The sequence below is a fragment of the Pinus tabuliformis genome, chromosome 4_2 (assembly GCF_031772625.1).
Source record: "Pinus tabuliformis cultivar Carrire ecotype Pingquan chromosome 4_2, CPIR1, whole genome shotgun sequence".
NCBI classification, from domain to species: domain Eukaryota; kingdom Viridiplantae; phylum Streptophyta; class Pinopsida; order Pinales; family Pinaceae; genus Pinus; species Pinus tabuliformis.
The window spans coordinates 1,145,278,334-1,145,422,512 of NC_142304.1; the positions used below are offsets into that span (position 1 = coordinate 1,145,278,334).

Sequence of the window (144,179 nt, forward strand, 5' to 3'; positions counted from 1 at the left end):
AGTAGAGGCTGTAAACATATTCATTCAGGGTCCGATCAAAGGCTATACATAGTAACAAAGGTTGTGAAGCATCCTGAGAGGTCAGAATGGGAACCAAGAAGAATGGGAAAGGCCAAAGAGAAAGAGAGATCCAAGAAATTGAAAGGGAAAAACCGAGAACTAAGTGTAGTCCCCAGTGGAGTTGCCAATTTTGCTATAGGGATTATTGCATGAGTGGTTGTGGCTAGAATACCCTCAAGGATCTTCCCCGGATCCTAGGCAGACCATTTCAGATTAATTGTAGCTGTCACAAATAAGCATATACATATCTATATCAATGTCTGATTAACAAAGTGGAAGAGGATAGATTACCTCAGTCCTTGGTGCAGTGATGTTGGAGAACCCAATGTAGAAAAACAGAAGACCCCTCTGCTAGCTCCTAGATCAGTACCTGCACATAGACAAGACAGAGAGTAATCCTACAACATATAAAATTAGATAATTAAAACATTAATACATAAATATATGAAATAATCATGCATCTAAGCTGCTTATAAGTTATAATATTGAATCAACATGTAAATAAACACAATATCAACACCATCAAGTAGACACCATGTCAACAGATCTATATTATGAGACTGAAGAAGAATGATTACAACGATCATGGCTGGGTCAAGCTTCCTCTAGTCCTGAAGCTTCTCTCTCTCTCTTTATCAACCTCTTGGCAACAAAATAAATATATATCATACAAAGTTTTGACAATCATTTGATAGCCATTCTGCCTCCTTCACAATGCCCAAGCCTCCAATATATAGATGATGAGAGGCTCATCCTTACCAATTCTCTCATGAGTTCCATTGAGGCAAAAGCTAGGATGTTTCCTCACTTTATTTCTCTTTCCCTTTCCATGAGACTCCATTAGGAATGGAAATATCCTTAGTTAGGTCAGAGGTAGATGTTTTCTACTTTTCAGACTGACATTTGAGTGAAAAGCAGAGTGTTAATTAGTCAACCTGCTCTTTGACCTCCATAATCTCAAAAATCTTGGGTAACACTTCCCTTTAGACAAAACAACAAGTTAACCTAGGGACTAACACCCTTGGCTAGTGCATGTAGAGCGGTATAACTCTTATTGCCTATTTATGGGGTGTGTTACCTTGGGAAATAGGCCTATGAATTAGGTCATGCCTTCAACCAGACTGCCTTTCTCCTCTAAGCTGATGAGGAGGTCATTTTCTTGTATAACACTAGGTGTTGATTTTTAAAGTTTTTCTAGTCATGATATTTGATCCATAATGCCATGGTTGAAAATAATGAAATCTTAAGTTTTTTTATACTCATGATATTTGGTTTCAATTCGATGGTTGAAAAATGTTAGAATTTTAAGGTTTAGCACAATCATGCTATTCGAACTTTAACCCTATGCTTGAAAATTGTTGGAATTTTAAAGTTTTCAAAGATCATAATTTTTATTTTTAATGTTATAAATATTGGAATTTTAACCTTTAAAAAGGGGTGGTGTAACATCACTAATTTTCAATTTTGGTGTGTTTTTTCATGTTTTTCACACAAAAAAATAGAGGGTTTTTGGGCTAGAGTTCTTGTTTCGAGGTGAAAATACTCATTAAGTTGGTAATATCATTTCAAGTCAAGGTAAATAGAACAACCAAATTTGTTGAATAGATTCAACACCAAGAATAAGTTCATGATATCATGTAGAAAGCTAATGCTAAGTACAAGTAGCAAAATGACCAACATATGCTTCCACACAAGTTTCAAGTTGGTGATATAATGTGGTTGCATTTACAAAAAGAATGCTTCAAAACCCCCCTTTGAAAGCTCAAAACACTCTGATACGAGTCTTACACAATTACAAAGTCTATGGATGAAAACACTTTTGAACTGAGCATTTCCCCTTTTCTTGGCTTGCACCTAATACTTATTGTGGAGTTGCTTCAACCATATTTTCCACCTCTGTTGGACACTTCAGACACAACTTAGCAATATCCTTTGAAAAGCGCAATCTTGATTGAATTGAATATGCTACAATGGATTGGGTCATGGACACCAAGACAAAGGATATCCACCAACAACCCTTGTAACACTACTAGGTTGTTAAAGCAAGACAATTTCTTCACCAAAGCAAGTCGCTCACTAGGAGCCAAATTTAGCAGATTTTCCTCATTCAATGATGGAACTTGATGCAATGGAGACCATTTCTTCCTTAGGGCAGGGTGGTAGGTGAGTGGGCGAAGGAATGATCAAAGTGGATATCGATGACCATTCAAATCTTCTACTAACTCAATGATTCTTTATCTTCTTGGAAAATTTTCTATGGGTTTTGGGTTCAAAACTTTTGAGGTCATTTTGAGGTCCTAAACAATGAATTTTCACAAATCAGGGGGAAAGGGGTTGCCATGGGATTCCATGACCAAATCAAAAGTTATATTCCTTGGATAATTATTTCAAATGAGCTACATTACACCCCGAATAGATATTGTATGCAAAAGTTGCACCCCTTGGTAGTTGATGTACCAATTATCTTAGGGCTCGTAAACATTTTGGTGCTTCATCTTTTAGGGTCAATGTTTTGGACCTTTAACATCCTTTATTTATGTTAAAAGGCCATTCTTTCAGTCTCTTGTGATAGCTTTTGTGAATGCATGTAACAACGTATCTCTCATCAAAGATAGATAACACCATTCTAGCTAGTTTGTGTTTTACAATGTTTTGCTATTTTATTTATTAATAGAAGTTGGGTTTTCACTATATTAATAAACTCTCTATTATATTTCTATGTGTGTGTGTTTTCCCTTTCCTTTCATTCCTTTCATTTCATTCCTTGTGCAACTTGAATTAGTGGTATCAGAGAAATCTTCTCCTTGTTGTTTCTAGGTGCATCCTCTCAACAAGGTTAAGGTACATAGAGTTGGGTCTCGAGATAATCTCACTTAAGAATGATTTCTCTTACCAACCAAAGTGACCTTCCATAATTGAAGAAAAGAGTGATGAAAAAGTAGGAGATCTTATCAAATTGTTGCTTGAAAAATCACTCGCACGTCCAAGGAATGAGATGATGAACAATTTTCCCTAGATCCTTTGACTGCTTCAAACAATTACTAGGGCACCTTCAACCGACAATAATATCAGAGGAGAAACACCCTCCAAGGTACGAATTAGCTTTGAAAACCCATTATTTGAAGGCCACATAGATGCAGATTCTTTAGAGAAATGGTTATATATGTTAGATAGCTATTACTCTATATAAAATTCTTTCGACAATGAAAATATCACATTTGCACTCCTAAAAGCCCTTCCCCATGTACAAAATTTGTGGGAGGGTTACTAGGAAACACACAATGAATAAGACTATGTAATATTCAAGTCAGGAGCCACTTAGAAATATTTTTTTGATGGTTTTAAGGAGGAATAATATCTTTTAGGGAACTATGATGACCAATACATGAGATGGATAACCCTTTGACAAGAAAGAGATTAAACACTGTTGGCATACACCAATATGTTTCATACCTTACACTCAAAGTTGAGTATAAAAAACTCCAAACCACAGTTGGTTTTCAAGGGTCATAGTGGCCTACACATCTACATATAAACAAATATGGATTTCATGCAAATCTCACTAGGAGCCACTTATCAATATGCTTTCAAAATGGAGTAGAAACTAAAGTAGAGGAATAAGCAAGAGTTCTAGTATGCAAATAAACTGCAATAATGTTAGAAAATCAGAAAGGTAGTAAATATTTTCTTGTTCTTGATAATTACTTGTGATGTTTCTTATTATTACGATTCTTTATATATTTTTTCTTTAGTTCATCAAGAAATTACCAATAGCAACAACACATAAAACAACAGACACCAGATGTAGGCACATGCTAGGGAAAACCCCCTCGAGGGAAAAGCCCAATCAAGATAATTATTCCTTTCAATAGTATTCTTTGAGACTCTTCATCCTAGACCAAGACCAAACCTTGCCTCCACACCAAGTCATCCTCTCAGAATTTCGGCCTCTTCCTAGAAACTTTGACTATGCAACAACTTACAACAACTGACAACTTCCGACAATAGTGAAACTTGGAAGACTTCGATATCCCAATATAGGACATGAAACACACACACACACACAGACCAAAATTTTAATTTTCCTTGTTTCCTTATAATTACACAAACTTGCATTCACTTTGGCTTCCCAACAACAAACTTCGTGCCTTTTCCCAGCTATAAGAGAACTTCACACTTCTTCTCAGCAACAAGAGATTTTCACACTTCTTCCCAGCTACAAGATAATTCAAATTTGATGATAGAATGATGCTCCAAATGAATTCAACAACCTTCCTTTTATAGGCTTCTTATGGGGTCGAATAGGGTCCTTAGGCCGACTTGATATTCTTCTAGGATGACATGGTGTGGAGGTTACATACTTCATATTTGACTCAATACTTACCATTTTTACATGATTCAAAAGACCAAGAAGGGCCTCCTTGAATGCACACTAACTCTATGGCCTTAGAATAACTACTAGAAGTTCTCAATGGGGACTTTGACCTAAGACAAGGTGACCCAAGCATGAAACCCATGCTTTAATAATAATAATAATAATAATAATAATAATTATTTTCTTTATTATTTTGACAAGTACATTACATGATGACTCAAGTACATTATTGAAGACCAACATAGTTACATTTTCTAACACTCCCTCTTAATAACTAGGGAGGTATTCATAATGTACATATATAATGTAAGATCTCAAACTATATCAACCATGAATAACTTTAGGCACTGCAATGCCATGGACTAGATTCCTGACCAGGGAAATCTATCCAAACAATCACTCAATAGTTTAGGTACATTGGATTTTAGGCTTCTGTGGTAGTTTTTTACAGTGGCATGATCCGGATTATCCAAAGTTTTTTGTTCCTTCTGTCGACGTTTCAAACCCCAAAGGGGGTCCATCATTAGGACTTAAATTAGATAGAATATGAATGAATAGGTACCGCAATGCCATGGACTAGACTCTTGACTAGGGAAATCTATCCATGTGAGACTAAGATGGACTCAAGCTTTCAACCCCTTTAGGTACCCTCAGGATTACTTGCTAACCATCAACCCAAAAATCTAGGTGTGTATCCAAAACAAAGCTCAATAACCAACAACACCTTTCCAACTTCGAGACTCAGACATCAACACAAAGTGTCATCCAGATGTCTTCCTAGGTAATGCTTCACTCACAAAGCCTCAACACCCCTTGATCCAACAAATCAAGAATGACCAATCTCTCCGAATCAAAATGATTGGTAATCAACATGATATCAAATCATTTGAGAGATTCACATATACAAACACAACCCCAATCAATAATATAGTTTCACATGTACACAATCAAATACAAACTTCCAGGGTCTTTCAGACAACTTGATGTTGCTTCTCAACTTTCCATAGTAGGACTATCAACCGAATCTTTGACAAAAGATTCCCCAATCATATGTTTTCCTTCCTACTTCTCATGCAACAACATATCCTCCGAAATTTATTCTTCAATTAAAACCAAGCTATGCCCTCCTCAACCAAGAAGCACGTCTTTATCCCAACTCCCTCTTAACCTTGGGGAGATATCTATTATTCATGCTTCCTCCAGGAGATCAACTTCTTCTTTTTTGACATCGAAGAATATTTTGTGGCTTCCAACCATTTCATCAGAGTTATCATCAACCTCATCATGCTTATCACATCAACAAGCATCTTCACCAAGTTGAAGATTGTGTACCTGCACAACTTAAATAGCAAGTACAACCAAATCTATAGAAGCATGATGTTAGCCATATCAGAATCACGGAAGAATTTCATCTTTATACATATCAAATACCCAAGCAAGAGACATATACTCTTCAATGTCTTGCTAGGGAATTTTGTCACACACCCTAGACTACTTCAGAACACTTCTCATTCCATCTAGGGTTTCAATGTTTCTTCCAAAGGTATGACATACCTTCCTTCAACATGTAGAAAACCCTAGAAACAATTCAAAACACATATAGATCTACAAATCATCTAGCAAAATACATATGTTAGACTTCTCACTAGGGATTCATACAAATCATAGATTTCATACAAAAGAATCAATCAAAGTCAATCACTACTTAGCCATTAACCTAACCAACTTTCACTAGGGTTAGTTCCAACCCTTAGATTTCAAACAACCATCAATCAATCAATAACATGACCAACTACAACTGGGGTTAATCGCAAACCCTAGATTTCTGATCAATCCCGCAAACCCTAGATTTCTGATCAATCATCAATCATCGAAATCATCCAAGAGTCAAATTTCACAAATCTCAAATTATCATATTGTCAACATTCATCAGAGTTTTCTACTTCGACTAAGGTTTAACTCCAAAACCATAGAATTCCAATTTCACAATCTCAACAATCTTACACAAATCTCAAATCATCATATTTCAGAGATTTTCCTTTGACTAAGGTTCAACTCCAAAAAACCTTAGAATTCTATTTTCACAATCTCAACAATCATTAAATACATAGATCTTAGATTGTTATATTACACACATTAGACAATGTCACTACTAGGATTTAACTGCAAAACCCTAGATTTTCATTTTCAAACAATCATTTAGATAGTTAGATTGTTATATCACACATACTAGACAATTCAACTTCACTAGGGTTTAGCTATACAACCCCAGATTTTTCAAATATCATAATCCTAGATTCTCATACTAGGACTTCCACTAAATCCTAAAACTTATTACCATCAGAGACTAGGTCAACACATATATCTAGGAAATCATAATCATTCATAAGCATATCATATGTTGGACAACATTAATACATATGATCTAGACCAACCTAGGATTTCAACCAAAAAGGGACATATCTATAGATGCCTAGATTGCATCATCATGCAATACATTTCTTATCATGTGTTAGTCAAACCCATCTACAGAAATACCAATAAAAGTTAGACACACAACCACCTTGATTACACTAGGGTTTGACTAGACAAACACACACATACCAAGGAGATCATTTGTAAGACAATATAAGTGTCTGCTCACACATTCCACCAAACCCTAATGAGCTAGGGTTTCAATGTAGAAACATTGCAAACCCAACATTGCCAAAACTTCAAAAGTTCGGGATTTTAGACCTTATCATTTCGACCGTAACAAGTTAGGTTTTCCCAATCATACCAAAATCTCAAACATGACAACTTCAACTAGCATTTCACACCATCCCTAAGAAATTTAGGGTTTCAAACATTCACAATAACATACCCTTTGGTTATGGTTTTCCATAACCTATCTAGGGTTCTATTAAATTAGTTAAGAATGGGGTGGGCAGACTTGTCCAGAGATGAGTCACCCAAATAAGAATCACTTGTCTTGAGAGATCCTCCTTCTTGCAGATGTTTTCCCTAATCAAGACAATATAGGGAGAAAGGTGATTAGTATTTAATATAATCAAAACTAAATGAGTACATGAACCCAAAACTGAGAAGACATGAGATACTTATCTTTGGGAGTTGTTGGGGGCTCCCTCCAAATCTTGAGGGATACCTACAAACATATAAAAACAATACAAAAATGCCTTTTCCAAAATTTGTTAAAAACCTATAATTTGTAAAACATATAAAACAAGATATGTAAAGCTACAAGCAAGGGGCTTAATAGTGTAAGTCCCTAATGTCTGGTTCTTCAGGCTTGAATTTATTTGAGTCTCCTTCTATAGCATGGTTGGCTTGATGCCTTTCTCTCTTCTTATTCTTTGGATTCTCAAGACAATCACTTTTTTAGTGACCCTTCTTATGACATCGATATCACTTTACCTTAGACATGTCAACTTTCTTTCTTGGTCCCTTTGATCTCTTTCCTTTATGATGAAAAATGTATGCATTTGATACTCCTTCAGGATTGGTAACCATAGAGATCCTTAGTTCGTCTTGACTGCTCCATAATTATTCAAAGGTGGAAGCTACCTTCCATCTGTTGAGACTTGGAACAAATGCACCCCAAGAGGGTGGCAATCCTAATAGAGCAGTGATCACATGTTCTTTGTCTGGAACAATCTCATCAATGACCAAGAGATCATCCTTGAGTATAGCTATCTTCACAAAGAAAGTTGTCACAATATCTTCTTTAGTCATATTCATAGTTGTTAACTCATTCTTGAAACTTGCTACTTGTCCAATGTTCTTAATAGTAAATAGTTTCGACAAGGGTTCATACATTTCCTGAGCATGATCAATGTTAGCTATGAATGGGACAAGACTGTCCTTTATCCCCTCTACCATCAGAGTCATGGCCACCAATTCTAATTCCCTGTATTTCACTTTGTCGGCGTCACTGGATTCCTTTGTAGGTTTCTTTACATTTCTTCTTACGAAATCCAATACCTTGTTCTTCTCAAGGATTAGGTCAATCCTCTTCTTCCAGGACTTGAAGTTAGAGGCTCCTTCAAGTTTGTTCTCTCCCTTGATTGAGTTAGACATCTTCCTTGAATGTAGTACACTCCTTCCCTGAGATGGTACCTTGATTGGGTGCTAGAGACTGCCTTTTTCTTCCTTCTTCACCAAAGCTTTGATACCATGTTAGAAAATCAAAAAGGCAGTAAATATTTTATTGTTCTTGATAATTACTAGTGATGTTTCTAATTATTATGATTATTTATATCTTCTTTCTTTAGTTCATCAAGAAATTACCAAAAGCAACAACACATAAAACAATAGACACCAGATGTGGGCACATGCCAAGGCAAAACCCCCCTCGAGGGGAAAACCTAGTCAAGGTAATTCTTCCTTTCCATAGTATTATTTAAGACTCTTCATCATAGACCAAGACTAGACCTTCCCTCCACATCAAGTCTGCCTCCCAGAATTTCGACCACTTCCCAACAACTTCAACTATGCAACAACTTACGACAACTGGAAGCTTTCGACAACAATGAAAATTGGAAGACTTCGATCTCCCAATCCAAGACACAAAACAGAGAGAGAGAGAGACACCAAATTTTTTATTTTCCTTGTCTCCTTAGACTTCCCCAAACTCGCATTCACTTTGGCTTCCCAGTAATAGACTTCGCACCTTTTCCCAGCTACAAGAGAACTTCACACTTCTACCCAATAACAAGATATTTTCGCACTTCTTCCCAGCTACAAGAGATTTCGAACTTGATGATAGAATGATGCTCCAAATGAATTCGAGGGCCTTCCTTTTATAGGCTTCTTGTGGGGTCGAATAGGGTCCTTAGGCTGTCTTGATCTTCTTCTAGGCCAACATGATGTGGAGGTTACATAATTCATAGTTGACTCAATACTTAACCTTTTTACATTGTTCAAAAGCACAAGAAGGGTCTCTTTGAATGTACACTAATTCTATGGACTCAGAATAACTCCTAGAAGTCCTCAATGGGAACTTTGACCTAAGACAAGGTGACCCAAGCATAAAACCCATGTTTTAATAAGTCACAATAATAATAATTATAATAATAATAATAATAATTCTTTTCTTTATTCTTTTAACAAGTAAATTACATGATGATTCAAGTACATTATTGAAGATCGAACATAGTTACATTTTCTAACAAATAGAAGCCTAAAAAAGACAACCCAAACTCATAGAACAAGGGATAAAGTAAGGAGAGTGAACCTCAATACAAACAACCCAAGTCACATGCAAAGAAGGGTAATGGAAATTCAAAAAATAACACTGGAAAGTGGTGTGAGTTCCATAAAATCCCTTGGCACAACACTAATGAATGTTGTTCAAAACAATCATTATTGGAGGAGTTTAATGAAAAAGAAAGACTGTGGCTCCAATTTCTATTCAGAACATGATAAAGTAAAGTGGATCATCAACACACAATCCAACACTACCATTGCAAATGCAAAGATCCAACCAAAAGCTAGAGGAGCATGAAGAGGGGGAGTGCCTATGCCATTCATAGATGTGGGTGAGGGGAACCCCACTACATTTTATCGTTGATAGTGGGAGTTGGAAGAACGTTATCTCGACGAAGGTAATCAAAAGATAGAAACGGTCAATACTGCAACATCCCCAATTATACACCATTGGTCAGTTGAGCCATGGATGAGTCATTTGTGTCAATTTGCAATGTTGCATGTCCTACAACACCAACCTTCAAAGATGAGATATTGTGTGATGTAGCCCCACTCAAAGTTTGTGATGTTCTTTTAGGACAACCTTATATGTAGAAACATCATGTTGTTTATGAGTTTTGTCCCCATAGTGTCATTATTAGTCTAGAAGGTCAACTTTATAGGGTACCAGAGGTAGTTCTAACTATTGCAATTTCATTGATCTCGTATAAAAAGTGTTGAAAGGTAATCTCTCAAACTACCAAGTTTGTCCTGTTATCACTTAGGTTGTTCCCCAAAAGTTGTGAGAAAAGGGAATACGGCCGAGGTAACCACATACCAATCTTTTAGATGCAGATTCTAGCCAATCTGCATGTAGAGAGGGATCTCTCTTTATGATTTAACTTTGTTTTGGGGTATATTAGGCTAGTTATGAAGTACAAAGGTTTGTTTGACTTTTGGATGGTGACATTCAAAAGAGCAGGGGTGTAAATATGAGAAGTTCAGTCCATTGGGCTAATGGAGTATATGAAGACGAACTGCTGGATATGGTTTCTTTGATAGAGGGAGGACTACAGAGAAAGGTAATTAACCATGGAACAATTTGTAAGCTGGAATCAGGTGAAATGGGGTCAAGGGGGTGCAGGGCAATCAAGAATCCTTCATCATGTTGACAGAGGGAAAGTGGATGAATATTACCAAGGAGCAGTTAAGAATTCCTTGGCTATATTCAAGATGTAAGAACCAGGGGAAACAGGAGCAGTTTAGGAATTCCTGCTTATGCTAATTCTGAAGAAAACATAAAAAATAACAGAGATTGAACATAGAGTACAGTTAAGCAAGTTCTGGGTTAGTCTTTTTCTCTGTCATTCAGATCATGAATCAATAAGTCTTTTTAACTCATGTTTTACAGTTTCTGTGTTTTTATATATCATGTCCCCTTCATGTTTTGTTCAAAAGGTGAAAGGAAGCTTGCTGCGACCACCACAACCTTAAAGGTCTAGCATTAAAATCTCATAACAAGAGGATATTACTTTCATTCCTTAAATTATAAATATCTTGTTCTAAGATATTATAATTTAAGAGATCTTTCATTTATTTATTTTTTTCTTATAAAAGGTAGATTTTGATAGGCGAAAAACAACAAATTGCAATATAAATCCTCTTAACGTTAATGTCAAATATTTATATCCAAATGTACTGATTGATAAGGTCCTTCTTATGAAGCTGAATGTGAGGAGAACCATTTTATTTTGTAACAAAGTATTCCTCTAATCCCTCTGCTATAAGACTTCTCGTTCCATGTTAACCACAGGATGAATCCATCATGTGAGGCACCCTAGAGTCATCATGCTCCCATGTTTCAAATAGAAAAATAATATCAATTTCACTAAGGATCCAATTTAACATAAGACCTTTACATCATGGAAAGTCACAATAGTTCCAAAAACAGATCTAGTGTTCCAAATTCTTAATTATTATTATTTTTCTTGTATCTATACCTAATAAGAACATTTTAATTTCTAATTATTATCCATTTCCCTTTCATTTTGGCTTTCTGTACCTTTTGAACCTCATTCCTTAACACAACTTAGTCTCTTGGAATGAGGTCATCATTTATAAATATTCCTAAGCCATTTAAGCTTGGAGTTTCATTAGGTATGAGATGAAAATTTTCACAAAATATTAATAATAATAAATATATTAATGTTGATGAAATGAAAAGTAAAGAAGTTCTCATTGCATTGATGTGTAATTCCCACCTTACTCAATATGGATTTAATATGTAAAATTTGAGGAAAAAAAAGATTTTACAAAATTACAGAATTAATATTTCAATATCAACCACAAATAAACTATTTCAATGTTCAACACAAGTAAAACATTTTTATATAAAGTATTTGAAAAGAAAAAATTATTGCTTTGATTTATACAGTATGTAGTTGGTATGTTGTATTTACAAAATATATTTTAATGTCCAATGTAAATAAAATATTTTAATATCCACTTCTTTATATATATATATATATATATATATATATATATATATAGATATTGCAATTGAAGGTAAGGAAATTCTTATTGCTTTGATGTGTAATTCTTTCCTTGCTCAATATGGATTTAACATGCAACATTTGGCCAAAAATAAAATAAAATTACAAAATGAATATTTCAAAATCAGTCATAGATATAAAGATTTTATTTACCTATCTATAAAGTAGACCTCGAAAAAAAAATAAAAAATTGGTGCTTTGATTTATAAGTCATTTCTATATCCCAAGATGAGAAAGATGTGTAATTCTTATGGAGTTGACACATTGTATTTAAAAAATATATTTCAATGCCCGAAATAAACAAATATTTTATCCACTTTAATATATATATATATATATATATATATATATATATATATATAGTCACAACCAAAACACATACCAAATTGATGTATATATAAAGAGCATTTCAATGGCGTGTGTTGTTTATTATGGTGTAGATGTGTAATTTTTTTGTGCTCAATATGGAGATAAATACTCAAGAGAAAAAGAACCCACAAAGATCCATTTTAACTTTGAATCTATTTGTGGATTGGGAAAAAGATCCATTTTAACCCTGAATCTATTTGTGGATTGAGAGAATTGAGAGAGATCAATCCCTCAAAGTACAAAACCCCTTTTTAGATTCCTTATTGTATAAAGAGAAGCTTTTTGCAATGCAATATGAGAAGCTATGCAATTCTTTCTTTTAGTTGACACATGTCATTAAAAAAATCTATTACAATGTTACTCTATGATATATACATATATATATCTCCTTTTAGAATTCTTATTATGTCAATCAAATCTTTTTGCAATGTAATATGAGGAGTTGTATGATTCTTCCATGTAGTTGACACGTCATTTAAAAATATGTTATCATGTTTATATATATATATATATATATATATATATATATATATATAAACATGATAACATATTTTTAAATGACGTGTCAACTACATGGAAGAATTATATATATATATATATGAGAGAGAGAGAGAAAGAGATTGAATTATTATTTTGATCGTAAATCTACAATCCAATATAAGGGAGAGGGAGATGCTTCTTCCATGCTTAACCTATAGTTGACACATGAAATTTAAAAAAAATATTAATAACAAAAAACAAATATTTTAGTGTCAACTAAAAGGAGCTCTTTACAACCCAGTGTAAGAGAAATGTGTAATTTCTTTTATGCTCAAACCGGATTTGACACAACATTTAAAAAAAAAATTATGAGTGTGTCTTGAACCAAATATTGCAATATGCACATTAAGTAAAATGTTTTAACATCAACTTCATATATATATATATATATATATATAGCTCATTATCATGTAGTTCTATAGTTCTTTATCCATTTTAACTTAGAATCTATCGTGGGCTGAAAGGGATCAAATCATTCAAGTTACAAACCTTCTTTTAGATTGCAAAACTTGAGAAAAGGTTTGCACTTAGAAGGATTTGATCCCTCTCAATACATGACAACTTTAGAGTTAAGATGGATCTTCATTAAAAAATGTCAACGGTGTGTTGCTCACTATGACGGAGATGTGTAGTTCCTTCCATGCTCAATATGGAGTTGACACATAGCGTACACACATTCAGAACCAGTATAACCAATATAGACCCATCTTAACTCTAATCTATCATGAGTTGAGAGGGATCAAATCCTTCGAGGTGCAAATATCTTTTTAGAGTGCAAAACTTGGAAAAAAAAGTTTACATTCAGAATAATATGATTCATCTTATCACATAATAAATCCAATAAATTTACATTGTTTATCATTCAGCTTTCAACATTTACACCACAATGATCACAATACCACTGTGAGCAACAAACTTTTTCACTTCACAGATCTAGCGTTCTCAATCTGCTCACCTTCAAATGATCCATCGACTTTGTCATTTTCAATTTCAGTGATTCTTCTCACTTCAAGCCATGTTGCCACGCAGCTCTCCAGCTTGATCTGTTTGGTGCCAATCTACAACCAATCAGCAGCAAGCCTGTATCAATTCCTCTTGTTCACAGCAGGATCACATCCACATTAACACACCCATGCATCTGGCTGCAACAAGATCATTCACACACCCACCAACAGACATGGCTACTGCTACAGTGCACTTGCCATCGCACGACAAGCCGCTAATCCAGATACATATGGCCAGATCTACACGTTGTTGCAAACAAACACAACACGTGGTTCTACAGGCCTAACACTTCTATAAACACTGCAGCGTAGGCAACACAGCAGTCACTTCACCCAGGTCCCAGACATCTTCCACTGTACGCAAAGACACACTCACTGAACAGCAAATTACAAATGCTCAGCAACAGTGTCACCAAAACGAAATCTTAAAACAGAATTATCACTTACTATCTATGAAGATTGGCATTCACAGGAACTTCATTACCCTGGGCATCCAGTGAGGGGACTAGCTCTTATACCATATTAAACAAAATAAGATACAGAGAGCTTCGCTGATCAAAGCCCATATATAAGAGGTTTGCTTTCATCTTTATTTATAAAGAATCAGTGCCTAATCTCTACTAATGATGGCTTCTAACCACCGTAGTGAATGAAGCGGTTTCTTGTTTGGCTGCAGAGACGGCTGGTTGACTCCATTGTCTTTATCTATTTTAATTATTCTAACAATTACTTTGACCCAGGTCAGGTAATTTAAATCTAACAGATTCCTTCCGTTGCTTCTCAAGCCAAATAAATAATTACTCAACTAGAAATATTACTCAATTAAGGATATATTAAGTACTAGACCACTGCCAATTGAGAATGTCTAAAAAAAAATATACTGAACAAGTCAAACATTAGAACAGGAACAATGCGTTTCATTTTTCAACCTCACAAGTTCGTACATTGGGGAAAATATACAAAGTAAGCCTTGTTTTATTAAATGGGACCCATCGTTAGAATGTTGCTGCTTGGCATGTTTTGAAAAACTAACACACGCAAAACAACTACAAATTGATCAATCTACAAATGGACATCATGCCTTCCGGTGCTTTTTTCATCTTCTGTTGCAAATTCTACTTCAATTTGTTCACCAGCGATCTCTGCACTTGTTTCAGTCTGCCTATTCATGAAGCCCTCCATTTCCTTCATCCTATTTTTTGCAACTGCCGCGAAGAGAACTGAAACACATTACAAGATAGGAACTTTAGTAAGAAATTTGGTGGAAGATGGGATTCACATGATGAAAATAAGGACAAGCTTAGTTACGTTCATTCTCATGCAAAAATCCCAGGCAAAGCAGCAGTTGGTTATATGGAACAAAAAGAGCTCCACGTAGCCCCACAATTCAAGGTGCAACCAAATTGGAGGATGCCAGAGTGAATACTTTCTAGCATAATCACAGCAGGCTTACATTTTGCAAGGGAGAACACCATAGTCGGGATGGATATCTACACCATGCACCGGTACACATGCACCTTTCCCTGGCCCAACCACAATAACATGCAGATTCAGTTAACATGCATAAATGTATGTGATGTTGGCACTGGACAGAGAGAGGATGCTAAAAGGTCAATCAACTGAGTGACTTGCAACTTAAAGGCTGCTTACTCATTGGGAAAGCATAGACCCGCACTGGGATCTTAGGCCTGTATTTTACCTTTTGAGCCATCGTTTGTGTGCAGAGAATACTCATTTGCAATAAACAAATTAGAGCTTCTGCTAAGGTTTGCAGCACTGGAGCTCTTATCTAGCTTAGAATTTCAGGGAAGCAATGTTTTTAAGTATATATTAATGCAAGAGATGCATAAATAAATGGTGAACGGAGTGTTTTGAAATACAATATGCAGTCCAACTGAACGCTGAACTCTGAATGTAAATTTAAACTCCTACTAAGAAGCAAAAGATGTCCATAAAAAAGTGGAAGATCAGATGTTGTAAAAACTTACACAGGCCACGCTGCAAAGGTCCCTAGATTAAGATAAGGTTGGAATTTGCATAGTATTAATTTCATTTAGCACTCTGTTAAGGACAAGGTCAACTAAATTCAAGACCTGCAATGGTATAGTCTTACTAAACGAAAAGTTTAGATTTTTCAGCCAATGGGTTTGGGTTTTTAAAATCTAACAACTTGTTCTAGTTTGCTCTGTGATGTCCTGTCAGATGCTCCAGCTCCCATCCCAATGCACATGAGAAAGCCTATTGCATTTTGTCCCAGATAGATTCCCTGCAACTTTTCCAAGGGTCTGATTGCCAAAGAATCAAAGTACAAGTGATCTAATGGAGAAAAAGAATCTCTCCATTTGGTCAAAAGGTGTGACAAAGGACCATCCCTGTATCTCCACCAGTTCTCTTAACCAATAACATTCAAACTGATAGATTTTGCTCTAATCTGGAGAGCCGTTGGAGCCTAGCCTACTTGATAAATAAGGGAATTCACTAGCAAAATTAGTAGAACCGGAACAAAAATGACAGCAAGTTCAACTTAACATACATGGCCTATAAATTATGGTGCTACTAGTAAGGTTAACAAACTTAAAAAAAGTCGAACACACAACACATAGACATAGGCATGACAAAATTGGTCATTAAATCAATTCTGAATTGACATTAACTAAACAGATGTACAACAAGAATACAAGCAAGATGAAGTTAAGCAATCCAAGCAATCAAAATGATCAACCCCTTTACAATAACATGGAATAAGATATGATAAGATTTTATTATTGTCCAATAAATACCTACAAAAGTAGGTGAAAGGGGCTAGAAATGTGAAAAGAAAACGAAATAAGTATCTAGCTAAACATTGAACATCTAGCTAAAGGAAGATATAACATAATGTGCAAATACCCTAAGTTCCCAATGTTGAACAAAGTAGAAGATCCCAATGCCTATTAGATCTCCTTACCAAGGAGAAATGAGGGGACTGACAAATAGGCTCTTCATTGGAGTCGTAAATATTTGTGAAAGGGCCTATGCACTAGCCAATGATAGCCTCCAAGTAGTGGCCAGGGATAAGAGGGTCTAGTTGTATGTGTTGATGTAAGTAGCATTGGAAGGTCTTCTACAATTGCTTGGTGTCTTAGCATGTGGAAGACATTATTTGCCTCTTCTAGTGATATATGTCTTCTTTCCAAAGTTTAACTTAGGAAAAGTACAATAATCTATATCAATTTATTATTATGGATTATTAGGTTACTATAAGGATAAATAAATTAATTATTTAAGTGACTTAGAAATAATCTCAACCGTTGATCTTCAAGATGCTTCTAGAAGGAAGATTCAAGAAGTTTCTGGAGAGGAGATTGGGGTTAAAGATTTGGACTCAATGAAGAGTATAAATGGAGACTAGTGATAGAAGCGAAGACACAACGAAGAGCACAAGTGTGTGACCAAGTCATCACGAGAGAGAGTGATTCTTTCTGCAGTGTGAGTGGCTAAGTGACCAGTGCACAAAGAAGAAAGAAGTGCAAGTGCGGTTAGAGATTTGGACTCAATGAAGAGTATAAATGGAGGCTAGCGATGGAGGTGAAGACACAACGAAAAGCATAAGTGTGTGAGCGAGTCATGACGAGAGATAGCGATTCTTTCTACGGTGTTAGTGGCCCAGTGACAAGTGCACAAAGAAGGAAGAAGTGCGAGTGGGTTTGAGCGAATCTAGGAGCGCCGAGTTGTAGGAGATTGCAGGGATGAGCTGTCGGAAGGAGATCGTGTTTGTTTGGAGGAGACCGAGTTGTTGGATTGTTGGGGTTTTTTCAGTGCGCATTAGTGGCAGGGGGCAGATTTGATCATTGGAGGCCGATTTCTTTAGAGCAATTTCATCTCGAGGTAGATTTCTTTAGAGCAATTTCATCTCGAGGTAGATTTCTTTGAGGCCAATTTACTTGGGTCGAATTCATTTTGAGGGAGGCGAGTTGTAGGTTCTAGATTGCATTCTTCTTTGTAATTCTATAGGTCAAAAAACCCATATTTTCCAGATAATGAAATGACGGAGAATTGTTTGTGGGTTAATTAGATTTGCAATGTGTTATTGAACTCTCTGGTTTATTTCCGCTGCATATTTTTAATTCAAGAAGTTAAAGATACCAGTGATTTTATTTTTCGATGATTCATTGATTATTTGGGTAAATAAATAATAAACTAAGGATAAATTAAATTGTCGTGAGAAAATAAATATGATTGACATTAGAAATTTAACATGGTATCAGAGCAATCTAGAAGACTCTAAAAGAGAGATCTGAGATCATAAGGGTTTGCAATAGAGAGTTTTCAATTATTTCTAAATATTTTGTAGCAAGGTTTTGTAACTGCTGTTGATATGCAAAGATGGCATCATTACACATGTTATCACTCAGAACTTTTACCTAGAACTTTTTAGAAGAAGGAATGATCTGAATTGGATCCTCAAACACTCTTACAGTTTCCTGAACTCTGTAAAACTCCTACCAAAGTTTCAAAGTGCTATGGATGTCGAGCTTATCAGAAATAACTTCTAAACAATGGCAATTTGTGGTCAGCACGGAGCAACGAGGACCCTCGGTCAAAGTGCGCAGACCATTGGCCCATGGTAACCACGTGCTGGCGCACACTGGCAAAACGGGAAGTCAGATTCAGAAATGAAAGTAGTTTCTGATTGCAGGGCGTCCCCCTCAGTGAAGGAAAGCCCCGAGCGCTTGGTCATGGGGAAAAGCATAGAATCGCACGGAAATTGTTGATTCTATCAGAAGGCGGGCCTCGCGCTAAAACCGGTAGGATATCGAAAGGACCTCAGGCGATAAGTGGGTTCGGCCGAGTCCCACGCGATGCCATACACTGGGTGACACGTGTCCAGCGGATGAGAGAGAAAACCACTATCATTGCGCGGGTAAAGGGCATGCTACTTATTCGCGTGATATGGACGGAGACCGTAGGATCTGGAGGCCCTAGATCAACGACGGAGAAGCAATCCGATGGGTGATCAGATTCGACAGGGAAATAGGTTGAGGCAGATAAGATTTGAGATCCGGCATGATCGATGAGTTGGCAGAGGGAACAATTTCGCGTGCAATCTTGGAGCAATGGAAATAACGACCGTTCAAAAAGAACTGACACTCAGTTCGTGAGGAAACAGGTGGCCACCTCTCTGTGAAGCATTACAGTGATGATGACGTAGAGCAGGGGAATTCCAGCAGACAGAGGTAGGAGATCCAGAGAGCCGGGAAGCAGAAACGAACAGTGAGGGAGTAGATTGGATTTAAGCCACGAACAGACATGGAAAGCAGGGGAGCAGTAAAAAAAGAGCAAAGAGAGAGAGAAGCAAAAATTGCAGAGAACAAAGAAGCTGAGCTGACCTGCAGAGCAAAGGCAGCATTGAGCAGACAGAGACAGAGAGAGCCCGAGAGTCTGTGAACTCCAAAGAAGGTTTGAGAGGTTCAAGAAACTCCTCTATATATACCTGTCAGGTATTAAGTACCAAATTGGACTCATAGCACTGAAACTAGTTGAGGTCGAGTTTTAGTAAGGGGAGTCTGTGTACTCTAGGGACTTAGGAGATCCAAGTACAACCCTACTGATCATTATCTGTTAAGTGAGACTCAATTTGAGCTCACTGTTGTAAAACTCTACTTTTTAAGACACAATAGAAAGGCCACCACTGAAGGCTGGACTAGGAGACGTAGCCCAGGAGGATTGGGTGAACTCCTTATTAAATTTGTTTGTGTTTATGTGTTTGCTTACTGTGTTCTCTTACTGTTTTAATGTCTGTGTATTTCGCAATCTTATCGATCTGTTGCATAGAATAACATAAACACCCCGTAGTACATAAGTCTGTAATACCTTCATTAATTAACTGAGGTCATTCACGAGTGATTTCAGATCAAGTGGTATCAGAGCAACTAGGTTGTTTAAGGTTAGGCAAGCTTGTGCTAGATTTTGTTGTTGAATGCTAACTAGATCAAAGCTTAAATTAGTAGAAGGAGAGTTGGTTGAAACTAACCCAGAAATTGGAAGAGTCCATCCTCAAAAGAAAATGTTAGAAGAAAGTCTCTTGGGACCAGATCCCCAATTTATAGATAGTTTCCTGGCCATGAGGTCCATGGTAGAGGAAATGTACAGGGACTTTAGAAAACATAAAGATGAAGATTCATCAGGCTCCAAACAAGAAAAAGGAGAAGAAGCGTCTCTCCTCCATGACCACTCAAAAGGCAAAGGGAAAGAAGAAAACTTTCTCAAACCTCCTAATAGCCCTGAACATAAAAAGAAGACATTTTTGATTAAATTAGATGTTAAATTTGATTTACCAATATATGATGGAGAGTTGAATGCAGAGACGCTGGATAACTGGATCAAACAAATTGATGTTTATCGCAGAGTGCAGAGTATCGACTCAGACAAGAGTAAGATTCAGCTGGCCAGCCTACGCCTCGGAGGCACTACCTTGGTATGGTGGGAAGGCAGGACCCAAGTTGACATGAAGAAACATGGTAAGATTCTTTCTGTCTGGAGTGAATTTGTTTTTGCAATAAAAAAGCAGTTCTATCCACTAGCTTGCAGCAAGCCATGATGAGTTGGCAAACTCTTCGCCAATTGAAAGGGCAAAGGGTACAAGGTTACACCCAAGAATTTAGGAAGAGAGCTTTGATTCTAGGAATTTCATTAGACTCACCTGAGACTCTGTTGAAGTACATAGGTGGTCTACACAGCTACATGAGGCACACTATCCTCATGTTTAATCCCACTAGTATAGATGAGGTATCTGTTCAAGCTACGCATTTAGAAGCTAGAGGAAAGAATGGGAACCCAGAAGTTGGAGGATCATCCAAGCCCATTGCAAGCAAGAATAAGGAGAACAGAAAAAAGAAATGGAAAGAGAGGAAGGCCAACACTGCATAGAAAAGCAAGTTTTCATGCATTCACTGTAAGAAGGATGGGCATGATGATGAGAATTGTTGGATTCTGCATCCAGAGCTGAGACCTAAGAAGTTCGAGGGCAAGAAGAAGAAGACTGCTGCAGCTATTCAGAAAGATTTGGGGTTGGACTCGGGAGATGAAGCAACCATTGCAGCCACAGGTATAAAAGGTAAAAATTCTGAAGCATCTACTAGTAATTCTGCACAATCTATTAATGATGAAGAAAATGAGAGAAAAAGACATGAACTTTTCCATATTCGATTTATTTCCCAGCATCAAAAGATTGATACTTTGTTTGATAGTGGCTCACAAGTAAATTTAATTTCTGAAGCAATTGTAAAGAAGTTGGGATTACTGACTACACCTCACAAGAAACCATACCCCTTAGGATGGTTAAGTGATAAAGCACAACTACAAGTGACCAGACAATGTAAACTTAAGTTTTCTTTTGGGTCAGCATTTGTAGATGAGGTTGAGTTAGATATAGTTCCTCTGGATATATGTGGAATTGTTTTAGGAAGTCCTTACTTGTATGATAGAAAAACTATTTTCTATAGAGTTGAGAACAAGTATCTACTTGTTAAAGATGGAATCGAATACTTTGTAAGAGCTCATAAGCTCAAGAATAATTATACCCTCATAAACTCAGAGCAGGTGAAACAAATTGTAAATTCATGCAAACAATTTTTACTGATGGTTGTAAAGGAAAAGGAACTTGATAAAACCAACGTATTTGAGGGTTGTGATGCTAAACAGCAAGTTGATTTAGAAAAAGTTGTTTTAGAATATGATATCTTGTTTTAAGAACTTAAAGGTTTGGCACCCAAAAAGGAAATAGTACATGATATTAATTTGCAGCAAGATGCTCCATTGCCTAACATCGGAATGTACAGGTTGTCTGCTATAGAGAATGCAGAAATCAAGAAGCAGGTGCAGGAGTTGCTCGAGAAGGGGTTCATCAGACCTAGCACATCACCATGTGGGTCTCCAATCGTTTTGGTGAGAAAGAAAGATGGCTCGTGGAGAATGTGCAGTGATTACCAAGCATTGAATAAGATAACGATTTTGGAGAATGTGCAGTGATTACCAAGCATTGAATAAGATAACGATTAAAAATCGTTATCCCCTTCCTCGCATAGATGATCTATTAGATCAACTGAAAGAAACTGTTTATTATTCCAAGTTAGACTTGCATAATGGATATCATCAGGTCAGAGTTGCAGAACAAGATGCATGGAAGACTGCTTTCAAAACAAAGCAGGGATTGTATAAGTGGTTGGTTATGCTTTTTGACTTAACTAATGCTCCTGCTACTTTCATGAGAATAATGAATGATGTACTCAGACCTTTTCTTGATGATTTTGTTATTGTATATCTGGATGACATTCTTATATTTAGCAAAACGTGGGAAGAACATTTAAAGCATGTTAAGCAAACACTAGATGTTTTGAAAAGAGAAAAACTTTATGTTAAATTCTCAAAATGTGAATTTGGCAAAACATCTTTGAATTATTTGGGTCATATAGTAGGGGGTGGTGAATTGAAGATAGATCCCTCTAAGGTGGCAGTCATTGTAAACTGGCCTAAACCCAAATCTGCTATAGAAGTTAGAAGCTTCTTAGGAGCAACACAATATTGGAGAAAGTTCATTTCTAACTTTTCCTTAATTGCAGCTCCCTTACATGCTTTAACAGGATTGAACAAGGTGTTTTAGTGGGGAGGCAAACAACAGAAAGCCTTTGACACTTTGAAAGAAAAGACTAGTACAGCATTAGTACTAGCACTACCTGATCTTCAAAGACCATTTGAGATCCAAACAAATGCCAGTGACTATGCCATGAGAGCAGTGTTGATACAACAAAGTAAACCCATATGTTATCATTTTGAGACATTTAATTCTTCAGTAGTTAACTATCCCACATATGATAAAGAATTGTATGCATTAGTACAGAGTGTGAAAAAGTGGAAACTTTACTTAATGGGCAAAGAGACAGTTATACATACTGATCATCGACCACTTCAATATCTACACTCCCAAACTAAGTTGCAGCAATCAAGACACTATGGATGGATGGGTTCTCTACAACAGTTTCATTTAGTCATTAGATATAAAAAGGACATACACAATAAAGTTGCAGATATGTTATCTAGACCAATTATAAATGCATCTACTATACTTGAGCATAACTCAGTATTGCATGAAAGCTACATTAAACAATATGCTCAAGATATAGATTTTAAAGATGTATATGCAACTTTAAGTCAAGGCAAACGAATAGAAGAATTGGATTATCACATTAAGGACCAACTCTTGTATCATTGTGGGAAGCTATGCATTCCACAAATTGAAAGAGTAAAGATAATTCGAGAAGCACACACTTCTCTGATATCAGGTCACTTTGGGGTAAGTAAAACAGTTGCACAGCTGCAAAGATTTTGTTATTGGCCCAAAATGAATGAGACAGTTTCTAGATATGTAAGAGGATGTACCATGTTTGCTAAAAGCAAGCCCAACAATAGAAAACTAGGCTTGTACACTCCACTGTTAGTTCCTTCTCATCCTTGGGAAAGTGTTTCCATGGACTTTGTTGGAGGACTGCCTAAATCTATGAAAGGTAATGACTATTTATATGTTGTTGTGGATAGGTTCAGCAAAATGTGTATTTCGATACCTTGTAATAAACAGATTACAGCTGAACAAACTAAAAAGTTGTTCTTTCAGCATGTATGGGTTCATTTTGGATTACCCACTTCCATTGCATCTGATCCAGACACCCAATTTGTTGGGAAGTTTTGGTCGAGTCTGTGGGAACTGATGGACACCAAACTGAAGAAAAGCACAGCCTTTCATCCACAAACAGATGGCCAGACAAAAGTGGTCAACAGTACAGTGATCCAGTTTCTCAGAGGCTCTTGCAGCAAGCATCCCAAACTTTGGGATGAACATTTGTGTTATGTGCAGCATGCTTACAATCGAGCAAAACATTCTTCTACACAAAGATCTCCTTTTGAAACCTGTTTTGGTTTCATACCAAGGTCTCCCTTGGATTTTGTCTTTGGTAAAGATGTAGCAGTTGAAGGACACAGTGATGTGGACAAGGCAACCAAGTTCATTGAACAAATTCAAGAGATTCACTAGGCAGTATAGGAACAGATGGAAAAGAGCCAAGCCAAATACAAGGCAAGGCATGACAAGCATCAGATGGAGCATAGTTTCGAAGTTGGTGATCAAGTCTGGCTGTATATCAGCAAGGACAGAATGCAAGGTGAAGGTAAAAAGCTAAAGCTGATAAGGTATGGACCTTTCAAGATACTTGAGAAAATTGGTGAGAATGCTTTTCGCCTTGATTTACCATCTTACATGCACATCTATTCAGTCGCTAATGCAGACAACTTGAGACTATTTGAACCTTCATTAATTGACGATCCCGAAGAGCAGAGTCAATTGCCTTCTATTGATGATTTGTTACCTGAATATCTCAATGAATTGCAGGAAGACACAGTTCTGGACAGGAAGGTGAGGACGATGCGCAGGGGAGATGTTGAGTACCTCAGGATTGGACTCAAGGGTTCCAAGCCAAGCAGTGCAAAATGGATAGAGATTGGACAAGTGAGAAAACTATACCCTCACTTAGTCGATGCTTGAAAACCAACTTTTGGTGGTCCAAAAGCTTTTTTCAGTGGGAAGGTTGTGATCGGAATTGGATCCTCAAACACTCTTACAATTTTCTGAACTCTATAAAACTCATACCAAAGTTTCAAAGTGCTATGGATGTCGAGCTTATCAGAAATAACCTCTGAACAATGGTAATTTGTGGTCAGCACGGAGCAACGAGGACCCTCGGTCAAAGCGCGTAGACCGTTGGCCCATGGTAACCGCGTGCTGGGGCAAACTGGCAAAACGGGGAGTCATATTCAGAAATGGAGGCAGTTTTTGATATGCGATTAGCGCTAATCGTGTATCGCAGGGCATTCCCCTTAGTGAAGGAAAGCCTGAGCGCTTGGTCATGGGGAAAAGCATAGAACCGCACAAAAATTGCCAATTCCGTTAGAAGGTGGGCCCCGCGCTAAAACCGACAAGATATCGAAAGGACTCAAGTGGTAAGCGGGTTAGGCCGAGTCCTGCACAATGCCATACACTGGGTGACGCGTGTCCAGCAGATGAGAGAGAAAACCGCTCTCATCGCGCGAGTAAAGGGCATGCTACTTATTCGCGCGATATGGACAAAGACCGTAGGATCTGGAGGCCCCAGATCAACGGCGGAGAAGCAATTCGATGGGTGACCGGATTCGATAGGGAAACAGGTTAAGGTAGATAAGATTTGAGTTCGGCATGACCGATGAGTTGGCAGAGGGAACAGTTTCGTGGGCGATCTTGGAGCAACGGAAATAACGACCATTCAAAGAGAACTGACACTCAGTTCGTGAGGAAACAGGTGGCCACCTCTCTGTGAAGCGTTACAGTGATGATGACGTAGAGCAAGGGAATTCCAGTGGACAAAGGTAGGAGATCTAGAGAGCCGGGAAGCAGAAACGAACAGTGAGGGAGCAGATTGGCTTTAAGCCACAAACAGACAGGGAAAGCAGGGCAGCAGTAAAAAGAGAGCAAAGAGAGAGAGAAGCAAAAATTGCAGAGAACAGAGAAGTTGAGTTGACCTGTAGAGCAAAGGCAGCATTGAGCAGATAGAGACAGAGAGAGTCCGAGAGTCTGTGAACTCTAGAGAAGGCTTGAGAGGTTCAAGCAACTCCTTTGTATATACCTGTCAGGTATTGAGTACCAAATTGGACTCATACCACTGAGACCAGTTGAGGTCGAGTTTCAGTAAGGGGAGTCTATGTACTCTAGGGACTTGGGGGATCCAAGTACAGCCCTACTGATCATTATCTGTTAAGTGAGACTCAATTTGAGCTCACTGTTGTAAAACTCTGCTTTTTGAGACATAATAGAAAGGCCACCATTGAAGGCTAGACCAGGAGACATAGCCCATGAGGATTGGGTCAACTCCTTATTAAAATTGTTGTGTTTATGTGTTTGCTTACTGTGTTCTCTTACTGTTTTAGTGTCTGTGTATTTCACAATCTTATTGATTTGTTGCATAAAATAACATAGACACCCCCTAGCACATAAGTCTGTAATACCTTCATTAATTAACTGAGGTCATTCACGAGTGATTTCAGATCAAGGAAAGGACCGAGGTAACCACAAACCAACTTTTAAGCATAGGCTCTAGCCAACCTATGGCTCAAAGAGGGCTCTCTCTATATGATTTAGCTTTGTTTGCTGGGATTTTAGGCTAGTTCTGAAGGTTCAAGGGGTTTTGATTTGTATTGAAGGTTGGATGGTGGAATCCTTAAAACAGATGGATAGAATGATGTCTTTGGACCATTGGGCTATGGAGTCAAAGAAGGGCATCAGAACTGGAATTAACTTACTAAAGGGATTGTTCCAAGGGCAAGCTAGCAGAGTAAAGTGCAGTTATTTGGGCCGAATGGGTGAAATGATCTTAACCAGGGTGAGAGACCACTTAAGAATTCCTAGACCGACATTAAAATGAGGAACAAAGGATGATCATGAACAAAGGGCAATTAAGAATCCTTTGCTATAGATTACAAGGAGACTACCTAAACTAAGGAGCAATCAAGAATTCCTTAACTTAGATATTTAGCAGAAAACATTAAAATGCATAATAGTTAAAACAGAGTGCAATGAAGCAAATTCTAAGATATCATTCCATATTATAGCATTCAAATTTCAGATACAATAAAGATTGTGGAAAAAACTTTTAAAGAAAGATAACAACACAAGAGAAAATACTTGTCTGCACTTCGCTCTACACATGAATCCTGTGAAATGTCTTGTCTTTATTCATTAATCCAGCTTGCTGGTCCAAACAGTGATACAATAGCTTACAATTTTGTGATCAAAAGGTCTATAGAAATGTCTAAGAATCCACCCTACATACTTCGAATGGTGAAGTATTTATACAAAAATTATTACAAAATATCTCAAAACAAACTTGAGATTTAATCTAGGAAATACAAATATCTTCTTGCAAGAAGATAGAGACAGCTATTGAACTGTTTCATGCTGTCCCTTTTATTGTGGTACTACTGGATTTTATGGTTGGATTTGTAGCCCTTTATGTTGGCTTGCTGTTGTGGTCTTTTACACTGGAATCTTCTTCAACTTTTATCTTTCACTTGATACTCTTTGACCCTAATACTCTTTAACCATGTTGACCTGTTTTCATCTGTTTACCTGGCTGGTCAACTTTTACTGTGCAGTAACTTTTTACAGTAAATTTCTCATAGTAAATCAGTCATCGTTTCCCACCATTCTGCATTAGGTAATTTGACATTCATCATTCGCCTATATATCTCATTAGCTTTAGTATACTTGGCAAAATTGGGCTTAGTGATGAACAAGTGTTTAATCTCATGCTGGAGAAAAAACAAGTTCTCGAAGGTGTTATACAAAACTTTGCCTGTTGGCAGTGCTTTTATAGATGAAGTGCTAGCTTGTTCTTTAGCCAACTGCCTGAGTCTATTATCATAGTCCAGCTATGTCATAAGTTTGTCATTAATGACCAATGGACTGGGCAATCCTTTCTCCCTCAAAATTTGGAATTTGGCCATGAATCTATCAATGGCCACCTGCATGTTGTGGCACTTTTCTTCTAAGTTTAGCATTAGGTTTCTCTTGGAAAGGACCTTCCTTATTTCCAAAATGGTTTCAGTCCTGTCTTCTATATTTAGCTCCTAAAGCTCATATCTGTTTTTGTTGTTAAGGAAGTGGATGAGTCTATTGGCATCCTCTGGCATGTCACCCAATTCCTCCTTGACTTTCTGAATAGCTACTGTAGCTATCTTTATCAATTTTGTCTGCTCAAAAATAACTTGAATAGATGGCCAAATATCCTTGACGGAGTCAATGATATTGGCCCATAATAGTTCCTTGGCTTGCCCAAGGGGTTTCTCTAATGTCAAGTCTTTCTCCATAGCTTTGACTCTTTCACTCATTCTGTTGGCCTTTTGTGCCTCTTCCTTTTGCATAATTTGGGCAAGTTTGTAGTCAGTTTCTAAACTTTCCACCTTTTCCTTCAGTCTATTCATTTCTGTAGCCTGAATTGACATCTCTTCCATGGCTCTAACTAATTCTGCTGCTTTTTCTCCTGATGCACCTGTTGTTGTAGACTCTGTTGTAACTGGCAATGTTGTGGCAGGTGGAGTTGTAGGTGCTAGTGAAGCTGCCAGTGTAGAAGGGACTGCTGTAGATACTGTAGGGATGACATTTGTAGAAGTTGTGGCAATGTCAGTTTGTTTTAATTGGATCAAGCTATCCAATTCTTTCTCTGTCTCCCTTAGTTGATCATTGAGTTTTAGGACCAAGTCCATCAACTCTTCATGTCTGGTTTGGCCCTCTATGACTTCAAGTGTTTGAGGATGTTGCAACTGAGGTATCTTCAATTGCTTCTTCAGTGCAGCAATATCATCGTTCTTCTTCTTTATCAGCTGCTCAGTAGCTTTTATATCTTTGGGATCATGTCCCAACTCAATAACCAAGTCTTCCAAAGACTTAATCCTTGTATCCTTGGCCTGTGAGGAGGCCTTCTCCAACTAAAATTGTGCCGAGATGTTGTTCAATGAGTTTTGTAACTGATGGGCAGCTATGGCTTTACCTGTTAGGGTGGAGTATATCATCTCTCCAGCCTGTTTATGTAGTTCTATCTGGTCTATGGGATGAATATCCCTTGCCAATACTTCAAAGTCAACCCTCTTGAAATCTGATGATGTTTTGGGCTGCTGTGCTATAGGCTTGATAAAGGACATCTGCAACTTTCCCTCCTTGATGTCAAAGGCTGACATCAACTTTGTTTGATTTGTGGGAGTGAGCTTTAGGTATTGAGCATATGTTTGGGCTTTAAGCTTCTCATTCCTCATTTTGATGTCTTTATACCTGTCTTTTATGTCTTGGTCTTTGTCCGCAGGCCTACTGAAGGAAGAGACTTCCACACTAAGCTGCCTTTCCAACATCTGAGTCTGTGATGTGGAAGGCTCTTGTATGTCTTCAGATGGAGTTGTGGGCCTGCTTATGTCTACCTCTGTGTTGGTTACCTATGCTAATCCTTCTGTATATTCCTGTTCAGAGGTCGGATTTAGCCTTTGCCTCTTGCTATGACTTGTTTCCTGCTGCAAATTAGAGGTGCCCATTTCTGAAGTGGAAGCTCCCTCTCTGTTTCTTTTTGGATTTTTTTCCTCATGCTGAGGAGTCTGCATGACTGGAGGGGTGCTCATGGCTCTTTCTTGCTCTTTTGGTACTTGCAGAAAAGAGCTCTCATTAAGCTGCTTTTCCAAATCAATCAGAGCATTTTCTACATCTACCTTTGTGCTGTCTCTGTCTACTAAGGTATTTTCCACCCAGTCTGTTTAATTTGCATATGCCTCTATTTCTGGTATGGGGTGGTGGATAAAAGGTCCTAGCTTGACCTTTTGCCTTTTCTTGGTAATGAATTCTAAAGGGTCATATCTCCATACAAAACTCCTTTGGAATTTCATGCTTTGCAAGATCAAGTCTTCCTCTTTCCCTGCCTCTTTGGAATTGCATATGAAAGGACCTAATTGGTCTTTGATTTTGAAATTGGCCTTCTTCTTGGTAGTGATAAAGTTGACTTCATCTGCATTGATGATCTGTCTGTAATATTCTAAGGCAAACAACCTCATGGGGAGGTATCTTGGCAACTTATATGGTGCAAGCAGGCAACCATATATTCTGATTTCTATGTGGTTTTGGTAAAGGTACCAATCTCCCACTTTGGTTTGCTTGGAAAGTTGGAGGACTCTTTTTATCTCTGGACTTATCCTAGGTGGAGGATTTCCAGTGAGCATAGTCATGATTGGATACACAAAAGAATCTATGAAGTCAGAGTATGTATATGGTGATCTAAACTCATGGAAAAGTGGGGTCCAAAAAATGACAGATCTGGGTTGGCCCCTGGTGTCAAGCTTCTAGAGAGTAAAAGGAAACTTATCTGACTGATAATACAAAAATAGATGGTACAATACAGAGGAGTATTTGAATACTCTCTGATTGCCCATTCTTCTGAACTGCTCATGCATCCTATCAGCTATGAATTTGCCACAATCATATGTGATTGCAGGAAGCTGCCTTGGGGTATAAATAGACATGAAGGCAAGAATAAGTTCATCAATGTATTCACTTGTAGAGTAACCCAAAACATATGATATCATGGTTACAATGTAATGGCACCATTTAGAGAAAATAGCTGATACATATGGAGGGGGGTCCTTAGGGATGTGTTTTTCCTTTCTAATGAAGGTTTGGAACAATTGGGCCAATCTTGATGGGCTTAGCTTCGGATACTGGTTCAACAGGTCTCCAATTGAGAGTGGGGTTAGGTTAATAACGGGATTAACTTAAGTTTACCGGGATTAGTTAAACTAAGTAAAGTTATATTGGGGCATGGGCGATTTATATAGTTTTTATGAAAACTAAGGGTTGGGGTATTTTATATAGGGATTTAATTTAATACGGGATAATGGGGATTTCGGGGAATTTATATAATAAAGTTAGTGATTAATTATAAAAATGTGATGGCGGAGTGGGTTTTTCCTTAGTACAAGGGTAAAGTAAAACATTCACGCACTTAGCTTTATACCTAGGGAAAAGGCTTTTTTGTGGGTTTTTTTGGATGAAATGGGATTTAACATGGTTTTTCTCACTTTTCATAGGTTAATGGAGTTTAACCCTAGGAAAAAGAGTTTTATTAGGGAAATGAAGGAGGATGATTTTTATGAAGGGGATTTTAATACTTGTGCCCATAAGTCATTAAGCCGAGCATTCGGTCCCTTCAAAAGTCAGAGAAATGCTCTGAGCCTCTTTGACTTGTAAGATTTAAGTACTAGAACTTATTTATGGGAAATTAGCAAAGTAAAGGGGTGAAATGATTGAGGGGATATTAAACAAACCATATTGTGAACCATTGTCTTTGCTTTGTTTACTGCTTATGCATATTTGACAGATGCATTTAAAACAATGACATAAGTGCTTTTGTGTAACCACATGATATTTCTGCAACCGTTCTACTACTTACCCATTTACTCATCTTACCATTTTTTTCATTTTATTTGGGTGCATTTAGGCTAGCAAACCCTTATCAATCTTTTCTTTTCTTTTACAAAGTAAACTATCTAATTCTAACCTTATATCATTGAAGGGATTAGATTAAACTGATGAGCTCCTTTTATTTACTCTACCTATCTAATGATCTGCCAAGATTAAACTGTTTGGTCAGATTCTCTAACTATAAACATAAAATTCAAAGCATGGTATAATCAAGATTAAACAGTTTGATTACCATGGATTGTGGCATGAGTAACAAGCTGCACACAATAATTATTATGCATAAAAGTAAATAGTAGTGGCATTTTGACTTGCACACTTTCGTGGTCTCTTTCGTTTTTTGGGGTTCATATATTTTCATTTTTTTGACCTTTTCTTATTCTTTTTGTGCTTTGATTATTCTTTTAGGACATACCCTCTTTATCTTTTTTAATTTCTTAATATGGGAAACATTTGTAGAAAGCAAAGGTATGTACAATATTACAAGGCTTAACCTTAGTAATTCAAAATTATGACTCCTATTGGTATAGGAACCTAACAACACAGTTTGAGATATGAAGACAGGTTGGAAGGGGTATCAAATTTCAGCCCTTGGAAGGAGAAAATTACCTAGATTCTAAAGATGAATGATCTTTGGGATTTCGTAAGTAGAGATGTGCAGGTTTCTTCAGATCCGGTTCAAGCAACAGAACATAGAACCAAGGATATGAAAGTGAGTTGCATAATTCTGGATGGTGTGAGGGATCATATAATATCTCATATATCAGGGAAGGATACCAGTAGATAGATGTGGGTAGCTTTGTTCGGTCTTTATCAGGGTACAAACGAGAATAGAAAAATGGTGGTGCGGGAAACATTAACAATATTAAAATGGGCAGAACTGAGATTGTGACCTCCTATCTCACGAGGGTCCAGTAGGCTTGTGACGAGCTTGTAGATGTGGTGGAAACTATGCATGATTCAAAGTGTTCAAAATGTTACGATGAAAAGTCTTCTAGCTTGTGCCTTAGCTAGTGAAGACCACGAATTTGCCTTTCTCTAGAATGAGTGTGATTTCATGAGATAGACTTCAATTATAATGAGTTTATTTCCACTTTACTAGAATGATCATCAAGGTTGCATGCATAGTGTTGGAGCTTCAGTTACATGGAGTCTTCTTCAGTTTGACTACAAGATGAGGTGGCAGTTACAAGTTCGGTTACAATGAGTTAAGTGTTCAATGTTGATTAGAGAGAGAACAAGTTAAGACTCCAAGTGTTGATTGGAGAGAGAATGAGTAGAACTCTAAGTTAACTCGTAATCACAACTTGAACTTCTAAACTGAGCTAGGCCTTCTTGCATGCTCAAATTCTATCTATAAAGAGGAGGACAAAGGCACAAGATCGATCGTTCTTGTGAGATCATTTTTTGTGTGTGAGGTGTGAAAAATTAAGGAGCTTGTGCGGTAGAAAATAGGAGCCCAATTGTGTGCTAGGAAATAGAAGTGCACAAGGAAATAGGGGTGGAGATTAGGGACTCTCAGGGCTGCAGAAAACAATGTGAATTGTAATAGATCCAAAATTGCTCAAGAACAATCAATAAAATACCACAACAAAGAAAGAAGGTTTCCCCATTTGGTTTTCCCATTTGGGTTTCTTGGGTAAACAAGTGTGTCAATTTGTGTGCATGTGTTTTTAGCACTAGTGTTTTTCCGTTGCTTATAGATTGTTAAGAAGCTCTGTATCTTGGTGAAAGTAAATTTCGTTTTAGTTTTCAGATACCTTGCTTTCACTAATCAATTTAAGTAGTTGTAGAGTTTCAACAAAATTAACATGGTATCAAAGCAAAGATCAACATAAAGACCAACACCAAATTGATTAATCAGATGCCACTGTAGCTTTATTGGAACCAATCATACGTTGTCCCGTGTCCTGCTAGAGGAGAGAGAAAAGGGCCTCGCCACCTTTGGTTTTGCGATGAAATCCTTTGTTAACCCTTTATTGGCGTTCCCAACAGTTTTTAACACTATCGACGCTTCGCCCATATCGCAACTTTTTAAAGGTTTTCACCATAAGAAGTTCCGATTCTCTAATTGTCAATATGCCTGATGTGTTGATGCTTTGATATGCATGACTGCTCATATGCTTGATGCCGCTGGACCTCCGATATGCGATTGCCGATATTTTTCTATGCCTTCCCAAGGCTTCAATCCTTGAAACCTCAGAAGACCATATCTTTTGATCTAGGAGTCCATTTTTGAACTTCCACATATCGTTGGAAGGCTTGTTCAGAGCAGTTTCCAATGAAGAGGGTTCGATATAGGCTTTGAGCCCTTCTGTAGCTTGGAAGATGACTGCAAAATTTTCTGCGCTTTTGTAGTCTTTTGACATCATTTGGCACCATTCGAACAATTTTTCAGTAAGTGACAACAAGATCAACCATGATCTTGTGATTCAACAAGAAACAATAGCTAGTGGTACTCAATTCAACAGAGGCAGAGTACATGGCAACGAGTATGGTGAGTTGTGAGGCATTGTGACTTCATAAGATGTTTGCAAGATTATTTGATTTGCAGATGGGGCCAACGATGATACACTATGATAATCAGAGTTGCATTAAGCTCTCTGAGAATCCCGTGTTTCATGATCAATGCAAGCATATCGAAATCAGATATCAGAGACAGGGTCCAGAGGGGTTTTGTGAGATTGCAGTACATTTCTATAGAGGAGCAAGTGAGAAATGTTCTCATGAAGCCTCTAGTGAAGGGAAAGTTGGTGAAGTACTGGGATAAGCTTGGGGCGGTGGCGTATCCCGTCCTTGCTAGGAGGGAGGGTTGATGTGAGTAGCATCAAAAGGTCTTCTACAATTGCTAGGTGTCATAACATGTGGAAGACATCATTTGCCTCTTCTAATGATCTGTCTTCTTTCCTAAGTTTAACTTGGCAAAAGTACAATAATTAAAGTCAATTAATTATTGTGGACTATTGGGTTATTTTCTAAGGATAAATAATTTAATTATTTAAGTGACTTAGAAATAATCTCAATCGTTGATCTTCAAGATGTTTCTAGAAGGAAGATTCAAGATGTTTCTAGAGAGGAGATTGGGGTTAGAGATTTGGACTCAATGAAGATTATAAATGGAGGCTAGTGATGGAGGTGAAGACACAACGAAGAGCACAAGTGTGTGAATGAGTCACCATGAGAGAGTGATTCTCTCTGCAATGTGAGTGGCTTAGTGACTAGTGCGCAAAGAAGGAAGAAGTGTGAGTGGGTTTAAGTGAATCTAGGAGGGCCAAGTTGGAGGAGATTGCAGGGATGAGTTGCTAGAAAGATATCGTGTTTGTTTGGAGGAGGCCAAGTCATTGGCTTGCTGGGGTTTTTTCAGTGCGCATTAGTGCTAGGGTGCAGATTCGACTGTTGGAGGTCAATTTCTTCAAAGCGATTTCATCTAGAGGAAGCTTTCCTTGAGGTCGATATACCTAGGTCGAATTCATTCTGAGGGAGCCAAGTTGTAGGTTCTAGATTGTATTTTTCCTTATATCTCTATGGGTCAAAAACCCAATTTTTCCAAATAATGAAATGATGGAGAATTATTTGTTGGTTAATTAATTTTGCAATGTGTGGTTGCTATCTCTAGTATATTTCTGCTGCATATTTTAAATTCTAGAAGTCAAAGATACTAGTGATTTTATTTTTTGGTGATTCAATTATTATTTGGGTGAGAAGATAAATCTGGATGGTATTAGAAATTTAATAGTATGATCTTAAGGGAAGCACAAAATTGAGGAGGCTTGACTTACATGGCATCCAAGGTCATGCAAAAGAAACCCTAAAGGAAATCTTAGTTGCTTGAGTGAACTTGGGGGGGTGGTGCGCTGGGCAGGGAGAGCCCAACTCTAGGACCACAAACCACCTAGTGTTGAATTGTCTCTTGGATTAGTGGTGTACACTTTATCATGTTGGGAGTGACTCCTGTGGTGGGTGTTATTATTTTCCTTGATAAATAGATCTTGTTCGTTGATAATTATGATAAGTTGGTTGCATGATTATCACATTTAGGAAGGCTAGCAATGTCGTTGAATATGCTATGGAGACACAAATTTTGTCATTGTCAGGCAAAAATCCTTATGCAGTGGCTAGAGACAAATTGTCGTGAAAAAATGAAGAGAATGGAATTGTGTAATGGCAGAGACAAGGATTTGCAAGGATGTGTATTGCAAACACATTGGATGCTTCTTCTTGTAGAGGACAATTTGCATGGAGTTTGTCTTGAGAAATAATACATGCATGAAAAGATGAGATAACATATATTTCTTGTACCTATATAACTTCATGTTTGGAATAACCATGAAGGGTTGCTACATGATGTGAAGGGCATATGACTATAAGACTATGTGGCATTCATAACCCTTGAAATGTTGATCTTATAGGGTGTGTCTACGAGTCTAGCGAGGCATGACAATATTCCCATTGTTGGAGACAAGTAGGCATGTTAGTAAGGATGTGTATATCCCAAAGCATGTAACCTTGGATAATGTCGTTCGTCACATGCTCTAAATGGGTTGATGTAATGACCTGACTAATGTAGTGTATATTACTTCTGAGGAAGTATTCCTTGACAAGTATGAGAAGGACATGTCATGAGAGCCTAACTTGTGCTATATGAGATGACAGATTCACAAGTACCCACTATGGGAGTGAGAAATAGATCTTGCTTGTTGTTGTCATATGAGTTGTGATTGAATTGTCATGTTGTACAAGTTCAATATTTGCTTTGTAATGATTTAGTAAATTTTGGTGTTGTTGCTTAGAGCACAAGAAAAGATTAAGGAGTGAGGAGTGTCACTGTCAAAGTTCTAGAGAAGCTTTTGTATTCGAAGACATCCACATGTATGATTACATGGAGAATATGGGAATATAAAGGTGCATCTTTGAGTGTAGATGTTTTACCCTATAGAGGATTTCTACTATTATAATCTCAATGTCCCATTGTTGTGTTGCCAGTTCTATTTACTCCTTTATGGGTTGTTTTGGGCATTAGCTATTTGCTACAAACTTTTTACAAACATATAGGAGGGTATCCTTCAACTTATCCTCAAACTTACTTGTGCACTCAGCTATCAACAATTCTGTGTCTGTCCTTAGAAAAACCTATAAGGCGTAGCCAATGGGAGAATTAGGCCCCTATTTTGGGGCAGCCTGCACATCCACATATCCATGAATTTAGACTGAGAGCACACTTGTTATCTACTCCAATGAGGTACGTGTTGAGTTTTGTAGCTTGGAAGGTACTTCTAGTCTTGTGTCTGACTAGAAGGACCTTGATTTGCCTCTTTAGTACCTTGCATGCGACATACAGAGTGTGAAAATGTGCTGCATGTGACATGCATGCGATGTGCACATAAAACAAGCTAAATTTATGTCTTGTACTTGAGTTAAAGTAAAGAAAGCTAAAGATAGATAGTTAACCAAAGTAAAGTTACTTATAACTTGATGCGCTAAATTTGGCTATCAATCTTAGCTTAGGAAATTTAGAAATTGAGCCTAAAGTGAGGAGCTAAGTTACAACAACACACGATTGAGAGAGGCTTCTCAGTGAACATGTGCTAGGTCCGAGAGAGTGTAGTGAGGTTGGCGATCCATTTTGTATTTTCTCAATTGGGCCATTATCCCTAGACAAGAGCCCAAGTTGATTCTAAGTTTTATTAATGATGCACTGATTTGTTGGGCATAAATTTGGTTATGTGTATGTGATTCAGATTGAGTAATTTTGCTTTCGCTAAATATTTTGGTTAGGAACTTAGTTGTCTATTCGTTTAGTGAATAATTGCTAGGAACTGAATACCGTGTGTTGGGTTCGGGAAATTCTAACATGGTATAAGAGCTGAAACTCTGAATTGATCTCAAAATTACAGGTCAGGGTTCACATTGGATCATCATAGCCAGGTTGGCTCGGATCATACGAACAATTTGTTTTTAAAGGCAACGAGTTTATTTTTGGTCCGAGAGAATTTGTTTTTTTATGGGCTTGTTTTAATCAAAATAATATATACAATTAAAAAAATGTGAAAAGCAATGGGGTCCATTTTTAAAATAATAATAATAATAAATAAAAAAAGAGTGACTGGGTTGTGGTGGAACAACATGGGGGCCTGTGGTCATTGGCCGACAACCCACCAGCCGCTAACAGCAGCCGCAAGGAGCAACCGCCGCCAGGGAAGCTGGCACGCCGACCCACGACACCACACTAGTACGGGGAATGGACTGTGGAGGATGCGAGGTTGAGGTAGTAGGGTCGACTGACGGAGACAGGGTACCAATAAACTACAAAAGGCACAATTGTCAGGGCACAGGCTACTGAGAATCGAGCACCCACATGAGGAGGCATTGTGCAGTGGCAACAAGGCTGCAGGGTGACTCGAGTGGTCATGCTATAGTGAGATAGGGGGTCAGAGAATGGCGGATGCGGCAACTTAGAGAAGTGTCATGCGACAAGCTCAAGGAAAAACAACAAGCGTGAATGGGACCAATGGACACAGGGCAAAAAGATAGTTGCAAGGGATAGACGCAAGACGTCAAGCCACCGGTAAGGTAATAGTTGTTGTTGGTAAAGAGGAAGAGATCACAAAGGACTATAGTGAGATCTTCTCTCTAATGGACAATTGTCAGCCTGTAGTTGGGAGAATGAGGTGGACGAAGTAGAGATGCCACAAGTTCGAGAAGAACATTACGAGTTATTGAGGAAGTAGCTAAGGATTGTTGTGTGCAACAACCAACAACGAAAAAGAAAACCTGTTCGCAGTTATGCTAAGGAAGAATTGGTTGGTAGCCACCTAGCCCAGCCAAGCCAATGTGTATGGTGTTTCTAGCTAAAAGGTTAGTGAATAGAGGCAGACCATCTTGTGCACGAGGTGTGTTGTAGTTGTGTGAAAAAGTCCTACACAGAGGTCTAGGCAGTAGAAAATTAGAGTTGAGTTGCCATAAAGGGCCAAGACTTATGGCTAGTGGATAGTAGAGCTTCGAATCACATTATGAGAATGAGGTCAGTGTTTAGCAGTATTTCAAAGACAGGGTCAGACTGCAGTGTATTTAGTGGGACTAATACCATGCATGCAATGAAGGGGGTTGGATGTGTCTTCCAGCTAGAGTTAAGAGGATTTCTGGAGGTGGTCGAGATGTTGTTTGTTCCAAGGTTGATGGTACATTTGGATATAGAGTTTTGTTCCGAGATGGAAACAAGTGCTTCTATATTCAGAGGGAGTGACCTTGGATGCTGTTGTAGTGCTTGGTATCAAACAGGGGCAGTCATAAAAGTTGCTAGTACAACCTGTGGGTATATCTAAGGGTATCTTGGATATAGGATCAATGTCAATTGGCGAGAGGGAGAGGGTGGTGAGGAAGAGTGATTCTTCAGGTACTACCAGGAGCTTCAGTTGGTATGATATGACAATGATGGATGCTCAGAAGCAAGATCCTAGGAGCATGGTTGGATGTGACAAGTTTGTTACCCACCACTGTGGGTAGTGTGTATAAGAGAAAAAATTTCTCCTAAGATGGTCCTCAACCGGCAGCTAGCAGCGCCTTACAACCACCAGATAACCCGATGTGCCATTTTCTCCGCCACCTGAGCCAGCCATGTGATCCCTTAACCACTTGTCATGAATGTATGTTTGAAGGTGGGCCTTCCGACCCTAAAGGTATGGCTTTTCATTGGTATAGTTGAGTAATTTTCCTTACTTGTCATGGGCACTTTTGGACATGGATTGGTGGGGGGATTCAGCGGAAAGAGTGGGTTAGGCTTGTATTCTTGTCTCCATTGCCCGATTTCGTGGTTACCCTTGTATCCTAGTCTTGTGGGATCTCCTTTACTGACCATTTGGATTTTGGGTTGGCACTACATGGGAAATCCTAATTTTGGTTGCGTGGTCTTGCTACCTGTACCACCTACATCACTCTCCTTCCACTCATTTTAGCTCCATTCATCTATTTTCCAATCCGAGTCCACATGTCCACTGGGTCCACATAGGGTTAGCCTCCCCTCCCCTTGTCCACACCTTGGGTCGGGCCTGGAACGATGCCCCGGAGGTTGATGCAGCTAAAAAGAAAAGAAAAAGCATAAGTTGGCTACTCTCAACAGGAAATGCACCACAAAATACAAAAGATGGCTAGGACATACAAATTTAGCACAGGGGCAAAAGCCAAACATGAGCCCTACCCCTTACCCATGTCCATCACCCTGGTTCCTATGGGCCCTATATGAGCTCCCTCTATCATTAAGGAACCCAAGATTGTCCCAACCCTTGGTGGGCAATGAACCGCCCCACGTTAAGTGGCTATTCACTTCTACATCTCACACATCATGCTCTCCATCCCCTGGAGCCCTGAGCAGTTATGAAGAAAAAAATAAAGGTAAAAGGCATATGAAGAAGGGTGGAAAAACAAAAGTCTAGGTAACTAATGTACCACGATTTGCTCCCTCCTACACTTATATACCCAAGTATGGGCTTCCCTTGTTAAAGCTACCCTTGCAACCTCACATGTGGCCTAGATGTTTCCCTCGATCCCCACTCCGTTCCAATATTATATCATTTGCCACCTACCACTTAAAGGATGCACCATGGACATGTTACCCTCTTTAGAGGTTGAAACCACCTAATAGGGTCCTTGGCTAACCCCCTATTGAGCTTGGAGACACTTATGCATACTAAAGCCCACCATGGAAGGGTAGGGCACCATGAAGTGCCCCACTGGTTCCATGACTTGTAAGCTCTTTTACTTAATGACTCTAATGATTTGTTGTATTGGAGGGCAAGGAGATCATTGGATCTTATGCAGGATTGCAGGTGGATTCACATTTGGGGCTTGGTCTCTCTATATGGCGTCCTAGCCTTCTAGAGGGCGACATTAGCACTTGTAGGTTGAGCGTTGAGAGTCATCAGCCTCCACCATAGCCGAGATGACTTCATGGATCCCTAGCAGTGTTCATTGATTGCTCTTATTCCACCTTTTTGGATGAAGATGATGCATCTAGTTCACCACGCCCAATCGACTCCACAGATGTACCATACACTTGGCAGATGTTCAAGATCCAGAGGATTGTTCCTTGTTGCAGAGGCAAGGCTTATGTTATCATTCCAACCCTTATAGATGGTCTACAGACATTTCTGATCCATTTGGAGACCCATGAGGGTGACCTTGTGCCCCCACACCCACTTGGGAGCACCACATATTTTTTCTTGGAAAACAAGGGGGCGCCTCCTTGTCCGCTATGATGGGAGTCCATTCTTACATTATGGCACCTTTTGGACTTCATTAGGCCTCCTCAAAGGCTCAACGATTCACTCAGTTGATCATTCGACCCTCTTGAGAGGCTTACTCTTGTACTATTGAGCTATTTGGTGGGCTTGTCACCAAAAGTTGTTATTATGCACATTATTTTATTCTAGGGGCTAAATTAGGCCTAATTAGCTAAATTGAATTCATTAGGAAGCGTATATAAAAAGTGAGATAAATCATTTGGATAATCATCACTTCGATTGGATCATTATCTCTTGGGAGATTTTTCTTATCTTTTGAGGATGAGATTTTTGGGATGAATGGATGAATTTTGATGTTTGGATAATCTTCTTTGTCTTGGAGCTTCTATGATTGGCATATCTTGGTGATTGGATATATTCTCCTTGCATGTAAGTACTATTGTGATAATATTCTTGTTATTTATGTTGTTGAACTCATTATGATCAGATTTTCGCTATTCTAGGGTTAATTTGTTGCTTTTCTTGTAACAAATTTGTGGAAATTGAATCTCTAAATAGTGTTGTATCATGTATGTGCCATGTTTGAATAAATGAATGTTCCTAGAGGCAATCTTGTTGAATTTGTCTTGATAAGTCACTAAATATTGCTAAACGAAGTGTAAATGACCTTGAAGTTGCTCCCATTAAACCCAAAAGCCTAGCAAAGTTGCTTTTTAGGCCTCCTTGACAATTGGAAATCAATTCAAACTCCAAATATTCCATGAATCCATCTCTCCCAAAGGACAACGCACTGGTCCTCCATAGGTGATCACCTTAAAGCATATTTTTCTCACCTTCTCTTTTTTTCTCTAGGCCTAGCCTACATAGGTCACCTAGGGCATCACTTATCTCACAATCTAGCCATCCAAATATTTCGATTTCTGGTCCACAACTACGCTAGAGTTTGTTCTAGAGGCTCTCCAAATTTGAAGCAAATCCGACTATGGGATCTCAAGATATTGCAAGCCCTGGTTCGACGACCGTTTCTCGCCCCAGGTTTCCTTGGGCTAATGACCTCATTGGGATTATTGCATCAAATTCAAGGAATATTTCTCCTTTAATCCCTTTCTCCCCCTTAATTAGGTCAAGCACATCCCTGGTTAATCAATTCCATCCCTTTGGCCTAATTTTGGGTCCACTTGATCCCATGTGATCCTGCAACTCATTGAAGCCAATTTCATAAAGACCACTTGGAAACCAAATTTTCACAAGGATTTTAGGGTTTAGGAACCTCCTTGACAATTCATATACTCAAACCCTAGCCCTTGGAATCCTCCTAAGCCCTTCCTAGAGAGCCTTTCATCTTGCTTTCCAGGCAAGCAAGCCATATATTTGAGCCTCTCTTGTAAATAGGCTTCTAGGATCCCCTTTCATCCTATCATTGATCCATTCATCTCTGGGATCCTTATTATACTGCGTATCCTCCAATCGATGAAAGTCCGTAAAGAGAAGAGAGCCTTAGCTGAGGTGGTAGTGGGCTATAGCTCTATTGTTACCCTTGACCTAGTGGTTGCCCCATAAGACTCCCTCTTAGGACCCCTGCTAGTTTGAGCGGTAACATTTTGGCGCTGTTACCAGGGAAACGAGACGTATGTTTGGTTCCCCATACGACATATTGACATATCATTATTGGCGACTCCATTGGAAGAACGAAGACCTAGTTCTTCATTGAACTTCAAAGTCAATGCTTGTAGGGTGAAGCAAGCATTTGTTAAGGTAATTTTAGTTCACCCTGGCGACTCCCATGATATCAATATATAAAGATCAATGGCTTCTAAAGAGCTTCATGAGTGGTTCCAAGATACTCAAATGGCCTGGATTGGAAGTTTATGCAAAATATGCCACAATTCGAAGGTGATCCATCTACAGTAATGGACCACATAACAAAACTTATTAAGCATGCTTTCGAAGTTAATGTGGTTCATCTAGACAACCTCATGGAGTTATTTATTGCTTCTATTGAATACAAGCACCAACGTTGGCTTGACTCGTGTGAGCTTGAAAGCATTTCATCTTTTATTGAGTTGCTCAACAAATTCATAAAGTATAAAGGACCCAAATTCCAATCTAATGAAGCTGCTTGTGAGAGCCTAAAGGAAGCCCTCCGAAGGGAAGGTCTCATTAGTCAAGATGAAGGAGTTGGAGATAACATTGAAGATATGAAATGAGAAGTAAGATGAGTCCTCATTAGGCCCACATGATGAAGAAGATGATTTTGAGAGCACATGTGTTGAAGAGCATGAGCCTATGGAAAGTGAAGCTGAGCCTGACCTTGCCTTTCTCAAGGGTATCACTCTTAATGAGTCTCCTTTTGAGAACCTTGAGGAACGTGATCCCATGAGCTCCTTAGAAGATGACATTGGTGATCCAAAAATGGACCTTGGATAAACCTCTAAGTCTAAAAGACTTCATATAAGAGGTAAAAGGTGCCAAATGGCACAAATCCTTTGTAAATCAGAGGAAAATGAAAGTCAGGCTGCTCTCAGAAATAGTCTCATTGTAGAGATCTCCTCATTCTGAATCCAACGCAACTTGAATGGGCGAAAACGAACTTCAAATGGAGAAGTTATCACAAAAAGAAGTTCCCCTTTGTTCTTTGGGAAAAGAGGCAAAGATCCTTTAAAAATGGCCTAAAAGGCTCTTTGAGGAAATCGCATTGCATAAGGCCAAGAGGAGGACTTAAGGTCGAGCAGAAGAGACCCCCGATCAATGATCTCTAATGATCGGATAGGCGGATTGGGTTGGAGGCAGGCATATGCACCCATAAGGCAAAGGTCCCGGGTCGATGCGATAGTGCGATTGCGATATCGGCGGATCAACACACCCAAAGGGGAAGCCCCCGGGCCATTGCAACTTGCGATTGCGATTAGGACCGGACCCGATGGGGTTTAAAAGCCCGATTTCATAAAATTTCAAATTCAGGAATTCGGATTTTCCTTTGTATTTCCCGTTTAATGGATTTTTGGCCATTGGCCATGCCGCCAAAGCGATTGCGATATGCGATGGAAGGCGGACCCGATAGGGATTTTAGGTGCGATTCCATGGACTTTCATGTCCGGATTTCGCGCTCGATAGTGCTTTTCCTGTGTATTTCCATTTCAAGCCTGAAACACAGTATTTCGTGGATTTTCGCTTGAAAGGAGGCTGTTGGTTCATTTTCCATGGGAAAACAACCATCATTCCCTGTGCCACGCTGCAGGTGGGCATTTCTGCAACAGGGATGCGTTTTGAAGCGTGAAGAGGCAGAGTCGGGAAGAGGAATGATTCCTCATGATCATGGTTGACAGAGGAACGACTGAGGAAGCCGAAAAGCCAGAAATACCTTAAAGAAAGCCCGAGAGCTGAATCACATGGTGTGGTTGGCAGGAGTTGGGGTTGTTGTAGTTGTTGCTGAAAGTGAAGCCAAAGCAGGAAGCTAAGGCGTAAGAGAGCAACGCAAAAAGGCAGCAGCCAAACAAGTAGCGCAAAAAGCAAAAGCTAAAGCGCACGCAGCCGAGAGAGTCACTTGGAGTTCAAGTGGAAAGCCAGAGGGTTGTAACTGACAGAGAGCCAAAGAAGCCAGAGCCGAAGAGCCAGAGCCAGAGTCAGAGCCAAGAGCCAGAACCAAGAGCCAAGAGTTAGAGCCAAGAGCCAGAGCTTCAAGAGCTAGGGAATGACATGGTGTCTGAACCCACTGTTTCTATGTAAAACAGTAGGATTTGAGCCAAGAGCTTGTAAAAAGGACTTGTACCATAATCCCAGAGAGCCTAGTTGAGTTGACTAGAGCTCACGGAGACGTATCGCAAGAGTTGCTGGTGAACTCCAAATTAATATTGTTGTTCATGTGTCTGTTTTATTGGTGCATTGTCTCTGCTGCTTTATTTACTGTTATATGTATTTATATATTAGTTTGAGCACATCAACTTATAGCACAACAATAGAATTTAAGGCATATAATCAGTTAAAAACCAATACCAGCATACACCTATATTTTCAAGCATTTCTTAATTCCACATTTGTTAATCAATAAGACATGGGGATATTTAAGCTTTGGAAGTGGGAGAGGTTCTTGTAAGTTAGACAAGAAGCCTAAGTGCCCCATTTTCAAATCAATTGGAGATTATTTTTGCATTGAAAACGAGAAATGGGAAATTGTTGGGCCTCAATTTGATTGTGCTCCCATTTATGTTACCAACAAAGAGGACGAGGCTGAGATGGGTTTTCCCTTTCTCTCAGGCATTACTTATGATGACATACCCATCGATACATGTGGGAAGGAGAATTGTTATTTTCCCTTCCATGAAGAAGGGTAGTTGGAAGTAATCGATTCTCCTTTTAGGGAAAACCTAGTCTTTGATACTAATAATGAGGAAATCAATAAGGCTCCTACCTATGATTCAATATTCAAATCACTTGAGCTTTTAAATTATGATTTTGGGGAAGAAAAATCCGTTGAATATGACACTTTGCCCTCCCCTTTTCCTTTTCCTCTTGTTTATCACTTTGAGTCATTCTCAAGTAATTCCCTCACCCCTTGTCATATGATCTCAAGTGACCATGAGCCCTTTCCCTCTTCTGAGTATAGTGTCAAGGAAGAGCCCCTCATTGGATATACTTTATCTCCTTTGACACACCCTCACAATTATGATCACTCTATAGCCTCCCCTCTCCAATGTGACCATCACTGTGATCAACCTATTTGCTGCACTCCTTCTTTCCCTCACCCTTCGTTCCCCTCTCATCACAACCTTGTGGCATCTACAAAGCATAATATTATAAACAATGATTGTGATAAGTTTGTGATCATTCATTCCACCATTGTGTACTTAGAAGGAAAGCTCGACACTTCTAGATACTATAATACTATTATTATAATGAAATTCCAGTCCCCCTTTCCTAGGTGGCATTCAATCATGCCACTTCACATCTCTCTCTCCTTGATGGAAAATTGAACTCTCTCATTCAATGATACATTACTCTCTCTTCCTCTCTCTCTTTTATGCTCTTACACACCTCTTACACTCTCTTACACACTTTAATGACTTGTCATAAAAAGATTCCTCTTACACCTCTTTAATGCACACGGTTACACTTCTCCTTAATGGCTCGAATTCTAAGGCATGTGTACTCCCTCTTGATGGCATAAGTTACTAAAGCAAGTGTACCTCCTTTGTGGCATAACTTACACTTCTATTTTGTCATATGTAACTCCTCCTCAAGGCATGCGAGTTACTCCCTCATGAATTCAACCTCCTTGTCTTCTTATATATGCCTCTCATCCTCTTTATTACTGATTTGTGCATTGTGAAAGGAGAGTACAAACTTGAGAAAGAGAGAGATAGAGAGACTAGAGAAGAATTGTGTGTAAGAGAGAGAGAGAAAGTCTTAAAGAGTAAGAGCAGATCTTGGTGAGCTAAAGTAATTCAGAGTTTGCATCAACTACTGCTAACAGAGATCTTCTTCAGATTTGGGTGAATTTTTTTTTTCTCTCATTGTATTATGTATCTTTGTTGAACAATTGATTTCTAATGGAGGAAGAATCTGGTTGGGTTTTCCCCTTGTGAGTTTTGCCCTAGTCATTGGACCTAAGTTCGCTGTGTCTACTTGTGTTCTTAGCTATCTTCTATATTGCATATGGTTTATATCGTGTACCTTCTATCTACAATTGCTTAATTAATACTGTAGAAGAAAGAAGTTTTGGAATAAGTAATTGTTATAGCATAAAACTTCAAAATTTCAACATAGTATCAGAGTTGGTGAAGACAAACTCAAGAAGGAAAACTTCATTTCTAGCTCTCTTTCTGCTGGAATATCTCTTGTTGTCAGCTAGATTTCCAACTCTCTTTTTGTTGGAATATCTCTTGTTGTCCGCTCAATTTCCAACTCTCATTCTGCTAAAATATATCTTGTTGTCCGCTCCATTTGCAACTCTCTTTCTACTGAAATATCTCTTGTTGTTCCCTCTACTTGTTGCCCATTTTCTGTTGAAATATCTCTTTCCTTTTGCTACTGAAATATCTCATTTATAGCTGAAATATCTCTTGCTATCCTTTTCTATTTGCTACTGAAATTATTGCGCATATCAATATATATGCCTTCCTCTTACTTTATGAATGAAGAGAAGTTGGTTGATGCTTCAAATTTCTTCCCTTGGAAACAAAAATTGGATATTACTCTTGAGGAACATGATGTTCTACAGAATGTTGAAGGAGAGGTAGTAGAACCAGCGGAAAACTCCAATGTTGCTATCAAGGCTAGCTACAAGAAAGAAGAAGGCAAGGCTAAAAGGATTATCCTTGACTCTCTTGGAGACCACTTCATCATTTATGTATCCAATGTGAAGAAAGCCAAAGAAATGTATGACAAGTTGATTGGAATGTATCAAGTGAACAACTTGAGTCAAATTCTTGCTTTGAATAATCAATTCAAAGATGTTAAGATGAACAAAGGAGAGACCATTCAAGCATACTTCATAAGGATATCAAAAATCAAAGATTAATAGTCAACTTCTGGTGAAGTTGTTTCTGATAAAGAATTGGTATTGATTACGCTTGGAGGTGTTCCTTCTTCTTTGGAAACTTTTATTACTACCATCAGTAATAATAACAAGTTTCTTACATTTGATGAGCTCCTGGGAAAGTGCAATCAAGAAGAGGCTAGAATGATTTCCAGAGGAAGAATTTCCAAGCATGAGGAGGGAGAACCTACTGCCTTTTTCGTCCAAGGCAAGAAGAAGAAAGGAAGAAGATGCCATCACCAGCCGAAGAAGCTTGCTCCCATCAATTCCTCCAGATAGAGAAGAGACTTATCAAAAGTCAAATACTACAACTGCCATAAGAATGGCTACTATGCCCGTGATTGTCCAAAAAATAGAAAAGCACCAAGATCCAACTTCAATAATCTCTCAATCAAATCTGATTATAGAAGAAGAAGAGAAGCTCATTATTCTCGCAAAGAGAGTATCCATTCTTCAAGGAACCCAAGGTATGATAACAATGTAGCTAAAACAAAATCATAATACTTTCTTGTTTCTGCTCTTTCTAGTTCCTCTCCTGCAAATTCTTGTGACAACTGGTTGGTTGATGATGGTGTGTCAAGACACTTTACTGGCTATAAAGAAGTGCTCTCTAATCTGGTTGAGAGGGAGACTGATTTGAAAATCATTCTTGGAGACAACTCTACATATCCTATAAAGGGATTTGGTTCTATTTCCTTCCATCTGGGTCATGGTAAAACCTTATCTCTTTAAGAAGTTTTGTATGCACTTGGTTTGAAAAAGAATCTTGCTTCTATCTCTGATTTAGAAGATAAAGGAATGTGAGTTTCTTTTATAAATGGTGAAGTCCTCACTTGGTCGATAAGATCCAGCATGAGAGATGTCTTCACTCTGGGATCAAGATTTGAAGGTATGTATAAAGTGACTGGAAGACTAATTCATGCATTGATCCATGGTACCAATCATCAAAGTGAACTTTGGCACCGAAGGTTTGCTCATTTGCACTACAAAGCATTACTTCATGTGAGAAAGATGGTTTCCAGAATGTCAGAGATCATATTTCATCATGATGGTGTTTGTCCAGGGTGCGCAAGTGGAAAGCAAGTGAAGGGATCATTCTCTTCAAGCAAAAGCAGAACCAATCAAGTATTGCATCTTGTACGTTCTGATTTATAATGTGTTTGTCCATGATATATTAGTATTAATAATGGCACATCAATTCAGTAGTTATTTTTATTATGCGCTCAGTTGATAACACATATGAGGATGCTCCTCAAGTTATCACCACACCTCCTTAGGCACTCAGTTATCAACAATTATGTGTCTAATCTTAGTTGAACATGCAGTGTGTAGTCATTGAGGGAGTTACATTATTGTTTTGGGCAACATGCATATCCACATATCCATAAATCTAGCATAAGAGAGCACTATTCAGAGAGGACATGAGGTCCATTTAATGATGGGTAGGAAATTGTAAGGGGGGTTGGATTTACAAGGAGTTGATCTCTATTTCTGAGAAAAAAATCCATTTTACTTTTAATAGCCCAAAGGCACAAACAATGAAAAATACTAGCATTTTGGTCCACATTCTCTTTGCATCTTTAAGTATTGATGTTGTTATTAACACTTGCATCTCTCTCATTCAATCTAGCCAGTCAATCTAATTATGTTTTGTGGGTTTATCTCATGACCTAGAGAAAACATCATAAGCCCCAGTTGATGCTCTCGACCCTGAGGGTTTATAACTTTATAGAGTAGATGTTTCTCCCTTCATTAGATTTTGGGTACCTAGTTTAGTGATGTGAAACCAACATTGGTAGCATGGATTAGGACATATCATTCTGGTGAGATTCATCCAACACTATTTTATGCATTTAGATTACAATCTACAAGTATTATACAATTAGAATTAAAATGCATTACTTCCCTTTCCAAACAAGGACTATAGGGATGCTTCCTCCTACAATGGGGCGAGGTCCTTGTTCAACCTTATTTTGTTATAATTCCCAAGTTCCGTAAAAGTTGTAGTTATAGAAATCACTAGCAAAAGTAGAGCTATACTTTGCTCTAGATATCTTGTAGGTGTATCTTTTTGGAAACAAGTAACAACTAGAAGGTGATAGTAATACAAGATATGTAGCAATGTTGCAATGATAGTATATAGTTTAATCAACAGACTTACATGTAAGGTCAAGGCATTCTAACTTCTTACGTATATCTAACGAAACTTGCTTCTAGTTCTGTTGATTTCTATAGCAAAGTAGAGAACCTACAACCTACCTACCCTCAATGAACTAATAAGTAACCTAGGTGAATTCAACCTTCCATTTGTTTATCAACACTTAGTTAATGAAGAGATCTCATGGATAAACACAACAAGCTTCAAAAGGCCCTAATTTAAATCAAACCATCCATCTCCTTGTCAACCCTTAGCCAATGAAGAGTCATCATTAGGGGTAAATACTTCATTAATAAAGGCTTATTAGGCTTTGAAGGTGTCGATGTTCGTAGCTTGGGAAGGTACATCTGCATATGCCTAAGTATCTAGGTGTGTAGAAGTTGCCTAATACATCCTTAACCATAGCAATTACTTTAATACATAAAGTAATTTTTTCATAAGACAAAAGTGAATTAATCTAATAAAATAAATGCAAAGGTTTTTGCATTAGTAAATTAGATGAATCTCAACAGTGGTTCTGAAGTGAGGTGAGATCTAATCTCAACCATCAATCACTTTGGAGATTGGGTTTGTGGATTCGGTCATAATTCAAAGCTATAAAGAAAAAGGCTAGGCCAAGGGAGAAGACACACAAGACATATTGAGTACAATACACAGTGAAAGTGAGATTTCAGTGGTTGGGTGGAGAAGTATTTTTATTGAAGTGTGTTGGGTTCAAGAAAGGTGCAAAGAGCAGCAAGGGAGATCCAAATCAGCCAAACAGATCGAAAGACAGATCTAGGGCTTGATCAATTGGAACAAAACCGAGCTTATTGTTGTATATGGGATTTCATTAGAGGCCCATTCTCCTAGTAAGGGAGCCCAAGTAGGTTTTGAGTTATTAATGAATAAATAATTTGATTGGGTAGAAATGTTTGTGCATGCATGATTGAGATTGGTTGTGTTATTTGCTTCTGTTGAATATTTTTATTTGTGTTAAGATCCTAGTCATGCTTTTATTTAGAAGATTTCAAATAATCTTCCAGGAAATAAGTTAGTCGAGTTGCTGGGTTCAGAAATTAACAAAAAGACCCTCATATCATGGGTGAATACTTTGAGAAATAAAGCCTTAAAAGGTCCTATAAGGTTTGATAAGATCAACCCTGTTTAGAACCTTATTTTGGAAATATTGACCTTTTATGGGACCCCTTTGTTAGATAAGGGTTAATGAGGGAGGGCTTGAAAGGTTTTCGTGGGCATTGGGGGTAAATAATTTGTTACAGCAATGCAACCAACCTAGAACAAAGTATTGCCTTGCTGTAACGTTCAGAATAACCTACATGTGAATAGCAAGTAGAAAACACAGGTGTTAAGCTGTGCTGCCAACTTACTGATGAAAGACTAAGATAGCTCCCAGCAAATGGAAGAACCTGTTAGTGCTAGTAATCATCCCAACGGAAATACCGATTAAGTGGTGTACACAAAGCGAAGGCCATCCCTTTCACTATGCTATTCTGACATGTCACTTGCGAAACATGTGAGATATGGCAAATAAACGGTGTCTTAGAATTACTTTATGACTATAAAAGAGCCTTCTGTTTGACAAAAACCCCCTGTGCTCAGGTAAAACCAAGACTCTGAAAAAAGATTGTCATAGTGGAGACAAAGCCCAACTGCCTTTTTAGGGGACAGGGGAGCCCCGGTTGTGAGGGGCGCCCGGCCTAAACAGATTTTAGCATCTTCTTAGAGAAGCTTGAAACTTACTTTAGGAAGGTCTTTCTATATAATTTTCTTTCTATGCGATAATTGTGTTATTTTAATTTAGCTGGATATATCATCTACACGAAAGTGGCCCTGAGAATTGCAAATTCCCAACCACGTTTCTAAGTCAAAAAATTCAGCGACATGTAAGTATCAAGCAGAAAAATAAATTTGAACATTTCTGCTTCTCATCGTGCGATTTCTATTGGATACACTGAAAAGCAATAGAGTTAGTGTAAAAGGCCAAACAACTTGCCAAATGCGCGCAGTTAAATCTGAAATCGTTACACAATGGGCATTGATCCGTCCCAAAAAATAAGAGGGGAAACAAATCAGAACAGCGCGAATGAAAAATAAACTACCTCCGGCGGTTCCAAATGCCCACACCCAAAGGATTCTGACACCGCCGCTCCCCCCGAACATTATTATAGCTGCAAAAGAGAATTGACCCAAATGCTCTAAACCTTTGCTGTAGCCTGAAATGTCAAGTTGGTGCGTCTATCCCCGTATTCATATATATATATATATATATATATATACCCCCACATATCCTTTATAAACACATTTGCTTCATGTACCAAATATAGGTCCTCATCTAATTATATGCTTTAAAGGTTACTCAAACATTTATGTCAATATTTATATCATAAAATAGGATATAATAAATATAAACTTTCCAATTTTTATTATTATGTGTATATATATACAAACCCGCTTGCCCTTTGGCCATTGGGACATTGTGAGTGAAACGGGTGCATGGCAATGGCAGCCTCCTATACCAACTTCAGTATTTCAGGTATATCAGCTGGATTCCACTCAACCATTGTACCCATTTCGTCAAGGCAGAGCCGTTATTGGAGCCCTGATACGAGGGCACAACCTTTCTGCCAGACAGTATCCAGATCCATAAGATGCAGTGCCAATACAAATCTGCCAAACCCCACATTTAAGACATGTAGGAATTGCAAAAAACAGTTTGACCCATTGCAGAACAACCCTCGTGCATGCTGTTACCATACTGCACACTTCGGAGGTAAGCTCTGCGTCCATATGTGTATTCAATTTAGTTTGTGCTTATGGATATTGGTTGCACTGGTTCTTAATTGGAGGTATGAGATTATTTTCTGATTATAGGGATTCTTTTATTGTTAAAGAATAGAATTTGATATAGCAGAGATGGTCTCCTTCCTTCTGAAGACCACAGGTGTTGAAATCTTATTGTAGTGATCAAACGTGAAGCCCATATATGACTTGTTTGTCCATCCACACGCTCAATTCTGTGTTTTGTTTTTCTCGTTTTGATTGTGTTAATGAAGCGCCCTTTTTCTAGATGTTGGGAATTATGGAACTCCGTGTTGTGTACATTGGGTATTACAACCGCATAAACATCGTCCCTTTTCTGCTCTATCTGGCAAGATATGCCCACTGAAACTCGAATCCGAGTCTTAGCCGTGGTAGACACCCCCACTTACCAGTAGATCACAGTCCCTCGGACTTGGTTCCTATACTAACTTAAGATTGTTTTCTAATCTTCTATGACTCGGAAAATAACTGTGCTTCAAGTCAATTATCTTACGAAGACAATTCAGGAGTTGGGCGTCGACCTTCCTATTTTGCCAAATGCTAAGTTGTGTGACCCCATGACAACCAACTTGTTGGGTAACTAACTTTGAAACACTGAACAGCCCATTGGACTAGACCGAACAGTGGACGTTTCGCATCGGAAGGCATTTGCCAACCAACATAGGGACCCTGCCCAGGTTAGAAACTCGTTTTACTTGTAAAGTGAGGCTTGTGGGCGGTTGTGCTAGGTTCAGGAGTATAATGGGACAATGGCAGTCCCACTGACTCGATCCCAGATCTCCTTGGTAACTGGTGGACGGTGGACCACTGGTGGTAGGTGTACCGATTCTCCTGATTAAAGAAAACAAAAAAAAACAAAAAACTAAAACTTTGAAACACTGAACATTTGCTACTCAGGCCTGGTGATTGCTTGGTAAGTAGAATTTTCCACATAACGCTTAAAGGATGAAACTCAAATCTGCTATGCTAAAATGAAAATATCCATCCCTTTCAAGTTTTCTATCTAGTTGAGGGGCAAGACTAGGAAAAACCGTTTAATATGCTATGCCGGTGATAGCTTGTAACTCCAGAAATGTCAGAAGTTTGAAATTTCAACCTCTTCACCTCGATACAAGAAATATCTGCAAATATTCAACTTCAGACTTGCAGAGTTTGTTAACATGTTGTCCACAAAGAAAATGCCAAAGAAATACATCTAGGGTGACACCAGTGCAGACTTGCGTGGAGAGATACTGACTCACTGAACAAAATGAAAGTTAAAATATGGTTTTAAAGTTTCAATCGTTGTTTTAATTCTAGGAAGATAGCAAACAATGCCAACTTTTCTATAATTTGCATCAATGATTTCACTGACACAACAAACCTCGGGCATTTTGGTATGTGGAGGTTCAGGGTAAATGATGTTGAACCTTTCTGAAAGACTTGTATACCATGTAACCTAAGTCACCTGACACAGGGATTCGAGTGTCGGATTCAGACACGTTGACCCCCCGGAACAGGACATGTACGATTCGTTATATATTATTTTATTTAATATATATATATATATATATATATTAAAAATTAGATATTTCTTACACAAATTCTCATTAATGATACAAATTCATTGATTTCAAACATAGATCTTCATCTAGATGTTAGTTTTACTGTTTACAAAGTAAGTTAGTAACATTATAGCATGCATAGTACATACAAAATTCAAATATCTGCATAAACCCTCACAAACCTCATAAACCTCATAAACCCTCCCTCATAAACCCTCACAAACCTCATAAACCCTCATAAACCTCATAAACCCTCCCTCATAAACCTCATAAACCCTCACTTTTTTGGGATTCGAATCCCAAAATCGGGACACGATGTGTCCTAATGGGACACGACCGGGATTCGATGGTGTCCTGTTAGGACACATGGTGTCACGTCCCCAATTCTTTTTTCCTTAAATTGGCCGGGTGCGGCACCGCCTAAGTTACCAACTCTTTCCATAGTTAGATTAACTTTACAAACTACGCCTTCAACAATTCATAATAACCATGAATTAACATTATTAATGTGCGGAATCCATTAATAATACATGAACAACAATAATAACCCAACAATATGCAAGAGGAAATCTTCTTTTATTATATATGAAGAAATTTTACAATGACCGAGAGCGAAGCTCCACCAGCGTTCATAAACGAGGTTGGGCGCCCGCCCATGCAAGAGCGCACGGCGGTCACACCACAACTCTCACCCAAAATACCACAATACAACTTTGCCCAAACGGGCGGGCGCGCCCGTGCACACCCACACGAACCACAACCGAAGTATCAACCCCGGTGGGCGAGCGCCTTACTACGCCCTCCACCCGCACTCCAACCGCGCTGCACGACGTGTTCGCCTTGCCCGACTCGGCAGGCGCATCAACACTTGCTGCGGTCTAGGACAGCGCCTCGCTCTACTTCTTGTGCAATAGAAGTGTGCGAAGTTCGTTGTTGAAATGAGTGCACGTCTCCACGTTTATATACGCTCCAACGCTTGGCGATCTCCCTTCCGGCCGACTATCCAAATGCTATAACTCTCACCCAACCATCGTGTCCTCAAACGTTTTCACTGTCGGCTTCATCCATCGTTTGATACATGTCTTGGTCGGCTTCGTATGTGGCGAGCTGCCCAACTCGCCCTATATATATGTGAGCACCCTCCTTGCCTGTGCGCGTTATTACAACCGCGTCTTACCGTCGAACGCTCGCACTTTTCATGCGTTAGTCATTTTTGCGATGGGAGACCCGGGTATGCAACCGCAAGGCATTACATCCTCCCCCACTGGAAATCATTGTCGTCCTCGACAATCCCGACTGCCTCAGTATCTTTCGTTCATACTTCGCAATCTTCTTCTTCCATCTCCAAAGTGAGTCCTCCGATTCCCAGCTTTCCTCCTCCGGTGCATTCTTCCATCTGACAAGATACTCCCGTTTCATGTGGCAACCAATCCCTGTAGTTCGATAGCTCAAAATCTTCTCCAACTCCAGTCCTGGCTTGTCCACAATCCCGGCTGGTCCTCTTGGTGGTTCAACTCTCTCTGGATGGTCTGAATCAAGTCTGCATCTCTTCAACTGACTCACGTGAAAAACTGGATGCTTCATGTGCATATGGTGTGGAAGTTCTAGCTCGTAAGCAACTTCCCCCACTCTCTTCTTCACTCGGAATGGTCCCTCATACTTCCGTGTCAGTTTGCTCGCAGTTCCCTTGGCTGGCTGAAACTGCTCCCCGGTAATCCTGAGAAACACCATATCTCCCACACTGAAGTGTGCCTCCCATCTCCCACGATTAGCATACTTTTTCATTCTCCTTGCAGCATCGTGCAAGCGCAACCGTGCTAACTCCAAGGTCTCCTCCCAAGCCTTCATGAACTTTTTCGCATGAGGACTTCTCAAGAAGCCTCCCGTCACTACGGTATGCGGTGCAACCGGCATCTGCCCATTTACCAACTCAAATGGACTATACCCCGTCGCGGAACTCTTTTGAATATTGTAGCTAAACTGAGAAATATCCAAGAGTTTAGGCCAATTCTGCTGATCAGCCGTCACATGATGTCACAAGTAGTCCTCCAGCAATGCGTTGATCCTCTCGGTCTGCCCATCTGTCTGCGGATGGTAACTCGAACTCATCAACAACTCTGTCCCGACTAACTTGAACAATGTGGTCCAAAATCTGCCTGTAAAACGCGGATCTCTATCCGACACAATGCTCAATGGCATCCCCAAATACTTCACTATGTTCTTAAAGAACAACTTTGCAGTCCGCTCGGCTCCACACGGTATCTTTGTTGAAACAAAGACAACATACTTGGAAAAACGATCAACCACGACCATTATCCCATTATACCCCTGAACCTGTGGCAACTGAGTGATGAAGTCCATCGAGACACTCATCCACGGCCTCTCTGGAATCGATAAAGGCTGCAACAGTCCTCCTTGCCTCTGAGTATCCAATTTGTCCTGCTAACAAATGATGCACGTGTGTACATACTCCTCTACATCCTCCCGCATCTTCTCCCAAAAGAATCCTCTCTCTAATAATGCCAAAGAACAACGCATCCCTGGGTGGCCAGCCCATGGCGAGTCGTGGCACTCCTTCAAAAGGTGCCTCCTGAGTCCAGATGACTTTGGAAGATAGAGTCGGTTTCCAAAGAACAAGAACCCGTCTCGTAGAAAGAACTTTCGTGTCTTCCCCTCCTTTATCTGCTTCACTATATTCTACGCCAAAGTATCGGTTTCAACACTTTCCTTGATCTTATTCTGCATCTCTTCTGACGTCTGAACTCGACTCCTACTCCTAGTTACCTGGTCTTCTCCCTCCAATGCTGCAAGTTGTCCCTTCCTGCTAAGGGCATCTGCTACCGCATTGTGTCTTCCCAGTCTATACTCGATAGTCATGTCGAATTCTGCCAAGAAGTCCTGCCAATGAGCTTGCTTCGCAGAAAGCTTCGGTTGTGATGCAAAATAACTCGCTGCAACGTTGTCTGTGTTGACAACAAACGGCTTCCCAATCAGGTAATGCCTCCACACATGAAGACAGTGGATGATGGCAGTGATTTCCTTCTCATGGACCGGATACCTCCGTTCTCTATCCTGCAACTTCCAACTCTCGTACGCCACAGGATGCCCATCCTGCATAAGAACCCCTCCTATGGAAAAATCTGAAGCATCAGTGTGTACCTCAAACGGTCTTTCGAAGTTAGGCAACTTCAGTATCGGTGTTGTAACCATCCTCTTCTTCAAGTCATCAAATGCCTCTTGACATTTGTTCGTCCAACTCCACCTCTTGTCTTTTTTCAATAGGTCTGTCAGTGCCGATGCCACCTTGGAGTACCCCTCTACAAACTTCTGTTGGTAGTTGGTCATGCCCAAAAACACCCTCATCTCATGGACATTCTTCGGTTCAACCCAGTCCTCAATCGCCTTCACCCTGCTCGACTCCATTCGTACGTACCCTTGACCAACAATATGCCGAAGGAATAGAATCTCGGTCTGAGCGAACACACACTTAGACTTCTTTAAGAACAACTGATTTGCCCTCAGTGCCTCGAACACCATCGCCAAGTGCTTCTTATGATCCTCCATGTTGTCACTGAACACCATTATATCGTCCAAGTACACTACTACGAACGAGTCCAAGTATGGTCGTAGGACATCATTCATCAAAGTGCAAAACGTAGCAAGAGCATTACACAACCCGAATGGCATAACAAGGAACTCAAAGCTACCATACCTTATTACTATCGCAGTCTTCTTCTCGTCTCCTTCAGCTATTCGCACTTGATAATACCCATGCCTCAAGTCCAACTTGGAAAACACTCGGGCTTTCGCAAGCTTGTCAAAGCAATCAGCAGCCAATGGCAAAGGATACCTGTTCCTTACCGTCTGCTTGTTCAGTGCATGGTAATCACAGCACATTTGTAGCTCATTCGAATCCTTCTTCCGCTGGAACAATACCGGAGCTCCATAAGGGGACCTTGAAGGTCTGATGAAACCTGCATCAGTTAACTCCTTTAACTGTTGTTTCAACTCCTCCAATTCAGGTCCTGACAATCGATAAGGTGCTTTAGCCGGGGGTTGTTTTCCTGGCTCAAGCTCAATGCTATGGTCCACTGCACGCCTTGGTGGAAGTTTCTTTTGAAGCTCATCAGGCATCAAATCTGCATATTTGGTCAGCACCTCGGAAATCTCAGCTGGAACAGGCGTCCCCACTCCATCACCTTCGACATCCTTGAACATCACCGCATATGTCTCCATATCTGATTCCTTCATAGCCTTCTCCAAACTTAGTGCAGAAACATGCTGCACCTTGACTTCCCCCCTTTGCATATGAGTGGGCAAAGTCCAAGTTTGTGACTGTCCAACCAGCACCACCTCATCACAGAAGGGGACAACAATAGCCTTGTTGCCCTTCAAGAAATATTGCCCAAGTATCATATCAAAGTCGTTCATCTCCATCACTGTGAAGTCCAACTGACCCTTCCAGTCTTTTATCTGCACAGGTACTTCGTGTACCAAACCCACCACTTTAGCTCTAGAGTTCACTGCCTTGACTTCCACATTCGATGGGAAGATCATCAGTCCAACCTCTTTTGCCAACCGTGTCGTCATGAAGTTATGAGTGGCCCCCGTGTCCACCAGAGCTTGAATGGTCTTGCCATGAACCATCAAGTCCACGAAACCCAGACTGTTCATCCACGATTTCTCCATAACTTTTCCCTGCATACATGTCTATTCTCTGCGTTCATCAAGCTTCTTCAACCCTGAATCAGCTTCACCTGTCATGAGCAACCCTGCTCTGATACCACCTGTCACGAAGTGCAGGTGTGTATCATCTTCATCGTACACCGGCTTCACTCGTCGTGAACCTGCTCTGATACCACCTGTCACGCCCCCAATTCTTTTTTCCTTAAATTGGCCGGGTGCGGCACCGCCTAAGTTACCAACTCTTTCCATAGTTAGATTAACTTTACGAACTACGCCTTCAACAATTCATAATAACCATGAATTAACATTATTAATGTGCGGAATCCATTAATAATACATGAACAACAATAATAACCCAACAATATGCAAGAGGAAATCTTCTTTTATTATATATGAAGAAATTTTACAATGACCGGGAGCGAAGCTCCACCGGCGTTCATAAACGAGGTTGGGCGCTCGCCCGTGCAAGAGCGCATGGCGGTCACACCACATCTCTCACCCAAAATACCACAATACAACTTTGCCCGAACGGGCGGGCGCGCCCATGCACACCCACACGAACCACAACCGAAGTATCAACCCCGGCAAGCGGGCGCCTTACTACGCCCTCCACCCGCACTCCAACCGCGCTGCACGATGTGTTCGCCTTGCCCGACTCGGCGAGCGCATCAACACTTGCTGCGGTCTAGGACTGCGCCTTGCTCTACTTCTTGTGTGATAGAAGTGTGCGAAGTTCGTTGTTGAAATGAGTGCACGTCTCCACGTTTATATACGCTCCAACGCTTGGCGATCTCCCTTCCGGCCGACTCTCCAAACGCTATAACTCTCGCCCAACCATCGTGTCCTCAAACGTTTTCACCGTCGGCTTCATCCATCGTTTGATACATGTCTTGGTCGACTTCGTATGTGGCGAGCTGCCCAACTCGCCCTATATATATGTGAGCGCCCTCCTTGCCCGCGCGCGTTATTACAACCGCGCCTTACCGTCAAACACTCGCACTTTTCATGCCTTAGTCATTTTTGCGATGTGAGGAGCGCGCGCACCCGGGTATGCAACTGCAGGGCGTTACACATGGTGTCCCATTTTGGGATTCGAATTCCCATCGAATCGTGTCGGATTCGTGGGATTTGGACACGTGGCCTGTTTTGGACGAATCCGGTTTCATAGCATGTAACTAGGATGACATTATCTGTTATGAGCAGTTGCTACAATCTCTATGGTTGTTGGGTATCTTGGCCTCGATGAAAACATTGTTGTAAACTGTGCCTTGTTAGGGTGCACTTTTCATCTTCAAACCTTGTTTCCTTCACATAAATTGCATATTCTTTCATCCAACAGGGTTATCAGTGTGCCAACCAGCCACTCTGGTGCTAACTATAGCTACTTTGCTCATTAGACAAGTAGCCAGGATGATTTTTTTTATTTACTACACAAGCTTAGTTTCGTACCCCACAGGATATCCTTTCCTCTTTAAAGTTTTGGTTTCTACCAAACCCAGTCAAGATCTTTGGCATGATACCACATCAAGAACATAATCGATGAAATTAAGGCCAATGATATTTTTGAATTTTTCATATGTTAGCTCCTTCATCTTATTCAGAAGATAGCTAGAAATTTTAATATCCTTCCTGTCCTTCCATAGTGATTTGAATTAACCCTGATTTTGTAACCTGAGAAATAGGGTAAATAAATCTAGATCCTGTGAATCTATGGAAACCTCTACGGTACTACCCCCGGGTCCATCACTTGAACTTTATGTCTTTTTCTTGAAGTTAATAAAGCTTCTTTCTTCAAGGCTGCCAACAGAAATTTGAACTCATTTTCTGATATAGTGCATAGATAATTGCTGAGTTTCACAGTCCCTTCCAACGTTGTGAAAGGCAGTAAATTCTGATTACTATGTTTAAAGAAGACAGACTGTCACTCCAGCAGGCTATGTCACTTGACACAAGATTACAGAGAAACAGAGATTCAAGTGTCCAATATAAGTACATTTACATCCCAAAACAGGTTAGATAGGATACACAAACAATGTGTGTGTGTTTAAAATATATTTATAGAAATAAATATAGACATGCAGATGTCACTTATTGAACATTTTGAAAAATAGAACCACATCAATTGCATAAGAATAAAATTATAAACTAAAAACATAGGTCATAGCAAGGTTGTCGGGAGCAGGGAGCAAGAGTGGGAGTGGGAAGTGCAATTTTCAAAAAGCTTCCAGGAGCAGGTGTTCAGGGAGTGTTTTTTATATCATACATATTTTAATATATTTTGATGAATATATTAAAAAAACATGTAAAATGCTGAAGTAACTGCAGAAAACATGAAAACATAGATTTAACTACTGTATTAATTATGAACATTAAAGCATCAACCATTTAGTACACATAAATTGATCACCTTGCAGACATAACCTATAACTGTGTCATCAAATGATCAATAATTAACCACAACATGGACCTTCAAGTTTCAACATGTAACATTTATCATCAACAAAGTATAACAGATAACATATGTCATTAAACACAAAATGAAACAAAGCATCATATTCATTACCGAAGAGTTGAAAGATGCAGTCAAAAGTTCAAATGTCAAAGGTGGGTTCAAAATTTGAAGTTTAAACTTAAACTCTCCTATAATGTTTACAAAATAGGCTATTATAAAGACGAAGTACTAAGTTCTGTAATGTCCCAATCTAGATTTTTGCACTAATATTTAAAAAAATTATTGAGACATTTTAACAAACACTTTTCAAACATGAGACGTCAAATGAATTTCTGCTAATTATCAAGGTAATGACATTTTGTCAAACATATTCGTACAATTTAATACGAAACCCTCGTCTGACAGTAAGCACAAGAAATCTTTCAAAGTAACAACAAAACTTAGTATTATTATTTTAAATATGAATCTGAAAATACATGCCAAATGTTATTTTGAGAACCTGTTAAAACACTAGCAAGATCACACAACTGGCTAAATATTTGTGCGTGTGTGTGTGTGGGGCTGATCGGCGAACTTGTGATGCACTAATGAGAAACTTGGATGGCTCCTCCTCTAGGCCAGCTAGGGTAGATAGTTTCACTACTGAAAGTAGTATTGATTAGCTAGAGTGGGTAGTTCACCACCGAAACCAACCTAGAATCAGCTAAGGTGGATATCTCACCATGGAAGACTAATCCCCACCAGGGTTGACATCCTTGCACCAAGTTACGAGAGCTCTCAAATCAAATAGGAGACAAAGAACCAATGCATACTTAAGGAGTGAACTCTCATCTCTTTTTATAATCATGGACTATTGAAATACCATGGGTGATTACCATGGGTCATCTGAATAGCATGGGTGGTTTTCTTCTCTTAATAAAGTGACTTATAGTATTCTTTTTTCTTAGTAACTTTTAATCAACTAATTCTGTGATATTTCATCATTACCTTTTAATATGTAGTCTATGGGAATGGCTAGGCTACTAAGTCTCCATTCCCAATGCTCGGAAAAAGGGACACTACAGGTTCAAGAGAACTACTTCTAAACAGGAAAAAGACAAACAGATGTAGCATTGACTAAGCTTTCCTCTTGCCACTAGAAGCTTCTAAACTATTTCCTCATGATCTATGAACAAGAGGAGTAGGAGTCTGTGAAAGTGACATGACCAACTACTACATGGCCACCATGCAAAGCTAGATGTCGTACAGCTAAAGGAAAAGATCATGTATCTTGAACCATGTTGATGGATCAGGGTGGCACCTTTTCTGCATGAATATGATTGCCATAATGATCGCCCAAAAGTTCAGCCTTCAAGCACAATAAAGCTATGGTTCCATCCTCCAAATTAGTCTCCTTTGAATTGTTGCCCCGTGTCACATATGTTCTATCATTCTTCATTACTTCACAATAATGAGACAACAACCTCAAGTTGTAGTGCACATAAACCAAACTTTTTGCTAGGTCTTCATTCAGGTTGTTTCTCTTCACATTGTGGACGAGGTTGTAGTTGCTCCAACACCTCTTTGCAGAAAAAGCATTAACAACTTGTGAAAGCACCCTCATCACCAATTTATGTAGATTCCTGGTAGAAGGGCCATAAATTTTCCACCATTGGATAGGATTCAGTCCAACTTGATCTTTAGTTGCATGCAGGTTAGCATAGACTCCATCTTCACTAATAGACTTGCTCAATTTGCTTCATACTTTAGCACACTCCACTTCATTGGGGAACAACTCTAGTGCAAGAATATACCCATTATGTACATCTAGATACATTTGTGGTTTTTCCTCCTCTTCCCATCCTTAGATGCTGGTTTGGCCAACCAATATGGAGAATAATATCTGGCAGTAAGGACATATGCTAGGGCATGGAGTGGAATAGTTAGATTATTCCACATTTTGGCCAAATGTTTATCAATGTGATCATACAAGATTGCATCTCTCAACAATGTCTTTGATTTGGTCTAGCATGTTGTCCATCTACCCATACACACCCACTAACACTTGTCCCGATTTTTAACCATGGATATTTACCCCCATTTTACCATGGATATTATTTACTTGTAAATAGGCTTTGTTACAATACCATGAGCCAGTACCATGGCTTATCAATACCACTTTCCCAAAAACCATAACTCATTTCAAAATCAAAATATTTTATTTTAATTTTATTTCATAACATTTTTATACCTGCTCTAGGCAGGTTATATTGTTTTTTATTTTGGTCAAAAAGCTTTCACATTCAATTAGTTTTGAAAAATATAAACAGATTCTATGAAATTTATTAAGCTCTTATTATGTTAATTTTTTATAATAGTTTTTAATATTATATTAATTTTAAATTATATTAAAGTATGTTATATATATATATATATATATATATATATATATTTATTTAAAATTATCAATTATTTTTGCATAGAAGGCAGGGATTAAGCAACAACATTGCATATTCCACTTGTTATTTTGGATTTGCAAATTGAATCATAATATAAATAGGCTTAGTGGATTGTAAAACATACCTACTCTATGCCCAAAACCAACCATCAAGAATGATGTTCTCCACCTCTTGAAATTCATATGTAGCAGAGACAAATGGTAGCCTTGTCTTTCAAACTCTACTATGAATCACTGGAGACTATACTAGTTGATGCCTCTCTTACCTTTAAAAGGGTCTGAAGGTGAGGTAATAGCTAGCAAATTTGGTCTTTGCAATTTTTAGTAGCTCCAACTTAGAGTGATTATAGAAAATGTGGCAGGCCATGTTATGATTGGTAATAAATTTTATAATTTTCTTCCCACTCTTATACAATGCAACAATCCATTTATAATTATGGTCCTTCGTCTTAATAATATTATGCATCAAGAGGTTCAATGTATTAACCAAACACCTTGTAATATTCCAACTAGGAAAATAATAGTGAATGTCAAAACATGGACTAAGCTATAGCTATTAAAATTTAACAATGCATATAAAAAATAGTACACCAAAGACATAGGGCAAAAGTTTTGAGCCATTTTATTAATACCATGAAAATTGAGTACAATAACTGAGAACAAAGGAACTTGGGCTTGCTTATGCAAGCTATGCAAATCCCAGGTAGAAATCTGATGGCCCCAAGTGCTGGAATGACTTCCCACAAAATCTGCGCACTGCGCAAAAATTTTGTCAACTACCACTGGAATGGAACTAGAATTTTGCCCTCAATATTGCCCGGAAAATTCTGCAAAATAGCTTTGACCTCCTCTCACCATGTAACAACCTTGATGAAAATTCCATGTAATAAAAGTTAATAAAGGAAAAATAATAACCACAGTTGATGGGACACTTATTTCAAGTTGAATGTTGGGAAAAACATCTTAGTGGGTGTTCATTTGGTTTATTATGGCTAAGGAAATTATCAAAGGCAATAGCTATGGATTTGGAAAAGCAAATGGCAATTTTGACACATTTGTTTATGAAAATAATGGAAATTAGGAGAAAAGGAAGGTGAAAGGTCGCAAGTTGCATTTGAGGAGGAAATTGAAAGAAAATAATGGAAAATAAAGAAAATAGAGGCCTAATTGATAAAAAATATTTTGAGGATCAGTTGTTACCTTTTGTTAGTTTAGTTTTGGAGCTCTCTCATTATTCTCTCTCTCTCTCTCTCTCTCACTCACTCACTCTTGGACACTTAGAGTTTTCTTGGAGCACTTTAGCATTGGATCAATAAAGGCAAAGAGGGCAAGAGGAAAGAAGGAGCAAGCAGGGAAGAGCAGGATCAAGCAGCTACAGTAGGATTCCTTGCATGTATCGATTTGCATGTTTGTTTTCCTTACTAGATTTGGCATGCATGGTATTGCATGTGGTTGCTGTTACGACATGGGTTTTGCCAGGTGTGATAGTGTTTTTAGCCTAGCCTTGCCATTTCCGAACAGCCATGGTGTGATGGGGTTCTCATGTTTTGGTTGAGTTGGATTGCTGGATTTATTCGAAGCTGAGTGAGATGGATCTCTGAATAATATAACACATGGCCTAGTAACCCCTGAACCAGATTGTGGGTTGCGGTAAAGCTGGATTTTGTGTTGCCTCGGTGGGCCTAGGAATCCTCGACCAGTTAATGGCGGGATATACGGTAAAGCATAAAGGTGGTTGCCCTTGATTAGGCCTAGGAATCCTTGCCAGTGAATGACAGGATATACGGTAAAGCCTAGAGGGTGGAGTCTCAGTTTAGGGCCTAGTGATCCCTAGATCAGACTATGGATTGCGGTAAAGCCTGATAGACTAGGAGATAGGAAAATTCCTCACAGTGTAGGTGGAGAAATCTGGTGGCATCCATGCTTGTTTTGGCCTAGTGATCTGGTGGAGATCATAGTAAAGGTTGTTATTACATTTTTATTGTTGGGCTTAGTGATTCGGGATGGATTACGGTAAATCCTGGCTTCTATTGATGAGGGTGATGTGGTTTAGCCTCGGGATGCTCTAGTTGGTTCTTTTGGTTTTAGTCCCATATATGCGTGGAATATGGCACAGGGGTGAATGGCTGAAGAGAGAATTGGCTCAACCATTATATGGTTTGGTGGAACGTGGTAGTCCCATTCTGGGTTGGCTTGATATTGCAGATGAGATATCTTCCCTGAAATTTGCTAAGGTACGTTGGCTATTGTGATTTGGTTTAGATGACATAGTATGCCTTGCAGGAAAGAGATCAAATTCACTAGCAAGATGGTAGACTACAAAGATTCTCCCTATGAATCAGATGAGCAGCGTGGTGTTGGGCACTCTTCTGACTTAGCAAATACATTGAGAAGCTTGAAGGAAGAAATAAGGAGTTATAAGGCAGATAAATGACAAAATCATGCAGACACAAGAGAAACAAGTAAAGGTTAATGCAATACTCCGTCAGAGTTTGCCAAAATTGCAGCGACAAGGGCCACTTTAGATCAGCCATAGACAGGAGGACATAACTAATGCGGCATATCGCAGTAGGTCCCATGGTGGGCACAAGTCGAATAGAGATGACACAGTTAGAGATGGTAGACTGTTGGATACTCTGGATAGGAGAGGTGATGGGTACATGTACTACTCTAGTTCTGGTTCTGATAGGCATCATGACCGTCATCGTTATCATTCGTATAGGAGGAGTGATAGGGGATACATTCCAGATGAGTTTAAGAAAGCAAAGACACCTACTTTTGATGGAGACTTGAAGAAACCAAAAGATGCAGAGGCTTCGATACTTGGGATGAACCAGTTCTTTGAGTTGCATGAGTACACAAAAAACATGAAGGCCAAAATTGCTATCTTCAACCTGAAAGGTAAAGCATATATCTGGTGGGAAGATGTGAAGCGGATTAGAGACATTAGGATGGAGGACTTGAGTTGGCATGAGTTCAAGAGGCTTTTCAGGAAGAAGTACTTGTCAGAAAGGTACTACAACAATAAGGCCAAAGAATTCTATGAGCTAAAGATGGGATCAATGACAAACGAAGAGTACACGACTAAGTTCCTGGAGCTATTGAGGTATGTACCATATCTTAAAGATGAGAAGGCTAAAGTTCAATGATTTTTCAGTGGTTTGCCATTAGAATTTAGAGATCAGATTGAGTATGATGAGCCTCAGTCACTTGAGGAAGTTATTGGGAAATTGAAGCATTGCTATGAACAATCAAAGCATAAGAATGAATCTCAACAAGGATGGAAAGGGAAGGATAAGGATAAAGGTAAGGGTAAATGGCAGCCGAAAAGAACAAGGCCTCAGAATGCAGAAGAGAAAGAAAATGTGGCACCACAAAAGAAGTTCAATGTAGCTAGACAGGGACATGGATCACAACAACAACATAGAGGTGATGGTACTGGATGGTTGGAGTGTTGGACATGTGGTAAGGAACAACTTAAGAGAGATTGTCCATAGAATCAAGGTGGTAGGCCTCAGATATATAGTGCACATGAGGCGCATACTGTTGGGGATGTTGGTCAGAGCATTCCTCATATCTATGCAGCACTGGATAACAGACAGACAGACCATCAGGCATCTATCATTGAGATGGACAGTAAGCTTTGTGATCAAGTTGTTTCTATTTTGATTGACCTTGGATCTAATTATAGTTATGTTAGTCCTGACTTGGTGGATAAGTGTGGTTTGAATAAAGAAGTGCATGCAGAATCTTGGTTAGTGCAGTTGACTATGGTACAAAAAAGCGAGTTCATCATTGGGTAAGAGCTTGTGCATTTGATTTGAATGGTATGCCTACCACAACACATTTGAATGTATTACCGTTGGGATCATACAGTATGTTGTTGGGCATGGATTGGTTGTATCTTCATAGGACCAAGGTGGATTGTTATGACAAAGCCATTGAGTGCTTGGATGACAACGGAGAACCAAGAGTCTTACAGGGAAAGAAGAAAGCCACATTAGTTAGGATGGTGATAACTATGCAGGCCAAGTGTAGTCGTAGAAAAGGGTGTGTATTATTTGCAGTGCATATTTCTAGCGACAAAGGTAAAGAAGTTGAGGATGCAGATGTTTTAAGAAGGTACTCAGTTCTATAGCAGTTTCAGGATGTGTTTTCCGCAAAGATTTCAAAGTTGAAACCTCACAGGGAAGTAGACGTTTCTATTGAGTTGGTTCCAGGGGCAGCTCCAGCATCAAAATCACTTTATAAGATGAACACTCCAGAGTTGGTAGAGTTGAAGTTGCAGCTGAAGGAGATGCTTGACAAGGGATACATTAGGACAAGTGTATCACCTTGGGGCGCACCGGTATTGTTTATAAAGAAGAGGGATGGTACTCTCAGATTGTGCATTGATTATAGGCAGCTGAACAAAGTGACCATCAAGAACATGTATCTGTTGCCGACAATTGATGACTTGTTCGATCAGTTGAAGGGAGCAGTAGTGTTCTCGAAGATTGATCTGAGATCTGGATATCATCAGCTATGCATTAAAGAGGAGCACATTTACAAGACAACTTTTTGGACCAGGTATGGGCATTATGAGTTTGTTGTAGTTCCATTCGGGTTGACTAATGCTCCAACTGCCTTTATGTGTTTGATGAATAGCGTGTTGCGTCCCTATTTGGAGAAGTTCATTATTGTGTTCATTGATGACATATTGGTATATTCTAAAAACGAGGAAGAGCATGTCGAGGATTTGGCAGCAGTGTTGAGGTTGTTGAGAGAGCATTAGTTGTATGCTAAGCTCAGCAAGTGCAGTTTCTTTCAGACTGAAGTACATTACTTGGGGCATGTTGTCTCCAAGGAAGGCATAACAGTGGATCCAGAGAAGATAAGAGCTATCATGGAATGGGCAGCTCCCAGGAATGTGGATGAGGTGAGATCCTTCATGGGGTTAGCAGGCTATTATAGGAGGTTCATCAGGAACTTCTCACAGATTGCTTATCCTATTACATCATTTCAAAGGAAAGGCAAGAAGTTTGAATGGACATAGGAGTGTGAAGCTAGTTTTGAGCATCTTAAGCAGTTGCTGACACATGCACCAGTGTTAAAGATTACAGATCCGGAAAAAGAGTCTGTAGTATGTATAGATGCTTGCAAGAGAGGACTTGGTGGAGTCCTTATGCAGGAAGGACTGGTAGTGTGTTATGAGTTGCAAAAATTGAATGAGCATGAGCAGAACTACCCAACGCATGATCTTGAGCTAGCAGCAATCAGACATGCATTGAAGATGTGGAGGCACTATCTTCTTGGTAGGAGGTTTGTATTAATGAGTGGTCATAGTGGGTTTAGATACTTGTTTGACCAGCCAAATCTAAATGCCAGGCAAGCTAGATGGTTGGCCATAATCAGTGAGTTTGATTTTGAGATTTAATACATCAAAGCAAAGGAGAACAAAGTTGCAGATGCTCTTAGCAGACGGGTACAGGTAAATTGTATAGTAGTTATGATTTCCTATGGGATAGATCTCTAGGGTGGGATCTTGCAAGCAGATCAACAGGATGTCAAGTATATGGAGACTGTGCACAGGTTGTAGCAGAGTATAAGTACAAGTACAGGTGGTGGTACAGGTACAAGTATAGGTGCAGGTGCACAAGATGTAGACTATTGTCTTACAACAGATGGATTGGTCAGGTTTAGATATAAGATATATGTGTCAGATAGTAGTGAGCTCAAGAAGGTGATCTTAAGGGAGTTTCATGCGAAACCATATTCAGGTCACCCAGGTTATCAAAAGACATTGACCACAGTGAAGAAATTTTATTATTGGCCGAATCTGAAAAAGGATGTAGTAGAGTTTGTGGCTAGATGTTTGGAATGTCAACAGGTGAAGGCAGAGTGTAAACATTCAGGTAGACTGCTACAGCCGATTGCGATTCCAGAGTCGAAATGGGAGGTCATATCAATGGAATTTATCATAGGTTTGCGAGGATAGTAAGACAATATGATTCCGTCATGGTTGTGGTGGACAGGTTGACAAAGGCTGCACACTTCATTCTAGTGAAGTCTACATTCTCAGCGAGTGATGTAGCATAGGTCTTCATCAAGGATGTGGTTAGATTACATGGGGTCTCGAAGAAGATTGTGTCAGATAGGGATGTGAAGTTCACTTCCAAGTTTTGGAAGGAGTTGTTTGCAGGTTTGGGCACAAAGATGGCCTTCAGTACAACTTATCATCCACACATAGATGGACAAAGTAAGAGGGTGAACAGGATATTGGAGGACATGTTGAGGATGTACGTGATGCATCAACAACGAAAGTGGGAAGAGTATCTTCCACTGGTAGAGTTCGCTTACAACAATGGGTATCAAAAATCTTTGAAGATGAGTTCGTTTGAGGCATTGTATGGGCAGAATTGCAGTACTCCCATCAATTAGAGTGATCCAGTTAATAGGGTGTTGATTGGACCAAACATGTTGGCAGACATGGAGCCGGAGACGCAGGTAATCAAGAAGAATCTAAAGGCAACACAAGATAGGAAGAAGAGCTATGCAGATCGGAACAGGTTATTTAAGGAGTTCTAGGTTGGGGAACATGTGTACTTGCGCATCAAACTAAATAAGAGCTCCTTGCGGATTGAATCATGTGCTAAGCTGGCACCCCGGTTTTGTGGACCTTTCAAGATTATTGAGAGGATTGGGTCAGTAGCCTATTGACTTGCACTATGTCTGACAGTGGAAGCCCATGATGTTTTCCATGTGTCATTGCTGAAGAAGTATGTTAAAGATGTTGATCATGTGATTGACTGGTCTGTATTGCAGGTGGAGCCAAATGGAGAATTCTAGCTGAAGCCTCAATGTATATTGTAGAGAAAGGTGCTCATGCTCCGGAATCAAGCAATCGAGCAGGTTAAAGTGCAATGGAAGCACTTTGGGCCCGATGAAGCTACATGGGAAATGGCAGATCAGATGCGGGCTATGTATCCTTCCTTATTCGCTGGTTGAGCAGATGTTTTGGTATATGTTTTTGATACATGTTTTGGTGATGTTTGGTATATGTACATATGTATATGGATGTAAATACCGCCATGAGCTATGTTATAAAGCTCCAATAAGCAGTATGGGTGTCATGTCATTATGATGTTATACTTGTTATGTTGTCATTTGGCTTGCTTCTCAGCATGATTATTGTAAATACTGCAACGAGCTAAGTTATAAAGCCCCATGGGCAGTATGTTTTGCTTACAGCATCTTTGTTGGTTGTAGGTGTTGTTGAACACCGAGGATAGTGTTCCTCCAAGGGGGAGGGTTCTGTAACAACCTTGGTGAAAATTCCATGTAATAAAAGTTAATAAAGGCAAAATAATAACCATAGTTGATGGGACACTTATTCCAAGCTGAATGTTGGGCAAAACCTCTTAGTGGGTGTTGATTTGGTTTATTATGGCTAAGGAAATTAGCAAAGGCAATAGCTATGGATTTGGAAAAGCAAATGGCAATTTTGACACATTTGTTTATGAAAATAATGGAAATTAGGAGAAAAGGAAGGTGAAAGGTCGCAAGTTGCATTTGAGAAGGAAATTGAAAGAAAATAATGGAAAATAAAGAAAATAGAAGCCTAATTGATAAAAAATATTTTGAGGATCAATTGTTACATTTTGTTAGTTTAGTTTTGGAGCTCTCTCATTATTCTCTCTCTCTCTCTGTCCTGGACACTTAGAGTTTTCTTGGAGCACTTTGGCATTGGATCAAGAAAGGCAAAGAGGGCAAGAGGAAGGAAGGAGCAAGCAAGGAAGAGCAGGATCAAGCAGCTATAGTAGGATTCTTTGCATGTATCGATTTTCATGTTTGTTTTCCTTACTAGATTTGGCATGCATGGTATTGCATGTGGTTCTTTGTTGTTACGACATGGGTTTTGCCAAGTGTGACAATGTTTTCAGCCTAGCCTTGCCATTTCTGAATAGCCATGGTGTGATGGGGTTCTCATGTTTTGGTTAAGCTGGATTGCTGGATTTATTCGAAGCTGAGTGGGATGGATCTCTAAATAATATAACACATAACCTAGTAAACCCTGAACCAGACTGTGGGTTGTGGTAAAGCTGGATTTTGTGTTGCCTCGGTGGGCCTAGGAATCCTTGACCGGTTAATGGCGGGATATACGGTAAAGCCTAGAGGTGGTTGCCCTTGATTACGCCTAGGAATCCTTGCCGGTGAATGGCGGGATATACAGTAAAGCTTAGAGGGTGGAGTCTCAGTTTAGGGCCTAGTGATCCCTAGATCAGACTATGGATTGCGGTAAAGCCTAATAGACTAGGAGACAGGAAAATTCCTCACGGTATAGTTGGAGAAATCTAGTGGCATCCATGCTTGTTTTGGCCTAGTAATCTAGTGGAGATCATGGTAAAGCCTATTATTACATGTTTATTGTTGGGCCTAGTGATCCGGGATGGATTACAATAAAGCTTGGCTTCTATTGATGAGGGTGAGGTGGTTTAGCCTCGGGATACTTTGGTTGGTTCTTTTGGTTTGAGTCCCACATTCATGCTTGGAATATGGCACGGGGTTGAATGGCTGAAGAGAGAATTGACTCAGCCATTCTATGGTCGGGTGGAACGTGGTAGTCCCGTCCCAATGTTGGCATTATGACTAATGTGTTGTCCTTGATGATAACCTACTTGATGAGTTGTCTTATGATGGTAACCTACTTAATGAAGATGACAACAGGATGTGTCTACATGTGACAGAGCGTTTGGTGAAAGGCATAGCATTTCAGAGACAAAGGAATGATAAAGATGAAGAAGTATACGTGGGTTCTGTGAAACAAAGTCGCGTACATACGCAGGTATGGAGAAGGAAAAACGCCTACAGTTCTTGCACCATGGTATTCTAAATACCAAGGGTCTTTACCATGGTATTGAGCCCAACAACAGATATTTGATCCCGTCTAAGAAAACTATCGGCATTAGTGTGGTTTTGACTTGTGGTATTGAATAAGGGCTAAGCTATATAAAGAGATGAAGATCAAAGTACTTGAGTGTGCAAGTGATGAATATTTCATGAATAGTTAGATCTGAAGCAAGTGTACATGTAATGGGCTATTAATGATTTGTTTGATTTGAAACTACGTATGCACCCATTAATTTGATGGTGGATCAAATCTAGTAGATCTGAAATGACTATATAGATAGTCGATTGATTAGATCTGTAATATTTATGTTTGATGCATGTTTTGTTATGTATACCGAGATATGGGTTTGTTTTGAAGATTTGGTGTGCAGCAAAGGTATAAGTCAAAAGTTGCAGATTTGTACACGAGTTTGATAACCTTAAAGGTGCATACATACGCGGGTTTAATGTTGGTAAGTCGCGTATTAGTTATGATCTGTACGCGTGTTTGATTCCTGAAAAGCGTGTATACACGCAGAAGTGTTTTGTGGAAAGCACGTATATAAGCTAGGGTTTTGTTGAATAAGATGTTTGATCAGTCTAATTAGTCTTGTTGTATTTCTGTTGTCTGTCAATGAAGTCTTAATTGATGATTTGGGTTTAACAGTGATGATTAAAGTTGAATTGATTGATTAAAGAATGATGATGTTGCTAGTTGTATGTGATTGAAGATCTGTGATGATTCTATGATTATTTCAGAATGATTCAGTGGTTCTGTGTGTGACAGAATTTATTTTAGAATGATAGTGATTCAATTTCAGGTTTCAATCCTTTGAGATCTGTATGCAGGTATGCTTCAAGGAAGTCGCGTATATGCACGGGTTTGCTAAAGTAAAGTGGCGTATATATTCTGACATTTATTGATTAGGGCTTTTCAGTTGGTTCAGTGAGTTGATGCAGTGTTTGGGTTCAGTGTTGGTATTCTAGTTATAGTGATCTAATTGCTTTGATTGTTTGAGAATAAGTTGATTGATTTGGGTCTCAATTGGTTGATTCAGTTGGTTCAATGATTGAGTGATTTGTTGCAGTGATTTGTTTCAATTTTGATATTTGGTATTGGGCTTAAACGATGATAGTGGGTCTAGTCTGAAAATTTGATGAAAAGTGGCCTACAAGTTGTGATGTTTTGTATTAGGTGGATCCAGTGTGAAAATTTATGAAACTTGGTCCACGAAGGTGTTGAGGGTTGGAGCCTTCAGTGTGGAAGTTGAAGCTTCCTTCCAATGGTAGCTGGTAAATCAGATCAGGGGGTTAAAATTCCCTTTCGGTGGGTGTCGATAAATGAGATTAGGGTGTTGGTTCTCCCTTCTAGTGGGTGCTGGAGAATGAGAGAAGGTTGTAGCCTTAGTACAAGATTGTAAGAATTTTTCTTAATAATAAAAAGAAGACAGAGATGACAACAACTATGGTTTTCCACCTAAAATCATGTTGTTCATATGTGTTTCTTATGTGTGATGCTTTATTTTGTTCCTACTTCACATGGTTACTGTATATCTAATGCTGATGAAGTACTAACATTTTGGTTGAAGATAAAATTGATTAAAAACTAAGTTGATTGGATATACGCTAGTTGTCTGCATTAAAGTCACGTACATACGTAGGTTTCTTTCAGTAAAGTTGCGTACAGAAATATGAATAAGAAAAGAAAAGTTTAAGTGAGTTTTAAATACTGATTCACCCCCCCCCCCCCCCCCCCCCCCCCCCACAGTATTTTTCCCAACAATTGGTATCAGAGCAAGTCCTTCGGAAGAAGCTTGATCGCTTGAAGGAAGTTTCATCAAGATGAGCAATCAAGAGGGGACATCATCTATCAGGCCACCATTGTTCAACGAAACCAATCTAGTTTTCTAGAAGGTAAGAACAAGAGCTTACTTATAGTCACTTGGAGCAAATGTATGGGGAATCGTTGAAGGAGGCTATCAATATCCATCCTCCATTCCCACAGATGAAGCAGAAAAGAAGAAGTATGAGACCAATGCAAAGGTTGTCAATGCTCTGTTAGGAAGCTTGACAGAATCAAAATTTGTCAAAGTCATGCAACTAAATACGACAAAGGCTATATGGGACAAGATCATCCAAAGTTATGAAGGTGACACCAAGGTAAAAAGTGTCAAACTTCAAACTCTTAGAATTCAATATGAAACTCTCAAAATGCACAATGATGAAAGTATCGCAAGTTTCTTTCTTAGGGTAGATGAGATCGTGAATTCTATGAGAAATCTTGGTGAAGAAATAAAAGAATCATCACTGGTTGAAAAAATATTAAGGTCTCTAACTCCTAAATTCGATTCAAAAGTTTATGCCATAGAAGAAATGCAAGACTTGAAGAATCTTACTGTTGTACAACTTCATGGGATTCTAACAGCCTATGAAATGAGAAAAGTGGGTCCCTCAGATATCAGAGAAGTTGCATTCAAAGCTACTGCAAAAGGAAAAGAAAAGGAAGAATCAGGTTATGTATCAGAAGAAGAAGAGGAAAACTTCGTAAAGAAACTCCAAGTGGGTACTGGAAGATTCAGAGGTAAGCTTCCCTTCAAATGTTTTGCTTGTGGTAGAGTTGGTCATTATGCTGCTAAGTGTCCCTATAGAGAAAATCATGAGAAAGGGAAAGAAGCTGCAAAAATAAATAGGAGAAGGTTTGAAAACAAGAGAAATTTTTATACACATGAAGATAGTGATGGTCTTTCAAATGGTGAAGAAGGTGAGTCTGATCAAGAATGTCAATTACTTATGGCATTTGAAGATAGAAGTAGTAATGAGTTTGATGCCCTAGAAGAAAAGGATATTTTTATTGAAAACTTTGACAGTGATATATCAGATGCAGTGACAATTACAAATGTCAGCAAATATTCAAGTTTGGGAGCACCCCGCTTTCTATTAATCAAGAATGAAGAAGACGGTAACAAAGAATTATCAGGTATGGGCTTTTGTTCTAACTATAGTCCATTTCCTTGTCTATGCAATAATGATAGTGATGATGACAGTGAAACAACTGAATTTGCACTCATGGGTAAGCACTCTAAAGAGAAAACATATTAAAAAATGATGCCTCTAGAAGCAAAAGATCAAGGCATAATGATCAATGCAGAAGATGTGCTTATGCTAAGAAAATATAACTATCATCAATGGAAAGAAAATATGAAGTCTAATCTAATGAACCTTGATGTTTGGTATCTAGTATGCAATGGCTACACCAAGATTCCTCCATCAGATGAGGAAGTGAAAAAGAACAATACTGAGTGACATCTTCTATAGCATACCTAATTCAACATTAAATAAGGTTATGCATTTTTCAACTGCAAAGAAAGTGTGGGATAAGCTCCAAGCAATTCATAAAGAAATCCAAAAGGAAGATTGCTCACCATAGGAACTACTAGGTAATCCTATCTCTAACAATCTGTCAACAAATGAACATGATAACAAAACAACCTTTTGGTATGTCAGATGGAGTTGTTGAGTCAGAAGAAGATAGGGCAGAAGAAATTTTTGATCTTAGAAAAAAACATGATCTTGTTTTGAAAAAGATTGTTAATCTTAAAGATAAGTTGCAGGCATATGATAACAAGGATCATATTAAATCAGTAAATGTTGTTGTGGAATCTAAACAATATTGTGAAGGTATTGAAGCTGAGATCGTCTCTCTAAGAGCAGATCTTGAAAAATCAGATAAGCGGAATGAAGAACTACTTCAAGCATTTGAAGAACAAGAAAATGGGCTGAAAGATGAGATTCTCAAATTAAAGGAGCAAGTGGAAGAAGGAAGAAGGGTTGAAGAAGCAGTATCTAGAAAAGGAAAAGCAATATCAAAGAATGGAGGTTGAGGTAAACATCCTAAAAGGTAAATTAGAAGAAAAAGATAAACATTTGCGATTTCAAGATAGTACTAAGATTTTGGATAATATTCTTAGTAGTCAAAGGTCTCCTGCCATCAAATCTGGTCTTGGTTTTCATGAAACTATTGAAGGAGAATCTAGTTCACAAGCTGAGGCAAGGAATTTAAAGGGTAACAATGCAAAACCTAAAATGCTCAACAAAGAGATAAGAAGTCAACCTAATAAAAAATCAAGGAAAGTGAATCTTCAAAGAAAATCATTTACTCCTAATGTTAATCGATTCTCTCCTCTGATCAATAATGTTGAATGTTTTATATGTCATAATTATGGACATGTTGCAGCTAATTGCAGAAGTAGATAGTTTCAATCACAAGCAAATAACCGCTTCATAGAAAGATCATCAGCTTCCAGGCACTTAGGCTTCTTTAAGGGATATTGTTTTTCTTGCAATATATTTGGTCACAAAGCTATTGATTACAATAGAAGGAATATGAAACAGAAATATTATGATTCCTATGCTCATATAAGATGTTATGCTTGTAACAAGTTTGGGCATGTAGCAAAAGAATGCAGGAACAAATCTATGGATCGTCTCAGACAACATGGCAAGCAACCAGATAAGAATATTGATGTCAGAAGACCTGAAAAAGATGGATCCACCAACATTTCTCATAATAAGCAGAAAGAAAAAGAACAGATAAGGTGTGGTCTTTCTCTTTGCTCATTTGAAGAAGAATATGAATGGTACATAGATAGCGGATGCTCTCATCACATGACTAGAGATAAGAGTAAGATGGAGTCTCTCAAGAAAAATCAATATGGTAATGTTATTCTTGGAAATAATGCTCCAACAAAAGTTCTGGGAAAGGGTAGAGCCAGAATTAATAAACATAGAGGAGTAGCTGATACTTTATTAGTTCAAGGACTAAAGCAAAATATTCTAAGTGTAGGTCAAATGGCAAATAAAGGAAATGTAATTGTGTTTACATCAACCAAATGCAAAGTTATAGATGAAGAATCTGGAAAGGTCATAGCAAGAGGATATAGAAACCCAGACAAATTATATGTGCTTGAAGAACTAAATTCTCGCAGATATGAGGAGGATTCAAACTCAGAGTAAAAGAAGATGGTGCCCATTGCAGTCCATTATTCTTAAAAGAATACTTCTAACAGTGACTGCAGAAGTGATGTGAGGTACATGACCTCATGAGAACAGAAGATGATTATCAGGTCCTCAGGATCAGTGATGTGTAATCTCAGGGGGAGCAATACATGTTTTTTCTTGATGATGATTCCCATGATTATTTTGATATTCATGTTGCTTATATTACTGATAGTACATCTAGTGTAGTAACGATGAACAGGTACATACAGTATAGGCTTAGGGGGAGTTGAAGTTGTGAAGTTTCAGTATTTTACTTTCTGTACGCGGATCCTATGAAGACAAGTCGCGTATATATGCGAGTTCTGATCTAAATAGTCACATATGTTTTGCTATGATGAAGAAACAGTGGGACAGACTTAGGAAAAGGCTCTGATATGCTTCAGACAATTATTATTTGGCTTTCTTGTTCTGATGATTGATGGTTACAGTTTGTTGATGCTATTTAAAAGTAGTTTTGGCTTTTATAAGTTGTTGATGCCTTGATGGATAACCGATTGATGAAGATACTTTGATGTCCTTATTGATATATGAGATGATATGATCAGATCTAATAGTGAACAACTGGCACAGGTTTAGGGGGAGCATTTGCTATGCTTCTAATAATGCATTGTTGACATTATGTTTGCTTTAGAATTCCTTGTTACATAATGATGTTTATATTAAGGATGCTACTGAAGATGGTTATGTTTTTGAAGTTCTTGAATGATGATGCATGAGTTGTTAATTATGGTTGATGCTTATCAGATGTGGAATGATAGAAAACTCTCTAGTCATGATACATGTATGATATATTGGGGATTGTTGTGGAAAGAACATGTAGACATTGCTATAATTATTTGGATGATGCCTATGGTGCTTACACGAGCTACATGTACATGATATGATGCAAATGGTTTTGTGAAGTTATGGTTATTGATATTTTACTGCTATATCTGTTGGATGATACTTGGAGACATGGCATATGCTTGGTTGATGCATGAAAAGATATGTTTCCTTGATGAACATTGATTGAGGTGATTCCTACAAAGGGAAAGAGCAAGTTGACCTTGATAAGGTCAATAGGATTAGTTGATCGCTGATCTATGTGGAAAAATCTTATGATGTTGATGTTGCATACTTGGTCATAGGTTGATGATATTAAAGCTACATTGTCCTATCATGCATATTGATGATGAGTTGTTGTTCTCAGATGCTTATGGTGCAGATCTTATATGGTGTATGATAGTTACTGATGACTATCATGGTCTTATTGAGGTCTTTGGTCATGGTTATAAATGTCATATATGTCTCTTGATCTCGGTAATGATGAGAGAGTTGAAATGAGAAAAGAGGACTTGTGTCTTGGTCTTGGAATGGCTAATAGGTCAAGGGTCTTGGTCTTGGTATTCGTCAATTGGAATCTCTAAGAAGAATTTGTGTGGGTTTTCCTCTCAAAGAGTGAGAGGTTTTGGCCCTGGCTCATAGCCTACATACTGTGTCTCTTGTTTATTTATGTTCATGCATTGGTTACTGAGCACTAGGGATCTAATGTAAAGAAGATCCTAATCTAAGCATGTAAAAATCATTCACAAGCAGTCACCAAAGAAGAGAAATCAACTAATTGTAATGCCTTGGATTTCTCAACAACCACTGCTAGTAAGGATTGTTACCCACCAAAATGGGTAACCACCAAAATGGGTAACCCCATAGGAGAGAAATTTTTTTCTCCTATCTTAGACAGCTAGCCAGCCAATAGCCTTACACATTGCACATTGATGATGACATGCCAGTTTTCTCCACTATCTGCGCTAGTCATGCACCTCTCACCATTAGGCATTCCCTCTTGGATGAAGGTGGGCCACCACTCAATAGGTACTTTGACCATTTTCAATCAAGTGCTTTTACTTGATGTTTGGGCTTTTCGACATGGATAAAGGGGTGATCTCGATGATTGACCAATCTTGACTGTAAACTTGTTCTCTCACCTTACTAGGGGGGTTAATCTTTAACCTTAGTCCAATGGGATATCCTCAAAGGCCTTGGGGTCATAGGAGGGGCACTACTTGTGAAACTTGGATTGAAATAGCGCATCCATTACCCTTTCCTTACTTAACAGCGACCATGTCACATCATTCCTTTGATACCATCCTTTGTTGAAATTGTAGCGAGCAAAGTCTTCTAGCTTGTGCCTTAGCCAGGGAAGACCTCAAATTTTCTTCATGAGTTAGAGTTCAGTTAGGATGAGTTATTTCCAGTTTACTAGAATAATCATCAAGTTAGCATGCATAGAGTTGGAGCTTCAGTTAAGTGGAAGCCTTAATCAATTTGACCATAGAACGAGGTGGCAGTTAGCAGTTCAGTTAGAGCAAGTTAGTCTTCAGTCTTGATTGAAGGAAGAGGAGTTAGATCTCTAGTGTTGATTAGAGAGAGCACGAGTTAAGAACTCCAGTGATGATTGGAAGGAGAGTGAGTAACACTCTCAGTTAACTCGCTATCATAGCTCGAGTTCTAAATTAAGCAGGGCCTCCTCGCATGGATCAAAGTTCACCTATAAAGAGAGGAAGAAGGCACAAGTAAATTCAATTATTTTGTGCACGAAGGATTGTGATGAGACAGAGTTAATGAGATTGTGAGAGACAACCTTGATTGTGGAGCGCAAGAATTGTGTCCTAAAAAATAGGATGCACAAGTGCGCCTTGGATTTAGGAGAATTGGTTGTGCGCAGGAAAGAGGAGCCGAGGTCCTATACAATAGGAGCTCGAGTGTGCTAAGAAATAGGGTCAGAAGTGCGCTAGGAAATAGGAGACCAACGCAAAGGAATAAGGAGGCCAAGTGCAGAAGGAAAGAGGAGCATAAGTGAAGCAAGTCAGTAAGGTTTGCAGAGCAAGTCAAGGAGGTAGCAGAGGATTGGTTGCGAGCTAGAGGGCTGAGATCAAGCAATGGTCAAGGCAGGTTGCGATCAACTATATCAGCTAAGATTTATTGAGTGAATTAGAAGGCTTTCTCAGAGAGACAAATTGCTTTGTAATAGATTCAATTGCCCCAAGGACAATCAATAAAATAGTCACATCAAGCAAGCAAGCTTTCCCTGTTGGGTTTCCTAAGAAAAAATAAGTGTTTCAGTTGTGTGATGTGTTTTTATCTCCGTCTTTTATTCCAATGCTTATGAATTGTTAAGAAACTCTGTATCTTGGTGAAGTAAACTAGATTCAATTTTTAGGTATTCATCTAAGTAGTTGCAGAGTTTCATGGAAATTTAACATGGTATCAGAGCAGAGATCAACATAAAGACCACCACTAGATTGACCAGTTAGTGGAAAATGCAAATCAAGCAGAAGGCTTGCACTAGAGTTTGATGAGCAGAGCAGCTCCTTGGATAATTATATGGCGTTCCTAGGACTAAGGTCAGATCACAGTTTAAAGGGAGCCTTAAATTTTTGTGCATGGAAGGAGCAAATATCAGTGGTGTTGGAAGATAATGGGTCACTAGAGTTTGTGAAGCAACAAATAGTGCCACCTACAAATGCCCAACAATTGGCCCAACATAACAAGAATGACACCAAGGCGAGGAGGATCATTCTTGAGGGGATCAAAGATCATATTATTCCTCATCTCCATGAGAAGAAGACAACATATGAGATGTTAAAGCCATCTTAGATCTGTATCAAGGCTCCAGTGATGCCAAAAAGCTTGCTCTCAAGGAGAAGCTAAGAAGTATCTGGATGAACAAAGGAGAACCCATCATCACATATCTTTCAAAGTTCACTCAGGTTCAGGATGAGCTAGGTGGTGTGGGCGAGACAGTAGCAGAAAAAGGCCTTGTGAGTCTTGCGCTTCTGAGACTCCATAAGTCTTGGTATAGTTTCCAGGATGTAGTAAGTGGCAGAGAGAATATTCCCAGTTGGGAAAGGTTATGGAGTGACTGCATTCAAGAAAAAATCTGGAGAGGAATGAGAGTTGGTAGAGAAGCTCTAGCAGAGGACGAGGAGAACTTTGCCTTGGCAAGCAAAGGTAGCAGAGCCAAGGGTAAGAAGGGCCGAGGAGAGGCCGAGTCCAGTCAAAAGGGTGAGAAGAAAAAGAAGGATCTAAGCAGGATCAATTGCTTCCATTGCCATGAGTTCGAACATTATGCCACTAAGTGTCCTAATCAAAAGGAGTCCAGTAAGGATCATGTGGCTACATTAGTGGAGGTAGATGCATTTTCAACCTAGTTCGAGAAAGATTTCTCATTGAGTGCTTGCATGGCAAGCTCAACAAACAACAACATATTGTATATTGGTTCAGAGCATCCTTCCACATGAGCAGGAACATGAAGTATTTCATCCACCTGAAGTATAAGGACATGCAGTTTCAGATTGAGCTAGTAGATGATGGCATGTATGCGACTAGAGGAGTTGTACTGTCAATTTTCAAAGTGAGTTAGGTAATCCTCTCCATCTCAGAGATGTCCTCTATGTTTTAGGCCTTAAGCTGAATCTTGTTTCAATAGCTACCCTTGAGAACATGGGTTGGGTTATGATGTCATCTTTAGCAGAGGTAAGGCTTAACTCCGGCACTTAGCTCTGGATGTAAGAAGTAGATAGGTGCGACGATGAAGAATCTCTACAAGTTTCAGGTAGAGACAGTCGTAGCCTTGACTAGCAAAGAAAGAAGCGTGCAAAGTAGAGAAGTGATGGTTGAGGAGAACAGAGCTTTGAGAGAGTCCTTAGAGCAAGAGCATGTTAGAGTACCTGAGAAGAAGCTACTCAAGATGGAGCCTCAGATAGTATCTCAGTTTGAGTCTCGACTAGTTGGCAGTTGGGCTGACTAGTAGGATGATGAGGAGAGCCCATGGCGAGTGGAGGCAGCCACTCAGTCAGTGACTCCTAGTATAGGGAGAGTTTGAGCCAAGTGGGCAGAAGAGTTGTTTAGGGGGGATTGGGAGAGAGTTGGATCTCCCAATTCCACCTTCAGGCAGAGTAAGCAGCCATCGAGATACACAGGGTACATGGCACTTATCACTGAGGTGATAGACTCAGAGAGCATGGTTGGAAAGAATAGGTCTTCAAATCATATTCTGCGGGAGAAAGGAGGGAATTCTTCTAGTTTAGAAGGAGCAATTGTAGCAACGAAGAATGTGGTAGTGTTGAAGACAGATCTAGGTGGACAAGGTTCTTCCAAAAGTACCTTCCTCGCTAAGAGGGAGTGTTGAAATTGTAGCGAGCAAAGTCTTTGGCTTTTGCCTTAGCCAGTGAAGACCTTGAATTTTCCTCATGAGTTAGACTTCAATTAGGATGAGTTATTTCCAGTTTACTGGAATAATCATCAAGTTCGCATGCGTAGAGTTGGATCTTCAATTAAGTTGAATTCTTCATGAGTTTGACAATAGAACGAGGTGGCAGTTAGCAATTCAATTAGAGCGAGTTAGTCTTCAATCTTGATTGAAGGAAGAGTGAGTTAGATCTCCAATGTCGATTAGAGAGAGCACGAGTTAACAACTCTAGTGATGATTAGGGGAGCGAGTAACACTCTCAATTAACTTGCTATCAGAGCTCGAGTTCCAAATTAACAAGGGCTTCCTCGCATTGATCGAAGTTCCCTTGTAAAGAGAGGATGAAGGCACAAGTAAATTCAATTGTTTTGTGCATGAAGGATTGCAACAAGACAAAGCTCACAAGATTGTGAGAGAAAGCCTTGATTGTGGAGCACAAGAATTGTGTCCTAAGGAATAGGAGGCACAAGTGCACTTGGATTTAGGAGAATTGGTTGTGCACAAGAAAGAGCAGTTGGGGTCCTAAAAAATAAGAGCTCAAGTGTGCTAATAAATAGGGCTAGAAGTGCACTAGGAAATAGGAGATCGGTGCAAGGATAAGGAGGCCAAGTGTGCAAGGAAAGAGGAGCATAATTGGAGCAAGTTAGCAGGGTTTGCAGAGCAAGTTAAGGAGGCAACACACAATTGATTGCAAGCTAGAGGGTTGAGATCAAGCAGTGATCTAGGCATGCTGAGATCAAATATTAGATGAGATTTTTTGAGAGAAATAGAACGCTTTTGTTAGAGAGACAAATTGCTTTGTAATAGGTTTAATTGCTCCAAGGACAATCAATAAAATAGCCACATCAAGCAAGCAGGGTTTCCCTGTTGGGTTTCTTGAGAAAAAATAAGTGTGTCAATTGTGTGATGTGTTTGTATCTTTGTATTTTTATTTTGTTGCTTATGAATTGTTAAGAAACTATGTATGTTGGTGAAAGTAAACTAGATTTCAGTTTTTAACTTCTTCATCTAAGAAGTTGCAGAGTTTCATTGAAATTTAACATCTTCATCCTTTGGGTTGATTGTCATTGGTTCACTAGGATTTGGCACTCACATATTCACATCCTTGAGTCGGGTCAAAAAACTTTTCCCTGAAGGTTGATGCAGCTAAAAGAATGAAAAATCATAAGATGGCCGCAATAAAAGTAAAAGAAAATCTAAAATGCAAAAGATGGACGAGACAAAAGGTAGCACATGGGAAAAAGCCTAGTATGAGCTCTATCCCCCTCATTAGCCATCACCTGGTTCCTAAGCTCTTAATGTTCCATCTCATTAGAAGGAAGCCTTGCGTATCCCAATCCTGATGAACAAGAAATTGTCTCGTCATAAGAGGTAAAACAAATGTTGTATCACAAAGACAAAGCTTTGATCCTTGAGTTATGCACCATTAAAAAGCATTATCAAAATGAAGTAAAAGACACACCAGAGGGGTGGAAAAAGTAGGCCGAGAGGGGTAACCCATGCCTTCATAATTTCTCCCTCTGTGACATCCATACACTCAAGATGTGGACTCTCATTAGCTTGTCCCCTAACCATGGCACTTCACCATGAAGTCCTTCCCCTCCATTGTCGCTTATTCTCACTAACACCTATGGATTGAAGGGTTGACCTTGGAAATTCCACCTCCTCTTGGGGATTGGAAGCACCTAATAGGGTTGACTACTTAGCCACACCTACAAAGGTAGGGAACACTTTTATGGGACTTGTTCTAGTTATATATTTAAAGGTAATTCTGGTTTGAAGTATTAATATGGCCTTAACACTTAAATATGGTCCACTTAGATGCATTCATGGTCTTAGTCTCTAATGAATGGTTGCTTTCACTTGAGTATGAGATGGTTTTTCCAAGTTATCTGGAACAGTTGAGGCCTTGAAGGCATTGTACTCCACATGATGCCCAAGCCACATTATGCTTCTAGAGAGCATGATTATTTAGCAGATGCTATGTTTCCCATTTATAGCAAGAGCATTGGGCACTTTGATGACCTGAGTAGTTGATGGATACCCAAGAGCACCCCAAGTTGCCAAAATGTTGAGTTTCTCTTACTTAGCATAGAAGATTCTTGATGATGCCCTCAAGCTAGCCTTGACACTACTCGATGGGAATGCCTTGATCCAGAGCCCAGATGAGGATGGTCATCCCCCAAGATGATTGAGGAGGACTTGTTGCACCTGATGGAGCCCCAATGTTGGAGAGAGAGGGCACCACGTTGTGTACTTGTCATCCATGAAGACGATATATGGAATCCACAACTAGATTTTGGACACATGGCGCTGCTTTGAGGCTTCATTTGAGGATTTTTCCTCAAATGGAGGATGATCATGATGCTTGGATACTTTGTATACCTTCTATTGCCTTGATGGAGCAATTGGAACCCTAGAAGAGCATGACACCATCATTTTTTGAGGCTTATAGTTCACATGTGTGGGCTTCTTTTGGCATATTTTATTGTTGAGATACTAGGTTGGCTTGTAACCCAATTTTATGTGTCATTTTTATCTATTGCGGTATCTGGAAATTATTCTTCTAACTGTAAATTTAATTATGTCATTTATTTGCTACGACAAACAACGAATAAAATCACAACTACAATTTTCACCATAAAAATACCGCGGAAAATAAAATACTAAAAACCGAGAGGTTCTAGCACTCAAGAATTTTGACACAATTATTTTTGGACAATTGTTCCCTGAAATCCTAATGCGAAAAAATCGGTGTAGCAGATGAGGGTTTTATTATTATTCTTCAACAACAATTTTGAGTACAATAATTTAGATGCTCAACTAGCAATCTAATCTGAGGAAAATACTGGCAAAATTATTGTGAGAATTTTCTCTCACCCCACAACTAATTTTTGCCTTCAAAATTACCTCCCTAGCCTCTGCGTTGAGCCTCCTGTGTCACCCTTTGCACAATGCTTACGCAGACCCTATGGGGATTTCGGCCTTCCTTCCTTTGCCTCTTCCTGGAACTGGAAAACTTCCTCCCAGAATGTTGCTACCCTCCTCTTCCACTTGCTACTCACCCTCTGGCTCTATCTTCTCTGTTGAATTACTGCCACTGAGAAAATCGAACTGCCTGGGCAACTAAGTATTTGCACTAGTGTATTCTTCATCACCACATCGATCTCCTCTTATAATCCATTGTTGGAGCACCAACGACCAAGATTAAAACTTAATTAATGGCTAGGATCATCTCTGGATCAATTTGTGTGAGTTTCTTGATGATTCTCACCTTATCTCAATTAACACTGATTAATTAACCATATTCCCTAAGTTTAGACTTGGGAAATATTTTAAAAACGATTAATAATCTAATTGAGACACTTACAGGCGGAATTTTCAGAAATGATTTCTGTGTTATGGAGATTTCATGTATTCTAGCCTCTCCACCAAATTTTGTGGCTAGAACACATCCGACACTACAAAAAACGAACTCCCTCTTAGCGAGGAATGTGTTCTAGTGTTCCACTCCTTGCCACAACACCCTGTCTCTACATCATCTCTTATCACGTTGTTGATGTCTAGCCATATTGTCCACCAACCACTGTGCAACTGTGATATACGTTGCATCTGTGCTGCTGCTGACACTACCATACTATTGCCAACATTGCATTTGCACTGCAACTCCTCTCATGTGTTGTTGCAACTGAGAATCATCCAAGGTAACCTACCTCTGCTACTGAAACGGGTTCTCCACCATACCTATTTGTTCTCTGAAATATACAAACTTAGCTCTTCCTAGAGCTTTCGTGAGTATATCTACTACCTGCACTTCTGTGGGAACATACTCTAGAAGGACTACTCCACGTTGTACACAATCTCTGATGAAATGACATCAAATATCTATGTGTTTTGACCTGTCATGAAACACTGGATTCTTAGAGAGCTTTATGCAACTCTGGTTATCACAGTAGACACTGGTCGCCTCCATCCTCTGCCTAAACAAGTTCACTACCAACTTCCGAAGCCATATAGCTTTGCACGTAGTTGTGCTTGTTGCCATATACTTTGCTTCTTCAGAGCTCAGTGCTAGTGAATTTTGTTTCCTACTACACCAAGAAACCATCCCTGATCCAACACTGAAGTAGCACCTAGAGGTACTTTTCCTGTCCATTGAACTGCTTGCCTAATCTACATCTGTGAATCCATATAATCTGACATCATCTCCTCGAGTATTTCTCAACCCATACTCGACTGTGCCACGCACATACCTCAGAATGTGCCTCATTGTTGACTAATGTACCCTTTTCAACTCTACCATGAACTGACTAAGGGTATTGATTGTGAAGCAAATATCTAGCCTAGTATTGACTAGATACATGAGAGATCCAATAAGTTGTCTATACAAGGTGGGGTCGACATCCTTGTCATCTGATACATCTATCTTCTTCCAGTTAGTAATCATGGGCGTAGACATGGGTTTGCAATCCTGCATTCTGAACCTCTTTAGAATATTTGCAACGTATCTTCCTTGCCCAAGAAAATCTCCCCATCCTTCTGCCACGCTTCCAATCCTAGGAAATAGTGCATCAACCCCAAATCCTTCATGTCGAACTCTGCTACCAGATTCCTCTTACAATCTTTTATGAGCCTTGATGATCCTGTCAAAAAGAGATCATCCACATACAAAACTAGGATGAGTGGCTCACACTCTACCATCAAACAGTAAAGCTTGGGATCTGCGTCACTCTTGACGAATCCCATCCTCTGCAAGTAGCTGTCAATCCTACCATACCATGCCCTGGGAGCCTGCTTGAGTCCTTGTAGAGTTTTCTTCAGTTTGCACACATGAGTGTGCCTCTTATGAGTCTCGAAGCCCTCTGGTCGTTCTATGTACACTTCTTCCTCTATCACCCCATTCAAGAAGGTTGTCTTGACGTCCATTTGGTGAATCCGTTATCCCATCTGAGTTGCTAGGGATATAACTGACCGGCTAGAAGTGTATTTGGAAATTGGGGCGAAGGTCTCCTCATAATCTATCCCTTCTTTTGTGCATACCCCTTTGCCACGAACTTGGTCTTGTATTTTTCCACACTGTCGTTTGCAACATGTTTGATCTTGTAGATCCACCTAGAACCTACAACTGATCTGTCTTATGACCTTGGCACTACCTCCCAAACATCATTCGTCATCATAAAGCTAAACTCGTCTACCATGGCATCTACCCATACTTGATGTTGTGTGGCCTCCTGAAAGCTGAAATGTTCTTCAACCTGAGCCACCAATGCTTTGTACCTGTCAGGTTGTCTATGCTTCCTTTTGTTCGTCCTAGGAGTTCCAATAAATTCCTCTGCATCTCTCAATGTGTGATGAACCTCTCTGTTGGCTCGACCACCAGTCGTGGGAGGTTTAGCCAGCTCCTCCTCATCCTGCCTCTGTTGCTCCATCTGCTGAGAACTTCCCAGATTTCCTGCACCTGAGGAAATACTGGTACTGGTCGATCCTTGTGACTGTCCTCTTACTTGTTCCACTGGCGGCCCTTGTGGCTGCCCCTCTTGCTGGACCAAAGGAGATTTTGTTGACTGATTCTGATCACCTGCAGGCATCTCACGAGATCTCCTGAAAGCTCGGTCCTCCATAAACTTCATGTCTCACCTTACTAAAATCTTCTTATTGCTAGGAATGTAGATCATGTATGCCTTTGAGGTTTGGTTGTACCAAACGAAGAACCCCTTCTTTGCTGTCTGATCTAGTTTGGTACGTTTCTCATTTGGCACGTGGCAATAAGCAATGCTACCAAAATTCTAAAGTAACTAACTTCTGGCTTCTTCCTTATGAAGACTCCTCGTGGCGTTTTCTTCCCTAATGCTCTATGAGGAGTCATGTTCTGAATATATATTGTCATGTTACATGCCTCTGCCCTTTGTATCTCCAACAATGGTTCAGTTTTTCCACTCCGCTACACCATTCTACTATGGATTATATGGAGTTGTCCATTCTCTCTTAATTCCTTCTTTCACAAAGAAATCTGTGAAGTCTTCGAGGATGGGAGATCCGTTTTTTATAGGGAGATTTAATAGTCATAGGTAAACGATTCATGTGATATAATGATTATGTATCATTCGCATGCCTGTAGCAGAAATAGATCATATATCATGTCCCTATCTCCAAAAATAGAAGAGAATGGAGTTTTAAATATAAGAATAAAAAGTTTGAGCATCGATATTCGCCATGAAAAAAACCAGGCTATAAAAAAAAAACTATACGACCCAACTTTAGCATAATCACTCTGCTATAGCTAGCCCTTTGGGATACATATTTCCCGATCGATCTTTTCGATAATTTCATTCATGACGATCATACATAGGTTGGGAGTTCATATTCTTTCAATCATAAAAAGAAAATTTGATGAACAATACTCAACACAATTTCCATGAAAGATGCAAATTCCAGAATAAATACTATAAATTACCAATCGTTCGTTTTTCCAATCAACAACGGGTGGATTAATCAGGCATAAACGCATACTCCACAAGCAATACTTTGAAAGAATCCGAAGTGTATTCATCCACGACAATATATTCTCCACCATTATCTGAGCGAAGTGCCTTGATCTTCTTCCCTGTCGCATTCTCCATGAGAGCTTTAAACTCTCTGAAACGATAAAAGATCTCATTTTTGGTCTTCAAGTAGTCTAGGTTTTCCTGGAATGGTCATCAATGAAGGTGACGAAATATTCGGCACCACTAAGAGCTTTAGTGGACATCGGGCCGCAAATATTTGAATGTATGAGTCCTAACACGCCATCAGCTCTGTTGTTACTTCTGGGAAATGTTGCCTTAGCATACTTCCCAAGTACGCATCCTCTGCAAACATCAACATGCTTCGCGCCAAGTTCTAGAACCCCTATCACTGTTTCTTTGAGCATCCTGTGTGCTCCATGGTGTAGATGTCCCATTCTCCTATGCCATAACTCATTTAGCTCCTTCCCACTGCTACTGTCACTGCCTATTAGTGCCATTGGAGAGTCAATCTGTAACCGATACAATCTGTTACTTCGAGCTCCATTCTGTCTTACCTTTTTCCAGCTTGGGTGTTTGACATACACTTTCTTCCCTATAAGTAAATGTCATACCCCTTATCCTGTAACTGGGAACTTAAATCAGGTTCATACCCAATCCTGGCACATGCAATACATTTGTAGCGTTGTTGCTTGCTCTTGACTCCCTCTGAAAATGTATGGTACCTCTCCCTACTGGAGTACATTTCGTCTTGTTTCCCATAGTAATTTGGAAGTCCATCTGCTCCTCCCTATAGCTAGAGAAATATTCTCTAACCCTTGTCATGTGAGCTAATGCTCCACTGTCTATATACCAGACACCCTGTGAAGTTGATCTTGATAAGAAAGAAAATTCGTCCTCCAACCTAGAAGACAAATCTGAAGTCTCCTGAATGTCACTTTTGTCCATGGTTATGCTGAAGAATTTATAGTGTGTTATTCCTCTATCACCTGACACTGGTTCTGCACTAGCAATCTGTTGCAAAACCTTATGCATCTTGCTTAGAGATCTGCCCAATGAAATAACTGAGTTGCTCTCTCTGCCTCTAGAATCACTCGAACTAGAAGAATCAAATTTTTCTGCCCTTTTCTCAGAAAAATTGAACTTCCTCAAGCAACTCAGCCTCCTAGAAATAAGATTGTGCTGCCCTTGGGAATTTCGGCCCGTTGCCCTTGTTGAGCAACGAAATTCCTTTCCTTCATTTATGAGCTCTCCAACTGATCAATTGTGCTCTGATACCATGTGAAATTTTGTATCTATTGCAACAATTGGAAATTATTCTTGTAACTATAAATTTAATTATGCAATTATTTGCTATGACAAACAATGAATAAAATCACAACTGCAATTTTCACCATAAAAATACTGCGGAAAATAAAATACTGAACACTAAGAAATTCTAGCGCACAAGAATTTTGACACAATTATTTTTGGACAATTGTCCCCGGAAACACCCAATGCGGGAAAATTAGTGCAGCAGATGAGGGTTTTATTATTATTCTTCAACAATAATAATAAAACCCTCATCTGCTACACCATTTTTCCCGCATTAGGTGTTTCCGACTACAATAATTTAGATGCTACAAAAAACTAACATTTTACTTTATGTCTACTAAAATATCAAACTTGTAAAGGGGCTTTTAATAAAAAATTAGAGTTGATAGATCTCATTTAAGTAGCGGATTACCTCTCTTGCTTTATCATCATCACACTCATGGATTCCAACCTCTTGAAGAGCTCGACTTGATTTTTTTTACTTCTCTACTTGTGGAGATCAGATCTTATGTGGATTTTCACTATTGCAAACTAGTTTTTGTTGTAGAGACGTCATTTTGGGATTGAAAGAAGGCACGCTTTTAGCTAAAATGTGAGTATTTTGTTGAATATCTTTTATGGTTTTGCATGTAATAGAATATTGCTAGGGTTTTTATTTTATCTTGTCTAAATGCATATGTTTATTTTTAGAATGATGAATTAGTTATAAAAAGCATAAAAACATGGATTAAACCATATAACATCAATCATCTAGTAGACATGGGATCATCAACATGGCATCACACTACATGGGATCATCTACATGAGCTACATAAACATCATCTGGCTCATAGTATAAGGACTCCTCAGGTTGCTTTGCAACCTCAGTAGTAGTAGTAGTAGAAGCAAAACTAGACATCAAAACTACAAATCATTGATCAACGTGATCACTCATGAAATTCATCGTTGGTTCAGCACTACTAGAAATGGGATCATCAACAAGAGCTACATAAACATCATTTAGCTCAAAGTCTTCAGACATGGATTGCTCAACCTTATAATATGGTAGAAATTGAAAATATTTACATGCCAAACCAATGAGTTTGGTTTGAGTGAAGAGTCCATCTCCTCAACCTTATAATATGGTAGAAAAAGCTTAGCATGCCTAACCAATTATTTTCCTTTGAGTGAAGGGTACGTTTTAGTTAAGGCCATGGTTTAGGAGTTCAACAAGCAATACCACCAACATCAACGAAGTTCAACAATCAATGACATCAACATCAGGGTACTTAAAGGGATTCATGCTCTTGATCAAATGCCAATCTCATACCCTCACGCATGACATAATCAATTGGAAACATTGCAATCGCCTAAATCTTGAAATCCTGAAAATCATTAAGTCTGCTAGATTTTGAGTGATATCTAAAAATCTAGTTTTTCCATACTAAATCCAATGAGGTCAAAACCACTTTCAAAAATCCTGAGTCATTTCATGGTAATGTTAAAAATCTAAATAAAAGGATGAAAATGAAAGGTAAAGGAAATGCCACTTTTACTTTAAGAATTTAACATTACCATTGATTGCCAACATTGCTAGGGTTGAAAATCTTAACAACCAGTGAATGCACTAGGGAGGGAGCGACCAAGGAGTGTGCTCCCGAAATTATCTCCCAAATGGGAACGTGCTCCCGTGGTCACTTCCGAGCGGAGCGTGCTTCGAGAGCCGATTCATGGGGGGTGTCGCTCCTGGAAAACTTGGGTTGAGGGTCAATTTCTCATTTTTGTGTTGTACGTTGATGATTTGATATTGACAGGGGATAAGGAGCTCATCCGTGACTGCAAGAGAGATCTTGTAGAGGAGTTTGAGATGAAGGATATAGGGCTGATGCACTATTTCCTTTAGTTGGATGTATGGCAAGGTGATGGGCAGATATTCTTGGGACCGGGGAGATACACGCGAGAGATTCTCAAGAAGGGTTCCACATGTAAGATTGTAGGTCCATGACGACGCCTCTAGTCACAAACTGGAGGAAGGTAGATGATACCAGAGGTGAGCGAGTGGATGTCGCTCTATACAGGCAACTCATAGGGTCATTGATGTATCTTGTGAACACACGACCAAACATTTTCTTTGCAGTTAACCAGTTGAACCAGTTCATGGTTGAGCCGACCAAAGTGCATTGGATTGTTACCAGCACGTGTTGAGGTATCTCAGGGACACAACAGATTCTGGGTTGTTATACACATAGGTTGATGGAGTGAGTCTTCAGCGGTGTAGCATGACTCTTATAAGACCCGCGAGTACCCGCGGGTCTTGACGAGTTTTATAGTGAGACGGGTCACTCACATAAAACCCACGGTTTCTACCCATACCCGCTAAAATCCACATAAAACTCAATTACCTGCAAAGAACCGTATATGACCCGCATAAGACTCGTGGAGACCTTCAAATTTTGATTTTTTTAATTTTTTTTAATTTTAGTATTGGAGATCATTTCGAGGGAAAGGAAAAATGGAGGGAAAATTTTGTTGAGTCTTATACGGGTAGTTCCCGAGTCTTATGCGGGTCGCCGAGTCAATAGCCAAATGAGTCTTATACGAGTACGAGTCATGCAACATTGGTCTTTAGGTATTCACAGATGCAGATTGGGCAGGGGTTTCAACAAATAGGAAGAGAACTTTAGGTTGTGCTTTCATTGTTGGGTCAGCAGTTGTTTCTTGGTTTAGAAGGAAGCAGAGATTAGTTGCACAGAGCTCAATTGAGGCCGAATACATGGTTGCCAACTTGGCAACTTGCGAGGCTATTTGGTTGACGAAGCTACTTGTTGGGTTGTTCGGTTAGAGGTTGGAGCCCATGGTCATAAACTGTGATAATCAAAGTTGCATCAAGTTTTTTGAAAATTGGGTGTTTCATGATTGCTCCAAGCATATTGAGGTCAGGTACCACCATACCAGAGATTGTATTTGGAGGGGTAAAGTCAGACTTCAGTATGTACCTACAGAGGATCAGACAGCAAACATCTTGACCAAGGCATTGGCAAGAGGCAATTTCGTCTACTTCAAAGATAAATTGGGTGTTATGCAAAACACATTCTTCTCTAAGAGGGAGCGTTAATTGAAGTTAGAGAAGGAAGGGTTCTATTAAATTTAGCAGTGCACTATATTTGGTAGAAGGACTCACACATGAAGCTAAGGCGTAGTCTACTTTCTCTGAGTGTTGACTTAGGAAAATTCTCTAATTTTCCTTGGTCAAAAATAGGAAATTGAACTGAGCATGCATGGAGATTTTATCTCAGTTTGACTTGAGCCTGAGAGGCCAGTTAGCTTAAGTTTGAGAAGTCAGTTTGACTTAAGTTCAAGGCAGCAGTTCGACTTGAGTTCAAGGCATGCAATTTGACTTGAGTTCAAGGAAGCAGTTTGCCTCAGTTGTTGGCAATTTGATTCTACATAGAGAAGAGTGCAGACTTGGTGGATCATTGGATTATGCACTAGCAGGAATTTGTGTGTAGAGCTCAGAAAATTCATTCCAGATCACATCACTTAGAGAGGCTGAGCAGACTTCTCAAGGAGGCAGGACCAGCCAGTACAATTCGTACAGCTATGCAAAAGAGAGGCCAAGTTGCTCTAGAGTGTGCAGGGTATTGTGTTGAGGAGCAGAGAATTCTAAGGGAATTTTTCCCAGTGATTTGTAATTGAATTACTGAGGTTTTTCTGAGCAGATCAATGAAAACACATATTAGCAGGTTTTCCCCAGTTGGGGTTTCCTGGGTATTTTTGGTGTTTTGTTAATTGTATGCTTGTGTCTTTATGAATTTATTTTCCAGTGCAAATTCGTTAGAATACTCGGTATATTTGATCAATGAATTTCGCAGTTCAGTTTTCTAGTTCTTGCATCTCAAAATACTGTTCAAATTAGCTGCTGGGTATTAAAGAACTCACATGATTTCCTTGTGATTTTGACAATTTTGATGGCTTAGATGCCCCTGGGGTGTGGCTTCTTAACCAAAGACTAGTCCTGCAACTCACAGACAAACTAGCAATAAAAAAATAAAATAGCTTGACTCGGACTGGGTAAATACTCTGGAAAACCTAGATGATACAGAATTAATTTAACAGCATTATTATCATTTTATTTAATTTGGGAAAGACTTGGATAAAACAGAAAAATTCCCAAAAAATTTAACATTAATTTCGGTAAATACTTCAGAAAAAACTTGGCTGACTTGCAAGCCAAACTGGCCAGAAGCAATTTTTACTCGCCATCCAATTGACTGAGCCCATTTTGTGGGTCAAGCCAGATTTGACCCACAAATCCATGTCAAACCTGGTGAGTATTATAACACTAGCGATATAGGGGTTCATATGTTTTGATAAAATAATGTGATAGTATCCATAGCATGAAGCTAATAAAAGGCTAAGTTTTCTAAAAAACTATTATGGTTGCAGCCCACTACTAGGAAGTTATAAACACTTAATATGAGTAGACTCCATGACAGGACGCCAAAGATAACAAATTAATATACCAAGAATTTTGTGGTGTTTGATCAATTTACATATTCTACCAGGTCAAACAACATTATGGCAAGAGTTGTCAGAAGGTCAATGTAAGTTTCAACTTGCATATGCCAGTGTGAATTTAAACATAGGAGATATGAAATTTGTAAATTTTTATTTTATAACAATCTATTGGGCATGAGGGTTTAAACAGTAAAAGAAACATGCAATCTGTAAGTCAATTTTTGAAAGGAAATTATAATAGAATTTCCTTGTCTCTTGCACATTTTGAATCCAAGACTAGAGAGTAGAAACCTTCTAGGCTTCTACTTTAGACTTAGAGCGGCGCAATTAAAGGAACATATAATGTTAGGGAAGACTTCAAACATATATATGAGAGACAATGAAACGGGAAGTTAACGATGAACCATGATGACTGTCAAGATTTGCATTTTTTCAACAGCAACTGACAGGAATTGATGTCCCTGTATAAATTAAAAGGAACCCATTGAAAACCCTTTTGCATGAATTTCCACAGAACCCGTACTTTGAAAAGCTCTTTTAATTACATATATACATATTCATGTTTATCGATGAGTTTAGAGGCAGTATGTTCTTAACCTTTTGTGCATTCCCATGGTTTTCATTTTTTTCTAAAGGAATAACTGTGAATTGAACATATTAGCTTTACAAACATCTTTATACTTGTTTTTATAAATATCCCTTTTTGCTTGTGTTTATAAGTATCTGCGGCAATGGCCAATATGTTTATCAGTCTATGGTGTGAAGCTTATATAAATACCGTAGTCCTATATTTTGCAGAATCTCATATTTTTGAAAATTGCATTTCATAATAGCTAGCTCCTGATGTGTACTGGCACATAATGACACTTGTTTCTAATGAGTCAGGGGAAACAAAGAGAAAGTTTGAAAGTGTGTACACCGGGGGGACCATGAATACACCGGATTCAGGGACGATTCTTCAATATTGGCACTGTTGTGGCTCTGAAGATCCCTTCAATCCAGGATGTGTTGCAGCACCTCATTCTTCATACGATGACTAAAATTTCTCATTCTTTGTAATGACAACGGTCCAGTTGATGTAAAACTTGTTAAAGTTGTATTTTCCTCTATTGGCAATTTAAATTCAAATGTTTATAGGAGATTCGAATTTGAAGAAGTTGTCCTGTAATTTTGCCCCTTCTGACGAAAGTAATTGTTACATTGACGAGCTTAGAGCTGTGTGTGAAAGTGTGACAGTTTATTTGAAGCTTGTGCCTCTCAACTTTTGTATGTCAATTCTCCTTTTTCTCATACAGATGTGAATAATCTCTTCATTCTTCTTTTTTTACAGTTGTCTGTTATCTTAGCTTCTTACAAATCATGGGAAGGATCAGTTTTTGAGAGCCTTGCTATTAGTTTCAAACAGCAATATTAGGACCATTTTTACTATGTTCTACTAAGCTTCAAGGATGGGGGGCAGGGACATGCACAAGGGGAACATGTCCGAGCACCTCTAAATTTTAGGAAAATTCAGGGGCCATGTCACCACATTTGGCAATTTTTTCACTTGAAATTTGAAATTTGTTGAATTTGAAGGCATTTCGAACAACTTTGATTCTAGTTCAACAAATTTCAAATCAGACCCCTGTTAGAAATGTAACTTGGTTCGGTCTTCATAATTATCTTTGTACCTATGTCATTGTATATTTGATGTAAAAAAATAAATAAATATTTTTCAAGCATGGGTTTCATGTTCAAGACAAATTATTATTTTATTAAAGCATGCTCTTCATGCTCATTAATATTTGTATTGGTCAAAGTCAAAGGCTTATTTATAGCTGTAAAAAAAAAATCAAATATTTAATTTGAGTCAAAAACACATCTGGATGTCAAGTTGGTCTCGCCTTTGAAGACATGTCTATTCACACCCCTCTAGACAGTATAAATAGAGGATGATTTGAGCTCATTTTGAACACACAATTCGTGTTGGAAATATTGAGAGGGGGGCGAGTCGGTTTTTCTTATCAATTAGTATATTTTTAACTTCTTGGAGCATTAATTGTTATTAGCATCAGATAAATATAAACATTATCAACACCATTCAACAATGCACAGTAATAAAGATAATATACAGATTTTTAGGTGGAAGCCCCTCCAAGACAAAAACCACCAAACACTTCTTAATATTTCTCTCTCAAAGATTTATATCAAGTTTTCAGCTCCGATTAAAAGAGGCTTCAACCCCCTGATTTACAGCCTTCAACTTGTAGGACGCTCCAATACCCTGTTTACCAACTACAACTGAGAGGATGCTTCAACGCCCTGGTTTACAAGCTCCAACCTAAAGGATGTTCCAACACCCTGATTACCAGTTGCCACTGGTTGGACGCTCCAACGTGCTATACAGACTCCAACCTACCCTAGCACCACCTTGTCGCCCTTAAGTGTTCTTAGGCTCCAACTTGAAGGAGACTCCACTCTCCTGCCTTGCACCACCCTGTCGTCCTCAAGTGTTCTTAGGGTCCAACCTGAAGGAGACTCCACTCTCTTGCCTTGCACCACCCTGCCACCTTGATCAACCAACAAACCACGTTTCACGATTTTCAAATTGGATCCACTTGTGCTCAATATCAATATAAAGAAAAAGCAATACAAGAAAACTAGATCAACCGACAAACCACGTTTCACAATTTTCAAATTGGATCCACTTGTGTTCGATATCAATATAAAGAAAAAGCAATACAAGAAAACTAGAGTACATGCTCTGTCAATCAAATCTACCTCTGCTCAATCTGCATATCAAACCATAGCTGTCAAATGCCAACACAGTACTTCAACTTCCGCAACTGAAACCCTAGCTTCACAATTGTAACCAACACTGCTCGTTGTACATATATATCTTTCAATAACTCTAGTAGAAGTATGTCCAATCCACTAACACAATGACCTACACTGTGTCTATTTTGGCATCACAATCTGCTCAATCTACATATCAAACCCTAGCTGTCAAATGCCAACACAATACTTCAACTTCTGCAACTGAAACCCTAGCTTCACAATTGTAACCAACATTGCTCGTCGTATAGATAAATCTTTCAATAACTCTAGCAGAAGTATGTCCAATCCACTAACACAATGACCTACACCGTGTCTATTCTGGGATCACAATCTTCTAATATAGCCCTTGCTAACACTGTTAACTTATGCCCATGAGCATAGTTACCCTAGATGCCACCAATCAAACATATGCCCAATTGTAGATTGTGCCCTTGACGAGCTTCAGATCATAGGATGGTGAACCACTATGTTTTAGCAAAACCTTAGCTGCTTATACCAACATCATCAACTACTGAGATGTGCTTTGTAGCCAGGTAGTAATGTGTTGTTTCACGCAAACAGATCAACCCTGGAGTTTGTTGTGAACATGTCATCAAATATTCATATGCATCTAAGACAAACTGTTGCTAATTATATGACAGTGTAAACTTCTTGACCATTAATCCTTAATGCATAACAATAATGAAACCCTATTGTTGTACTTCTTCAAGTGTTGCAGACTAATGCAAAACTTCTTTCTAAGACAATGATGATGCACCATGATCTTAACTGTTTCGAAAATAAATTCTCACCAATATTGACATTGAAGAGATTGTTGCAAGATTATCACCAATTCCTTACTATTGACATCTTCTATAATGACAACATGATTAACAAAATTCAGATGTACCCTTAAGAACAAAAACCTACTATAATTATATTTGAAAGCTGAAATCTTACTCAAGAAGTATAGTGAGATAAGTGAACTTCTTCATTGTAGCATTTGATGATGATACTCTTACTGTTGTACAAGACTTTTGTCCTTGTAGTTAGCACTGATAATGAGACACTTTCCTAGATGATGTGAGTGTGAGGAAATTGTTGCCAACCTTTAGCTATTGATGTAAAACTCATACTGTGATTCTTAATGAATATTGTTGATGCTTTTTGCCTGTAGATGCCAATGTTGTAGCTATAGTCTTGAACACACCAGTCATTGTGGAACTACACACCAAGTTGCAAGCTGATAACACCATATGCACACCATACTACCATCTTACTTGCTCAAGATAAGTTGTGCAACTTTAGGTTCTCTTGTTAAGTTATTCTTACTGGTTCGACTCCTTTAGGGCAACAACATTTGATATGGAGACTTCAATGAAGACACATTATGCCATATAGAGACTTTGTGTGCTAGTAGGATCATGGCATAAGAGACTAAGGTACATATTCAAGCAATTACAAATTGTCCATGTAACATACCTCCACTTCAATACTTGCACTCAGGTTGGCTTAGTTCCTTCTTGACAGATATATATATATATATATATATATATATAGATATCAAGAATTCCACGGCTTCATAACAGTGTCACAATGTGTTGTAGGAACTTAGCTTTCCAAAAGGACTGGTGCAACTTCAGTTAGGCTATTGTGATTGAGCTTAGAAAATTTTGTTGTCCAAAACCTCTGTAATTGCAACCCCATCAAACCTCAGTGATTAGATTTTTTTTTTTGTTGCAAGCAACTCCGTACTATATGATGCTCAGAATTATTTCCTTTTGATAAGGCTGAAATGCTTATGCACTAAAAAATTTCCCTCAACAGGTCCATAAAGGTAAGTGCCTATTTTTTTGTTGGCCTTGGAGCCTACTTAACCACATAGATGTTCTATCTTTGCTGGCCTTGGAGCCTACTTTAGAGACCCGTAACCTCAAACAAAGCTTGTGCCTAGAATGCCTTCATTGAATTTGATTCAAATTGTGACAAGGGCATAGAAGGAGGACCACAAAGATTCTAAACAATAGGCCACATTATTTTCAAGGCTTAGATGGTGGTTCTATATAAAATTGAAGCCTTGTTGAACTGAGATAAGTCCTTGTTTTAGACCTTTATGCCCTAGAGATCCGAGACTGCTAAGAATACCTTCAAAGTATTCCTCAATCACTTCAGATAGGAACTCAAATAGGTCGCAAAGTTAGGGAAACTTCTTCGTTAGTTTAGTACAAATCATCTTACTTTTGCACAGAATTTGTGCCCTAGAGAGTCGAAATCATAGATAGATTTGCATAGAGAGCCTTCAGTCCTTGCCTGCAAACAAGTAACCCAACAAATCCCTCAACCAAAACCAAAACTAAAACAACCCAAGCCTTTCGTCTGATCTATCTTTCCTCCACATGGCCGAGTATAATTGCAGAGCTTTATCACAAAAATGTTTGTTCAAAAATTATACTTGAGGAGGGTTAATCGAAGCATTAATTTAGATTTCTCAAGGATTGAGAGGGGCTCTCTAGAAGGCAGTGGAATTTCACTTTTGGAGGGAGATTTTGACTTTGAATTTTAAATTGTGGAGGGAAAAACCTTTTGAGTATTTTTTAAATTCTAAACTTCAATTGACTTTTAAAGTTAAAAACCCTCATATGCCCTTGATCATTAGACAAAAATTATTCATAATTAACTTTTGCCATAGGAGATACTATTTTAATTCATGGTCAAAATCCTCATGGCATAATCATTTGTCTTGGCCAAGGGAGAGGTGCCACATTATCACCCTTTGGGGTTTTTGCCTAGAATTTGGGTCCTTCATCTTCAAACGAGCATAACTCACAATCCGCGAGGGCCCACAAGGCATGCAACATACCCCCGAAACCGACTTGACGAGGAGAATCCAAAGATGATGATCTTGAGATCAAATTCACTGACTTTCATTCAGAAAAACCTCAACAAATGCAAGGCTACTAGGTTTTCCAACCATCCTTCCATTGGAGCTTCCAACTAATGCAATCTAGACAAATATTAATTGCATTCAACAAATGTTGAAATCAATGGCAACACCATTCAACAATTCGCTTGATTGGTTCTGAAATTTCGCAGAAGGAGGGGCAAAGTCTGAAATTGAAGAAGGGTTTGTGGAAGTTTTGCTTCATCACATCTCTTGTTGAAGATTTGGTGTTGGTCTCTTACTATTGATGGATTTGCTATGCAGAAGGAGAGTTTGACTTAGCACATAGAAGGTTGAAGTCTATTTGTTGTCGTGGGTTTTGGTTATCTCATTTTGAACTGATTCTATAAGAAGATAATTTTTATGGGCTTTCCCCTTGGAGCAGTTTTGCCTTGGCTTGGAGCCTATATCATGTGTTCATTGTTCTCTAGTGATCGTCACATTTATATTTTGATTATTGTTTGATGAAAGATACATAATTAAGATTAATAACAAGCCAACAAAATTCACAAGCAATTATTAAGGAAAGAGAAATCTAATCTTATTTGCAAGCCTCTTGATTTGTCAACAACCCGAACATGATTGAGAACCTGAAATTGAGTGAAAATAAATTTGGCAATAATCAAACGAATTTGTTGAGATTCGATCTCGGCGAAGTACAAAATAATAAAAAATAAATAAAATTATAAAAAACCCTCGCTGCCATTTTGCGTGATTTTCATTTCCCTAAGTTTTCTTATGAGATTTCAATCAAGTTTTCTCCCGAGAGGGTGTAGACTCTAGAGCCTAGCATTGTATTTCTTACTCCAGAGTATGCCCAACATCATCAACAACTTCGAAGGCCTCCATCATTTCTCAGACCATATTTTTCTCCCAACATAGATTGAGGGTTAGATCACAAGAATCAAATGATAGGGTTGGTAGATTGTAATTTGCGCCAACACAAATATTTAGTAAGTCCAAAATTTTTCCTCATTATAGTTTTTAATGTGATATATGGAAACATTAAAGACAAATAATATAGATGAAAAATTAAGGCTCAAAGAAATCTAATCACGCTATTATAAATAAATCTTCATTTTATTGAGAGGAGTTTAAGTTTCACGTAAAGCTATGTAAAACTATACAGAAAATAACAAAAAATGTTATTTCTAATAAAATAGGAAAACAAATGTTTTAATATAATAAAGAGAGGCAAACATATACATATACATATACATATACATATATTTAGTATGTCGAAATTTATCATTGGAATATTTATCCTCAATTTTTTGTTGAACTTCAAAGTCGGCGAACTTGAATACGAACCAGGTAACTTAGTTTAAGGGGACAGGGGATGTCGGAATCCTTGTCTCTAAAATTATAAAATATAAAAATAATGGTGAAATGTGAACAATAATAATTCATCTCATTCAAATTCATCATTGTGCAATCCAATGGAAATGCTATAATCCCACCAATCCTTAAATCTTGAGAATTATTAAGTCTGTTGAATTTTGAATGGGATGTGAAATTCTACTTTCCCCATATGAAGTTTGATGAGGTTGGAACCACTCTCAAACATCTTGAAACAATTAATGGTAATGTTAAACATTCAAATAAAAAGATAAAAAAGGTAAGATAAAGGAGAATGATAGGAGTAAAATAAAGAAGAATGTCACCTACCAAGGTCATAGATTCCATTTAATATTACCATTAATTCCCAATGTCATATACTCCTCAAAGCTCTTATCCTTAATTTTGTTCTATCTTCATGGGTTGTTGGACCAAAAACCTTGGGGGGAGAACCCAAGAAGCCCCCTTTTTAGGGAAGGGGGTCAACCAAACAACCCCTTTTTGGGGAAATTCATCCCCGACATTGGAGAAATATTTCCCCATATATTTCCCCAAATTTCACCCAAAGGGAGACGTTGGGAAATGTTTCCTCGGTAGTTCCTCCATCCTCAAAGTGGGGGAACGTGTGGGGTGCACCCCTCACCCTGGGGACATGCCCTTGTGGAATAATGTCCTATTTAAATATGCTTTGAAATTCAATTAATGTGAGAAACTGTGTAATGAATATAGGAAAAAAAGACAAGTTATACAACAACTCACTGTTAATGGGTCATAAAGAGGTATAAAACTGAATTCCCTGGAAATACTAAAAATGAAATATGAAAGTAGGTTTCAATCAAATCTTGTTGAATATGGTTGCCTTTGATGTTAACCCAAGTAGCACCAAAATATGCCTTGCCTTTGATGACTAAAATGACATGGCAAAGCATGGTTTCTAGAGTCAATGTCACCTTTATTGGATTCTCCTCGTCATGTAGATTTTGACGGTATGTGGCATGTCACGAGGGTCCTCGTGGTCTCAGAGATATGCTTGTTCAAAGATGAAGTCCCCTTGTTATGGTCAATATCCCTAGAAGGTAGATGATGTGGTAATTTATCATTAGCTAGAATAATCATGAAGTCAAGAGGACTTTTCATTAAATATTTTGTGGCTAAATATTTCATTGAGGGTTATCAAAATTTTAAATTAAAATCAAGGGTAAAGTCGCCCTCATTTTATTTGGGGTTTGTGGCTCCAATTTGAAATATAAATTTTAATACTTCCCTCCAAAATCATACAAGTTGTCTCCCTCATATGGCACCCTCAAGATCTATAGAAGGAGATACCAATCTCACTTCAAATGCATGATTTAAAAAACAAATATGATGCAAGATATCTTTGTGGCCCTATGAGTATTGAATATCTTAAGGAGGTCAAATTTATTGGGAAGTCTTTTCTCAAGGTTTATGGTTTCTTTTGGGCATGGCTTTTCATTTGGGATTTTGAGCTTCTCTTGCAGATGGCCTAAGGAAATTCGCATGATCAAGGGTTTATTAGTATAATCTTCAAGCCCCTCCTTGAAGCTAATTATAAGGCTTAATGTGTGATCCAAGGAGAATGATTTTGCATACCTTGTGAAGTTATCAAATCGTGAAGCACTTTTGTTTAGGTCTCGTCCACTAATGGTTTCATTCGTGACAGACTTGAGCTACAATAATGAGACTTAATTTAGGCATCTATTCGTAGGAAAAATATTGTGTTCTGGAATTGTTCTAATCTTTGATTGGCTTTGCTTTGGCCTTTTTGTGTCCTTCAAAACTCTATTATTTTGACGTTGATCTTGTTGTAGTCCTTGGTTCATAATCCCTAAACTGTTGAGAGTTGTCACTGATATCAATAAAATGGCCCTAATTCTAAGACCTGTCTCTAACCATAACCTTAGTCCTAATTCCTAATTCCTTTCTAGTCATAACCTGTTGTCCTATTCATGAAACCCTAACCCTAAGTTCATACCTACAAACCCTAACCCTAAATCTAAAACCCTAGAAAGATTCTTTTTCCACAGAAAAAAATCGAACCCTCTATTAATAAAATAGTTGGTTACATAGCAAATGCATAGCATTACAGGAAGACTCGTGCTTTGCCTTGGAGGAGGAAAAAGCATAGAGTCACAGCTGGTTGTTAATCAAGAAACCAATGCAAAACCCCTTCGCCCGGATGGCAAAGAGCCAGCACGTCAATCCCAAATGGATGACAGGAAGAAGGACTGCGATTTGAGAAGCCGCTCGCCGAAAAGACACCAGAGGCAGGGCAGACGACCCGACCAGCAAACGCACACCACCCAGAGATGTAAAGTCTGAGGGTCTACGAAGCAAGCAACTTCAAAGAGAGAATCCTGCGTAGACACGATAAGGATTCTAGAGGACAGATCGAAACGAGCCTCCTTTTACAAGGAGAGCAGCCCGAAAGACCTGAGAAAAAAACAGTGAACAGAAGAAAGAAATACAGTTGAAACAAAACAAATATACACAAACACAGGTGACAGAATTCTGGGAAAAGAAAGCTAATCGAAGATGGGCTGTTCGAGAGGACGAACCACCCCATTCTCCTCCTCTAAAACAGTCCACGACCCCAAGTCTTGATCAACACCTTCTTTGGAGAGGCGATCAGCTTCAGAATTTCTTTCCCTAAAGATGTGGCTAAGGGAAATCTCTGTGAAATGGTTTTTCAGTCGTGTTGCTTCTCTGAGCAGGGGAGACAAGATGAAATTCCTGCATAATTGCATCCCATTGAACCATCTCACTGTATTCATAGAATCCCCGAAAATCTGAACTTCTTGCACATTCCTCAAGACAAGCCAGCAAAGAAGAAGGTGGAGGGCTTTCAACTCAGCAAAATTATTGGAGCCTTGGCCTAGGCCGACCGAAGCCTTAACAATCTTTTCCTTTGAAAAATGAATTATTAAGCCAGCCCCACATCGACCATTAATGTCTAAGGCCCCATCATAATAAGACCACGAATTGAATATCTTATCGTTTCTTGCCTGACCAACCTGGGAGAAGGAGTAGCCTGCGGGACAGGGATACTATCGTAGATGGCAGCTCTTTCTACAGCCAATCTTTCAATCGGGAAGACGGAGTCCTTGAATATGACCTGATTCCTGGCAAGCCACCTCCCCCAAGTTATGAGAAGCGGAATGGATCTTTCTCTGTCATTTGAAGCATATTTCCACCACTTCTGCCAAGCTTCCAAAATCCCCTGCCCTCCCCACCTTTAAGGGATTTTAAGTAACCTTAATGTTTCGGTCCACAGACTAGAATTGAAAGGGCAGAAAAGGAACAGGTGGTGAACTGATTCGATGCTGTCTTTGCAGAGAGGACACCATCCAGGACCGATCCTACCTCGTCTTTGGAGAAAATCCTAAGAAGGGACTTTCTGGAGCAGGACACACCAAAAGAAGAGTCTAGTTTTCGGAGGACCTTTTAACTTCCATAGAGGCTTAGCCCACCATGCTATATTTTCCCACCCTTTTTGGTCCATCATCCATTTGTACCCCATCTTTGGAGAGTAGAGGCCATTCTGAGCAAAGACCCATCAGAGTTCATCTGGAGCGTATGAGAGCATGACTGAAGAGTTGAGGAGGTCTTTCCTGTACGAATCCCATTCCTCCAGCCATTCTTCATCCAATTGTAAATCTATTCCTTGCATCCACCCTTGGCTCCATATGGAGGTAGCCCGGGGATCGGCCACCTGATTTAATGTGTAACGTCCCTTCTCTTTTAAAACAGCAACCAACCCCTGAGATAGAGAGAACCATTCTGAACACCCAATCCAAGGGTCTCTACCCAATCTTATTTGAGAGCCATCTCCCACACTCCAAGCCAAACCCTTCTCAATAATATTGACAGAGGCTACCACAGCTTTCCAAACCACCAAGGAGTGTTTGCAGGTCTTTATTGGCAATCTGATCCAATCTATCATTGATAGAAGGTCAATGTACTTTCTTTTTTAAATAGAAGTCCACAGGATGTCAAAAGAAATGAGCCTCCATGCGAGTTTTGCTGCTAAAGATTGGGAAAAACATTGAAGATTTTTTATCCCCCAACCTCCCCACTCTTTGGGACGAGCCACTTTATCCAGGTGATCCACGAGGTGACCTTCTATGTCTTGGACCCCGCCCACAGAAACCTGCTGCAAAGTTTGTCAATTGAGGATAGGATTCCTTTGGGAACCCAAGTCAGGCTAGCCCAATAGACTGGAACTTCCATAAGCACAGATTTTATTAACACAAGCCTTCCAGCCCTGGAAAGCCATCTGAAACTCCAGTGTTTCAGCTTGGATTTGATTCTTGCAAGGATCCAGTTCCAATCTTTGTTCCTGTAGTTATCAGGTTTGAGAAGAAATCCCAGGTATTTGAAGGTATCCTCCAGCGCTTTGACATCGAAGTTTAGGACCATCTTCACGCTGCACAACATTTCTCTGGACATACCTGTGCACGTGAGAGAGGATTTTTTGTCATTAATACAAAGTCCAGTAGCCTTTAGGAAAAGGTCAATGATCCTTTTGAGCATCTTGCAATCCTCCAGGCTGCCATTACTGAAAAGTACTATGTCGTCCATGAATAGAAGGTGGGTAACCCAGAAATTTTCAGCTGCTTCGATGCCTTTGAGAGACCCTTGTCTTTTTGTGTCGTGAATCATAAGGCTGATGCCCTCTGCTGCCAGCAGAAACAAAAGGGGAGAGAGTGGGCAGCCTTGACGTAGACCGCGTTCCGGACTAAAGAAACTGGAGGCCGCTCCATTAATCAGAATAGCTATGGAGGAGGTAGAAATACAGCTCATTATCCATTTCACAAAGTCATACCTGAAGCCCAGATGAGTTAGTAAAAGCCTGAGGTACAGCCAACTGATTCTGTCGAAAGCCTTTGAAAAATTGATCTTCACTACTGCTCCTTTTTTTTTCCCAATTTTTAGACTATGAAGAGTTTCTTGAACAACTCCAACCGCTTCATGAATTTGTCTGCCATCGAGGAAGCCAAATTTCTCAGGAGAAATATTTCTGGAGAGAAAAGGTTTTAATCTGGAGGAAATAACTTTTTCTATGATTTTATAAACACAAGTGCACAGGGATATGGGCCTGAATTCTTCAAAAGAGCCCGGGAGGTCAGTTTTGGGAATGAGGGCAAGAAATGTGGAGTTGAAAGGATGGAGAATTGTCCCTATGCGCCTGGATTCTTCCACAATGGCCACTAGCTCATCACCGATGAATTCAAAGAAATGATGGAAGAATTCGACAGTCCAACTGTCTGGGCCGGGGCTTTTGTCCTTTTGCATAGATTTGAGAATATCTTCAACCTCCTCCTTAGAAACAGGTGCCATGATAGATTCATTTCCTTCCTCCTCTATGAACCTAGGAAAGAACTGGGCAACTCTTATAACTTCAGCAATAGAAGCTTCCTCTGGCGCTTTGAAGAGGGTCTTGAAATGATTGATCCCTAGAGAAGCTAACTCTTCGAAAGATCGAGCCATATCACCATTGGCTTTCTTCATTTCCCAGATAGTATTAGAATTTTTCCTTCCTTTGGCATAGTTCTGGAAAAACTTGGTGTTGTCGTCCCCCGCCTGCAACCAGATCACTCTACTTTTTAACCTCCAGCTCTCCTCCCTGCTCTGGAGGATTTTCTTCCTTTCCATCTCCAGTTCTAAAATTCTGGCCCGAGACTCTTCTGTTCTATAACCAATACCTCCTGGGTCTTCTAGAAGGGCAATCTCCAAGTTGACATTTTCCAAGATTTTTTCATCATTCAGTTTTTTCTCGAGGTCCCATTGCTTAGCGGCAACCTTCATCCTTGTTAAATTTTCTATGAAAGCCTTGCTGCAACTCTCATCTTCATTGAGATTAGCATTCTTCCAAGTGTTGTGGAAAAGGCTAGTAAAGGATGCATCCAAAAGCCAGGAGGAATTAAATTTAAATGGAATGCCTAGTTTAGAAAAAGCACCCTTCACTTCAAGAAAGACAGGGAGATGGTCAGAAAGACCGCCTTCCCCAACCCAATGTCTGAAAGCCTGTAGCTTATCGGCCAGCGAATCACCTAGAAGGAATCTGTCAAGCTTCTTCCTGACCCAATCATCACCAATTCTTAGATTCCTCCACGACGGGCGCATCTTGAGCGGAGTGACATCCACCAGGAGAGAGGAGGCCAGTTTATTTAGAAAGAAGTCAGTAAGGGGATCTGCTCTTGCTCTGACCCCCCAAGATTCTATCATCCCCAGAGAAAAATTAAGGTCTCCGCCAATAATAAGATTTGGGTGCGCCATAAACGATTTAGCAAAGAAGGGGTTCTAGAACCTTTCCCGTTCCGAAACAAGACCATAAACATTGATAATGAGAAAGGGGATGCAAAGTTTGATGGAGTATAGTTCCATAGCCAGTACATTTTCCCATCCCCAAGAGGAGGTTTCTCGAAGAACCTTTGAGTTGAAACCCAGAGCCAGCCCTCCCGAGTGACCATTGGCATCTATGACATGAAAGCTCCAGCCTAGAAGGAGCTTAACGAGGTAGCCTGTAACTTCTTCCCCCTTCCCTAGAGTTTCTTGGAGTAAAATAATATCAGGTTTATTGGACCTGACCATTTCCTTCAGAGCTAGCTTTTTGGGTAGGCTAGCTAGACCCCTGCAATTGAAGGATAGGATGATCATCGTAAACAGGCAGAGGGTGTCCGCTTTGCTCTAAGCACTCCTGGAAGAGACATCTACTTCCCGTCAGCAATGTTGATGATAGCCTTCAACTGTGCCTTCGACAAATTAGTTTTCCTTCCTCTTTGCTTCCTCTGGCCTGTTGACTCCATATCTAACTCCAATCCGTTCACAACAAGCCCTTTTCCCTTTCTGTTGGCTAAAGGTCTAAGATTATATGGGGGATCAGGACTCCGGTCAGAAGGAGGGGCAGAATAGGCAGCATCGATGGGAATAGAGGTAAGAAACGGTGAGGACGGAATGGTCATAATATCACTATCTATGGAGGCTTGACCCTTCCTCAGATCCGACATTTCATTCAAGAGCTGTCTAAGAGGACCAGACTCATCACAGCAAGACAGAGATAGAGCATTAGTAAAACACAAGGAGGAGGGAGGGGAAAGAAAACTCGCCTGAGCCTCCCCTGCCTTTTCAGAGACTGTTGAGGGTCCCAGGGAAATCATCGGATTAGAAATGTATTCATTTGCTGCAGTCCCCGATTGATCCTGATAATCAACCATCCCTTGCTCTGGGGCCAAACCCTGAGCAGATGCCATAGGGTCGCTTTCCTTGATCAAAGCCTCTGTTTCGTACATGTTCACCTTCTGGTTTGCCTTCTGAATATTTCTTCTTCTCCTTTGTCCTCGGCATCGACGGTGTCCAAGAGGACATTCCTGGGCCAGATGACCATATTGATGACATCGATGGCATCTGAAAGGGAGGTTTTCATAGTCCAGGGTCTGAGTAAACTCAAGACCACGGTACTTCAGGTTCATAGCGTCCGCCAGGCCCTCTCTGGGGTTTAGGCTTACCAGTATACGGGCAACACCCCAGTCGTGAGATCGAAGATATGATCTATCAAAGTCGAGAAACTTCCCCAGAGTATTACCAATGGAGGTGAAGGTTGAGTCGGTCCAGAATTGCAAAGGGAGACCCGAAAGTTTGACGCAGACTGGGGACTCCACCTCTTTTTCTTTCTGGGCATCGAACAAGGGCGTCCATCTTCTGAAAAGGATTGGCCTCTTCCCGAAGCTCCAGTTCATTTCCATCACCCAGTCGACATGCTCCTTATGTCCAAACCGAATATAAAACCATCCTCTATCCAAATTTTTGATTTTTTCTGGCTGACCCGGTGCTTCTTTCCATTCTGAATGAGTCCAAGCCTTGATGTAGTCTACCGAGAACTTTCTTCCTCGAACTCTGCCAACTAATAATGTTTCCGAGGCTTCCATAGCCTGATCTATACAGATATCTGCTCCAAACACACAACTAGGTCGCTCCTCCTTTATTCTGATAGGTTTGATCTTCTTCCGCTTTCCACCCCCTCCATCCTTCCTGGCTTCTCCCTTTCCTGTATTCTTTTTAACAGGATCAGCTGTCGTTTCTGCCCCATATAGCTCAGCTTTTTTATCGTCATTGACTCTGTTGTCTACTTCCACCTCTACAGCCGACCTTTTTATCCCAGCCCCTGAGGTAAGAGCCAATCTTCTCGCTCGTACCTCTTTTCCGGAACCTTTCGGCTCCCTTTCTTCCTCTTCATTGGTCAGAGTCTTTGTCAAGGTGGTAGTCAATCCTTCCAAAATAGGTTTTGCAACTGAGACCCGTTCCTGAGCTCCTGTCTTCATGCTCCCTTCTCCCACCGCCTTGTCAGGAAACCGGAGGTGCACTACATGTTTCAAGAAGAAGTATTTTAGGTTTTCCTCTGAGACGTCCTGACCCCAGCAGGCGAGTAGGTCTTCTAGCTCTGGGTCAATGTTGACTGTCTCGCATTCAAAAGACAACTCCCGATGGGCATCATGACCTGGGTCCACCATCTATTAGTCTATACAGATATCTGACTTGGCAGCCTCCAGTCTGCAAACCAACTTGCTTAATTGCTTCTACCCCAGCTCACCGCCTCCCAACACGTACTGCGTTTTTCGTCCAAACTACGCTTACACTATCGTTCAAAACCGCGTTTCTCTGCCTCCATGCTCGCACAGCGCTTGGTCATTACATTATGGATCTACTGTCAAATGAGGCTCCTGCCGTCGACCTCTAAACCCTAGAAGTATATTCATGACAAAATATTATTAAAAAAAATCTAAAAACATTTTTTAACTCTCTATCTCTTAACATTCCACTATAACAAATTTATCAATTGAAAGCTATAACTCCAAAAATCTACTCATGAAAAAAGTATTATTTAAAGGACCTCAAAACACCCTTTTTATAAGCAGTGCATTGTAACTTTAGTTATGTTCTTTAAATGCACCCTAATCATTATCATAATAGTAGGCATGCAAAGTTTGATAGTTAATCCTTGCTATCACTAGTGAGTGCTCAAGGCTTTTCATAAATGCAATAGAGGTTTTATTATCTTTTATCGGCATAAATATTCAAATGTCATGAGCACAGTTTAAAGCAAACCTTATCGCTACTATTCTTCAATGTGATTATTAACATGTATAATGCATCTCATGTCAAATGTAACCTACTACATATATCAATATGTAGTTTTGTTAGAATCATACATGAGTTGGTGCCCACTAGCATCATACCTCTACTTATTTTTCGCTTATCGATTCCCAAGAGAAGGTAGTGTTGCAACCTTTTGCTCAGATACCACTTGTAATATCCCCCAGTAACCTTGTGTAAATATACATAGTTTTTTTTTTTTTTTTTTTTTTTTTTTTTTTTTTACAAAATGCAATGATCTAAATTCACTATTACATGTTCCTTAACTAACCATTAGATAAAATCAGCATCATTACATTGAGTAAACTTTAGGAATGGAATAGTAAGCCACATAACTTAACCACTGTCGCAGTATATTAACATAAGCTTACTGATGTAACTTTGCATCAGTTCCATGATTCTTTTCATTAGGTTAGTTAATCACATACTTGATAATGTAGATGTTACATCATGCAAGGAATAAACACCATTAGAAGGGCACAAAAGGAAAACCATCATTGAACATTGATATACCTTGGAAACCCTGTAGGGTGAAAACTAGCAAATGTTTAATTTTTATTAAACACTTGTGAGGGTGTTCACCCCTTACTCAATGGATATAAGGGAGTCCATCCCTTGACCATTTTCATAAAATATTACAGAGAAACATCATCTTAAAAAGAGCATAACTAGCTTGAAGCTATTATAGTTAATCATAACATCATTTACCCACAAAACCTCAAATATTATGTATTTGTGGCTTGGTTCTTCTCATCAATGGATTATCCTGCAGTTGACATTCCTTCAATATGCATGGACCACTAGTTCTCTGTCTTTCACATTGTTAAACATAATTTATCTTTTACATACGCCGTAAATTTTTTCCTACAACTGCTACTGTCAGCAAAATTGATATCATGATTAGATCAAATATTAATCAAATCAATATTAAATATTTATTAGTTATGCTTCAACATCTCTTCATGTGCATAAATAAAATGTAAACAAAATATCATTACATGTCTCCTTTAACAATATTGCACATGCATTAATTAAAAGGACATAACTATCAAACATATATGTTTACATGCGTATGGTTATGACACATGTATGTCCATCTATAACTCGCATGTGTAAGGTAAAATACATAAAGATAACTAAGACATGCTCACTTGTCCCTATTTCACATGTATCACAAGAAGGGAAACACAATAATATTAAAGAACCTCCAAGGTTATTATCCTCTCTTTGCATAAAAAGAAGATAAATATCTCCAAGATAAATACTACATTAACTATTATTCCCCTCGCACAAGCACACATTATTTTCCAAAGAAAAACCACTACAACTGTCCATATTATTTTAAAGGATACTAGCACCTTAGTTATGATCTTTGTGCATGTAATTATATAAACTTTATTCAAAAGAAACTAGCCCCTCAACTATTTTCTTTGTGTATGCAATTATGTATTATTTTCCAAAAGAACTAATACAATAAATATTATTCTTATGTATGCAAATGCATGTTCTTTTCCAAAACAAAACTAATGTAATAGATACTATTTTTGTGCATACAAATGCATTTACTTCTCCAAAAGCATTTCCTTTTCCCAAAAGAGAGTTATATATGCTCTATTCCAATAATAGTTAGTATGGCTTGCATGAAAAATCACATATTTCTTCTCTAAGAAATGAAAAGAATTTCATGCATGCAAGTACATGTTTCTTTTTCAAGAAATCAAATGCATAATAGTTATACTTTCATGCATGCAAACACATGTTCACTTATTATTTTCAAGAAATCAAACATAGCAACTATTCTTTTCGTCCATGCAATTGCATGTTCACTTATTATTTTCAAAAGAAAACTATTATAGTAGTCATTCTTTTCATAAATGCAAATATATACTCCTGTTCTTAAGAAGCTAACATAATAGCTATTATTTCTGTGTATGTAAAGCACATATTCATTTCAAAAAAATTAGTAAAATAACTATTATCTATGTGCATATAAGCTCATGTTCTTTCTTGAGAAAAGTAGCAAAATAAACACAATCTTTTCAAGAAAAACTTGGCTACTTGTCTTTTACGTGCGCCATTCACATGCATTCTTTCTCAAGATAATATCATGGTTTCTTGATATTTCTATGTGCAAGGTTCTCATGCATTCTTTTAAAAGATTATCGCATAGAAACCATGCAAAACTTTACAATGAAATAATTTATTCTTCTACAAAATCCTTGAAAATTTTCAAGAGTCTAAAGCAATATTTTCAATTAATAAAATAATCTATCTTCCTTGCACAAAACGCATGTGCAATTTCTTTCCCACATCTACCCAAGCAACCGATCAACATTCAACCTCCTAAGTCACGTTAAGGAAGTGGAATCGGCAGAAACACACCATACAGACATTCAACATCAGCTTCAAGACCCTCAGGAAGCAATCCAACACATGATATTGTTTGCCCTTGGGTCTCGCTAGGCTTTTTAAGCCTTAGTCGCTTTCATGCTATATGCATGACAGCGTCCAGAAACCCAAAGTCGCTCTCACAGGCTTGCCTGCTGGCATTTAGAGACTCATTTAGTTAGTGCTATGCTAGCGTCCCCATGATTTGAGCCACTTTTTTAGACCCAAAGCCTAGGTCACTGCCCAAAATTCAACCATCTCTTCAGAATAGTAAAATAACTTGGAAATGACAGTACTAAAGAAAATACTTGTTTAAGACCGGACCCCTACTAGCCATGACAGGAATTTTATCAAACATATCACGAATATTTAATCTACAGGTGTAAATAACATATCTGAGCATAAGGGTCTCATACTTATCTGAGATTCGCCATGAAACATTGATGCCTCAACACATTAACTTCCATTCCATCCATTAGACCATAGATACATTGTTCATTCATATACAAGGAGAAACATGATGAGAGCCATACATAGTTGTTGTCATAAAACATATACATAACCAGCATAATAGGGACATAAATACCAATGAACTCACTGCCATATAAACCTCATATAATCCAATATAATGCTCATAGAAATACAAGGAGAATAACCTCTTATTAATGATGCAAAATCCAACCTAGGATGGTTCTTCCACGTTCCACCCGACCGTAAAATGGCTGAGGTAAATCTCTCTTCATTTATTCACCCCTGTGCCATATTCCAAGCATGAATATGAGATCTCATAGAACACATCAATCAAAACTCATCTAGGGCTTCTAGAGGTCATCCACTCAACCCATCAAATAATGATTCCATCTCACGATTGGACATCACAAAATCATCAGCAAATTGGTCTTCATCCAAGCCTTCCAGGGCTTCTAGAGTGTTTGTTCCAACCAAGGCTTCCAGGACTAGTAATTCAACCCACAAGTTATACATGGCTTCCAGAGTGTTTGTCCAACCAGGGCTTTTAGGACTAGTAACTCAACCCATCAAGGGATTCTAGAGTGTTTGTCCAACCAAAGATTCCAGGACTAGTAACACAACCCAAGCTATTACAGGGTTTCCAGATCATTTGTCCAACCAGGGTTTCTAGGAACTAATAAATCAACCCAAGATAAGAAAACATGAGAACCAACCAAAAACAAACAATGAAAGTAAACCCACAATCACCATGTTTATCCAATAAATAGCAAGGCTATGTAATCCACTGTCAATCCCAACCATCCTCCATGTCAATGACAGATCACAACCAAGAATCCACATGCATATGTCATGCATGCCAAAACTAGTGAAGAAATCATATATGTAACTCGGTACCTGCAAGCAAACTCTGATGTAGCTGCTAATATCGATGCCTTCTTGTGTTTTCCTGCTCTTCCTTTGCCTTCTTGCTCCAAGAATCCAAGTATGCCACACCCTTCAAGAGTGCTCCAAGAAAACTCTAAGTCTCCATGAGTATGAGAGAGAGAGAATAATGAGAGAGTTCCAAAACTCAACTAAAAAAAGGTTACCATTAGAGGAAATTTCAGCCTAAAAGTGGCCTCATAAGGAAAAATAATAAAATAATAGTTAAAATAATAAAATAAGGGTTATGAATTTTGGAAGGAAAATAAGAAAACTACTTTTTAATTGTATTTTTGGCTTATCTCCTTATCAGTTTACTCAAATTTCAAGTGTAGAGACTCTTTGGATGCGGAATTAAATTTTACATCCAACAAGTACTTATTATGCATACTTTTGAGAAGATCCACATTGATAAAAATTGAAGATACATTAAAAATGCGTGTTTCCCACATTGATAAAAATTGAAGATACATTAAAAAAACGTGTTGAAACACGTTTTTTAATATATCTTCAATTTGTATCAATGCGCGTCTTCTCAAAAGTATTCATAATGGGTACTTGTTGGATGCGAAATTTATTTTTGCATCCAACGAGTGTCTACAATTGAAATTTGAGTAAACCTATAAGGAGATATGCCAAAAATACAATTAAAAAAATAGTTTTTCTTATTTTCCCTCCAAAATATTTACATGTATTTTATTTTTTTTTAAATTTAAAATATTTTGATTGGTTTACATATTATGTCATGGAAATTACGTGAAAGTTTCATTGGCACTTTAAGGCTAAAATTTCCTCTAATGATTGACCAAGCCTGAGCCAAGAGCTTACATTGACTAAACTTGAGCCAAGAGTTTACATCGACTAAGAACTTCCCCACTGATTCTCAGAATATTTTCTATTAATGAGGCCTCTATTTTCTTCATTTTCCATTATTTTCCTTCATTTTCCTCATCAAATGCAACATGTGACCTTTCACCCTCCTTTTCTCCTAATTTTCATTATTTTCATAAATAAATGTCGATAAATGCCTCATGCCTTTCCAAAGCCTTAACCATTGCCTTTGCCAATTTCCTTAGCCATAATAAACCGAATCAACACCCATTACGATTTTTTCCCCACCATTCAGCTTGGAATACATGTTCCATCATCCGTGGTCTTATATATATATATATATATATATATATATACACATGGAATTTTCACTAGGGTTTTACAAAAAGTTATGGTTACTTATTTTTTTAGTTGCATGTCCAACAAGCCATCCAAAATTGACTCCCTTTGAAATGGGTTTGGAAGTAGCAACCACAATTCTTCCTTAAGTGCCTCAACAGAGCATCACCCTATCGCTTTTTAGAGACATGTAAATGGAATCTTGTGCTCTTAAATTTGTTTCCACTAACCCTAGTGGCTTGGGATCCCCAACCCATTATTCAAGGTGATTAGATCTCAACAACTTGGAGGATTCCTGTGCGAACAAACCAGGGAGGAGTTACGTCGTGCTCTTCAAGAGAATGCAAGTTTCCCTCCCTATGAAACACAAAGACGTGAAGAAGAAGTGAACTTCTACCAAGAAGAAATGTGACATTCTTTTCTTTCTAACTATCGAGTACTCAGTTCCTATGAATGTGGGTCTCAGCTTGGAAATAATGGTATGCCCTTGTGACTGCCACAAATATCGTGAGTTAGAGGTAGAGTCGATGAGCTTTAGGGATGTCATTATGTTGTAATGGTTGTGAGACCCTGCAATGGCATCAAAAATCGTTATGGGATATATGGGTCGTTCACCATACAATCTTAAATCCTTTCTATGTACAATATGGCGAGGAATATGTAAGTGGAGTAGGCTGCAAGAAGCCATACAAAAACCAAGGGGCGTATGGACTGATATGGAATGCCTTGGGAGTGGAGGTAGTTGTTGATATATATAAATTCATGCATTTGCAACAACAGGTGAAACTATGTGTAAATTTAACTGCACACATCGCCCTTCAAAAGGCCCACTCCTGACTCATTATCTTGGAACAGCGAATAAGGTCTCTGTATGGTCACAATAAGTGTTCTAACTAGTTCTTGGAGCACATCAAGACCTTTTAATCATCAACAATAATTTCATGCTATTAATATTATGTAGAAGTATTACACAAAAATTCTCGAATTTTAAATATATATATATATTCCTAATAAAATTGTCACCTTAATAGATAACACCCTCAAAACTATAGATAAAAGGGAGAAACTTCAAAAAGTCCAAGAAAAAAATGGTGAAAAAGTTCTTGATAGAACAAATAAAAAACGATGCTATTAAATTTACAAACAATAAAAAAAATATAAAAAAACACATTATGATGAAGCCAACGACTCAAAGGCTTCAACTCAAAAAACAATATTGAGTAAGAACATACTTTAAAAAGGGTTTTTGATAAAACAAATAAAAAACAAAATATTATTAAATTTACCAACAATAAAAAGAGATCAAAAAATACATAAAGGTGGAGCGAATTACTCAATACAGAGATGGAGCCCATAACTCAAAAGAGAATATAGAACCAGAAGCGAAAGAAAACCATATAAAAAAATTTCATTCAAGTGCTTGTTCCCCTATAAACACTCAAAAACCCCTATGGAAATGATTATAGGTATAACCGAAACCCCCGGTGGAAGTGATTATAGGTATAACCGATCTATGTGTAGAGATTTGTATGTGATAAACACACCCCAAAAACAGAACAAATGACAATTTTCTTGATGTTATGGTTGTAGGTAATTTATTGTATGTTTAATTAAGAAATATAAAAAAATATATTATTTTGAGTGTTGAATTATTATTTTCAATTTTTTTTGGTTAATGTATTTTCAAGTAAATTTTTTTATTATTAGTTAGGTTAGGTTTATAATACATGTTATTATAATATAAATAAAAAATTGTAAAAATATGAATACATTTTTTATATTCAATAAAATTTATATTTATAAAAATTTAATTAAATCTATTTTAATAGTCTCTTAAAATATTAATGTAACTCATTAAAAATTATAGCATGAGTATTAAAATAAATAAATATGTATATATAATAATATTTAAAATAATTAATATAATAAAAAATATTCATTCTATTTTTATTTTTCAATTTTCTTTTTAATAAATAAATTTGTTTTTGGTTTATATAATGTACCATTGCATAGTATCCAAAATAGTGTCTGGTATAAAGTGCTAATAATTAATGTTTTAAGAAAAGATAAATGGAGAAGAGATATACAAACATATAATTAGGAAGCCCATCCAATAATCCAATGCAAGTTTACAAAATATGCTATTAATAAGACCCCATAAATAAATAAACACATTTCAATACATGCTGAAGAAGATAATAATAGAAAAGACTAATGAAGGGGAATAGATCCCTCCGCTCTAATGGTATCGGATTCCTATGTCTATAATGCATGTATCCTATGTTTGTGGAGAGCCCTTTTTTTTACAAAGACTCTGCTATCCCATTTGTCTCCCGGAAAATATGTTGGAAGGTCATTGAAGTAAATGACCTTGTGAGGAGTTTTATTTGTGACATTCATGTAGAGAGATGGGGAGGAGAGAAATATGAATTAGTCAACATCCCCTTGATAAACACCTTTGAGTCCCCATATACATTTAAGAAATCAATGGATAGTCATCTCGAGAACCAAAGAAGTTCCCAGAGTGCCAGGACTCCTGCCCTTGTGTTTGTGCCTAGGCCACCATTCCAGTGTATCTTGTAGGGACAATTCTGGTCCACACAAAGCCAAACTCCACAGCCACAAAAGTTCCTCTGTGCAGCACCATCAAAATACCCGATCGAGTAGAGCAACGGGTGAGGAAAAAACTTGTACAAACAAGCCCGAATAGGTCAAGAGGGAGCCTTGATGGTTAAGAAAGAGCCTTGATATTCTCTATCCCAAATAGGTTAAGAGGGAGTCTTGATATTCTCCAACCATAACAAAATTTAATGTATTATTGGGTGAGTTGAAATCTAAAGTCCCTAAAAAATATGTCCATTCCTAGCACACCCAATTTCCCAAAATACAAAAAGTGGAATAGCCTTAAATTTACCAAGTGGGACCAACCACCATGGGATACATTCTTCAATGTGTCCAAATCTTCTGCAAGACAAATTCAACTTAGAAAAAATACCCTTCTAAACCATGATAGCTATAAGGCATTCCACAAATAGATAAATATTAGTATCAATATACAATAGGCATCTCCCTAACCCATTAAAACCACGTTTACAAATATTCTTCATGTGAACCAACCAAACATTTTTTTTTTAATAAAACCATCACGTTTCCAGACCTTGAAGAACCAGCAAGGTTGGAATTCTCAACTTATATATTAGATAGCTTTGATATATATAGCTTGATTATACATGTTAGGGTTATATATATATGAACAATATTTGCTCGCCATTTCTTCCTTTTGAAAGAAACCACAGTATTTTTTCGCCACAGACCGACTTACCAGACCTTGAAGAACCATTACCAGACCTTGAAGAACCAGCAAGGTTGGAATTCTCAACTTATATATTAGATAACCATGATATATATAGGTTGATTATACATGTTAGGGTTATGTATATATATGAACATTGTTAGTGTTATATATATATGAACAATATTTACTAGCCATTTCTTCCTTTTGAAAGAAACCACAGTATTCTTTCGCCACAGAACGACTTACCAATAAACCCAGACCAAAATACTCTGACTCAGAATCACATCTGAATTGTGCCAATGACGGTAGACTCTCTCTGACATTTGGGATTCTTAGGGAAAGTTTATACAGAAGGCAATGAGAATCGAACTTGGACTACTTGTTGTAGACTCAGCCACCACCCCACAATCCAGACTCCCGCCAGAAATTGGAAAACCGATCAATGCAACCATGAATGATATTTATAATTTTGTATAGAGTGATACTCCATTGCAAGTTGTGACCATTACTAGCTTCTGTTGCAGAGATTAATATTGAATAAAGACCAAATTTATGCGTTACACCGACTTTACATCCATGTCAAAATGTTTCAGGTTGTACCTTCAGATCCAACAACTGGATTTTAAATACTGTAAAATCTACCAAACGCGTAAGCTTAGCATTACTGCAAAATCTACCAAACGCGTAAGCTTAGCATTACTGCAAAATCTATTAATTGCATTAAAAGCATACTAATGTTTATTGTCTCTGCAGGGAGACAGGACTCTGAGCTTATTTGAACAATCAGTCTTTCTGCCCAACGTACGAAAGAGTAGTCTGTCCACAAAGCTGTCTCTATGTGGCGATCAAAAACCGGGCACTGTATTCATGAAGCAGTAGTGTCACCAGATTGTTTTTTTCTCTTAAAATTATGGAAATTTTGGTAATATTTTGATTAAATCCGGTAGAGATTTTTGTAAATCCAGATTACAGTCGGTCAAATTTTAAGATTTTGAGTGCTTTAGTGGTTATTGATGGTACTGAATCTATTTCCACCATCAAAAACATGATTCAAACACTGGCACTACAAGATTTCTTGAATATTTTTTGCCCGGACTCTGACCACTTTTAACCATCAGGGCAAATCCTCCACCCCCACACCATTGACAAATGCACAGATCTGTATTTTGTTTGCACTGTTGTTTTGTCTAATTGTTCTATGTTTTAGAGATTTGTTGTCATATTTCCTTTTCCAGATAAACTTGTTTGTTGGTTGAATTTTATAAAATTTGAATATTTATTTTCCTCCATATATATTTAAAAATAATTTTTAAACAATTTGGTTAAAAAAGAATTTATAATATTTCACCATAATTTAAATTAAAAAAAAATAGAATATTTAAAGTTAGACAATCTCTTAAGTTTATTGAAATTTTTGTATTCATTTATCATGACAAACCTTAAAATCTGTATTCATATTGATGAATATTTAATTTTTATTTTTTTTACAACATATTAATTTGTTTTTACCCCAAAAAAATTGCATATTTTTCATAGTTTAAAATTATGGATTGAATTTTATTATTTTTTAGTAATTTTTAAAATTAGTTATCTGCAATATGATTGGTTTGGGTTATTATATGATTGTAATCATTGTTATTACAGTTTTGCACAACATAATTTCATGTGAATAACTGCCTCATATTTTTATGCCATAATTTTTGGATCTAGTTGTAATATTTATACCATGAATTTTAGATGCTTTCAAAATTTTCATTGTTAATCTTCATAGGAACGAGCAATAATTAAAATCTTTGAAAACACATCTACCAACCAATAGTGGTACTGCCCACCATTATTTATATTTTCTTCAACACTTTAAGAAGTAGGCGTAAAAATGTAAATATGTAGGCTGAATTATATAACTTTACTTAATATCAATAAATCACTAAAAAATATTAATAATAAATTAAAATGGTTATCAATTCAAGCAACAAGATAACTAAGTAAATAAAGCAACTCCATTTTTAATATACATGTACATATATTAATATATTTAATCTATATTTCACAAATATATCTAGCAAGAACAACTACTCCTTAAATTGTATCTATATATACTTTACACATAAACTATAAAACCTTCTAGACAACCTTCTCAACAAAAAAAATATCACTACAATAAGACATTGTTATTCTCACTACAATGCATAATTACAATTAACAAAAAAACCTCAATATACCAATGAGTAAAACCTAAATTGATTGGATTATAAACCTTAACACTAACTTGAATTAAGTGTTTTTACTTTAATTTAGCTATATTCAAACGAAGCGGGAGACACTAGCTACAATGTAGCACTTGTTTTAACTAATATAGTTACATTAAAATTGTTAGAATTTGGATGTTTATAGATTAAGATAATATTATCGTTATCAAATTTAAATCTAAATTTTGTATAATCTTTAAAAATTTCAAATAAAAAAGTTTTGCTTTCACAATTATTTTTAATAATTCATTAAAATATTTATTAAAATTCATAAATAATTTATCAAATAATAAACTTATTAAAATTCATAAATAATTTATCAAATAATAAACTATGTACCAAATTTAAGAAACATTTTTGTGGTTCTCTTCCATGTATATGATAGTCCACTACCATCTCTCTCTCTTAGATAGCAACCATACCTTACGAAGGACTCTTGCCTCCCATTGATTTCGATTTATTCAACCGATAACCAAAACTTGAAAACACAACATAAATAAACATGAAAATTAGACAAGGGTCATATATGTAAAATGAACACACACAAGTTCATAAACACAAAATATATAGATTTGAAAATAAACATATTACATACCATGGCCTCTCAAGCTCTGACTTCCTGTCTCTGCCTCATCTACATTGTACTGGCCACCCCTTGTCTAAACATGCTCATAGGCTTCCTAGATAACCAAAAGAAAACAAAATCTAGCAAAATATGAGAAATCACATCCTCTTGTTGTGCCACAACACACCTTTTAGAGGTTTCTAGATATTTTTACATTATACACAAAATTAGAGGACATCATGTTCTCTTACTACGATTGTCATGATGCACCTTCTAGAGGATTTCATATGTCAAATTTGATTTTGGGTGCGGGTTATGCTCTTGCATCATACTACTATGGTAGAAATTTTCATGATCTCCTGATCATGTACCATCATCGCCGCATCTTCTTCAATATCGATTTTCTTTCTCCTCATCTATCATTGAGCTTCTAGCCATACTCAGCAGTGAGATGCAACCAAGCCTCCACAAGACACCTCACCAAGATCTCTCATTTGGCTAGGTCTTTAGGTATCATAGGTTCACCTCCTTTGGAACCTCTCGAGCTTCCTTTGCTCCTTTGGTTGTTGCACTCTACCCACATCTTGAGAACTTCACTCATTCTCTTCCTCTCCAACTTGCAGGAAATATTTACCTGTTATGATACCACTTCATGAAGATTGGTTCTAGGGGTCTACTCAAACTAAACCCTTGATGGCTCGATTCTTAAACCTGTGGGTTATGGGCCCACAGAACTCAGCTATCTCCATCTAAATTGCAACAATGGGGCTTGTAATGTTATGATATTCCGACACATAGGAAATAGTTAAGTACAACTTGGTCTAGTATAGAGTTAGGTATAGAGTTAGGTAAAGTGTGTTTCTTTACCGTTGTACATTTTGTAACTTACAATCCGACGGTTCATTCTCTCCTCGGTATTACCGACACTTGATTTGTGGCTTGACACCTGATTGGTCCATGATTTCCATTTAAAGCGCATGGAGGGTCATTTGTAGGGTAATCCGTGCATGAGAGAAACATATGTAAATTTTCATTCTTTTATTAATAAATTGCCTGAAGTGGCCGCATTGGCTTAGGCTGTGGATTCTTTCCCTCTTTGAGGGTTTTAACCACGTCAAAATACTAGTGTATTGATCTGCGATCTGGTTGTGAGCGGTGCCCTTTTGGTGTTCTGTCTGAGGAACTTACCCTGTAAATTCCTATATGGTATCAGAGCTATTTGAGGGCTGCGTCCGTTGGTGATCCAAATCTGAAGCCGGTAGAACTGCATCCGACTGCGGTTTCCTAGATTTGCTGTTTCTAACTGCTTTCGGGCCAAGAGGACTGCTCTGTTGTGTTGGGAGCATTTGTTCCAGTGAGGAACCCCTTTCGTTTCACGCGAAAATGTTTCCGGTAGCCCTAGCTGCGTCATTTTTAAGATCTGGAGGTATACAGTGTTTATTTGCAGTTTACTGTTATTTTCTCTCTGTTTATTTCGGTTTCGGTTTATTTAGCCTTTTTTATTACCGGATCTATACCTTTCATTTCTGCGTATGCTCTTTGCCCTGCGAATCTGTGCGATCTGGGCTAATCAGAAACATAAAGGAAGGATTTTTCTCATGCGTATGCTCTTTTCCCTGCGCCTTAGGGTGATCTCGGAAAATCAGAAACATTGAAGAAAATATTTAGCTTCCGGCCAAAGCTAACTTTGAGCCGCAAGGTTCATTTTTGAAAATATTTAGTTTTTCGGCTAAATCTAACTTCGAGCCGTAAGGTTCGTTTTCTTTGCATGTCCGTGTTGGGTTTTGTGTTTTTTGTTTTGTAGGGAAAAAGAGCATTCTCAAAGCAAGCACACAACCCAAAGCACCCCCCCTCTCTTTCTCTCTCTCTCTCTCTCTCTCAAATTTTTTGTATAGATCAATTGGTTCAAAGCTATTTTAAGAGAGTAGAGGTCTTGGGTTCAAGTCTCCATTTTGTGGGGGCGGACTTTTTCATTTCCGCACATTCCCGCACTTCGTCGGCAACTTCAACAACTTTTTTTCAAAAAGCCATAACTTCTTCATCCGGAAGCCGTTTTTTTTAAACCAGCCTAATTTTTTGAGATCTATCCATTGGAACACTTATTTTCAGCATCTTTAGCTTTAGTTTCCATTGAAATGGAAAGTCAATACCAAGTTACCCTTGACAGCACCAACTACTTCCAATGGTTGGCTTACATTGAGGATTTACTTAGAAGTAAAGGTCTCTACAGAATAGCCTCAGGCCAAGAAAAGAAACCGAAGGATGAAGATAAGGCTGCTAAATGGGAAAATAGGCAAGATCAAGCATGTGGATTGATAGGGATGTCTATTTCTCTAGATCTTAGATTCCATATTGCAGAAATTGATACTCCTGATGAAGCAATGAAACAAATCAATAAAGTTTTTGGGATTAAAAATGAAATTAGAGCCCATCAACTTGAAAATGAGTTGCTTACATTGGAACCTAATAATTTTTCTTGCATTGAAGATTTCTTGTCCAAGTTCAAGACCCTTAGATATCTTTTGGAAGGTGTTAAAGTTAAGAAAGAAGATAGTAACCTTATCTATTCCATTCTTACAAAGTTGGGACCAGCCTACTCTGTGTTTGTTTCCACCTTCCATTCCACAAGAGAAGCCTTCATTGCTCAAGGAACAGACTACAAGCCCCCTTCCTTTGACTCTTTTTATGATTCTTTAATAAGAGAACAAGAAAAACTCTTACACCTTGGTCTTCTTAATCTTGGAAACTCCTACAAGAAAGCGTTAGCCGCCCAGCAGCAACCAAATTCAAAGAATCCTAAGAATTCATATCCTAAAAAGAATGGTCCTAAACTAAACAAGGGTCCTAAGCAATTTCAGCCCCAAAATGAAAAATCATTTCAACAAAATGATAAGACAAATAAAAACAAAGGGAAGAAGACTGATAGACATTGCAATTTTTGTAATCGAGATGGCCACTTAGAATCAAAATGCTTTAAGAAGATGGAAGCCTTGGAAGCAACAATGAAGAAGCATAACATCCATTTGGGGCAATCTTCAACTTCAACTTCATCTTCAGGAATGGCACTTTCTACATGTGGTTGTCAAGCATCTCGGTCTGGATATGCATTAAATGTATCTTCTTCTTCTCATTCTCATGAGTGGCTCATTGATTCTGGAGCTTCTTATCACATGGCAAAAAACAAAGCCATGTTTTCTTCTTTAAATGATTGTAACACCAAAAATATATATGTTGGTGATGATAGATCTCTTAATGTTGTAGGGACTGGAACTGTTCATCTAGACAATGGTCAGTTTAATGATGTATTATGTGTTCCAACCTTATCCTGCAACCTTCTATCTGTATATCAGATAACTCATTCAGGTGAAGGTAAAATCGTTGAATTTTCACCTCATGATGTTGTAATCAAGGACTTAAGAGATCCTAAACAGATTTTGGCTACTGGAATTGCTGATGATTCTACAAGGTTGTATAAGTTTCACAACTTTGGGTCATCAAATATTCCCTCAGTATTTGTTGCTCATAACGATGAAGTGAGCAAACTTTGGCATGAGCGATTTGGTCACTTAAACTATCGCTCCCTTCAGCATCTATGTAAAGAAAATATGGTGACAGGTCTTCCTATGGTATCTTCCAGAGATGGTGTTTGTTCTGAATGTGTACTCAGAAAACATCATCGGGACAGTTTTGAAAAGCGTGCCTCTTGGCACGCCTCAGCCCCTTTACAGCTTGTGCATAGTGATTTATGTGGTCCACTTCCAGTTGTGTCATTCTCTGGCTGCAAGTATTTCTTAACTTTCATTGATGATTTCTCCAGACGCACTTGGGTATACTTTTTAAAACTCAAGAGTGAAGTATTTAACACTTTTTTGGCCTTCAAGGCCTTTGTTGAAAAACAATCTGGACATCAAATTCTTAAGTTAAGATCTGATAATGGCGGAGAATATGTTAAAAACACATTCATCAACTAGTGCACTGAGAATGGAATTTAAATGCAACATACTGTTCCATATACTCCACAACAAAATGGTGTAGCTGAAAGGAAGAATCGCACCTTAAAGGAAATGGCTAATTGTATGCTACAATCTAAAGGACTTGGTCTTAGTTTTTGGGCAGAAGCAATTAACTGTGCAAATTACATAATAAATCGCACTCCTACTAAGGCTTTAAAGAATATCACTCCAGAAGAAGCATGGAGCTCAATCAAACCAGATGTAAGTCACTTTCATGTTTTTGGAAGTGAAGCGTGGGCCCATATTCTAGATGAAAAGCATAAAGCTTTAGAACCTAAGAGTGAAAAATGTACTCTTGTTGGATATTCTGAAGATGTCAAAGGCTATAGAATTATTCCATTTAAGTCCAAAAATGTTATCATTAGAAGAGATGTAAAATTTGATGAAAATATATCGGCCTGCGAGCCTAGTCCAGCGGATGTTCCACCTCTCCCTATCTCTTCTACCTTTGAAAACATTTCTTCTTCAGATGATGAAAGTGAGGATGACAATCCTCCCCCACCATCTCAGGATACTCCTTCAGCTCCTGAGCTTCCAAAATGGGTTCGTGCTACTCGAGATGCAGCAGGTGATCTTGCCGGTGATCCTACAGATCAGCGACGTACACGTTCTCAGTTCGAGAGAGCCTCTTCTTTACTGGCTCAAGCTCCAGTAAATTATGATCCGACACCTTTGCAGAAGCTTCAGGCCATCTAGATTGGGAAGCAGCTATGAATGAAGAATATCATTCATTGTTGGCAAATGATACATGGGATCTTGTTCCTCTACCAAAGGGACGAAAACTTGTTAGATGCAAATGGGTTTACAGAACCAAGTATGGACCAGATGGGAAAGTTGATAAACATAAAGCTCGTCTTGTTGCTAAAGGTTTTTCACAGGTTGAACGCATTGACTACACTGAAACCTTCTCCCCTGTTGCCAAAATGAACTCTATCCGCCTTGTTCTTTCCCTTGCTGCCTCTTTCAAATGGGAAGTCCATCAGATGGATGTTAAATCTGCCTTCTTGCATGGGGACTTGCATGAAGAAATCTATATGGAACAACCCATTGGCTTCATACAAACAGACTCCAGCCTTGTATGTCGACTTAAGAAATCCCTTTATGGTCTCAAGCAAGCTCCTCGAGCTTGGTATGCCAAAATGGATAGCTTTCTTTTAGAATCTGGCTTTTCTAGGTGTCATTCTGACAACACTGTCTACACCAAGAAAGTGGACAACTCTCTTATCATCCTTGTTCTTTATGTTGATGATCTTATCCTTACTGGTAGTGATCCCAACCTTATAAACCATGTGAAGTCTAGCCTTAAAAGGAAATTTGAAATGACAGACTTAGGACACTTACACTATTTTCTTGGTCTTCAAGTCTTGCAATCCAAGGAGGGTATTTCCCTTTCCCAGTCCAAGTATGCTTGTGATATTCTACATCATTTTCACATGGAAGACTGTAAGCCAGCCCCTTCTCCCTTTCAGTCTGGAGTCAAACTTTCAGTTACTTGTAATTCTCCTGAAGTTGATGCTACCTTATACCGTCAACTTGTAGGAAAACTTTTGTATCTAACCCATACTCGTCCTGACCATTCCTTTGTTGTTGGCCTTGTTGCTCGGTTCATGCAAAACCCCCGTGAAAGTCATTGGAAAGCAGCTAAAAGAATACTTCGTTATGTTCGAGGTACAGTTCAGTTTGGGATTCATTACAGTGCCGAAGCAGCTCCTCTATTGGTTGGTTTCACTGATTCCGATTGGGCTCGTGACCCTGATGATCGGAAGTCTACTGGTGGTTATGTGTTCACTCTTGGATCAGGACCTATTACATGGGCTTGTAAGAAACAAGCTGCCATTTCTCTTTCATCAGCAGAAGCAGAGTATCGTGGTGCCGTAGAAGCTAGTAAGGAAGCCTTGTGGCTTCGTCAGATCCTGTCAGAGTTTGGCTTTGAGCAACAGCATCTGACTACACTTTGGTGTGATAATCAAAGTGCCATTTAGCTATGCAAAGATCCAGTCCAACATCAGTGCAGAAAACACATTGAACTGCACATGCACTTCATCAGAAAGCTCATTCATGACCATGTTCTTGAAGTGCAATATTGTTCAACAGATGATCAAGTTGCAGACATCTTCACAAAGGCTCTCATAGAGGCGAAGTTCACTAAACTTCGATTTATGGTTGAAGTTCAGGAAGTTGTCACTAAGGGGGGATAGGCTCTAGTGCCTCCTTCCTTCTCCTATTGTGTCATATTTGTAAATCCTTCAATCCTATCCCAAGTTGTTCTTAAGGGGGGATGTTAGGATATTCCGACACATAGGAAATAGTTAAGTACAACTTGGTCTAGTATAGAGTTAGGTATAGAGTTAGGTAAAGTGTGTTTCTTTACCGTTATACATTTTGTAACTTACAATCCGACGGTCACGATATGTAGTGATCCGACGATTCATTCTCTCCTCGGTATTACCAAAACTTGATCCATGGCTTGACACCCGATTGGTCCATGATTTATATTTAAAGCGCATGGAGGGTCATTTGTAGGGTAATCCGTGCATGAGAGAAAATGTAAATTTTCATTCTTTTATTAATAAATTTCCTGAAGTGGCCGCGTTGGCTCAGGCTGTGGACTGTTTCCCTCTTTGAGGGTTTTAACCATGTCAAAATACTGGTGTATTGATCTGCTATCTGGTTGTGAGCGGTGTCCTTTTGGTGTTCTGTCTGAGGAACTTACCCTGTAAATTCCTACATGTAACACTTGAGCCCAAAACTTCCAACAATTCAAGCACTATCATAAAAACACATACATGATCATCGCTCTCCTTTCGCTTCAATCTTCATGTGAATGTAAGATCGAGACTAAGTGCTCCAAAGCAGGTGTAACCCCCATTGTATAGACGCTTCTCACATCAACAACCATGATCAAGCAACCAAGATCAACAACATGTGTGCAGTGTAGGGTCCCTCCACTTGTGACGTTAGAAGAAGGGGGAGGAGGGTTTTCATTTTTCATTCCAATCTCAGTTTCATCAAAATGATCACACGATGAAACTTGAAAAATGAAATTAATTACTAGTATGGGGGGAGTACCCCTATGACATCATACGAGAGAGGGGGAGGGGGGTGAGTGTCTACACTCACGGTTCCCCCTCATGGTTTCAATCCTCCTCTTTACAATCTAGTGTATCAAGGTTCCACTTTCCTTTGGATTTGATTCCACCCCACTCCCACCTAGAGTCTTCATTACTACAGGTCGCTTAGATCTTGTCGCATCGTGCTCGTAATATGAAAGTACCAATGCCATTCTATCTCTCAGATGGAAACCATAGCTTACGAAGGATTCTTGCCTCCCACTGACTTGGTTTTTTTCAACCAACAACCAAAACTTGAAAAAATAGCATAAATAAACACAAAAATCAGACATGGGTTTTCTATGTAAACTGAACATCCATATATTCACAAACACATGGAATACATAGATACAAAAATAAACATGAGTATATAATACGACCTATTAGAACTTGACTACCTGTCTCGACTTTATCTACATTGTATTGGCCACCCCTTGTCTAGACATGGTCACAGGCTGCCTAGATAACCAAAAGAAAACAAACCTTAGTTATGAGCCTCAATATTGCAACAGAAATGTTGCAACTCCCAACACTACCAACTTAAATTATCAACTCGGGGTTCGTACAAACTTAAGAGGTGTCGACACTATATTTGCAACATGCAATGTGTCCTTATTTCATTGATTTGATGCAGTGAATGTCATGAAATCAAATCCTAAACTAATTGCAAAAACAGAAACATTAGTATAATTGCAGAATGTCAATTAATACTCTAATTATTGAATGTGGAATGTTTCTTTGAAAAAGGGAATTTGATATTTTCAACAATAATGCTTGTAACTGAAACCTTAAGGAAGCATGAATTCAGGAATCAAGTATAATCTAAATTGCATTGATGAATCACCCTTTTTATCACTACGTTCAAGGAAACTTAACTTTAGTACCATAATCCATGTGCATTTCATAAGAAAACATTCATTGTTATTCAAATGTTGAAATTTGTCTTCTAATTATAATTTCATATTTATACTTGTAGTGAAGGAAATGTGGGTCTAAAGTGGTATTTGGTCTTCCTTAATAGTGGATTCAGAACCTAGGGGTCATTATTCAAGCCTAAGAGACAAAATGCAAGCTTTTGGAGCAGATCTGGTCAAGTTTACATGTGCTACAAGAGGCCCTGTTTTTCTAAAGGAGCGAGATAACTTGTCGAATTCCCAAGTAAATCAAATGCAAAAGGGATGGGAATTTTTTTTTATTAATTAGGATGACTTAGGACTCCATTCCAAGTGGAATCACTCCAAAATACCCCTATTAACACATGCTAAAAAAGAGAATAAAAATAATACTCTAAAAACTGGAAATTCAAGAACTAGTGAGCTAGTTAACCTACCAAATTCCTAACCTAATCAAGTGAAAATGCTATGTGGTAATTTTTTTTATTAAATTGAATGTTTTTATGACACAATACAAATGTAATCAACTCAAATGAAACTCATTAACACATTCTAAAAAATATCAGAAAATTACTACTATTATAGTATAAGGGATTTGCAGAAATTCTAGATTTGTGAATTAGTAAACCAATCCAAGTAGCTCAATGATGAATATGACTTTTCAAAGTTGTTCTAAGGCTGCATCATCCTTTTGAATCTTTCAATAACCTGCAAAAAAACTCAATTCAATCATTTAACCAATGTAACCTACAACAAAAGAGGCAAGAATAGTAAATGGAGAAATAAGAGATGTAAGTGAAAAATGCATTCAAAGTAAATAAAGAAATTGTACAATAGGGCTCTGAGGCTCTTGGGATGGCCAAGCCCAAGGAAACATAGATTCCTATTAGGTAAACCAAGATTTAGAAGCTAAAAATGGCATCACAATTAATTATTTCAATAAATCCATGTATATCCCTGCTAGAAATGAAAGTGAAGCTGCTAAATGACAAGTTTTCTCCACATGAAGACTAAAAAATACATGCCTCTAGAGGCCAATTCGAATTGGTAGTTATACAAATTGATGAAGAAGCATTCTCCTTGAAAGGAGGAATGTTTCCCCTCCAAAATCCCTCAAATAGTGGATCTGGTTCCCAACACTAGGAATCTGCATTAAGTGGAAGGGTGCACATTCCCAGATTTTATAGTCACTGGAGCTCCAGAATTTGTGCAATAATTTCATAATATGTTGTTCTTTTATTATCCAATCTTGGCCCTCCTGTAGTAGGGAGAAAATCCCTAGATTATCTCCTATTCCAAATCTTCATAATCTGCCCAATATTCTCACAATATTCTACAAAAATAAATAATACTAGGCACAAATATGCAATTATCTCTAAACCTTCCTAATGAACATATTAAAGTTAAAAATATGTCATCTAATTCAGAAAGAGAGGTTTAATGTGCTGAAGGATGGTCAAATGGGCATTGATTTATGTATAATTTGGAGGCCCGCCATACCCCCCTATTGAAATTGTTGCTCATCCTCTGATAAAATTAGTGACCTATCTATGCCTCATTCATGGCCCTAATGGCCTCTCTCTTGTACATTCCTCAGTACTTTCTCTTAAGAAGCTTGGTTGTAGGTTTTGCAAGGACATGCACAAAAATGTAGTTGTTCTTTTCATGATTATTTAGCAGTCTTTCAAGCACAAAAACATAAATTTCCTCTTTGCAAGTGAAATTTATTGGCTTGCAGGTCCATTGCATTCACACCCTTTCCCTTAACACCTTCAATCCATTTTCACTCATTTTTTGAAAACTGTTTGTGCATAGAAAAATAATTGTTTTCTAGAGACCATTAGCCTACCTTTTTCCGCTTGTGCAAGATGGGTTCTTGAAGCTTTTTCTGTTTGGCAAGGTCTTCCACATCCTTTTCCAATCTCTTGCTACCTTCTTCCACCATTTGGATAACTTTGAAACCCTCAAAATGCCCTCAGATGCAATCTTGTAGCAATATATAACATCTTGTAGTAGACTTGTAGCAAACCTGTAGCATTCTGTAGCACATCACAAAATCTATAAAAACTTAACCAAAATTGGACCTTATGCTTAATTTTTTCCACTTAAATTTCTATAACATCTTCTAGGCCTTGGACACGAGCTAGAAAGAGATTAGAGACCTCTTGGAAAACCCCTTTTCATCACTATGGTTTGAGTTCTACTTTTATGGTGAATGCTTTCTTGCCTTATGTTTCCTTCATCTTCCATTTTGTGGCCTAGATGATTACCTAATGGGCTATGGAGTTCTCTATTTTTCTATTTTTTTCATATCAAACTTGATTAGGTCTTTCTTAGGCACTATTATTCTAGTTTTTAGCACAATTTGTTCCTCTCCTCCTTCTTCCTCTGTGAGTTTTTATTTTGTCTATTCTCCATTTTCTTCTGCTTCTTCATTAGTTTCTTCTTCTCCTTATTCTTGGCTGTGGTATTTCTATGGTTAAATCCACCCCCCATATCCTTCAATACAACTTTGCAAAATTGGCAAGGAAATTCTCTATTTCTACTACAAGTTTTAGATATTTTTGTGAAATGAGGGTTTTTAAGACAGAGGAAAAAAGAATAGTTTTCTTATATTGCATGGAGGAAGGTTGATTTCATGCTCACCCAAAAATAATTGCAATTACATTTCTTATCAGGCTCAATTCAAAGGAAACATCCACATTTCATTTTTTTTATTTGTAAACTTTGATCAAAAGTTTCCCATGGGCTGTACTACTGAAAAAAATGAAAATCTTGCAGGCTTCTTGTTTACATATGGCAAGGTGAAATATGTATTTACCCTTCCTTTGGATGTTGTCCTTCAAATACTATGGTTTTGAGATGAAATTCCTCAAAATCAGGGTCTTTTCCAACAACTTTTGCCTTCCTGTAGCATCTATATTTTCTCTTGTAGCAACTTTGTTTCTCCCATAGCACACAGTCTGTCTCTCATGTAGCAACCTTGTTTCTCCTGTAGTAGCTTTGTTTCTCCTGTAGAAGCTATGTTTGACCCTGTAGCACCTGCAAATCAAATTTGTATATGTTATGTAGAATCATAGGCAACCCCTGGTAGCATCTAGCTTCACCTTTGATGCCTTGATGAGCCTCTCTGACTATTTTAGGAATGAGCATCGATACAACTAAAGTTGAGCCTTGTTCTTTTATTTCTTTCTGTGATAGTGGGCTCAGTGCGCTTGGTGATTTGGTCCTCATTCCTTGTAATTATCACTTTCCCAACTTTGACTTCTCCATGTTGCATAAGTATTTGAGTAAACTGCAGTCTTACTAGTCGAGGGTGGCCAAGTTTATTTCCCACCTTCAACGTATAAAACATTCACTTGTGTGCATTAAAAACATTTTTTTTTAACCATAATATGCTCAATAGGAAAGGTGAAGAACAATGCATACCTGTGCTTACCTGATGTCGAGTTATTGTAGATGCATGCACATATCTTCACAACATAATGAAGTAGTCTATTGATGAAAGTTGTCTCCCATGCATGCCTCTTCCCAGTGTTTGATTTGTTATTGTTAGAGTGGATCGGTGACCTTACGACTCCTCAGGAATGGTGTGACTTATCTAGACCTCAGGAATGGCCTCTTGATGCCTCAGGGTAGCCAAATCTTCATTTTGGAGCTGTAAGAATTTTTGGCCTATGGTCTTGTTGTCTTTGTGCAAGCTGCTATAGGACTGAGCTCCTTCCTGTAGTAGTCAGCCAGTTCCTCCTCAAGAACTCACATTGCATTCAAGGATTAGGGCAAATCATAGTGGCTATAGGCACATGAACAAAATATCTAGAAGGTGGTGAAAATGATGAAAAAGAATAATGTGAAGGCAAAGTCCTCTTTCTGCATTTTTTATATGTGCAAAAGTGGATTCTTGAAGATTAATTTGGCTAAATGAAGTGGGTTGGGGGTGAAGGAATGTGGTTTGGACCTCTCTCAACATTTCCCAAGGAAACAAAATGACCTTTTTGCCCCCTTTCCTAGTTGATCTCCCTCCTGTAGCAATTATGGTCACTCCTGTAGCAATTCTGGAATGCTCCTGTAGCATAATTGTTTTATACATATATCTCAAACGGTAGATTATTTTTGAAATAAAATTTGGTGGGCATGTTTCCATCATATTTATTCATCTCCCCATAAAAAATATTATCCAACGGATGCACGAATATCGAGAAAAAATAAAAATGGTTATAGGTGATGGAGGCCAATTGCTTGAAAAGTGTGTACTGGAATTTGATGAAATTCCTTGAGCATGTTACCATCATCCATATGCATCTACCCATAAAACAACTTGACAAAAAGATGCATATTGATATGGTAAAAACAATTTTCTGCCCTATGTATTTTGGCCTCCTGTAGCAAAAATAACCTTCCTATAGTAGTTTAGGTCAACGAGGGAAATGAATGGGAAAGGATTGGAAATGATGGGTGGATGTTGTAAATGGATAAGGGCGATGGATTGACATGGCCTTGGTCCTATTGAAGCATCTGTGAAAAGGAGATGAAAGCCCAAGTTTGACTTTCTTTGACTAGGTTTTTATCAACTTTTTTTCTTTTGGTGCTAAATTATTCTTGTTGCTTGCAAAGGTTGGAGAGCATCTGCATTCATCAGAGAGAGATACATGGAGCAAATATATATATATATTTTTTTCCTTTTATTTTTTATTTTTTCCCTAGGCCTACTAGCTGCCTCAATGAGGTTTTCAACTAATAAGTCAGCCTATGTGCCTCATAGGAGGTTTTCACCTAGGACCTTTCCAAATTTTTCCTTTTTTTTTGTTTCCAACACATTGACCACCTAAAGGAGGTTTTAAATAAGTGATCCAATCTCAGGCGTCTCAAAAGAAGTTTTCACTTGAGATTTTTTTTTTCCTTTTTTTTCTTCTTTTTCCATTTTTCTATCCTATTCATCTTGGAATTTTTTTTTCAAGTGTAAGAATACTTCCAATGGAGCCATGTGCATAACAAGATGATAGATAAACTCATGTGTAGGCTTGAAACATATGCTTTGACATGTACTTGAATATTATAGACCAAATGCTTTGACTTTGATGATATCAAGCACTATTGAAGAAGACAGTGATGCTCCATCTTGTGATTTTTTGGAACCAAACCTCAATACAATTTTGATTCCCTTGGTTCACTTGCTCATCTGGACCATTCTTCATGTCTTTTTTTTGTGCCATTCAAATATTTTATTTTTTGTCGATTAGCCCCTTGAACACATAAAGGATCTAATGGTAAGCATAACAAAAACTCTTCAATCTCAAGCTCCAATGGTTTCTCTCCATAAAATGTGATACATGATTCTTCTTGATCTTCTTCTTCTAGATGTTATTCTTCAATGACATCAAGAAAATATTTTTTTTGAAATGCTTTTCTTGAGTTAAGATGAATACCATTTAGATCAATAAGAGTTGTTTGGAAGTATTGTACCTCAACATTGTAAGTGGTTGAGTTACTTCATTGTTTGGGTTTGGAAATGGTGGTACAGGTAGTTGAGTGGGAGTGGATTTTTGAGATGGATGTGGTTGGGGTTGTGGTTTTGGTGGAGGTGGATGGTAGAGATAACATGGAGTTGGGTATGGAGGATATTGAGGAAAATATTGAGGATGTTGTGGATTGTTCCCATAAGTTATTTTCCATCCTTGTTTCCAAGATTGATTTTAGGGTTCAGATGGCTAAGGTTTCCAATGATAGAGTGTGTTCCAATTACTTTGAGATGGGTGTGCATAAGCTTGAAATTGTAAATTAGGTTATTGCATCATATCACATTGACTAGGCTACCATGGTATTCTTGGAGCTACCTAACATAGTTTCTTTGGTGATTGACTTATCCTCTTGGTAAAATTCCTTCAACCTTGGTAATAATGGGCAATATTTAATAGCATGTGGTTCTACATGGACAACACAAATATGAACATCTTCTTTTTGCTCATTTTTCATTCTTAAAATTTCTACTTATTCTCTTAGATTGCTAAGAATTTATTTTTTAAAGTTACCAAGCAAATTTTCATGTTCAACTTGACTTGCAGATTTTGATGTTGAGTTACTTACTCTTGCCCTTCACTTGATATGCGCTTGCATATTTCACAAATTTCTTCAATTGATAACTAATATACATCACCTCTACTCAAGAGATCAAGGAGATCAATCCACTCATGTATAATTGTTCTAAGTAAGATGTTTTTTAGCATGTCAGATCCTAAATGAAATAATTTTTCCCTCTTAACATTATACATGAACCTCTCTATTAGATCCTCAAGGTTGTCATCTTATTTTTTAATCATTCTAAATTTCTTCTTTAAGATCATGATCTTTATATTTTTCTAGAAATATATTTTGCATATTATTCCATGATCTTATTGAATTAGTCCCTAAACTCCTAAACCATTTACGAGATCTATCCTTCAATGTTGCCAAAAACAATCTCAATTTTTAAGTGTTTAATTAGTAACCATAAAATCTACAAAGGATTTCAAATTCAAAAAGAAAGGTTTTCGGATCCTCTGACCTCATACCATGGAAGTTGGGAAGTCAAGATGGAGGGATGTTCTTAATATGAACACTAATATCAATATCTTGAATGAGAAATCCAAGAGGATCTTTTGCATTGTCATCATCTCCATCCATTTCTTCTACCTTCTCAACCACCTCTTCTTCTTCTACCTGAAAAAGTGGATGGTGGTGTGGTTCTTACTACACCACGTGATCAAATGGGGGGTTTGGTATCGGAGAAGTATTTTTTTTATGTTTTTATAAAAAAATACAATAAGAATGCTAATACAATGCAATTTTTTGAAATCAAATACGCTTAATGCAATTTTTCTTTTTTGCAAAAATGGATCAACTAGGGAAGAAAAATGCACACTTTGACACCTCCCTGGAAACAATGCCAAAAAGTGATGAGCCCGAGTATTGTAACAAGAATTTTGCAACTCCCAAGGCTACCAACTTAAATTATCAACCCGAGGTTGGTACAATCTTAAGAGGTGTCGACACTATATGCACAACATGCAATGTGTCCTTATTTCATTGATCTGATGTAATGAATATCATGAAATCAAATCCTAAGCTAATTTAAAAAATGGAAACATTAGTCTACTTACAGAATGTAAATTAATACTCTAATAGTAGAATGTGGAATGTTTCTTTGAAAAACGAAATTTGATCTTTTCAACAATAATGTTTGTAACTGAAACATTAAGGAAGCATGAATTCAAGAATCAAGTCTAATCTACTTTGCGTTGTCGAATCACCCTTTTTATGAACGCGTTCTAGGAAACTTAGCTTTAGTAACATAATCCATGTACATTTCATAAGAAAACATTTATTGTTATTCAAATGTGGAAATTTGTCTTCTAATTCGAATTGCATATTTGTACTTGCAATGAAGGAAAGGTGTGTCTAGAGTGAGCTTTGGTCTTCCTTGTTATCACCAAAAAATTGGTCATCTAGCCTAATTTACTAGATGGGTCGAAGTACACCATGTAAAGCCAATAACCATAGTAAAATTGCTTCCACTGTGAGAAATTACTTAATAAACCACCTTTGTTAAGTAATTTATTCTTAAACCCATGAAGAATAATTAAATAAATCATTATTTATCTATTATTCCTTAACCAATTCCTTGAAATGATAAATAAATCATTTATTTATTTATTATTTCTAAATAAAAGTTTAAATACGTTTTCCCTCCTAACCAAATATAATAAAATATTCCTAGTGGTTATTCCAAGAATGGGGTTAATAATATTTTATTATTGCTCATTATTTGAGGATACCTCAATATTTTGTTATAAATAGAAGGGTTTTCCTTTCATTATTCACTTTTGATTATTTTCATTGTTGCACTCACTATTATAACTCTAATTATTTTCATTGTTTCAAACCATTTTTTGTTGGGTTTACGCATTATAGAGGAGAGAGACTCTACACAAGCTGAAGATGTTTGAGGATATCCAAGAACACACTATTATTTGTATATCTGGTTTCCATTGGATGATTGGAGTTATTACTATTTATTTTTGTTGTTTAACTATGATTGTGGCATAGATCAGAATTTTGGTAGGTTTTGTTTCTATCAGTTGCTGCAGATCTACAATGTTTAGCAGTCATTTATATTATTGACTCTGTTTTTCATCCATAGCATTAAGTGTTTCCTTTTCGTACACCTTTGAGGAGAAAACACTACAACAAAATTGGCGACTCCACTCGTTTTATACTTCAGATTCAGAAACGTTGGTGACCTTCAGTTTTCAGCTTAGGGTTTCTTATTTTTTTAGTCTCTTAATTTTGTTTACTAGTTTTTAACCCTAGATCTATTAAATTTCTAACTTCCACAAGCTTTCTGGTCTTTTCCGCATGTCACAGGAACCAACCGTGACAGAGATGATTGTTTTTCCTGAGATTTGCAGACCGGGAATCAAGGAGAAAAAATTTCACTTCTTAGCCCAAAAAGTGCAATCTGGAGTCCATAGCACACTTTCAAACCAAAAAGTGTGATCTGGAGTCGAGAGCACACTTTTAACCCAAAAAGTGTTCTCTCACTTGAAAATAGGTCAGTACCTGCAATTTTAGGGTTTCCGGGTTTTTATCATATATATTTCTGGGTTTTGCTAAGAGCTATCTATTGGGTTGTTTGACCTCTGTCTCATATTTCTTAGGCCTTGATCTACTCTGATTTACTCGTCTAAGTGGAATTTAGCCCCCTAGGGCTTCTAGTACGCTTCCACCTTTATAGGAGAAGTTTAGTTGAGTAAGTAGTCTGAGTCTCTGCAGCACTTTCAGCCATATTTTCGAGATCTGTACCCTTTTGTTTCAGATCTATAAATATAGGTTGTCACCATCCATAGTTTCATATTGAAACTTGTTTGGTATTGGCCTTAGGGCCCCATTGGTTTCCCTAGGTTTTTCACTCATCTCCCTATTTTTTTGCAGCGATCTTCCTCTCTAGTTTTTTGTTGTTGCTGCACCACTTTCCAGCAGCCTAGTGTCATTTGATCCTAGTCACACTGAAAATTAGATCTCTTGACCTTTTTAGTGTGTTTTCCATCGATTTAGCCACCAACCAGCACAGTGTTTGCAAACCCAGTTTGGGTGGGGTTTAGTTAATTTTTTTGTTGTTAATTTCAATTTATTTTCAGCAAACTTTTTTCTTTTTTACAAACACGATCTGGGCTTAATCAATAAATACACTTGCACACACAAGCACACCTTAAGTGAAGGGCGCTTGGTTTACACCGCCAAGCCAAGACTTAACATAATAAATTTATCTCCCCTCATCGAGACAAAGGCATATTGTTGATCTCCCTTCACCATTTCTGTGTCACGTGTGTCTTACCACCATTGCGCCACCAAGGCATTTATCACGGAGACTATTAGGCCTTCACCCCCAGTTTCCACTTGGGCATATTACCCCTCCTCGTCGAGTTCGAGTTCATAGCCCTATGATTCCCCATACTGACTCTTCTCCTAGTTCATCTAATTCCTCATTTGATTCCGGGCCTCCTTCCCTGCATATTGTCATCATGTCTGAACCCACAGTTGGTGCAGGAACCCAACCTGGTGTTGGATCCAGTTCTATCTCGTCACATCAAGCGAAACAGTCTGAAGAACCATTCCGGCATCCCCCATGCTCCCCTTTATAGCTGGGTTAAGTCTACCAGATTTTAGCCAGTTGATAAACGACCCATATGCCATGATGCTAGTTCACCTTCTATGCTGACTAAGCTTCCCTCAGACATCCCAAAGTTTGAGGGTAATGATGGAGAGGATCCTACCAACCATGTCCAATCCTTCCACATGTGGTGTTTATCCAACTCCATTACCGAAGACTCCACTCATCTTCGGCTTTTCCAATGCACGCTCACTGGAGATGCTGCAAAATGGTATGTAGACCAGCTCGCCACATCTCATTCCATTTTCACGATACTTGCTAAAGCATTCCTTTCATATTTCCAGTTACCTCTTTGGTACAACACTGGTACGAATCTATTGACCTCATTCTGTCAGTCCTCTTCCACTCGCCTTTCCGACCATATTCAAGAGTGGCATCAAAGGAGGAGCAGATGTTGTGCCCTACCCTTCGAAGACCGTGTTTATCTAGATTGGTTTTTATGAGCCTTTTAGCACCCATTGTAAAATATGTCGCTTCCCATTTTCCTCAGACCGACGAAGAAGCTCTGCAAACCGCTCTAAGATATGACCTGATTTATGTGCAATCTGGTTATGTCTATACCATCATTCCAGACATCCCTTGTCTTCAAAGTGCTAATGCACCGGGGGAATCTCAAGTCATCGACGGTATTGTTGGAACCTTTCACATTGATTTCCATATACTCAACAAAGTTATGGCTATCTACAGGGGGCACCAGTTCCTTTAACACTCATTCCCCTCCTAGCAACGTTTTTTCAAGGCCCCAACCTGTCTACCAAATCGTTTCTCCTCATTCTGCACAACCGAGCTCTCTATCCCCTCAAACATTAGCGCTAAAAACTCCCATGCATCCTCAGCCCTAGCAGCCACTGCCCCCTAATGGTCAAGTTTTTGCACAACAGAGTGTGACCAATCCCCAAAATTTGAAGAAAAAGAATAAGGGGAAGGGTAAAAAGGGTAACCAAGGTAATTAGCCTAGTGAACCCCAAGGGAACTAACCTAACACTAACAACCAGTAACAGGGCAGTCAACCCAAGAAGAACAAGGCTATTTGTACGAAAAAACCTTGTGCATGTTGTGGTGTACATAGCCATTATACACATGAGTGTCCTCTCTTACCCCAGATGCACCAAATGTGGGAAGCTCAAGTAGCTTCTAGAGACCAACATTCGCCTCAAAGTCTTATGCCATCTCAACCAGCATTGCTTAAAAAGCCTTTTCCTTAGAAAGGATTTGTTGTTGCTCAACCTCAGTTAGGTCAAGTAACCCATCCCCCCCAACCTTCCGGTCCTGGTGACTACTAGATCCTTATGATGAATTCTGATGAGGTTAACCCCTCCGATATCAACCTACAAACTCGATTGCGTCAATATGACAAGCCATCGACTTCGTCCGCCACTGAGTCTAAAACCAAAGCATTTTTTGAGCCTCTTACGACACCAAATGGTCCATTACAGATCCCTCAACCTAAAGTTGATGCCATTCCTAATATCCCAAAGGGACCATTAGACCGTAATGAAGCTTCTAATCGAGCTGCCTGTACATACAATATAGTAGACGACTTGGCGCAATCACCTGCTACCATGTGAACGCTGGAAGTAATCCAGTCGTGCCCATCTCAAAAGAAATATCTACTAACTGCCTTGGGTACAATAGATCCTTCTGATGATTGTTTGATTGTCTTCCCTGTTGATACATCAGAACATCCCCCATTGCCTTCATCTGTTGCTTTCCAGATACCAATTCGAGTCTGTAATGCCATCATCTCCCAATGCATTATTGACGAAGGTGCATCCACATGTGTGATGTCCGCTGTCGTTTGGAAACAACTTGAGTCCCCTGAGTGTCCCCCTCCACTGTCACTTTGCGTGATTGGGACAGACACTCCTCCTAGCCCCTTGGCATGTACCACAACTGTCCAGTGACCCTTGCAGGTAATACTGTTCATGTCGACATTGAGGTTATTGATGCCCCTTTGGATTAAAACATTCTCTTAGGTCATAGTTACACATATGCCATGTCATCTGTCGCATTTGTGGTGTTTCGCAAGATGTGCTTCCCCCATGAAGGGAAGATCGTCACCATCGATCAGTTGACATACTACGAGCTGGCATCCGTGACCTCCCTCGAGTCCATTATCTAGTCGGTATCAGATAAAAATTATTCAACTCCTCTCATCAGTGTTTCACTCGGATTCTACAAAGATTCCTCATTGTCGGGTGCTTTCCCTAGTCATCCTCCTCTCATCTCAAATCCTAACTCTATGAGTGTTTGTATGTTACAAGTGTCACAGGTTGCTCTCAAGCAGTCTGGTACATCCGGTCAACAACAAGCTCCTTAGCACTCTATTATTTCCATTCTAGTTGAGCCCTCCGGATCCACTCCCCCAGGACCTCCTTTGTTTGTGGGTGCCTCCCTTATGTTTTCATCAGGAACTATTCCTACAGGTCTCAACCATTCAGGAGCTATTCTGCTAGGACATTAACCCGCAGGCTAGATACCTTTCCTATTCCCCCCCTCTAGGATTATTTTTGGTCCCTATCATGGCTTCACTGGTCCTACCTAACATGACTTTGGGGATCCTAGTATGGTACATCGATCTCCCTGCAAGCATTCCGCCCGGTCAGCTAAGACCTTATCGTGCTTTAATCCAGGTTCAACAGGTCCCTACGACCCCTGTCCTTGCTTCAATTCCATCACAACCTCAACAGGAACCCACTCCTATCGTGAAAAAATATGGAAAGGGGGGAAAATCTAAGAGGAAAGAACCTAAGGACAAGGCTCCCCAAGCTCCTCCATCCCCAAAGGCCCCAAAGCCATCACCTCCATTCTCTTTGTGTAAAGTTGTTGGGCACATCACCAATAATTGTCCTGAGCTTCCTCATCTCAAACCTTTGGTTCATGAAACGTCCCCTAAGTCAAATTTCCCTGAAGTCCATATTAACTTAACGGGTCCATCTAAGAAACTCAGAACGTTACGCACAAATCACCCTTGTGCCTTATGTGATCATTATGGTCACTATTCCCATTGTTGCCCTCGTCTCGATGAATTTCACGATTTCCTTGAAGCACTTCGCGAATACGAGGCCACTCGTAGTGGATCATCTACTCCTCTACCCATGGATTCTGGTACCACTAGTCAAACAGAATGAGGGGACTCTTGTCCCACCATCATGATCCCCCCCCAATGTCGAGATGACAGACACCACGGGCCATATCCTTTACCTATTGTCATCCTTGAGTTCCTCACAAGAAAACCTTTCTGAGCTTTTTGTGCCCGCTTCTATCGAACCTCTTTCAAAAGAATCCTAGGTCTCAACATCCATATATCTTCCATCTACTAGCTTGCCATGTACCATTCTAGATGATGCGTATGTGAACCTTATTTTTCAGGTTAATGCACCAAGTACCGTTGCCGCATAATGTATTCAGTCTTCCTCCCATCCGCCATCTTCCATTCTGATGGGGACATAATGGAAGTTATGTCTACCCCTGATTACCCTTGCACTTAGGAAAGGGGGCATATTTTTGGAGGATTCTAAGGCCATTTCCTTCCTAATTATCCCAGTGCACTCTACCTCAAGAAATTTCGCTCATAACACATCCCTTTGATTTGCATGTCTTTATTTCTGCCATGAAGTTAGGTAGATTGCATCATCTCATCTGTTGTCTTTTGCATCTTTTAGATGGATCCATCATCCACACCATATATTGGTCATGCCGATGGTGTGAGTCACTTCTTCCAGAATCTAGCCTCAACAGCCTAGGCCAATTTTACCCACTTGCATATGTTAGTCCTTTTGAACGATGTGTGCATTGGATTTGCCACTCATAACAAAGCTGAATATGATGCATTGATAGGTTTGTTAGTCGATGCCCTTGCTCATCACATCCTTCATCTTCATGTTCTTTTAGATTCCCTTCTACTTGTCATGTAATTGAATGGTGTGTATCATGTGTATAACCAAGTCATGTTTATAAAATATCTACAAGTTAAGCTATTGGTACGTGAATTTGAAACCATTACTTTTAGTCATGTTCCTAGAGCCCAAAATAACTATGTAGATACCATTGCAAATAACATTCTAGATTGGAATTTATCACATGTATACCACAAAAGACAACCATAAAACACAACACATGGTGAACCATCATTGTCATATAATAATGCATAATCATATTATGTATCATATAAGTGTTTGGAGCCTATAGATCTAAATACATCCAGTACACCCATAGCATACCGGGGGGCACATACACCCCTACATCTCCTTTGGAGTATCTCGTGCCAAGTTGGGATGAGATGATTGAATCCCTTTTTTGAGCACTCAGAACACAATGGTGCTCCACAAACCCCTCCTGGTAGGGGGCATCATTCCCACCTTCGCATACCAGATCAGTCCCCTCCATCACATATGGTTGCGGGCAGTATCCCATGCTTGGGGGCATGATGGTTTTCCCCTAGCCATCTTGTCAATTAAGTCTTGGCCTATACCCCATCGAATCTAGGTATGGTCAATTATCCTCCCATTCCTTGGATAGATTATCCTACCGGCCTCTCCAGCGAGCCATATGCACGTCACATATTGTAGAAGTTTGATACCATATCTTCAAATATTCTACTCTATGTACACATAGTCCCCATGTTTGACTTAGTGGGTGAGGATGATTCTAGACCTC

General features: G+C 38.6%; 1 protein-coding gene and 1 long non-coding RNA gene across 2 annotated transcripts; one reads left to right on the top strand and one right to left on the bottom strand.

The window, feature by feature from the left end:
* Positions 1 to 14,965: 14,965 nt before the first annotated feature.
* On the bottom strand, positions 14,966 to 51,340 carry LOC149173723 (uncharacterized). Its single transcript, XR_016259702.1, has 2 exons — positions 51,184 to 51,340; positions 14,966 to 15,304 (listed from the first exon to the last, which is right to left on the bottom strand). It is a non-coding gene; the product is annotated as an uncharacterized LOC149173723 (long non-coding RNA).
* Positions 51,341 to 51,533: 193 nt separating this feature from the next.
* On the top strand, positions 51,534 to 95,739 carry LOC149173724 (uncharacterized). Its single transcript, XM_089427986.1, has 2 exons — positions 51,534 to 51,854; positions 95,379 to 95,739. The coding sequence occupies exons 1-2, from the start codon at positions 51,578 to 51,580 to the stop codon at positions 95,531 to 95,533; spliced, it is 432 nt and encodes a 143-aa protein (XP_089284112.1). The 5' UTR covers positions 51,534 to 51,577; the 3' UTR covers positions 95,534 to 95,739.
* The last annotated feature ends 48,440 nt before the right edge of the window (positions 95,740 to 144,179 follow it).

Bases quoted from the DNA above. Each gene is read 5' to 3' on its own strand.
- LOC149173724 (XM_089427986.1), top strand. From the start codon at position 51,578: ATGGCAATGGCAGCCTCCTATACCAACTTCAGTATTTCAGGTATATCA. The intron at 51,855-95,378 runs GTAAGCTCTGCG...CTAATGAGTCAG, and splicing joins CCATACTGCACACTTCGGAG to GGGAAACAAAGAGAAAGTTT.